The 125626-nt window shown below is 35.3% G+C and overlaps 5 protein-coding genes, 2 long non-coding RNA genes and 1 pseudogene across 9 annotated transcripts; 2 read left to right on the forward strand and 6 right to left on the reverse strand.

Moving 5' to 3' along the window:
- Nucleotides 1–14876: 14876 nt before the first annotated feature.
- Nucleotides 14877–16461, reverse strand: LOC110788066 (probable carboxylesterase 7). Its single transcript, XM_021992710.2, has one exon. It carries the CDS (start codon nucleotides 16161–16163, stop codon nucleotides 15132–15134), a length of 1032 nt encoding a protein of 343 aa, XP_021848402.1. The 5' UTR covers nucleotides 16164–16461; the 3' UTR covers nucleotides 14877–15131.
- A 434-nt stretch (nucleotides 16462–16895) lies between these two features.
- Nucleotides 16896–32207, reverse strand: LOC110788065 (uncharacterized). Of its 2 annotated transcripts, XM_021992709.2 has the most exons (25): nucleotides 32026–32207; nucleotides 30233–30425; nucleotides 27422–27639; nucleotides 27152–27257; nucleotides 26500–26601; nucleotides 26360–26419; nucleotides 26151–26229; nucleotides 25395–25542; nucleotides 24648–24756; nucleotides 23064–23244; nucleotides 22557–22585; nucleotides 22253–22401; nucleotides 21849–21951; nucleotides 21397–21492; nucleotides 21217–21272; nucleotides 21005–21140; nucleotides 19830–19892; nucleotides 19650–19709; nucleotides 19402–19563; nucleotides 18990–19063; nucleotides 18816–18909; nucleotides 18403–18539; nucleotides 18247–18327; nucleotides 17588–17693; nucleotides 16896–17261 (listed from the first exon to the last, which is right to left on the reverse strand). In XM_021992709.2, the coding sequence occupies exons 2-25, from the start codon at nucleotides 30407–30409 to the stop codon at nucleotides 17181–17183; spliced, it is 2607 nt and encodes an 868-aa protein (XP_021848401.1). In that variant the 5' UTR covers nucleotides 30410–30425; nucleotides 32026–32207; the 3' UTR covers nucleotides 16896–17180. The 2 variants fall into 2 exon arrangements, with proteins under 2 accessions (XP_021848401.1, XP_056694673.1); XM_056838695.1 differs by lacking the exons at nucleotides 30233–30425; nucleotides 32026–32207 and adding an exon at nucleotides 28645–28896.
- A 9717-nt stretch (nucleotides 32208–41924) lies between these two features.
- Nucleotides 41925–43530, reverse strand: LOC130470662 (uncharacterized). Its single transcript, XR_008931382.1, has 2 exons — nucleotides 42999–43530; nucleotides 41925–42341 (listed from the first exon to the last, which is right to left on the reverse strand). It is a non-coding gene; the product is annotated as an uncharacterized lncRNA (long non-coding RNA).
- Nucleotides 43531–63760: 20230 nt separating this feature from the next.
- On the reverse strand, nucleotides 63761–72179 carry LOC110788033 (beta-glucosidase 12-like). Its single transcript, XM_056838809.1, has 8 exons — nucleotides 72166–72179; nucleotides 69613–69868; nucleotides 69124–69239; nucleotides 68222–68439; nucleotides 68087–68118; nucleotides 66143–66245; nucleotides 65882–65990; nucleotides 63761–63935 (listed from the first exon to the last, which is right to left on the reverse strand). Exons 1-8 carry the CDS (start codon nucleotides 72177–72179, stop codon nucleotides 63761–63763), a joined length of 1023 nt encoding a protein of 340 aa, XP_056694787.1.
- A 4432-nt stretch (nucleotides 72180–76611) lies between these two features.
- Nucleotides 76612–81813, forward strand: LOC110788029 (40S ribosomal protein S5-like; annotated as a pseudogene).
- A 10563-nt stretch (nucleotides 81814–92376) lies between these two features.
- LOC110788063 (26S proteasome non-ATPase regulatory subunit 7 homolog A) lies at nucleotides 92377–97726 on the reverse strand. Its single transcript, XM_021992708.2, has 10 exons — nucleotides 97325–97726; nucleotides 95953–96045; nucleotides 95778–95859; nucleotides 95040–95136; nucleotides 94845–94920; nucleotides 94577–94635; nucleotides 94313–94435; nucleotides 93649–93706; nucleotides 93478–93563; nucleotides 92377–92673 (listed from the first exon to the last, which is right to left on the reverse strand). The coding sequence occupies exons 1-10, from the start codon at nucleotides 97512–97514 to the stop codon at nucleotides 92602–92604; spliced, it is 936 nt and encodes a 311-aa protein (XP_021848400.1). The 5' UTR covers nucleotides 97515–97726; the 3' UTR covers nucleotides 92377–92601.
- Nucleotides 97727–105053: 7327 nt separating this feature from the next.
- LOC110788061 (probable mannitol dehydrogenase) lies at nucleotides 105054–115454 on the forward strand. Its single transcript, XM_021992707.2, has 5 exons — nucleotides 105054–105212; nucleotides 113673–113801; nucleotides 113874–114387; nucleotides 114805–114958; nucleotides 115093–115454. Exons 1-5 carry the CDS (start codon nucleotides 105115–105117, stop codon nucleotides 115293–115295), a joined length of 1098 nt encoding a protein of 365 aa, XP_021848399.1. The 5' UTR covers nucleotides 105054–105114; the 3' UTR covers nucleotides 115296–115454.
- On the reverse strand, nucleotides 109758–113087 carry LOC110788062 (uncharacterized). 2 transcript variants are annotated; one of them, XR_008929938.1, is made up of 4 exons: nucleotides 112836–112850; nucleotides 112108–112524; nucleotides 111299–111380; nucleotides 109758–110017 (listed from the first exon to the last, which is right to left on the reverse strand). It is a non-coding gene; the product is annotated as an uncharacterized lncRNA (long non-coding RNA). The 2 variants fall into 2 exon arrangements; XR_002533233.2 differs by having other exon boundaries at nucleotides 112108–113087.
- Nucleotides 115455–125626: the final 10172 nt, after the last annotated feature.

Consider the following 125626-nt stretch of genomic DNA (forward strand, 5'->3'; position numbering starts at 1 on the left):
CGGTTCAGTATTAATTAACAAGTTAATAATTCAGTGAGATCAAGTGAGCTGAATGCCTAGCTAGAGGCCGCTTCAGTTCAAGTGGAATTAATGATATTAATCCACAGCTTACTCTTGACTGAACCCGTAGGGTCACACAAATAGTACGTAAACGGATCAAGTATTTAATGGCATTAAATACTCCATCTATGAATATTCGGAATCGACGGATCTTGGTTTCAGTGGGAGCTGAGATCGTCACAGGCAAGAAATGAATACTCCGGAAACGATGATATTGCCGGAAACGGAAATATGGATCGTATCGGAAATATAAATATTATCCAATTAGTCGTAGATGTTGCCGGAAACGGAAACATGGTACTTATCGGAAAATATTATCGGAAATGGAAATATTACCAGAATCGGAAATATTGCCGGAAACGGAAATATTGTCAGAATCGGAAATATTACCGGAATCGGAAAATAATTCCGGAAACGGAAATATTAAATATTTGTTCGAAACGGAAATTAATTCCGGAATCGGAAATGTTAAATATTGTTCGTATCGGAAATGAATTCCGGAATCGGAAATTTAATCGGAAGCGTATCGTACGAATAAGCATCGGACGAGGCCTGTCGGACGAGGGCCCAGCACGAAGCCAGGCCATCGCCCAGCAAGCCAAGCGCGCCACACAAACAGCCACGCCAGGCCCAGCGCAAGCCCAGGCCCAGCAGGCCGTGGCAGCGCGCACAGCGCGCGCAGCGCGCGCGGGTGCTTGCGTGGGCTTGTGGCTCGCGCAGGCCTCGATGCGTGGGCTGCTGCTCGCACGCACGCATGGGCGGCCTATCGTGGCTGCCGTGTGTGTGTGCGTAAGTGTTTGTGTTCGTGCACGTTTCCTAAAACGTGCAGAGTTCGGTTAATGATTAAATTCCTAATTCTATTTGATAAATTAATTAAATTAGAGTTCTTGTAGGATTCTAGGTTTAATTAATTTGTATCTGAATAGGATTCCAATTCCCTTTCCATAACCCTATAAATATGTGGCCTGGGTTCACAATTTAAAACGAGTTTCAAAGTATTCAAAGTGAGTTTTTGAGAGAAAAATTCAGCCACACATCTTGCTCAAAAGTGCCGAAAATTCTAGTACCTTAAGGGCGATTCTAGTTGGTCAATCTTAAGGCGGATCCGGACGTGCTGTGGACTATCTACGGAGGGACGACACTTGGAGTCCTAAAGACTTGTTCTTGTTCGGTTCGGGCGCAGCTAGGGAGGGCACGCAACAAAGAGTATGGATCTAAATTATGCTATATGATTATGTGTAAATAATATGTATTCCTGGGTTAATGGTTGTTTCCGCATGATTTATGTAATATCATATGAATCATAACCTAACAGTGGTATCACGAGCCCCTTATTATTTTCATAATCTAATTTGCATAAACATGGTTAAATATTACAAATTTGCAAGAATTAAAAGGGGTGATTAATTTTCGTAATTGTTAATTAATTGCAAATTGCGTTTATTTAATTATACGTACGCAGTTTTTCGGCAGTTTCTTCGTTACTCATCCAAATCGAGTGATTTTTGTGTCAATTCCGCATGTAAAAGGCATTCTAAAATTTTGACAAAATTAATATTTTTCTGCCGAACCCAGAATTCTCAAATTCGAAGCCTAACTATGACTTTTCGAAGGTTTTAGTTTTTCGAATGCAAAATTTCGTAAATTTAAGATGTTAAATTAAATATTTGCGATTCTTGTTGATAAATCTTGAATTTTTGATTGACCTACTGTATATGTTTAACAAGTTTGAATGCCTAGCCTTGTTAATTATGCAATCTAATTTGTAATTATGATTAATTTATTGAAAATTAGAATAATTTAGAATTAATTTGATTTTCATAATTAATTATAATTTAATTAGAAACCTATGATTAAAAACCACCATAAAAATTGTAAATTTATGATAAATTTTAAATTTTATGACCTAGACTTGAATCCATAACAATCGGAAATCAATTGAATAATAAATTTTCGATTTTTCGCCCTAAAATTATGAAATTAATATTATTTATTAATTTGTCATTAATTTTAAATATAAATCTTAAATTTTTATGCGATTCGTTCATAAAACTTGCACGCACAAAGCAATGGACGCTTCGTGTTACCCTTAAGGGGTGTTATATAGTGCGGGCATGCGACGACGAGCAAGGGAGCTCGTCGCCCGTGCGGCACGAATGCAATGAGCAAGGGCGTAGTGCACGAGCACAAGGCAGCAGCCCTGCCTTGTGTCGTGGGCCACGAGCTATGAACAAATGGGCATGGGCGAAAGGCAAGCCAAGGCAGTCGCGTGTGGGCAGCAAGCGAGCTGCGCCACAACGCGCGCAGCCTCGCGCAAGAGCGCGCAGCCTCGCGCGCAGCGAGCTCAAGCTCGCGTGCCACGAGCGCTGCGCCCAGCGTTGCTCGCGCGCACAGCGAGCGATGTCGCGCGCCCAGCGAGCGATGTCGCGCGCACAGCGAGCGATGGCTCGCGCGCACAGCGAGCGATGTCGCGCGCCCAGCGAGCGATGTCACGCGCACAGCGAGCGATGGCTCGCGCGCACAGCGAGCAATGGCTCACGCGCACAGCGAGCGCTGGCGAGCGCGCACTGCGAGCGATGGCTCGTGTGCGACGAGCGCTGGCGCGCGCACAGCGAGCACCACAGCGTGCGATGGCTTGCGATGGAGATGCAGCAGCTATGCGACGAGCGCATGGGCTGCGCGCACATGGCCAGCGATGGCTGTGTGCGTGCGGCCCATGGGCGTGCAATGCGTAGGGTGTTTGCGTTACGATTAGATCGCTTTGAATGTTTAATTTGAAAATTTCAGTTCACGTAATTTTAATTAATTTTAAAATTAATAATTTAAATTAGTTTCTTGGATTTTAATTTTGAATATTGTAATTATAATAAATGTTATTTATTCTAATTATTTTACTAAAATTAAAATCATGAATTAATTTAAATAACGACTGAAATTAAATTAAACTTTTTGGATTCAATTATAAATTTATGTGAGCTTTAAATTTTAATTAAATTTGTATGTTTCCGGTTAGACTAGAAATACATTTTTATGTTTAAAATTAGTAAAGCATATGAATTTATTGGTTTAAGTGGGAGCACTTTTAGTCATAAACTCTTGATTAGGTCTACAAATCCTTAAGGTTAAAACAACTTGATTAGAATTAATAAGGACTGAATAATTGGTAGATTATTGGTGCCCTTGATTAATTGCTGCAAATGTTTACGTGATGCATAATGTGTTTTACTAACCAGCTATGTGGGCCATTCATGATAATGAATGGGTGAATGGTATATATTGTATATGTACTGTTTTGCAGGTTATGAAGTGACTAGTATGGCCCAAATAGGATAGAAAATATGGTCTGCGTACCATTAATTTGAATGTAATTGGTCTAAAGTACCAAAGTTGTTTTTCAATTCAAATATGGTCTGCGTACCATCAAATAGTTGTAATTAGTTTTAATTATAGCTTATCCTATTTGAAGAAAATGGTGCCTCCCACGGAGATTTTCAAGACGGACTTTGAAGTCAAAGCTTCAAGATGAAGTCGGGCCATACTAGATCACCTTTATCTTATGCATGCTTTAAGTTATTTATTGCTTTAAATATGTCTTAATTATGCATAAGATTATGGCTTGATTATGTTGCATGATTAAGAATTTTAGTTCACTTAAAATCTAACCAACATAGTAAGAGCCTTAAGTTCCAAACTTAAAAATTGAGTTAAAAGGTGCCATGCCAAAATATACACTTGCTTGGATATCCTTTACATCAATCTAGTAATAGTTTTCGCTCAGCGAGGTGTTACTTATTGGTCCTAAAGGGGCAAGGTACACAAATAATTGTGAGTACATGTTAGTTTTGGTGAAACTCAACGATATAAGTAAGGAGTCCTTTTATGTCGTGGCAAAATCGATAGGTTTACCTAATAAGTTCTTAGACGTACCTATCAACCAAGAATAGTTTCTAGACTATTAGCAAAAGGCTTTTGCTTACCTAAGATGTTTTAGGATTAAGTCGACAAACTGTGCTTAGTTCTTCAATGATTTTAGGGTCTTGGAATCATTTTATTCACACCTGCCGGAACAATAAAATCGAATAAAATGCTAATAACTTGTTTGAATTGCATGGTTGCTTTAATTTCAAGTTATTATTCATGATAAATGTTTAGACTTTGCATGCTTCAATGTATGTTTTAATTATTGTTTATAATTAAATATCTTGCACTGCAATAAATCCTTTTAGAAAGGTAACAGTAAATTTCCTTGATTGGTAGTGAATCCAAGAACGATTCACGAAAAAGAGAGAAAGTGAGCAATTTAAAATGTACGTTTCTTATATCGACTTTTATGGTTGTTTTCGAATATCAAAATCGAATGGCAAACCAATTGGTGCTTGTGAATTCAAAATACACTGTAGTTTTGAGATCATAAAGCATTGAGCTTAAACGCTCAGCTTTACCAATGGTTAACAACCTAAACATCTTTGTCCATTTAATTCTCGAATGAGTCTAGTCCCTAGACATTCGAATAGATCGATGCTTAGAGAACTTTAGAAGCTTCTGGTAAGATCATCTAGTTGAAACAAAATATTCAACAAAAATTAAAATGGTAAAGAACCTTGTTGGTAACATTGGACATGTCTAACAAAGTATAAAAGTCAACACTAAAGAATTCAATTCTTAAGACTATAAGAAAGGGTACAAGAAGTAGGAAAACAAAGGAACATATGAAAGGAATTTACGATTCCGTTTCTACCTATAAGTTTATGTTTAAAGAGAAGTGACCTAGCAATCAAACTTCCTTGGTATCATATACCGCTTGAGGTTCTTACTTCGGTAATAACTCAAACAATGGAAGCTAGGATACACTAATGACCTACAAGTGGGAAATGAAGCATGGCAATGCTGCATTAGTTGTAGGGTCATCTAGTTTGTTTTAAGTCCTTTCAAAGGCTGGAACTTAATGGCTATTTTGTTCCATAATCAACATACCTAAATTTCTGTTTTCAAACACAGAAAGACTCACATTCAAGAAAAACAAAAACAATGTTTGTTTGTTTATTTGAATGAAATGGTCAATTACAGGTTGAGTCAATATGCTTGATTAAAACAAACAACTCTTTAAAGAACTTTACTAGGTTCAAATCAACCCCTTGATTTGAGTTCCACTAATCTTTGGCATTGTTGCTTAGACCATATCAACAAATTAACATTCAAAAGCTCTATTTTGATGGACTTTTGAAAGTTCATTGATTTCTAGACCAATTTAAGACGACTAGTCTTACTTGTTGAAAGTAACAAAGAATATGAACTATTGTTAGAACGCCTAGACGATAGAGTTCAAAGCTAAAGAAAGATTTTATGACTTTATTATTTCACATGGATTTGAGTGAATATAGGTTTGTTTACTCAAATGTGATATAAGTTGAATCTGTTTGGCTAGTTCAAAGATTCAGAAGAATAAAATCCACTTGGCAAGAAATCATAAAGATCTAGGTTAGATCATGTTGATGATTACTTGAGACCAAATATGATCATCAATGATTGTGTGTTGTAATTTCACAATCTAGCTCCATAAGATATGGCATATCTACGTTGGAATGATCGAAGTCAATTGGTACTTGATTCGATCAATGATGAATCATAAAGACTTTTCCTATAATTTCTAAAACAAAATGCTCAACTACCACCAAACTAAACCAAATTCGTCAAAGCTATTGAAAAGTAATTTCAGGATATCTTTTCAAGTATATATATCTAAAGAGTTGCTAAACTCAGTGGGAGCTTAGTGTTTGTTATTCAACAAACTAAGGCCCAAGTATAGATATATGTTTCATTGTGATTTATTCAAATGAGACACAAGGGTATTGTTTCTACCACGAATTTTTGAGAACATAATGTTTGTTTGCTCGAAATAATGTCCTTTTGGAGATTCGTTTCCAAAATGACAAGTGGGAGAAAATAGACCTCGAAAGTCTTCGAGGCGAACAACAAACATAAACGGACATTCCGGAGGCTTTTCGAAGTGCTTCAGAAAATCCGAACTTATTCTTTAAGGACTTTAGAAGTGGCTTTAAAGAATAGACATCTCTTAGAAGACTTTACAAGTGCTTCAAGGAGAACAGAATATTCAAAGGACTTTTAAGTGGCTATTGATATTCTATTTGTTTGATGTTCTATACCCAAAGTAGGCATAGAGTTCAAGTCACTGGAACTATGATATTCTTCTATTGGATAGTGAAGAAACATGGAGTTCAGGTCACTGAAACTATGCAATTCTTCTATTAGATAGTGAAGAAACCTACAACTTACAGTCAAACTATTATCATGTAGATTAATGAGTTTGTGACCTGTAAGAAAGCTATGACGAAACCCAGATTCCCTAAAATGGTTAGAGGCCATATATAGACTATATGTTTAATTGGTTAAAGGCCATAAAACATACTCAATGTTTTGATGACAAAATTGAAATTTTGTTGATTTGCAAGAATAGTTTCACACCTATTGGTTGCAAGTTTGTTTTAAGGATAAAAACCATCAAACATGGAATTGTGTTCACACACAAAGCTGGATTAGTTGCTAAAGGTTACAAGCAAATTCATGGTGTGAATTGTGTTGAAACCTCATGCATAATCGTAATGCTCAAGTCTATAATTCAAGCAATGATTGCATATTGGTACATATAGCAATTGGATGACAAAACGTATTCCTCAATCAAATATTGGAAGAAACTATGTACATGGTATGTCATAGGATTTGTGGATCCAAATAAATACTTGAAAGAGAAAGCTAGCTTATAAAATCTAAGTACAGATTTAAGCAAGCAATTGGGAATCGGAACTGTATTTTAGTGAAACTAATAAGTATTTTAGTTTCATAAAATATACATGATTCTTATAGATATATAGGAATTTTAGTGGGAGTACTTAAAACTTAATTGGTCCTATGTGTATTACACACATATCTCTCTATTGTGAAATAACATTCAAATGCTAATGACTTAGATTTGAAATTATTCATCAATGATGGACCATGGCGAAACTTAGTACATAATGGGTATTAAGATCTATTTACAAAGATCTTATATTAATGTTTTGGATTAAGTAATGGCATTTACTAAATCAAACACGAAAGTCTCCATTGGAGACATTTGACCCATATGAATAAATCTAAGTAAAGAATGTTTGAACTATGTATAAGCATTTACTAAAGTTAAACATCAAAGGATCTAAATAAGATTCTTAACCTATATTGTATGTCAAAGAATTTAGCTGAATTCAGTATCTACTGAAATTGAATGAGCTAAAGTTACATGAATAGAATTCAATTGGGAATTATTCTGCAAAAGAATTTATCATGTATGATATAATATGAGGATCGCCAAAAACGTATCGTATGACTTTAGCCATGACGAACATATACCAATCTCTATTGATCTAAGTAAAGATCAACTAGATTGAGATCAAGAATACTTATGGTACTTGAAAAGGTACATAGGAATAGTTCTTGATTCAAGGAAATAAAGATATGCTAAATATTGATGCTACACGCATAAACACTGGCAAAGGATCAAGCAAGACCCTTTGGAGTTAACCATTGATAAGGACGAGCTATAGAGCATCGTGTTTTGAAAATGGCAACATGGGTTGGAGACCATGAGTTGTTGCGTGGGAAATTAAAATAATAATTTCTATGTTCTAAGATATAGTTGGAGAGTCTTCCACATGTCTATGAACTGCTTGGATAGGTAAATCCAAACAAAGCATCACTAGCAACCTATACAGTTGAAGTAAAAGTAATTATTGCCTAAGAAGCAATAAAACAGGGTTGTTTAAAGTTCTTCACTGAACTTGGGTAGATCACCTATCTGCTGGCTTGATGGTTCTTCATTGAAAAATGCGTAGAACCACTCTTGAAGCAAGAAAAACGTCTGCTGACTTGATGGTTCTTCATTGCAAAATGAGTAAAACCACCATCGAAGTAAGAAAGACTAGATCACATAATAAACAAACTCAAAAAGATCTTATCATCATATCTCAAAGAACATTCGATGAAAAGGATGTTAAGATTGGCAAAGCATGATAACTAAACCTATGCAACAAGTGAGAAACAACACTCACATTGTAGCACTGGAAATCAAGCATAGCTTTGAATTGCATGAACTGTTTTAAAGATGGGTTTGAGGCCCATGGTTATAAAACATTGGGGTTGAACATTTATCATATATGAAATGTGTTTTCATATTCCATTTAATCTTGGTTTAGTATTAAATGATGAGTCCCTTCAATTTGACAATATATTCAAGATAGACTGTCAGGACCAGTCCTGTGACTAAGAAATGTCTATCAAGTGAACTTGAATGTCAAAAGTTGAAAATGGTCCCTAGTCGGAGTTTTCTATAAAATTGGACGCATAGAAAACGTTAGACGATTAGAATGCAAGATGACTAGTAGTTCTGTTTCTTGAACTATGTGGACATGGCAATGTCATAATCATTTGCATAGATACTTACTTTGGGAAGACTAGTATCGGACAAGACCTATGAAACTTTACTGTAAGAGATGAAAATCTGTCATAAGTAAATTTCATTAAATTATTAGACACTAAATCCTCAATACATGAGTGATTTGAGATCACTTGTTTGAGAACTGGTTGCTTTGACGTTGACCAACCGTCGCACCGTAAAAGGAGGCTATAAAGGCAACGCTCAGGTAATCACCTATCAAACGAAGTCTAATCTCAAGATCGCAAGATTGGGATTGTCCTCCCATAAATCGGGATGAGATGCTTAAAAGTTGTACAAGGCCACTCGGAGAGCTAGAAACTGTGAAATGCATGGCCGTGCTCGGATGAATCATAGGCTATGATTATCTGTTTATTTGATCAGTTGAACTCTGAAACCGAGGAACACCTCTGGACATAATAAGGATGACAACTCTTACCTTATGTTCAAGAGCAAGCATCGAGCGACAAAGGAATTAGGAAATGCACACTTGTCCCTAAGGACAAGTGGGAGACTGAAGGAAATAATGCCCTTGGTCCAAGTATGCATTCTATGATAAGTCTAATAAATGCGGTTCACTATTAATTAACAAGTTAATAATTCAGTGAGATCAAGTGAGCTGAATGCCTAGCTAGAGGCCGCTTCAGTTCAAGTGGAATTAATGATATTAATCCACAGCTTACTCTTGACTGAACCCGTAGGGTCACACAAATAGTACGTAAACGGATCAAGTATTTAATGGCATTAAATACTCCATCTATGAATATTCGGAATCGACGGATCTTGGTTTCAGTGGGAGCTGAGATCGTCACAGGCAATAAATGAATACTCCGGAAACGATGATATTGCCGGAAACGGAAATATGGATCGTATCGGAAATATAAATATTATCCAAGTCGTAGATGTTGCCGGAAACGGAAACATGGTACGTATCGGAAAATATTATCGGAAATGGAAATATTACCAGAATCGGAAATATTGCCGGAAACGGAAAAATTGTCAGAATCGGAAATATTACCGGAATCGGAAAATAATTCCGGAAACGGAAATATTAAATATTTGTTCGAAACGGAAATTAATTCCGGAATCGGAAATGTTAAATATTGTTCGTATCGGAAATGAATTCCGGAATCGGAAATTTAATCGGAAGCGTATCGTACGAATAAGCATCGGACGAGGCCTGCCGGACGAGGGCCCAGCACGAAGCCAGGCCATCGCCCAGCAAGCCAAGCGCGCCACACAAACAGCCACGCCAGGCCCAGCAGGCCGTGGCAGCGCGCACAGCGCGCGCAGCGCGCGCGGGTGCTTGCGTGGGCTTGTGGCTCGCGCAGGCCTCGCTGCGTGGGCTGCTGCTCGCACGCACGCATGGGCGGCCCATCGTGGCTGCCGTGTGTGTGTGCGTAAGTGTTTGTGTTCGTGCACGTTTCCTAAAACGTGCAGAGTTCGGTTAATGATTAAATTCCTAATTCTATTTGATAAATTAATTAAATTAGAGTTCTTGTAGGATTCTAGTTTAATTAATTTGTATCTGAATAGGATTCCAATTCCCTTTCCATAACCCTATAAATATGTGGCCTGGGTTCACAATTTAAAACGAGTTTCAAAGTATTCAAAGTGAGTTTTTGAGAGAAAAATTCAGCCACACATCTTGCTCAAAAGTGCCGAAAATTCTAGTACCTTAAGGGCGATTCTAGTTGGTCAATCTTAAGGCGGATCCGGACGTGCTGTGGACTATCTACGGAGGGACGACACTTGGAGTCCTAAAGACTTGTTCTTGTTCGGTTCGGGCGCAGCTAGGGAGGGCACGCAACAAAGAGTATGCATCTAAATTATGCTATATGATTATGTGTAAATAATATGTATTCCTGGGTTAATGGTTGTTTCCGCATGATTTATGTAATATCATATGAATCATAACCTAACACCAATCCCACTAGGGACATTTTAAAGGAAGAATTTTCTCATTTTCAAAGTATCTAGTCTGCTAACCCTAATTCAATTGACTTGTGCAAGATTCCTACCCGATACGACACTTTATTTTACCAAATACAAAAAGGCAGCAATTTTTTTTTTTTTTTTGAAAGGTAAGGAGAATATACTTAGGAGCCTCTCCGCACGAGAGTCACTCCTGAATAATCATTACACAAAATAGTAGCTAATCTCTGGCTACTAGTAGGATCTATATACACATTCCCAACAATTAGGTGACCGACATTCGCTATCCAATCTGCAGCCGAATTTGCTTCTCTGAAAATGTGCTTGATATCCCACGTGGTAAAGAGGTTGAGGAGATATTTGATATCAGAAATAATGTTACTGATCTTCCAAGGAGTAGACCACACCCCTTTAACTGCATTAATGATAAGAAGATTGTCACCTTCGATGAGGAGATTATCGATCTGAAGACGCCTAGCTTCTTGTAGACCTTTGTGGAGGGCGATGGCTTCAGCCACGAAAGCTTGAGTTTGACCAAGATTAAAAGTACATGCTGAAATTGAAGTTCCTTCATTATTACGGATGATGATTCCTGATGCTGCTGAAGAAGATTTACTGGAGCCGTCGAAGTTGAGTTTGAAGGTGCCGAGTGGAGGGGGGTACCAGCGAACCATGATTGGAGGGGAAGGAGGAGGCGGAGGAGTGGAAATGAGGGTAGTGATAAGGGTGCCCGTAAGCTGATGATAGTCAAGTTGGAGACGAGATTGCCATTCATGGTAAGCAGAGTTTGCCTTGTAGAAAACCCGGAATGGGTTGAAGGATGCATTGTTGAAGGTACAATCGTTTCTTTCCTTCCAAAGAGACCAAATTAGGAAGGTGAACTTACATAAAGCAGTGGGGTACTTCCTGAGAAGGGTTAGATTTTCAAGAAGGTCGTGGGAGGTGATAAAATAATCCAGCCAGTGTTTAGTTAATTGGAGATCCCACAAGAGTTTAGAGGAAGGGCATTGAATGAAAAGATGATTCATAGTTTCAATATAAGTGTCACAAAGTGGACAAACATCAAAAGGCAGGATGTTACGTTTCTGGAGTGTACTTCGTACGGGAATGCTATTATGGCAAATTTGCCATAGGAAAATAGCAATTTTAGGTGGAATGTCTAAACTCCAGATCCAGTTATAGTTCCATGTATGGGGTGAAAAATGTAACCCATGAGCTATCCAAGTCGCAGATTTGACGGAAAACTCTCCCGTCGAAGTAGCTCCCCAAATTGGAGAATCTTCAAGGTCTCTAGTTGGAATAGGTAATCCTTTAATTTTCGTTGCTAAGGAGGGAGGAACTATAGATTTTAATTTATCACTATCCCATTCGTGGTTAGGAAGGATGAAATCAGCAACACGTAGATTCGAATTGACTGTATTAATATTCAATTTTAAGTGACTAAGGAGATTATCCTGGATAATCCAGTTGTCAAGCCAGAAATTGATAGATTTGCCATTCCCGAGTTTCCAACGGATACCTTTGCGCAGTATCTCTCTTTGGCAAAGGATATGACGCCAGATAGAGGAGTCTTTTGTTTTAGGAATATATTAAAAAAAGGTTGAATTAGAGAGATATTTTTTCCTAATTAACGAAACCCAGAGGTTTTCTTCGTTCATTAAGATTTTCCAGCCAAGCTTCGCGAGGAAGGCTTGGTTAAGAGGTCTTGTTTTCCTGAGACCTAAACCCCCTAGAATTTTAGGTTGGCAAATTTTGTTCCATAAGATAAGCGGGGTATGATTAGAGGAAGCGGACTGTTTCCAGAAGAAGTTACGATGGATAGAGTCCAAATTCGAGCATGTTTTTTGAGGTAATAAGAAGGAGGAGCAGACGTAAGCCGGTAGTGCTTCAAGATTACTTTGAATGAGGATAGACCTACCTGCTTTAGAAAGGAAATTAGCATGCCAATGGTTGATTCGAGAGATATTTTTCTGGATTATCGCATTATAGTCTGACTTGGTAGGTTTAAAGGAAGAAAAGTGGGCACCCAGATATCTTCCGAGTGAGGCAGATTTAGTCATAGAGAAATTCCCAGCAAGTAAATCTCTACGGGAGTGTTCTATTTTTTTTGAGAAGATGATCGCCGATTTATGAAAATTAACTAGTTGACCTGATAAGTTGCAGAAAGAATTTATCACAGATTTTAATTGATTTGTAGCTGTTGAAGTAGCTTTAACAAACAGAAGAATGTCGTCAGCAAACAGGAGGCAGGGAATTTTTAGAGTAAGAGGGGCAATACGGATTCCAATTCCTGAGTTCGGAAGTGTGCTACTTTGGGAAAGCATAAAAATGAAAACTTCCATACAGATAAGAAAGAGATACGGGGAGAGAGGGTCTCCTTGGCGGATACCTCTCGAAGGTAAGAAGTGATGCGTTGTAGAGCCGTTGATTTTAAGAGAGCAAGAGACTGTTGTGACACAAGCTTTAATCCAGGTAATCCACTGGTCCGGGAACCCAAGGGAGGAAAGGGTGGCCCAAAGGAAGTCCCATTCGATTCTATCATAAGACTTTTCTATATCGAGTTTAAGCGCACACCATCCAACCTTTGAAGTGGATTTTTGGAAGGTATTTAAAATTTCTTGTGCTATCAGTAAATTATCGTGGATAGAACGTTCGGCCGTAAAGGCATTCTGATAGGGGCTTATGTGATGTTGGAGAATAGGTCTTAGTCGGTTGACTAATAATTTCGATATTGCTTTATAGATGGTATTACATAGGCTGATGGGTCGAAAATGATTGGGATTTTCTGGGTTATCGTTATTGGGAATAAGAGAAATTATGGTGTGATTCAGGGCTTTGGGGAGTTTGGCATGGTAGAAAAATCCTTTTATTGCAGTAGTAACTTCTGGAGCAATTATTGGCCAGTAAGCTTTAAAAAACTGCGGACCAAACCCATCCAATCCCGGAGATTTGAGCGGATCCATTGAGAAGAAGGCTTCTTTAATTTCATCATCAGAGTAGGGTTGAATGAGATCGTTTTGTTGTTCCTGAGAAATCCATTGTGGTAGAAAGAAGAGATCAAGTTGTCTATTAGGATCTGATGTGGATACGAACCGATGTTTGAAGGATTTAAGAAGAATATCTTGGACCGTGATGGGATCGGATTCCCATTGTCCTAAATCGTTTTGTAGACGATAAATCGTGTTCCTGGCCGACTGGGATTTGATTTTTTGGTGAAAGAAACGGGAGTTTCGATCACCTTGGGTAAGCCATTGTTTTTTACTAAAACTTTTCCAGGTGGATTGACCAAAAGCAAGTAATTTTTCTCTTTGTTTAATCATTCGAAGAAGGTGATCCTGAAGGATATTATTGAAAGGTTGTATTATTAATTCTGTTTGCAAATCCGTGATTTTGTCGCTATTTTTTTTGTAACTTAGTAATATTATTTCCATATTTTGTTTTTGCCCATTCCCGAAGGCGAAGCTTAATATTATAAAGTTTAGATCGTATCCTGTAAAAACGAGAGCCTTCTTGCCGGAATCTCCATTCTTTTTTAACAATGTCATGAGAGTCTTGATCAAGCGTCCACATGTTGTTAAAGCGGAAAAGGCGATTAGAATTGATGTATTCAGAGTTTGAGTCAAAGATGACAGGAGCATGATCAGATACTGAAAAAATACCATACTTAACGGTGCTCTTAGGAAATAGGTTGGAAAAATGTGAATCAACAATGGCGCGATCAATACGCTCAAGGAGGGAGGAGTCTTGATTAGATTTCCAGGAGTACGCCGTTTGTACACAAGGAACATCGATAGCGTGGTGGCTAGACAGAAAGGCCGGGAGACGTTTACATTGATGCGAATGAATGGGGTTCCCACCCAGTTTATCAATTGGGGAGAGGAGTTCATTAAAGTCCCCAATTAGGAGCCATGGGAGGGTGGTGTTTGCATAGAAGGAGGAAAGATCATCCCAGAAGAACGATTTTTCCTCCTCTTTCGCTGGGCAATAGATACCTGATACAAGGAGAGTGGTGTGAGTTGGTTTATATAGAATTGTTAAATGTGCACATCTGTGTGTTAAAGTCGTATTCAAAACCTTGATGTTATCTTCATTCCAAAGTGCCCAAATACCCCCACAATGATTGACAGGATCAATAATGAGATGTTTCTGAAATCGAGTCGCTTTAGTTATAGTTTGGCTGTGGATATTATTTGTTAATGTTTCAATAACAAAGCATAAGTCCGGTTTTTCTTGTTGTTTTAGGTTCATTAGTTCTGCTATGGCGTGATCACGTTTACCACCTCGAATATTCCATGCACAAATTTTCATAATAATTCGGAAATGATAAAATTGTTCGTTGAGAAAAGCCCTAAAATACCAACCGTGGAGGGTGGCATACAGTTTTTGACGTAATGTGTACTAATAGGTGTGAAGTGTTGTTCCTGATACACATAAGAATAAAGAAAGAATAGATACAAGGCGGATTTAGAAATCCGGTTCCGATAAGGAGTAGAATCCTTAGGCAATTCAATAGCAGAGCTTTGGCTCTGGTTTACAATATTAAACAAAAACAAGGCGGATTTTAAAACCCGGTTCCGATAAGGAGCGAAGTCCTTAGGCAAGTCCGTAGCAGAGCTTAAACTTACATACATACAAATACAATGGGTTTAATTTAGAGTGTAGAACGTGTAGGATTGAGGAAAGCAACAACTTTAGCCATAAGTTGAAGTGAATTAGCAGAAAATGGACGAAGCAAATGAAAAACGTGATCCACTCCTTTAGACTCTACCACCTCTATTGTCCCTTGCCATCCACTCTTCTCCAAAGCCTCCTTGTAGTACAACCCCCGATCTCGCAAGAAATCCTTCTCAGCAACACAAACCAAGACCCGTTTACATCCTAGTCGCCACAAATCCGGGTCATTACCCGGGTTTATCCACGGATCATCAACACCACTACCACTTTCGGGGCAAGCAAGCGCCCATACCTTGGTTGCCAAATCCGGGTTCGGTATGCGGCTACATTTGGCCGCCTCGTCACCAATCCGCTGCTTTCCCCAAAAGTAAGGATGCACCAAAATGACGCCACTAATGCAACAAACACTACCAACGCCTCCGCCGTCGCCGTCGAGCTCCGCTAGTAAGGCCATACGATGAGCGATGTTACCGCCTGCGCTATCTCCCATCAAGTAGACTCTATCAAAATCGACATGTTCTTGAATCCATTCTTCTTCGTCTCTTGCTTTGAAAACCACCCATTTTAGAGCATCCCAACAATCATGATACGCTGCAGGAAGAGGGTGTTCAGGGATGAGTCGATATTCAACTGAAAATATCATAACTTGAGCTTCAGAGGCTAGCTTATTAAGGTAGTTGTGATACTTTGGAGAAAATGTACTTTCAATGCAAAAACCACCACCATGAAAGTATACCAAAAGTGGTATTCTTTTGTTTTTAGGAATGTTAGGCTTAAATAACCTAACTGGGATGATGTGATCTCTTGTTTTTGAAGAAATGATTTTAATGTCGTTTGTTTTAACTCTGGTTTTGGGATCGAGTGATGGTGGGATTGGAGGAACTTCCCCTAATCTCTCCATTCGGCCGCTTTTGTAAAGACGGAATAATGGCGAATTATCGAAGATTATCTCATCATCGTCATCGTCATCGTTATCCTTTCTCTTTGTTGAAGAAGTTGATGATTCCATTTTCTTCTAACTGGATATCTTGTTCAATGATTCAAACCTTCAAAGGAAAAATAGAATAGTTACGTTGTGTATTTTCCAATAAAGAAACATTGTTTTGTTGGAAAATTATTGGTTGTATATCTTAAATTTGAGGGAAATGGGAAAGGAGATGAGGATATAAAGCATGATTAGTGGATGTTTTAATGTTCTTAATTTCACATAGTTAGGTACTTGATCTCATCTTCTTTTATAAAGAAGTCAACTACTCAACTCGAAGGTTGAGTGAGTTTTTGGACATCTAGGTGATGGTAATAAAATAATTATGTTGTAGTGATCTAGGAATCTGATCTCGATCTTTTTGGTTGGCAATTGTTTAAAGCAAACGTGAAAGTTATTCACTTGCTTTTCCTGAATTTATTTTATTTGAACTAATATCTAAACCACCGTTCATATAGGATTCGATACAACTCCATCTTTAGTATTGCACGAGCATTATAATAGAATCACTAAAGACATTAGCAATTTTAAAGATAGAACCGCTGACACCATTAGTGCTTACTAGATTTTTTTTTTTTTTTTTTTGTAAAATGAAGCTCATTTGTGATCTTATGTGGAACAGTACTTTGAAAATTATGTAATAGATGAATTATTGGAGAGGGGATTACTTTGTGATACAACAACCTTAAATTGCAATGCACACTTCTTTTTATTTGTTTTTTTATTTTTATAATTAACCAGGCAGTAAACAAAGCATATTCTGAAAGTTTGAACCATAAACATAACTGTATACTGTATTTCAAAGCACCCAGACAGACATACAATAGAAACAAGGGATTATTTACAAATTATAATACAGACCCTCTGAAAGATAACACAACCACACCACTGCAGGTTTCACAGCACCGGAACACCGACAAAGGCAAAAAACAAAGTAAAATATGGAGTAGGACTTAATCAATGCACCAACTTTCAACTTCCCCGTCCAATGAACACAGATTCACCGGTTTTACGGCATCAGGGGTTGAGCAGTAAATGTTTCTATGGAAACAAATGGGAGGAGGGTATGCTCGCATAAGGATCACTGAATGCAACAATATTTCCTTGGCGTGAGAAAACAATCTGCATCAAGAAGAAACATCTTTAGTTATGTTAACAAGTCTAACTGATGCAAATCATTAAACTCATTGCATAATCTGCAGACTGTTTTCCAAGTTCCTATAATAGTGTCCTAAAAGAGAATTCAACATAAAGACATGGGACCAAATGCGGATAACTGTTCGACCCACGTTAAGCCCTCACACTAACAAATTAACAATGGGTTTCAAACCCTTTTTACTCCGGCACTTTGTTTGTACACAAATGACTGAAATGCATTAATAGTCATGAAAAATCCTCACGCAAACAGAGTAATTGACAGAGGAGGTGTTCAATTATCAAAGATTTACCTGGTAGTCCCCCAAAGTCCGGGTCTTAAACATGGACGCCATATAGTCAAAATAGTATTCCCATGCCCGCATGAACTTGTCATCAAATCCAAGTGCACGAATTTTGCTGAAATATATGAGAACCTGTCATTTTAGCACACAAAAAACCAATCCATAGTAGACTACCTATATTAAATTGTCAGAACAGTATAATTGATATCTATATTGTACACGTGTATGCATGTGCCACGAAGCAGGCACCACATTTATTTGGTGAGGTGTCAAATTAGCAAGACGCTAGACAAGTTGAGGCAAAGAAGGTGCAATCTAGGAGGGGGTGGGGAGGAGGTGAAATTGTGTATACTTTCTTGGAACATAGGTTCTCTTACAGGAAAGTTAGCCAAAGTAGTAGAACTGTGACTAAGGTGAATCAGATCTTTTGCTTTCGAGAAACCAAGTGATAAGAAGAGAAAGCGAGAACAGTATAAAGGGAGGATTATTTTGAATCCACATAAACTTTGAATTAGCTGAAAGATATAATGTCTCTTGAAAGAGAATCTAGTAAATGCAGCTACAAATTTGACTCCAATGGCTGCAATCATTTCAAAGGTTACAGAAGATGCAAAATTGTAAAAAGATCATATGCTTTCTGTAGTGAATAATATGCAAACATGTCTTACCTCTGATTTTCCAGAAAATTTCTCCTCCAGCATCTTAATGTTTGTCCATAATGCACCCCGATATTCTCCACATGTTCCATGCTACAAAATGGAGCAGTTGAGTAATTCCAGAAGATAGACATATTTGAACAATTAATCAACGATGGTTGCACTTACCAAAGTCTAGAAGTAGCAATCATTGCTGATGTTAATCGGCTCAAAGAAGGTAGGCATCCACCTGGGAAAATGTATTCCCTCATAAAATCTGAGCTTCTTTTGTGCCCGTCATACCGTTCGTCTGGTATCGATATGGTCTGAAAAGGAAAAAAACCACATCATAACTCAGCAAGAGACTTTCTATGTCATGGACAGCAGAAAGGATATAGGTATAGTTGTTTTAAGCAAGAGCAAATTTTTGTATATGCCTGGTTAATTCTCCTACTCAACTACTTTGCACCACAGGTATAACAACATGGGAAATGAATTTCAGGCCTAGCTTATAATGGTGGTACATTACGACATAACACCATCATGAAAAACACAGACACCAGTTTCTCCTAAAACACTACTTCCAATAACACATCTATTACCTGAAGGACAAGAACTCCAGTATCTGCCAAAAGAGATTCACAATGCCGGAAAAAATCCTCATAGTATTTATCTCCTACATGTTCTAGCATCCCACTGATTCACACACAAGAGCAAGGGTCAGATCATAATTAGTTAAGTTATTTGCGTATTATTTTTTAGTAAGAGGATCTCACCAAGATATTATTCTATCAAATTTGTGGGAAGCTGGCAACCGACGATAATCACAGAGAAGAAACGTAATATGATCCTGCCAGCACACAATTAATCAACTTATAAGAAGGCATAATCATTAAATAAGGTAAAGAAGAAACAAGAACAATGATGACAGAAAAAATGTCTAGATGCAAGTGAGCACCCTATCTGTCCCACTCGGCAAAGTGCATGAAGCATGGAGAGAACTCCTATCAATTTATCTAAACTAAATTTGGCACTCAATTAGATACATAGAATTCCTTGTAAAGAAAATCGATAATTACATGCTATTCAGATGACAGTATGGAGAGAAGCGACTAATAGTCTAGTACACATGAATGCCGATAATGCTCATGATTCAAAAGTGAATGTTCAATCTAAGATATGCGGTACCTGTAATCCAGCGTCCTTCACCCTTTGTTCTGCTAATTTCAACTGCTCCTCAGCTAGAGTGATGCCAGTGTATCGGCATCCAGTTTTCTTTACAATTTCAATAGCAAGGCTACCCCAACCACAACCAATGTCAAGGACCTCATGTTGCTTCTCTACTCTAGCCTAGATTATAGTCAAATGAAATAAGTAAGCCTGAATGTATGTCAGTATTATTTGGTGAGAAGTAGAACGAACCGGAGAATACTCACCTTATCTATCAGAAGATGGAGTTTTCGAAGTTGTGCCACCTTTAAATCTTCATCTTCAGACTATTATGCAACAAGAGAGTTACAGGAAACATAGGTAAACATTAGTAAAACCTAGTTGTAAGAGATTCTATTTTGAAGCTAAAAGCATACAGTATTAAGTTTTAAGGCTTTAACTCTGACCTTAAAGATTGCACAAGAATATGTCATTGTGTCGTCCAGAAAGAGGGAAAACATTTCATTACTCTGTGAATAACGGGAAGATATTGTCAAAAAAACCTGGCCAAATGAATTTATTTTGCATCATAACAAAAAAAGTGCTGCATATTGTTATGAATTAACATAGCTTGAGCACCATTAATGGCAGAAAATAGGGAAGAAGAAGATGATATTATTAGTAAGATGGAAATTACAGCAAATGTGAATGATAATTCCACTTCCGAGAGGTGGATTCTCTCCCAATTTAGCTAACTAAGCCAACCTAGAATACTCAATCACTATTCTACAGGTTTTCCGTCTCTAATGTGCTCTACATATAGCACTTCTTCCGCAACTGTTCCCAAAATTATACCCGCAGCTACCCATAACTAACTTGTAAAGATACTACCTCTAGGGCTCCTCTCCCTAAAAATGATTCGTAACACATGTGTTGTATGTATATCAGCTATCACATAAAAACCAATCAGTCAAGACCATTAATGATCCTTGTGAAGGGATTATCTTATTGTATAACTTCTTACATGCCGCAACATAATATAGGAGGATCATGAAAAGAGCACATCCCACCCGAAACATTTTTTCTCAAATGTGATACTATTACTATGCTAGCATATCAGTAGTTTATAACAATAAAACCTGGTAAGTTTTGACCAGTGACCACAATTTGTCTAGTCTTGATCAAGGGTTAGCTGTTACCCATTACATCAGCTATATGCCTATATCACATGTAAACCAATCAGTCAAGGACAAAGCTGTGAGCAACACGTAATCCTGCGGTGTGCAGGGTATATATAATACCAGTTTTTATTTTTGTTTTATATGCAAGGGTATAATACCAGCAGGCAATTAGAGTCCTTTCATTAACATATAGTCTTCCACTCTTGGCTGCTCCACTTGGAAGCTAACCCAACAACTGGGTAAGAGAGCAACCAAACCTGTATATTGATACCTAAGTACCTAACACTTACTTTGTATGCTCAACAAGAAAACTATAAAAAATTATATGAGAATGCAATATAGGTATCAACAATAGTCACAATGAATTGTAAAAAAAATACTTGTAAGCATTCTTTCAAAGCCAGGGAAAAGTTAGTCAGAAAGGATGAATATTAACACTTTGGTTGCCTGATAAGTCATACCAAGTCATAATGGCGAGCAATATTACGACGAGCTAGTGCAACCGAGTTTTCTCTAGAAACATGTTGGTAAAAATATTTTGCTGAGGCTATCCCAGCTGTGAAAAACATTGGAGTCCACCAACCCTTGAAATCAAAGCTGGAAGAAACAAAAGATTCAAATGAACAACAAATAACTGGTGGCCTGATGACATATTCAAATGAGCAAAACAAACCTCTTTTTCTCGTCCGTTGAAACAGAAGGATAGACGTATAGGTTGGCAAGAAAGATCTGCATAAGAATTTAACAAAAATTAACTAAACAAATGAGAAAGATTAATTTAGAACTTACACGAGAATTTACATATAAGAACAAGTCATTAGTATCTGACAGCAGTATAAAGAATTTCTTTTACCCTGAAAAGATTCAGAAGTCCTTCATTCTTGTCAACAATCGAGATGTCTCCATTAATGAATGCATCTGCCAGACCCAGGTCAGCCTCTATAGCAACCTGAGGGAATAATGGAAGAGCGTCTGGGTCAAATTTGGTTAATACACTGGACATGAGAGCAGTCCAATTCTGATGTAGCCAAAGATTCATTGTTCTTATGGCTTTGGTATATAATAGACTAAATCAAAATGGCTCTCAAAACCTCTTCGCTTCCTTTCCATGAAGTAGAAGATCGTCGTCCCTTTATAGCTTATGGGCCAACTGGAAACAGCCTCTCTGCAATTGCAGGAGTAAGGTTGCATACGTCGGACCCCCCTCCCCCCACCCCGCTTGTTGCGGGAGCCTCTTTGAAGGCAATGGGGTAACGATAATGATGACACTTGATATGAAAGATAATGTTAGTCAAGGAGAATCACCTTCCAGTAAAACCGGGGGTTGTGAACTCTTATTGCAGTTTTCCAAGTACATCTTTTGTCCAAACCCTCAAACTTCAGAACTGTGCCTCCATCCTCCAGCAAACTGCCACAATTTAAGATGACAAAAAAATAGGCCGACCAACAAATGGTTACACCAGAAGAGAAATGAAATACAGTACTTTGCAACTTGTGAATTTAGGGATGTTCAGTCAGTTCAACAACTAGTCTGCACTCAGACGACCTTGTAAAGGACGAGAGAAAAGTGGGAGGTGGAGAATAGACAATCACATATATTCTCAAGATCAGTAAAGGTCTAATTGGAATATTGTTATGGACAAAAGGAGTATTTAACAAAGGCCACAGATCTCACATCTCACACAATACTCAAAAGAGACAGGACTTACATCAAACAGCCAGCAGAAATAAAGCGCTTTAGGAATTTGATTATATAGCGGCGAGCTGTCGCTTCTGTCCAAGAAAACGCCATAATTTTTGAGTTCGCAAGTGGAGTGTAGCTCCTCTTCAGAACAGCACTGGCAGACATTAACCCAGCCTGACAGATAGATACACAGTCATCTTCAGTATAGTCAATACATATATTAGAAAACACAAATAGAAAGTATCCTCAGAGACTCAGTGTAAATAAGGTTATAATATTCTGTTGTGTAATAGTCTGGAATATGGACCGGCATAAGAAGAAACGTGTACCTTCAAACCATCCTCATGGAAACCGTAGCCTGAGAATAAGAAAAAAAAAAAAACTACAGTTAAGTGACCCCAAGAAACAGTGACAGTTAGCAAGTACATGTTCTTTCTAATAACAGCTGCTGTAAAAATCTGAGCATTGCCTTGGTGCTAAAAGTTTCAGAATCACAGCTCCCAGACCAAAACATAATTCAAATCCCTCATCCTGTTAATGCTTGTCTTATTTTGCTTTCACCAAAATGAACAATAGGCTACCATACATTCTTTTTGTCTTGCAATCAATTTTCTTTTGTATTACCAGGCATATAGACATTAGCCTGTGAGGATATTGTCGATAAGTATGCACCATATTAGGTATTTGATAATGCTGAGGTATGAGCTTTATAGGAAAAACAATGCAAACACTCAATAAACCTTTTTTGGGCAGTATAACATGGATACCTGATTATTGAAGATTAATATGGATGTGTAATCTATGAGTGTATCCCAAAGTTTTATGATAAAGCTTACCATGAGATGCTCCGCAAAACCAAATTCCTCTGTTTCCTTGAATATTATCAAGTTCAAGTGAGGCCTTCATTGTAGCAATTGAAGGTACAAGAACTCCGGAGGAACTTTTAAGCACAATATTTTCCGGCGGATGAGGTGGATTGTGAGTAAGAAGAAGAGGCAGATTTGTCTCAGAAATATTCTGCATGCACAAATATCAATGAATCAAGTGAGGTTCACATTGAGAGATATGAGTGGTAGCAGCGAAAATGCTATTTTCAGGTTTATGAGATCCTGCATAAAGCAAAGAATTTTATGCAGAAAAACATAGGGTCATTCAGATTCACTATACTTAGATGCAAAATGTTTTTACTCCCTTTCTTCTTGGATATTTCTTGAGTTAATTTCTTCTTTTGTTTTAGTTTATTCTGTTGTTAAACCCACTGTTAGACCACTGTCTTTTACTCGCGGCATCTAAAAATAAATTGAAGGACAGAATCATTTCAATTTGTGGGTTTCTGGGTCACTCATAATCAAAAGCCAGATGGAAATTAGAAAGAAAACAAGATTACGTTCTGATCCTGACTGACATTAGCTATTGTGAAACAAGAACTTGCTCTACAAGAAGGAAACACGGGGTTGGAAAGAAAGATGAATATGGGAACCTTGATACTACTGTTGATACTAAATCTGTCACTGGAATAACGAATCTGAGAATAGAAGTCTTAACCAACAGGAACTAGACAAATATTTAGAGTGGCGATGTGACAGATCAAAAGCTCTGGCTCTAAATTGGTTTACCAAATTCAACAATTCAAAGAAGGGTTTGGAATATCCTCAAGGTTGACATAATGTAGACCGTTCGTCATTTTTCAAAGTAAGCTTTCATAGCAAGACCAGCTAACACAGATACAACTTCTATTGCATGTGTCACACTGAAGATTCTACCTGAAAGATTGAAGATGGTTATGAATAAGTTGATTGGGGAAAACCGAATATCCTAAATCGGAAGTCATTATAACCTTTGGTGGCACATCATTTGTGGAGATGCAAAGAGTCTAAGGACACTTGCATTCAGTGGAAGGATAAGGATGTGATTTTCAGGCATAACCTTGTGGCACTTTCTCTTGTAACTTAATTAACTAAACTCTTGATCATGTGGGTTTTTCTGTGGAAGAGTTATCAATTTTTCAAAACAAAATGATTTTGTAACATGGTAATTAAGCACATACCATATACATAGTATAGCAGATCAAGCAATCATCTGGTCTATTGACTCTATTCAAAGAAAATTAAAGAGAAAAAAAGGTGATCCACTGAGTACGCTTGGAGAATTTAACATATACGAGTATCAAGAAAGTAATCATCAAAGCTAGTTTAAAAGATGATCTAGTTCTACATTAGTCATGGACCATTGGTCTTTGTATGACAAGTAACAGGCTAACAGCTGTAGCAGTTGCATCTTCATTATTCTTCAATTATCAAATACTAGAAAGTCACATGCAAATCATATACTTTGTACATCGTATACAACAGTTAGACATTACCAAAGTCAAAAGATCATTAACACAATGTTATCTGATAACAAAGAGATTCAGCACACACCTGCAGCACATTAAGCCAGTATGTCAATGTGCTCCCTTGAAAATTTAGTGCACTCCATGCTGCTGGACTTCGGGGCATGAATTTTTTGTCATGGTGAAGAACTATATCACTGCCAACAGAGAGTACAAATTTGCATATTTATTTTAGAAAGTAGCATAAACTGAATCAGCATCATCATCATCTCACAAAATGTTAAATGGGAACTGACATCAGGGACGTGAAGCATACTAAATAGAGGAAACAAATGCAGTTTTTCTCAAGTGTCATCGTTATAAGAAGTTTTGTATACACAGCTCTCAAGTGTACAGGCCTTGGTACATCAGGAGTTATAGTTGTTTCACACATCAGAAGGACAGGATTTCCAAAATGAGAACTAGTTATGAAAGAGAAATCAAGTATTTTTAAAACATAAAAACAATTAGGAGTATATTGTGAACTTGAATTCAGTATGTAACTTTTTGATAAGCAAAGGATTTCTCCTTTATGAGACAAATGTAGTAACATTTCCAACAGGATCCTACCATGAATAAGAGTAATTTTAAGTGTACATACATTTTGGAGGGAGAAAATTCAGCGCATATAAGGGCCAAGAAAATTCAACTAGGATGCAAGTGTGCCATTCAAATTCAATAAAGACCAAGATGATAAACAAAGGTGATACACACTGAGTCTATCTCGACAAACAACTTCAATGAATCTGTATACACCAACTAGTGCACCGTCTAATGTTAAAAGAGAAACACACACCTGTAAACATATTGAAAAGCACCGAGTATTCTCATTTCATCATGTGTCACCTCTTCTCCTAAAATCTTTATGGCATCTGGAGCAGGAACAGCTATAATGCATCCATCATATAAATCTTCTGAACCATCCCCACAGAACAAAGTACACCCTGCAAATGTATAAAAATTGCTATTAAGACTGCATGGGACCTCTATCCCGAACAAAGGGAGGGCTATAACTACAATATCTTCTCAAAAATGTTCTATTATGGACCGATCAATTATCAACTAGGAAAGTAGATTTGAAGCTTAGTTAATCATCTCTCACTGATGCTTGATAAGTCCCTTACACTGATTTCAGTTACATTATTCATATTACAAGGATTTCTATTCTTTCACACTGTCATAATGCAATAAATTCTCAGTTTCACTTGCATCATCAAAATCCTAAATGGCATGCATTTTCTATCATGGACTTAACCTTGTTGATAATTAAGGAAAAGCCAGAAATCATGGGAGTGCAATAAAGGACAACAACAAGAATTATGCTTCAATCAGTTTTTGCTGCTACTATTTAAGCCTATTACAGCATTTCACAACAAATATTTCAATAAATTGAAAATGCTCCATCTATTAACTAAGAGGTGATAATCCACATGCATAACCGCTAATCTAGCAAAGATACATTTGGGGGTTAAGGGGGGAGGGGTTCTTACAGGTTCCATGCTGTTTAATACTTTAGCAACAAGCACCAATGATACAGAATATGACTACTAACCTTTGTTACTTGTTGAAACAAAATGTACTTCACAACTGGTTCTTATTTGAGTTCCCCTAATCTCCAGCTCCTCTCTTAGCTGCAAAAAGTTGATAAAACTAAGAACACAATAAATTTGCAGAGAAAGAAATGACCATCGCTTCAACATTATTGTGAATTTTCCTGCTACATAATGTTCTTAATTCAGAGCATAAAACAGTAATTCAGACCTTTTTCACATATTGCTGAGAACGTCCTTTGATAGTTAGCCATTGTGGACCACCAGATAACTGTCAGTACCAATTTTCACTCAATCAGTGGGATAGGACATGATAGAAGACTGCAAATAGAAATATTCAATGACATCCACCTGAAACAAGTGATGGTTGCGACAAAAGGAAAGAACCGAAAAGGCAGAGAAATCCATCACTCTCTCTGATGTACAGGACCAGATGGAAGCACACATGGGAATCTACAAAAAGTTATAGCATTAGTTATTGCTCGAAACAACGTAGAAGAATCATTTATTAACACGAGGGCAGCAAACAAGCCAATATTTTGTGAAGAAGCTAGTTCAAGACACATTCGTAAAGAACGTAAAATACAAACAAAAATTTTAAGCTCGAACGCTTGACTCCTTTATGTTCATGAACAACTCAGTCACAATATTTCAATATAGTTTATATGTGGTATAATGTTTCTTTGATGGTATCTTAATGCAGTGGTCAGGTTTAATATACATAATGTAATAAACTATGAATTTTATATCTTAACAAAATTTCCCCTCCAATTTCCCATTATTTTTTCAAAATAAAGTTTCAAACTCAGATTATTTCAGTAACCAATTAGAGCTCATGAACAAGCTTTACAAACATTTTAAATGAGTGAAGTCCCAAACAGAGAAGGTAAAAGGTCGTATCGGTTCATCTTCTATCTCCAGTACTCAAATCAGTTCAGCTCATTTGCAAGTTACAACCTTATTAAAGACAATAAAGCATCTGAAAAAACTTAGGCAATCTCACCAGATAAGCTTTTTGGAACAACTCAGAGTAACTCCTTGACTTGATGTAATGGCCAAGGGTTTCAGTACGATCCATTTCTGGATTATTTTCGAGACCTTCAAGGTACCTTCATGACAATGGAAGGAGTGATGAAATGATAAATTGGCAATAATCAGTTCAACTAGAGTAAACAATGAAACATCCTCTAATTCTATAACCAATTACAAATAAAAGCAATTACTCTATATGTCACAACATGAAAAGGAAAAAATTCCAATATGAAGGTCCTACATGATCACATCATCTTTGAACTTGTTAATTTCTTGGAGCATCCTCCAAAAGTTTGGCTTCACTGCATTGCTTATCTGTGCAAACAAACTTCTGCACCCATTTCGGCTTCCCCACTCGCATCCCTGGCCTTCGTCTAAGCTGACAGACAACGACATTTCAGAGGCTTCCACCTCGATACCAAGACCATCGAAAAGCTCCGCCATATTTGGATATGAAACCTGCCAATCAATACACAAACGTATATGTTAATAGAGGAGGACTTCAATTTTGGACATGAAGATTGCTGTTTTGAGTTGCTTAGTGCTTTTAGTACTAGTCCACAAAATAGTATCAACAATCTCAATATGTGCACTAAATACTTAACGAGATTCACCTGATTTTCACCTATATGAAATTGTTGACTTTTACCTACACTTATTATTCTTGAAAAAAGAAAAGAAAATAAGGTGAACAAAACATTTGAATCAAGTGATCTGAACAATGCGTAACACATACGAATTACTCCATAATTTTCATCTATTTATGGAATCTAAGCCCACAGAATCCAACAATAATCCAATCCACCAAGACATTCAGTAGTCATTTTTTCTGCCGATGGCAATCTAACAATTTTATCTTCCCCTTTCCCCACAATGACAAATGGAAAAAAATTGGCTTGTCAACTCCCCTATGATCATCGTCATTGGTTATCCATGGATTCCATCATGAATATCTTCGGCCTTTGTTCTGTTCACCTTATTTTCACTTCTTTCTATGTGTGTCTCTTAGAACACCTCTAACAAGTAAATGTATGTATTAGGGATTCCGCCAAAAATGAAAACCATACTAATCACTGATCATAATTGTTTGAGTATTTGATATCACGACAGAATTACATATGAATTTACTATCACTGATTCACTACCATGCCTTCAAAACGGGCGGACACCGGACGGCTGTAGAACGGAAATGCAAAGGAAAATAATACGGAGTACTCAATTTTATCATGGATAATAAACCAATGTACTTCGAACTAAAATTGTATAAGAAAACATGGAATTTGGTCATCTTCAATTGTAGAAAACTAAAATTTGAACAAAATAAAATAAAGTATTAATGTAGAATGCAAATTGCAAACATGAATCGGAATTAAGGTAAAACACAAACAAGCAATCAATCAAACAATTTCAGAAAAACTCAAAAAAGTATCATAACAAATCATAATTTGATGAACTAAAGAGTACCTTGGGTGATTTTGGTTCCATGAGTTGAATTGCTATTCCACATTATTCAAGTATTGAGCAATTCAACCTACGGAGTATTAATTTGGGGCTGTGAAGTTAATTACGGAGTACAAATGGAAGAAGTCCCAAATCTAAGAAGCAACGGAGTGAAGTTCATTACTGGTTTGCTCTCGACTTTTTATTAAGTTCTGGGGAATTAACCGGTAGTTAAACAACATCTTCGATTAAAAGTATCGGAAGTTATGCTAAGCTAATGGTCAAGGTTATCGACAATTAAGTCTCGGTGCTGGTTATGTTAATCGGCGGTTTAGTTTTGGTGCCGGAATATCCATCCGGCGGCGTGGTTAAGGTTATTACTACCTAATGCAAAATAATAAAACGGAGTAATAATAACAATTAGTAATAAATAATGTTTTACTTGTTGATCGAAACTATAACAAGTCATTGATCCTATGATTTATTTAAAATTGATGGGGTATAAGAGTTGACTTATTCACGTATAATCTAAACGTAAATATTTTTTTGTGCGGACAGTCTAAGTGTCGACTTATTCCCATCAATTTTTCTTTAATATTAACCATAATTTTTACTTCAAGTCTTATTTTTGAAAAATTCAGACCATATAAAATAATATGAAAAAGATCATTAGATCAAAATAGAAAAATATAATCAGATCGTATAAGATACTTGTAAGAAAAATTAAGTTTAAATCAGATCAAATCAAGAGAAATAATAAGGTGTACGAAACCGAGTCTAACTCGAGATTCACAAGCAAAAAACGTTAACACATATTGTTTGTCTGCCTAATATTCTACCAGAATGATTATTTAGACTAATGAGGTTTTGGTTAAGATTTGATGGCTTGTCTGCGAAAGGTCTCAGATTTGAATCCTCCGGCCCCATTTATAATTTATATTGTCCTTGTGGCTCATTCCCACCAAAAAAAAAATTTAGGAATTATCTTGCCATTTATTTTAATTAATTAGTTGTTGACCATTCTTCCTTAAATTCATCCTCGTAATTGGGGATTGAGATCATCAGATATCGATCGTAATTGAGAAACAAATGACCAAATAACATGGACAGGGACTTTTTTTTAATTTCTTTTTGTTGATTAGAGAGTAAGGGACGAGGATGTTTTTTTTTTTAAATTAGACAAAACATAATTTCCATATGATTGACTTCCTTTTAAATGACTTTGGGTTTCAGTTGACATATTTGATATAAATCACTCGAGGTTACGTTGGTTCAATAAAACTCCATATACAATGATTTATTTATTTATTTTTAATTTTTTGAAGGTATGATTTATTTATTCTTAAGTGTTAGTCGTATGTCCATATCACAATATAGGAATTAGGTCATCTTTTCTCTTTCGGAGATGACATTTTAACGTGGCCTTACATAACTTAGTGACTTACCTTTAACTTAAGATTTTATCAAGCAAAGAACAATAAATACTAGTTGTTGACTTGTTTGAGAGGTAATAATTCTAAATTAACACCGATTTCTTATAAATCCTGATCACCGATTACTGTTAAATAAGCTGGAAGAGAAAGCATGTACGTAGTACGAAGTATAAAATTACCCTGTTGAAGATCATGAAGCCAAGGTCGAGATCAATGCCATCAACATTAACAGTTTTGGCATGTCCACCCAAATGATCTTCTTTCTCGTACAATGTCACATTAATTCCTGCTTTTGCAAGCTCAAATGCTGCCCCTAATCCACTTATTCCTCCACCAATCACTGCAATTGATCTCATCTTTGCTATAATTTCCCTGCATGCAAGAAGATGACAAAAAAACTTACTTTTTTTTAATATATATAAAACTCAATTCTATTAATAAAAAGTCCGTTTGGTTCAACTTATGTAATTTATTTCAGATAAAATAAATTCACGTACAAGTTTAAGTAAAAATAACTAGGAAAATTTACCAAGTTGTTAATTACTACTGGGTGTTTAGTTATTACGGGGGGATGAAGTAGGAAACTGAAGCCCACTAATATAGCCCAAGCGAGGCTCCATTCTAAAACCAATTGGCAATAGGAGGAGTAGCCTACTTAGGTTATATATAAACTAGAAACTCTTTGCTTAATCTTCCGATGTGGGACACAATACCCACACTTACTTTCTAACAGTTGTCAATTGCTACCTTAGCCATATTCCGGCCAATTGGTCACTAATTATATCTAATCAACCGGTAACTTTTACTCCGGTGTACAAACATTTATGTACACCACTTATAAATAAGCATTTGTGATAAACTAATTGCTAATTTTTAATGACACATAAGATTTCAAGTTATTTCATTTCCAACTAGTTAATTTATATCTTAATGGTTAGCTATTACGATGTAGCTTGCTAATTAATTGAGTTATACTTGTCAATCTATTTTTAAAATTAATTTTATTAATTAATCTTTCTTTCCGTTGCCAAATTTTTGTCAAGCAAATTAGTTTGTCAAGCTAATTTCTAATTTATCCTATGATCAAGCCAGTAGCTTGAGATTCAAAAAAACAAAAATGATAAAGGTCGTAACATGCGACCTTTAAATCGTGTCACAATGATGACATGTCATGCTTATGTGCAATGATTTAAAATTGGAAACTAAAATATTTATATAACTTATATAACCTATTATACATAGAGTGGTGGATAGCTCAGTTGGTTAGAGCTTCCATCCCGATTCCAGGTGATCCTGGGATCGATTCTCATCTCCGCTCTTGTAGATCATTCACACCAAAAAAAAATATAACATATTATACATGTAACAAAAAAGGTAGGAAAATCTTGATATTCTAATTTGTTTCGTTCTTCATACTGACTACCTTATTTACAGATTTTCATAGTAAAAATATTCTGATGATGCATAGCATACGTGGCGCATATATTTACCAATTAAACTCTGACACATAAGATTGCGATAAAATTTTAGTTGTCGCAACTTGCGATCTTTATCATCACCTTTAAAAAAATCGCATGCGACATGCTCTAAAATCGAGCAACTTCAATGACAAACTAATTTTACAATTAGTCTGTCATGCATGCCACTTAAGATTATAAGTTGTTTTATGTTTTAGCTAATTTAATTGGTATCCAAATTGCTAGCACTATCATATATAGCTTGCTATTTAAGTTGGTCTCACTTAACCACTATTTGTTAAGCAAATAAGCTTATCTAAATTATTATTTTCGCTCCAATGATCTAGCTATTAGGCTGACGCTTTTATAAATTCAAACTAGTACCTAGCTACAATTCAAACTTGCCTCAGATTACAATAAAAATAAGTTTATATGATAAATGATCATATAAAAAAGTTGAAGGAAACACATCCTAATTCCTAACTCAAGCTCTACTTCAAGTAGTAAGGGCTTACCAGAACAACACAAGCCAATGTTTTGGGATTTTCCTTGCACAGCCGTTGCCTGTATTACCAGAGCAATAGCTTAATCAAATGATGAGCTTCGAATACAAAAATTTAAGCCAATATGTTCTATTTATAATCCTAATATATTGCTTCAAAGATCAATTATATAATTATTTTGGTTGGTATTAAATAATTGTAGAAGCAACTAGACCATGTCATCTCTAAGTCATGTTTGTTATCAAGCCATACCCAATCTATATTAGTCAATTGTAATGGAAAGTTGGAAATTGTCAAGTTAATTAGCTTATATTATTATTAACCTTTGTTTTATAATAACTGTTCCTATCCAAATAATTCGCCTCAAATTAACAATTCCATCATATCTTTGCCATATTTTCCTTTATAACGTAAGATGTTATGTGCCTATTTGTATACTCCCTTTCTATTTTTTATAGGAGTTATATGTGGACCATATAAGTATTAGCATCGTTGAATTTGATATAATAATGATGCAAGTGGGGTAGTTGACAATAAAAAAAAATAAAAAAATAAGTAGGGTGTAAAAAGTTACCAAAAATGGAATAATTTATGGTTTAAGTGGGCTCGTAGGAAAGTACAAATAATACACAATTGGTGAATGGTGTAAAAGTTACCAAAAATAAAATTGAGTGACTCCTAAAAAAATACGGCTGAAAGTAGTAATTGTAACTCCTAAAAAAATGCTGAGGGAGTATCATTTTATACGAAGTATAAAACTACGTTTTTTTATGTCTATGAATATATTGATACAACTAACCATAATACAACCAATATAAGTTGGTGGAGTTGGTGGGGAACTCACCTTGTGACTTGGAGGTCACAAGTTTGAGCCCCATCAACTGCAAAAATGCTTGGGAGTGGCTCAAGCGATGACCTGCGGAGCTGGGCTGGTTAACTTGTGCTAGGTGCTGGTTCAGTAGGGTCCCTTCTTCTTACCTTAAAAAAAAAAAACTAACCATAATACAGGTGCCTATGACTCATATGTATAATAATATCGTACCCTAGTACAACTACAAGTGTAATATTAGTATCTTCTATTACACCTCCTCAATTTATGCAGGGGGAACCATCTGCATATTGGACCATAAAACTCAAACCGCTGACTCGACAAACCATATGGGAATACCTAAAGTCTTATATGTGACTAGCCACACACGATCAACTTGAAGGTGTGACACGTTCACACTTAAATAAGTTCAACGTGTTTAAGCCCATTAACGAACGTTAATGGCCAACTTTGTTTTATGGCAGTTACTTTTATAGGTATAGGCCGATTACTTTAAAAGTTGTAGGTCAAATACTTTTTTTAATACCCCGAAATTTCAAAACGTGATTAAGTAACTTTAATTATTTTTATTAGCTTAAAGTTCGCTTTAAATCATGATTTCATATTTTATTAACGAAATTTTTATTTATGAATTTTAATATTACTCCACGATTTATTTTTCAGATTATAAAATTTAATTTCATATTTACGAGAATAATTACATTTTAAATATTTCGTAACTTATAAAAGATTTTAAAATAACGTTTTCGTTAACGACAGTTCCAATATAGTGTGTACGTTAGGTGTTTACAAATTTTGTTTGATTAGTTGGTTATCGTTAACGACACGAAAATCTCCTATCACTTTTAATCAAATTAAAGCTCTTAAATAAACTAACATAAATGTACGTTTATATCACAAGCTAACTGAAAACTACATAAATAAATACCGATGTTTTGACTCTTAGATTTAAGGATGCTGACCAAATTCCTAGACTAAGTTCCACTGACACGAGTTTCGTAACACTTAGTTCATGTTTCCTTACATTGCAGCCTAAAATGTAAACTCATACGTTCAGACTTCTTCTCTTGGAGTTCCCCCTCGGAAGCTGCTGCTTCTCTTTCGGAGTTCCTCTAACTCGTTTGGAGTTCCGGTTCCTCCATACAAACTATGTAATTTCCAATCTGTCTAGAGTTCATCCTTAAGTACTGCTCTGCAATTCTAGTTTTGAATGTTATGCTTATTTGTTATAAGCATCTCAGGATCATCAACCTCCGGTAAGCTCTATAGTTGATGATGTTAGCACAACCTTTCTCAATGATCTTTGCACGTCGGCTTATCTGTCAGTCGCGTCGGGTCTGCCGCTCAGTTGAAAGCTATGAAACAAGTATGCGGGAGTCTAAAACTGGAATTGGACATATAACTTGAAGACCACGTTAGTGGATTACTTTAGTTTGTCATCATCAAAGCCATATTGGCTCAATAGTTTGTTTACAGTTTGTTGTGATTTAGACCAAATTTTTACTACCCTACTTAAAGCTCTGGAATATAAGACAATAGCACTATAAAGTTCATTCAAGTAAAATGGTAAATTTACCAACAACTGGGTCAGGTCACAACGCATGACTTCATTCAGATTAGACCTGATCAAATGGCGGGACGGGCATAAAAAATCAGCCTGACATGTCGGGCCGGGCCAAATTTGGTGCCAAAAAATTGTGCCGAAATCCGCTATTTTCGTGTCTAAAATACCGGACTTTTCAGGCCATTTTCGAGTCGGGCCAAATTTATAACTAAAAAGTGTATTTTTGTGTTTACCAAACTCGCCCGGAAACTGGGCCGAAAAATTCTGCCCAAACCCGCAAAACTTTCGGGCGGGCCGGGCCGGACTTGTCTTGATCATATCTAATTCAGATGCATTAATACTTAAAAGTGGCTCAAGCAATGATGTGCATGGTTAGATTAATTAATCTGAGATACTTACTGATCCATTAGTGTCATGTTTCTTACCAGCGTGTCTCTTGTGAGACCAGTCACACTATCAACTTGATGGTGTGACGAGCGCGAAACCAATGGCGTACCTCCCCTAAAACTATAAAAAAAAAGTAACAGATCTAAACTATAGAAGTAACATACCTAAACTAAAAAAGTACCTCCTCTAAAATTATAAAAAAAAAAAAAAAAAAAAAAAAAGTAACATGTCTAAACTATAGAAGTAACATACCTAAACTAAAAAAAATACCTCCTCTAAAATTATTAAAAAAAAAGTAACATGTTTAAACTATAGAAGTAACATATATACTTAAACTAAGAAGGTATCTCCCCTAAAACTACTCCGTATAAAAAAAGTAACATGTATAAAGTATAGAAGTAACATACCTAAACTAAAAAAAATACCTCCTCTGAAATTATTAAAAAAAAGTAACATGTCTAAACTATAGAAGTAACATACCTAAACTAAGAAGGTATCTCCTATAAAACTACTCCGTATAAAAAAAGTAACAAGTATAAAGTATAGAAGTAACATACCTAAACTAAAAAAAGTACTTCGTCTAAAATTATATATAAAAAAAATAACATGTCTAAACTATAGAAGTAACATAACTAAACTAAGAAGGTATCTCCCCTAAAACTACTCCGTATAAAAAAAGTAACATGTATAAACTATAGAAGTAACCTACCTAAACTAAAAAAAGTACCTCCTCTAAAATTAAAAAAAAAAAAAAAAAAGTAACATGTCTAAACTATAGAAGTAACATACCTAAATTCGCAAGTGTAAACTGGTTTCACCATCAGTTGATGGTGAGGACAGTCTCATATAAGAATTTGGGTTTTCTTACTTTGTAAAAACAAAATACAAAAAAATATTGGAAAATTTGAGACTCTTCATTTTTAATTTCCAAGTTGTCGCACAACAAACGCCGACGATAGCGGACAAAAAACAACGGCATCACGCAAGAAACATAGAGAGGCTCAAATTAATGTTAAATAATACTACATTGTGAGAAATAAATAATTAATTAATACGATTAATTAATTAACCGCAAATACCATATTCAATATATTACATGAATATACTTAAAGACACTCAAAAGATCATATTTCTTAACTTTATCTAACAATTAAATGAAGACTATTTATCTAACAATTAAAAGCAAGTATAGGCCGACTATGGGCTGCTCCTTTAAACTTGGTTAATGGACAAATTCGCACGCCATTAATCAGTCCGGCCATTGACCCACACGCAACTAACATACGGATCGAGCACTCATCTGCCCAACTTACTCACCAACTTAATCTATTATCCAATTGTTAATATTTATACTCTCTTCGTCCTAAAATAATTGTCGTTTTATTATTTACTCCCTCCGTCTCTTTTTGTTTTTTACATTTGGTATTTTTCACGCGTTTTAACGAATAATTAATTTGCATTTAAATCCCTCAATTTTTTTTATTTAACGAGATAAATTACGTTTATTTATAATGTTTTCACTTTTATCAAAATTCTGATATTGGGAAATGAGAAAAATATTATGTCCCAATGAAAAAGTGTGAGAGATTAAATGACCCAATGAATTTGATTGGTTAAAATAGTGGTTGGACACGAATTTTGATAGAATACTAAGTTATTTATGTGATAATATAAAAGAAAATGTAAAAAACATTTTGAAATACCCAAAAAGGAAAACGTAAAAAACAAAAAGAGACGGAGGGAGTACAAAACAATTGAATTGAAGAAAATGAGACAAGAGTATTTGCTTTTAACTAAAATTATAATGGTTGAACTTCTTTTGGAAATGTTAATTCCTCATAAATTTTTGCTAGTGATACACTGATACTCAAAGTTCACCCTTTCTGGGCATTTATAATTCCACGCAATTTCATAATAATGCTAGTATGTTTGTGCAATTTAATGTGGAAATTATATTGATAATCTAAAAGGTATAATTAGGAACCAGATGTATTAGGATTAAAGATATTCAATAGTTAAAACAAGTTCAAGAATCAAGAGTATTGGCTAATTGACAATTTGACATTAGTACTGTATGGGAAATGATTTAGCACTTTATAATTGACAAGAGTATTTACCCATGTGAAGGTGTGCATAAATCAATTTCGGAGAATGATTCGGTAACCCATGGGGTTAGCGACCCTCTGACGTGGAATCTGAGTTGGCTGAAGTATATATTTGATTATTGCTTATGTGTCTAAAAGCATTTAATTCCTTAAAACCGGTAAAGTAATGTTATCAGCATAATAATCATTACAACTTACAAAGTAAAATAAACGGTTTTTTCATGAAATGCCCTCGAGGTTTGAAGAAATTCACCAAATACCCCTGCACTTTTCATAATACACCAAATACCCCTAATTCAAAACTTAATACACCAAATACCCTTGATGACGTCATCAACTCTTAATCAACCCAATTAACATATAATTAACTCAATTAATCCCTAATTAACTCCTATACTCAACCCACCCATTAACAAACCTAATTAACCTATCCAATAACCCAATAACCCACCCATTTATTTTCTCTCTTCCCTCCCTTCTGCCATTAACCACCACCGCCTTCATTGTCAGCTCCCTCCTTCTGCTTCCTTCCTTGTCTCGCAGCTCAGCTCAATCGAAGAAAAACCCGGTCATCCCTCTTCCTCTCTCCTCCCCTTTTTTTCTCCTCTGTATTCCACCGTTTACTGCACCACCGCTCACCGAGAAGTTGGTGCAACAAGGGATGATGTTGAGATTGCTGTTAGCTTCAAATTGGGTCGACACAAGACAAATGGGTAATTTGAAATCCCGCTCACCGATTTTTACTTTTGTTTATCTACCAATTTTTTTTTTTCTAGAATTGAGTTTATTTAATTCTTATAGAAATTAGGGAATTTAATTGGAGAATTGAGGAATCCAATTGGAGAATTGTGAATTTTGATTGGGGAATTTTGAAGGTTCAACATGGAGGAGAGAGAAAGCTTGAACTAACTCCAATGGTGATTCCATGGCAGTGGGGAGAGAAATAGAAGGGAATGGGTGAGATGAGAAACGAGATGGAGATGGGATGGTGGTTGGAGCGAGGTCGGCGGGCAGCAGTAGGCGAGCAATGGTGTCGGGTGGTTTCTATGGTGGATTGGTGGTAATGTGGGAAGGAGAGAGAAGATACAGAGGTGGAAGAAGCAAGTAGGAAAGAAAGAAAAGAGAATAGGAAGAGAAAAAGGAAAAAGACATGTGCTAATTGGAGCTTAACGGGTTAATTATATGTTAATTGGGTTAATTAGGAGTTGATGACGTCATCAAGGGTATTTGGTGTATTAAGTTTTGAATTAGGGGTATTTGGTGTATTATGAAAAGTGCAGGGGTATTTGGTGAATTTCTTTAAACCTCGGGGGCATTTCATGAAAAAACCGTAAAATAAATGACCTTGCAAATGACAAAATAACAAAAAAGTACCCGTGATACATGGTCTTGCAAATGGTTAAATTCAGCTTTCAAAAACATCAAATCTAAAGCTTTAATCCTCCAAATTGGCTATCAAAAATACTGTAAGATCGAGGTCCCTTTACAAGGCACATACATGATACAACGGTAGAAAATGATGTTTGAGGGTATCCATGGTTCAAGAGTTGCAGTTGAGGAGTTGAGGTTCTAAAGTACAGATTTTAATGAGAGTGGTTTTTGAGGAAGAAGATGGATATGAAGAGCTAGAACTCGGAAGAAACGCTACCATTATTGATGGCACTAAATACATAGTACGGAACTCTTTTGAATCACCTTCCATTCAATGTCATTATGGTCAATCTATCTTAAAATAAAATTTAAAAATTTTGGTTAATTTTCCATGAAACAAAATACTGGTCAGTTATTACTTAACCACATATACAAGGGCTTCGTACGTTGTAGAGTTGTCAAAAACTGACCCAACCTGAAAACCCGACCTGAATCGACCGAACCCATGACCCGAAATTACGGTAAAACAGGTAACCCGAAACCCGATTTGTACCCGACCCGAAAAAATCGATAACCGATTTTAGCCCATGTTGTAACACCCGAACCCAAACCCAACCCGAAGATGACCGATAACCGAACAATGACCCGAACCCGATTCGATGTTCGAACCGATGTCAACCCGAAACTGATTGTAACTCGATGAAACCTGCTATTGATCCGACCTGTGACAACTCGCTACCCGATTCACCTGACCTGTTGATAACCCGACTTGTCATTGACACGACCAAATATTAACTTCAACGATAAATCTATTTTAATTATTTATTACTAGACACTAAAAAATTAAAACGCGAAAAAATTAAAACGCGCGTGTTGAACAACTTAACGTTTTTATATAAATAAACAAAAGAAATTAAAGTAAAACTTGTTTTGTTTTTTCAATGATTTCGAGTTATTTTTTGCAAATTGGATGAGATGAAAGGTAAGAATTGAATCTAAAATTCTAACTGACAATCTTTTTCTTTGTTTGCGCGACCTATGTCAATGTTCTCAACAACGAGAAAAACGGTTACACTATCACACATGATACTCGCATTGGCTCACACTCACTTACCCCTCATTCAAAAAATGAAATTCGAGTTGCGGGAGTAAATGTTTTTCACTTTCACATTCTGAGATGACCAATTCGGTCATTGGTTCGTAATCTATATTCATCTTATATATGTATTGACTTGACAAAAACACACGATTATTTGGTCTATATAAAATTTAACTCAAAAATAAGTTAAACAACATTTTTTACAATATAAAATAATTAAAATGTATAGGTTAATTATCAGACCCAAGTTTGACCCGTCCCCTAGAGTGATCCGACCTGAATTCTATCTGATCCGATTATTATACGATCCAAACCAAGATCCGAACCCGAAAATAATTGTGCTGCAAACCGACTTAAACCCGACTCGATAAGACCCGAACCCGAAATTACCTACTACAAATCGATTTAAACCTGACCCGATATGTCCATATCATGTTCAGAACAAAAATGGTATGTCAAGATCATGTCCAAATCATAACCTAAATGTCTAGATAATTTAAACCCGACCCGATATGTCCATATCATGTTCAGAACAAAACTGATATATCAAGATCATGTCCAAATCATAACCTAAATGTCTAGATAATGTCTAAATTAGAACCAATATGTCAAGATCATGTTTGTATGAGAACCGACCTATATAGATCATATCAAGTTTAGAACGGATATGTACAGATCGATCATGTCCAAATCAGAAGTGATTAGTCCGGGTCCGACATATCAATTCAGATCATGTCCAGATTATGACCATACCAGAACAGATATGTACATAGCAGTGCATAATAAAACAGACCTGTCCGATCATAAACAATCTATCCATATCATTTTTAGATCAAAACCAATATGTCCAGATTATATCAAGATCCTATCTGATATGTCAAGATGATGTCCAAATTAATATATTTAATGTTGATGATTTCATTTTTTTAAGTGTACATATTTAATGCTAATACTAAATTGAAATTAACTGAACTGAATTGAACTGAATGCTCCTAAACTAGTAAACTGAACTTAACTAAAAAAAATAAGCTATGAAACTGAAATTAACAAAAAAATAACAAGGCCTAATATTAAGTCTATAACTTCATAAAACTATAACACTATAACCGTATAAGGTAGACTTGTAAAAATTTATCGACCAGAAACCTAATACAGAAATGGCCCCAAAAAAATGAAATTTTGTGACTTATCTGGTTTTATCCGAACCTAAACACCCGAATCTCTTTCTACATTTGCAATTATCCATCTTTTAGTTAACCTCCACTTTCCTCCATTTGAAAGGAACAAGAATTCAAATGTTATTTTTGTCTGACATAAATTTTCATCCATTTAACGTTGTTCTAGTTTCAATTGTGCAATGGCTTATTGATTTGAAGGAGCAAAGTACGTAGTATTGTTTTGTTAAGCTCTTTACTCAATTTAAATAAACATTAGCTTCAAGTACTCCGTACCATTCTAGATTTCTAGGCTTGTTTGACTTTTGTCTTGATTTACGTGAACATTATTCCCAATTGAGAAGGTAAATATGTAAACATTATTCCCAATGACCATTAATGTTGGGTGATGAAAAATAAAAGCTTTAATTTTTTTTTTCTTTTCTTAAGAAACTACTGCCATATCATCTTACACATCAGCTGCCATATCACAGGGTTATCAACCCTGAGGGTTAATAGAACATTTTCCATCAATTTCCATATTTACCCACTTTCTTATTTTGGGTTTTGGATTTATGAGTCTCATAGAGTCATACTCCCTCCATTTCGAGCCTTTCCGAGTTAATCTCATTGATTGGAAATAATTGATGATTTTATTACGAAAATGCCATTAAATGTGGGTTAAAGTATAGTGACATGTCATCAAATGTGGACCACATGTACGGTCATTATTGTATTTTCATAACACATCAACAACTATATAATATACAGTCAACAGCTCACAATATACAATAAGCTTCTACTAATAAACAATCTACAACTACAAATATACAGTCAATCACTTACCAATAAACAATATTGTATTTTAGTAATTCATCAGCAATCATAAAATATACATCAACGACAAGTGGTATACAATCAACACCGAGTAATATGCAGTCAATAACTACAAATATACAGTCAATACCTACAAATGTACAGTCAACACTTAACATTATACCATATACATTTTTCGGGCATAATGTTTACGAAAATGCCATTTGATTGGAAATTTTTTACAATCACTGATATTAACTCGGAATTTCTCCTCCATTTCGATTGAATGATTACACTTCATCTTTTTATGCTTGTCAATGTAAATGGTTGAAGATTAATACATCTAATTTTGTAATCGTTAAAATTATAAAAAAGTTAATATTACAAAAGTACACATCGAAATAAATCAAACAACATCTCACACGGCTATATTTTTCCTTATTCATAAGTAACAAATGATAGTCAAATTGAAATTTGTGAATAGTGTTAAAAGTCAAAGGTAACCATTATTTCAAAACGGAGAGAATACTTGGAAAGAGCTCCATAACTCAGATTTTGAGTTGGTAAAATCTGAGATAAATTAATGTCGCCAAAATTTTACATGCTATATATGTATATGAGATTATTATCCCGATTAGACTGAAACGCGTCTTATCCGATAGTTTTTTTTAAAACATAACACACAAAGTGTATTGAAAAATGTTTCAGATTTTACTAGCTATTCTGAAACAAATAGATTTCAATTCATAACGTACATAAAATATGAAATTTCTATTCCAAAGCACATCAATTAGTAATTAAACATAATTAATTATGAGCATAATTAAACATTAAGTGCATGGTGTGTTGCAAATGCATCTTCTGCGAAGGCCACTACATTCTCCATTAGGAAATCCTTCGGTATTGCAAATTGATTCACAATTGGAGTCACTAATACATATTCCTTTGAACTTTTGACTTGGAGTTTCACATGTTCTTGCTTCTGCTACTCTTGCTCCATGTTCTTTGTATTTTTCATGGTATAATTAAATCCCAACAAAATTAAAAGCAAAGGTCAATAATAAATATCCAAAAATTATTAAAAAGTTTTAACAAAACAATCATCATTTTACAAGTAACTGTCATTTTATTACTACTTTATGTACGTACTCCGTAATAAGTAGTAGTAATAATATACTTCGTACATAGTACTCCATATTATTTTGATATACTCAATAAGTAGTATTATTAGAATTCATAAAGATGTAAAGAGGATAGCGATATATAGCGAATTAGTAATAAGGGTATTTTTTTCATTTACTCTGTATTTTCTAATACTATAAGAATTTGTATTTTTAACGACAATCTAATTACGACGGTTCAAAAATCTTGTCGTAAAAGGCTTTTGCGACGGGGCTAACAACCAAACAAAGACGGGAACAACCGTCGCAAATGTCTTTTACGATGGGTTTACGACGGGATTTTCTATTAACGACGCCCCCTTTTATGACGGGTTTGCGACAGAAAATCTCGTCATTAATCAATGATTATTGGCCTTTAGTGACGGGATTTCCCGTCGTTAATGGTACAATTTTTGTAGTGTAAGGAGACAAAGTAAAATTTGCTACAAATGAGATCTATTTACTGGGTATAATTCAAAGGGAAGAAATTTTTGTTATACCTGTGGCCAGAACAAGCAACAACACAAGAAATATAGCCCCAAAGTGCTTCATTGTTTGTTTCATGTTTAAGCACTTTAAAATATAGAGAGAAGATCAATAGAATGAAGAAGAACTACGAGTAATAAAAAACTTTAAGGTAGTTTTAATTTGTCACCTAAACGATGACGACTATTATCATCTCCGTCTTTAATGACTTTTTTGAAGGAATATTTGTCATGAAAGATTTGTGATGATCAATTTAAAATTGTAGCTATTCCTTATAATTGTTCTAACTCTAAATAATTTACTTCTAAGAAATAGTTGTGCCTACTTCATTGTTCGGCACAAAAAATAAAAAATTGAAAAACTCTAATAAATTTTCACCAAATATTTTTTTTATCAAGAACGTGGTAAATACTGTGATCTACCTAACTATCACCCTTGCATCATACTTCCTTCATTTCTTTTTAATTGCAACACTTTGTTTTTCACGATTATTAACGTATAACTTGAACAATTATTATCTTTAATTATTGATAATTAAAAATAATAAAAATTTAAAATTTGCAAAATATTCATTAAGACAGATCTAACCAGATCCCAAATGAATATGTTTTTCCTGAAGTATCAATCATAAAAAATAAACAAAATAAATTATGTAAATAGTGTAAAAATAATATGGATTTTTTTGGCATACCTTTTGCACTTGCTCATATATGAAGTGTGTATCAAACTCTCTTTCTTGTGTGGTTTCTTTTTGGTATTTTCTTTCATGTGTGTGTGAAAAATGGAGTAAGGCCCTGTTTAGTTCACCTTATTTCTCCTGATCTGATCTGGTCTGATCTGATCTGAACTTATTTTTTCTGATCTGATCTGTTCTGGTCTGATCTGGTCTGGTCTGATCTGATATGATTCTTCATAATTAAGTTTAAACAAAAATCTACATTTATTAATATTAAACGACTTACGTGTAAAATAAATGTTTACACAAATTTATAATATTGATATTATTTATTTGACTTTCCTCATGATTTAACTATTCCTTATATTAGATAGACCTAGACATGATCTAGATAGATCGGCTATGATCTATACATATAAGTTCTGATCTGGATGTGATCTGTACAGATCGATTCTGATCTGGACATGATTTGTACAGATCGATTCTGATCTGGACATGATTTGTACAGATCTGTTCTATTTGGACATGATCAGTTCTGATCTGAACATGATCTGTACAGTTCAGTTCTGATCTGGACATGATCTGTATAGACCAGTTCTGATCTGGACATGATATGTACAGATCAGTTCTGATCTGGACATGATCTGTACAGACTATTTCTGATCTGGACATGATCTGTACAGTTCAGTTCTGATCTGGACATAATCTGTACAGATCAGTTATGATCTGGACATGATCTGTACAGACCAGTTCTGATCTGGACATGAGCTGTACAGTTCAGTTCTGATCTGGACATGATCTGTACAGATCAGGTCTGATCTGGACATGATCTGTACAGATCATTTCTGATCTAGACATCATCTGTACATATCATTTCTGATCTGGTCATGATCTGTACAGACCAGTTCTGATCTGGTCATGATCACTATTAATCAATTCTAATATGGACATGATCTTTGCCGATCAATTCCGATCTGAACATAATCTGTACAGAGTCGATATCTAGACCAGTTATAATCTGGACACATCGATTCTGATCTGGACATGATCTGTACAAATCGGTTTTGATCTGAACATATTGGTTATGTAAGAATTGAATCTGATGTAGACAAGATCTTTACAGATTTGAACATGATATGGACATGATCTGTACAGATCAGTTATGATAAGGATATTATCTTATTCTATCAGTTCTGGTCTAGATATATACTCCGTAGTAGTTTTGATCTATAAAAATCAGTTTTGATATGGACATGACCTGATCATATCGTTTCTGATCTGGACTTAATGGTTTTAATTTGGACATGATGAATTTGAATGTTTTGTTAATGTTTTTTTATGCCTTAAGTAATAGGTTTTAATTGCACCGACAACAAAATTCTTTTTTATTAAAGCAATAATAGTAATAAATATTAAATATAATCAATGATATAAATAATAATAATAATTATCATCATAATAATCTGGTCTGATCTGATCTGATCTGATCTGGTCTGATCTGATCTGGTCTGATCTGATCTGAACTTATTTTTTCTGATCTGATCTGATCTGATCTGATCTGGTCTGATCTGATCTGATTAAATCTGAAATAAGTAATAAGATCCTGAAATAAGGTGAACTAAACAGGGCCTAAGTATTTAATTATTGTTGTCAATCAATTTTCGTTGAAGTAGAGATGTTAGATCAAATTACCACATGCATCCCACCTTGCCGCTAGATGAGGAATATCCGTCGTCTTCATATGTGCAACATCAAAGGAAAAAAAAAAGTATCTTTGCAAATATCCTCATAACGAGTAATGAAAATCTAATGTGACAATCATCATGAATTATGCTCACTACAAGAATCCGCATTTTTACTGACTGTTAGAATTCTCGTAGTCCTATATACGGAGTAGCTAATTAGGCCATTGTTATGATGTCAAATATTTCATTTTATAAAGGATTCTAAGATCGAAAATGATAAAGGTCGCAACATGCGACCTTTAAGCCGTGTCAAATAATGACCCCAAATTCTTATATGAGACTGTCCTCACCATCAACTGATGGTGAGACCAGTTCACACTTGCGAATTTAGGTATGTTACTTCTATAGTTTATATATGTTACTTTTTTTTTTATACGGAGTAGTTTTAGGGGAGATACCTTTTTAGTTTAGGTATGTTACTTCTATAGTTTAGACATGTTACTTTTTTTTATAATTTTAGAGGAAGTACTCTTTTTAGTTTAGGTATGTTACTTCTATAGTTTATACATGTTACTTTTTTTATACGGAGTAGTTTTAGGGGAGATACCTTCTTAGTTTAGGTATGTTACTTCTACTACGTATAGTTTAGACATGTTACTTTTTTTTTTAATAATTTTAGATGAGGTACTTTTTTAGTTTAGGTATGTTAATTCTATAGTTTAGACATGTTACTTTTTTTTATAATTTTAGATGAGGTACTTTTTTAGTTTAGGTATGTTAATTCTATAGTTTAGACATGTTACTTTTTTTTTATACGGAATAGTTTTTGAGGATGTACATTTTTAGTTTAGGTATGTTACTTCTATAGTTTAGACATGTTACTTTTTTTTATATATATAATTGTTGATTCCTGGTTTTGATGATGACAAGCTTACCTTCTACTAATAATTCGTTTTGGAGAATGTCAGGAACAGGTTAATATTTAAAGAAGGACAAATGCAACAACCGAAGCAAGCTAGGGAGCTTTGAAGTAATTAAGTTCAAAGTACGTGGCAAGATTAAATCAAGGATCAAGTCAAGCAAATTCTATAAGGGTCGAAAGGTATAAGACCAATGTAATTTAGTACATGCTTAGTATGGGAACAGAGTATTTTGAAGAGTCCTAGTTATATCGTGAAACGAAATAAATCAGTTTTACTTTTACAAAAAGATACACATCAAATGTTTTAAACTGATTTTACAAAACCGTTTTGAAGTTATACTCTTGAATTTGAGTTAACATATAACTCTCAAAATACGAAAAGATTGATTTTCCTAAACGCGTTTGAGGTAAGATTTGCGAAAATCTATCTATTAAAAAGAGTCCTAAACTGGGTTGGATTTGAATCTAGGTTAAACACTTGGATTCGTATAAATACAACCTTTGTTCTTTGCGAAACTTTTCATCAGACTTATTTACATCAACCGGAAGCTTTCAGGTATCACCCTTAAAGTCTTAATCTTTAAAGAAGTCTGTTCCTGTTCCCATATAGAGCAGTATTTGTTACTTAGTCTTATATCGTATGTTAAGTAGTTAATTAATTCTTATACGTTTGATTAAAGTGTTGAGTTATTGTATGTTAAGCTTGAGTCAGGCTTACTTGAGCAAGAGAGAAGATCTCACGAGAGATCAGTGAGTAGGAACAGTTGAGGGACTGTTTCCATAAGGGAAGGAACAAAGAGGGTTGTTCCTAGTCATCTGCAATCAGAGGCGATTGGCAGATTGTGGCCCGAGTAGATTAGGTTTGTAAAGAAACTAAGTTGTTTTGCCTAATTAGTGAAAGTGTTTAAGTCCCCAAAGGGGCCGTGGTTTTTTCCTCTCTATTGGGCCTAGAGAGTTTTCCACGCTAAATCTTGCTTGCATATTTTACTATTTCTGTTCCTTGTAGTTTAATTTTTATAAATACGTAAAATATCAATTCACCCCCCCTCTTGAGGAACTCTGTAAAACTAACAATTGGTATCAGAGCCAGAACCCTTTAAACTGCAGGTAACGCTGACGGGAAAAACGATTCTGAAGCTATGAACACTACGGAGAAACTAGAAGAGGGATACTCAACACAACGACCTCCAATGTTTAGCGGCAAATACTATTCCTACTGGAGAAACAGGATGGAGATTTTCATTAAGGCTGAAAACTATCAAGTATGGAGAGTGATTGAAGTTGGAGACTTCCAAGTCACTAAGCTGAACTCCTCTGGAGAAACTGTTCCCAAACCTGTTGATGAATTTGACAAAGCCGACTATGAAAAGCTTGAACTCAATGCCATGGCCGTCAAAATCCTTCATTGTGGACTAGGTCCAAATGAACACAACAGAGTTATGGGCTGCAAGAACGCGAAGCAGATTTGGGATCTGCTCCAGGTTACTCATGAAGGAACAAACGAAGTTAAGAGATCGAAGATTGATCTCTTAATGCACCAATACGAGCTGTTCACCATGAAGACATCTGAAACGATTCAAGACATGATTACTCGCTTCACAAACATTATCAATGAACTAAACTCTCTTGGCAAAATCATAACTCCTGAGGAACAAGTCAGGAAGGTCCTAAGAAGTCTACCACAAGATCCCTGGATGGCTAAAGTCACAGCCCTCCAGGAAACTAAAGACTTCACAAAGTTTAACCTGGAACAACTGGCTGGATCTCTCCTAACTCATGAACTGCAATTAAACGCGCGACCTTCAGAGAATACCAAAAATAGAGCTCTTGCTCTAAAAACCGAAAATGATGAAAACTCTGAAGAAGATGAAGAGACAGCTCTGTTTGCTAGGAGGTTCAGAAGAATGTTTAGGAACTACAAAGATGTGGAACACAGAAGCAAACCAAATAGAAAGTTCCCTAAAACTGACACTGGATGCCATAAGTGTGGAAACTTGGAACATCGCATTAGGGAATGTCCTCTATGGGATCAAGAACGAGGAAAGGGAAAGGAAACAACAAAAGATAGATTCAAAGACAACAGAAACTCCTTTTCCAAAACTGAGGTAAGAAAAGCCATGATCGCTGCATGGGGAGATACTTCTTCTGATGAGGAACAAGAACAACCCAACGAAGAAATTGCTCACCTGTGTCTTGTAGCTGAACATGAAGATGAAGAATCCGACTCAGAATCTGATAAATTCCAGGCAAGTCTTGTTCATATTAAAAGTAGGCTTGAATCCATGTCTAAAGTAGAACTATTTGACTTACTTTCTTGTCTCACTAGTGATTATGAGGATCTCCTAAAAGAAAAACTAGACTCAGACAGAAAACACCAAGACATTGTCAATAAACTCACAGAGGAGTTGGAATGGACCAGAAACTCAAACTTAGATATTGACAATCGTTTCTTTAAACTCTTTGATCAGAACCTTCATATAAAAGAAATGTGTGAAGCCTTACGCAATGAAAACTCCTGGCTAAAACAAGATCTGATTGACCTAAAAATAGCCAAAACCAAGAACCTCTAAAGAAGAACTAGAAAAAGCTCAGTTAGAACTAGTGAAAATTCACCAAGAAAAGACCCATCTAGAAAGTGAATTGACTAAAAGGACCAGACACAAAATAGAGGGAACACCAAAATGGATAGAAGAAGCTAGAACCAAACGCACAGAAGGTTTAGGTTTTAACCACAAAAAGCATCATCCTAGAAAAACCAGAGTAGATTTATACAGTGACATAGTATGCACCTTCTGTGGTCAAATCGGTCACTATAGAGTTTCTTGCCCTAAAAACCAAAGGTACTTGGAAAAGAACATCGAATTCACCAAAACTAAATGGGTAAAGAAAAGTGATTTGATTCCAAGTAAGGAACCCAAGCTATGCTGGGTTCCTAAAAACTCTAACTAAAAACTTCATGCAGGTCGAAGTGAGGGGGAACAACACATGGTACCTAGACAGTGGTTGTTCCAAGCACATGACTGGAGACAGAAATAGATTTCTCTCACTCACGACCTACGAAGGTGGAACTGTGACTTTTGGCGATAATAAGAAAGGTAACATCATTGGCATTGGTAAGGTTGGTAAGTCAAAGTCTCATTCCATCGATAATGTGTTTTTGGTTGAGGGACTAGGTCATAGCTTATTAAGCATTTCTCAATTCTGTGACAAAGGCAATTATGCAAAATTCTTCTCAAATAAATGTCTAATCATCAATAGTAACACAGAGACAGTGATCCTAGAGGGACAGAGGAAAGGGAACACATATGTGGTTAACCTCAACTCGGTCCCTCACTCCAATCTAACCTGTCTCAGTGTTATTGAAGATGATCCTTTGTTATGGCACAAAAGATTTGGTCATGCTAGCTTTTCTCTAATGAACAAATTAAAATTGAAAAATTTAGTCACAGGTCTCCCAAATACAAAGTTTGCAAAACAATCAGTCTGTGATGCTTGTATCAAAGGAAAGCAAGTAAGAACGTCCTTTAAATCAAAAGGGGTAATCAGCACAACAAGACCACTGGAGCTGATCCACATGGATCTGTGTGGACCAATGAGGACACAAAGCAGAAGCGGAAAGAAGTACGTACTCGTAATTGTAGACGACTTCTCAAGATACACATGGGTGATCTTCCTATCCAACAAGGAAGAGACGTTTGAAGAATTTCTGGCTTTCGCCACAAAGGTTCAACGACAAAGCAATCATAAGCTGGTCCACATCAGATCAGATCATGGTACAGAATTTCAAAATAAAAGATTTGATGATCTATGTAAAGGTTCAGGAATAGATCACAACTTCTCTGCTCCCAGAACACCTCAACAAAACGGTGTTGTAGAAAGAAAGAACCTAACTCTTGAAGACATGACAAGGACTATGTTGATTGCTAGTGGACTTCCAAAAAGTTTCTGGGCCGAAGCTCTAAATACGGCATGCTATGTGCTCAATCGAGTGCTAATTAGAGCTATCAAAAACAAAACTCCATATGAACTGTACAAAGGAAGAAAACCCTCTATAACCCATCTTAGAATCTTTGGTTGCAAGTGTTTCGTTCACAACAATGGAAAGGATCAACTGGGAAAATTTGATGCACGAAGTGATGAAGCAATATTCCTAGGATATGCCTCAAACAGCAAAGCGTATAGAGTATTCAACAAAAGGACCATGTGCATGGAAGAAAGCATACATATTATATTTGATGAAACTGACTCCGAAAACTATGTTGCAGGTACAACTTCTGATGGAAACTTCGAACTAGGACTCACTAGAGAAACAGAAGACGAAGAGATAAGGAAAAGTTCCCAAACAGAAGAACAAACCCAAGTCGAAGAAACATCTGAAGATAACATAGTTGAAGAGGAACCAGCACAGGCCGAAGATCAAGCAGAAACAAATGAGCAAGTTGAACAGTCTGTTGTGGAAACAAACACACCTTTCCAACCCAGACCTTGGAAACATCAAAGCTCACATCCCCTTGACCAAATAATCAGTGATCTTGGACGTGGAACCACGACCAGATCCCAACTCAAAAACTTTTGTGCTTTCTATGCTTATTTATCCATGATTGAACCTAAAAATTACAAAGAAGCACTAACTGATTCTGATTGGATCATTGCTATGCAGGAGGAGCTTAATGAATTCGAAAGAAATAAAGTATGGCATCTTGAGCCTATACCATTGAACAATCGAGTAATAGGTCTCAAGTGGGTATTTCGAAATAAAAAAGATGAGCATGCTACGATTACCAGGAACAAGGCCAGACTAGTTGTCAAGGGATACAACCAACAAGAAGGAATATACTTTGAAGAAACTTTTGCTCCAGTTGCCAGAATGGAGGCAATACGCATACTAATAGCATTTGCATCATATATGGGATTCAAACTCTATCAAATGGATGTAAAATGTGCCTTCCTAAACGGAAATCTCAAGGAAGAAGTCTATGTGGAACAACCTCCAGGCTTTGAAGATCCAGAATATCCCGCACATGTCTACAAACTAGATAAGGCACTGTATGGACTGAAACAAGCACCAAGAGCCTGGTATGAACGTCTCTCACACTTTTTGCTAGACAATAAGTTCAATCGAGGTAAGGTTGATAGAACTCTGTTCCTTAAGTCAAGAAATACAGACATACTAATTGTTCAAATCTATGTTGATGATATTATATTTGGAGCAACTAACGAAGATCTATGCAAGGAATTCTCTGACCTAATGCAGCAAGAATTTCAAATGAGCATGATGGGAGAACTCAACTTCTTCCTAGGTCTCCAAATCAAGCAAACGGAACAAGGGATCATGATACATAAACAGAAATACATAAAAGATCTCATCAAGAAATATGGAATGGAGTCCGCTAAGAGCAACCACACTCCAATGGGAACAACTACGAGACTGGATGAGGATCAAGAAGGTAAGAGTGTAGACCAAACAAGGTACAGAGGTATGATAGGCTCCCTACTTTATCTTACAGCAAGCAGACCAGACATTGCATTCAGTGTAGGTGTCTGTGCCCGCTTCCAATCAAATCCAAAAGAATCTCACCTTACAGCTGTCAAAAGAATTCTAAGATATCTAAAAGGAACAGACGATTTGTGCCTATGGTACCCTAACTATGATCACTTTGATCTCAAAGGATATACAGATGCTGACTATGCAGGTGACCTAGTAAACAGAAAGAGCACATCAGGAATGGTTCAATTCCTAGGAGCATGTGCAGTCTCCTGGGCTTCAAAGAAACAAAACACAGTGGCATTATCCACAACAGAAGCTGAATATGTAGCTGCGGCTTCATGCTGTTCCCAAATGCTATGGATCAAACAACAACTTAGAGATTTTGGTATGAAATTAAAGTGTGTTCCTATTCTATGCGACAACACAAGTGCAATCTGCATATCAAAAGACCCAGTGCACCACTCAAGGGTCAAACACATTCACATTCGACATCACTTTTTGAAAGATTATGTGGAAAAGGAACTAGTCAAACTTGAGTTCTGTCCCACAGAAGATCAAGTAGCTGACATCTTGACCAAACCACTTAACAGGTACACGACAAGCTCAGGTTAGAACTCGGTATGATACGAATACAATAATACCGGTTGTCCTTAACATTTTCTAACCTCACTGGAAAATATCAAAAAAAAAAAAAAAAAAAAAAAAAATATGTTCTTAATTATTTTTTGTGTATGCACCATATTTTCTGAATGGACTAACAACCAGGTTCGGATTGCAAAAACCAGCTGTGCATTACCACAGCCACGTCTGCACATTATTAAGGTAATCGCACTTTTTCCCAATACTTGCATTCAATTCGAGGTCTAAGTGGGAATTCTAAAAATGAATGGAAAGCAATTAATTTGATTCATCGAATCTTACAAAATCTGGTGCATGCATTACTATTCCATATTTATTCACTCAAACACGCTTCCCACACTCCGATTCCCAACACCAAAACTCTTCCCATTCTAATCATTCCGCCTATAAAAATCTCGGAACATCCCCTCCTTCTTATCAAATTCCAAATTTTAAAATTCAAAATTCACCTATCTCTCCTAGTAAATCGCAACAGCCCTGCCTATAAAATCATGACCCTCTACAAACTCCAATTCCCAAACCCTACAAATTCATCTTCTCCTTCTACACCCATCATCACCGTCATACCTCTTCAAGCCATTTATCCGGAAACAATGCCTCCCAAACAACCAACACCAAAACCACCAGCCACAAAATCAACTACAAAACTCGCCACCAAACGAAAACTGGTCTTGAAGAAGGAAGTTGCTGCTTTGACTCAGGGGGAACCTCATCTTCCAGCTGAGAAGAAGGTAAAACTCGAACCCACAAAATTTTTCTATTTTCCCCCAGATCGTATGCTCCCTGGTCTTAGCATAGATTTTGGTTGGTGTCGGGAAATAGGGTTTGTAGAATTGTTGGAGACGATCGAGTCTCAAGGTTGGACCTATCTTTTTGAGGTTTGTTCTAAAGCTTGCATATATCCAGAAGCAATGGGGGAATTTTGCTCAAACTTTGTCAATCAAAAGGGAATTTGTAGTTCTGAAGTCAATGGGAAACAATTTAGCTTCGATTCTGAGAAATTAGGGTCTTGGTTCAAAGTCCCAGTGTTAGGGGAGGAGGTCTATCACAAGGGAAAGGGTCCAATTGAGCTCGGGGGTGCAACAATGAAGGAAGTTTACTCATATTTTGGTGGTCAAGGGAAACACCCAAAAGCTCTCAACCAGTCTGTCCTCACTCCTTTTCAAAAGGTCCTTTTTAATGTGGTCCGACGAGGTATTGTTCCGCGTCATGACAAGCGTGCTTTGGCAAGCAGGTTAGATCTGATCTACATCTTTCTCCTAGAATCTCAGCGTCAAATAAACTTTCATGTCGTTTTTATCTCCCATCTCACTCACTCCATCTCCCAGAACAATATGATTGGGTATGGGTCTCTTCTCACCTTCATCATGAGAAAGGTTGGGGTTGACCTTACTCGTTACTCAGCTGAACCTCTTACTCCTGCCCATATCCTTAACAAAGCTTGCTTGAATGGGATTAGCCTGAGTGTAGTGGATGGAGTCGTCTGTGTTGGTAAGACGAATGTGGGAGATACTAGACCTCAGGAGGAAGAGGGAGAAGAAGATGTCGATGAGGAGGAGGATGATTTAGAAGGAGTAGAAGAAGAGCTTGATGAGGGAGATGAACTGTCAGATGCGGAAGAGGAGGCACCACTTCCTTGCCATGAGACAGAGGGTCAGACAGAGGGTGTTCCTGTTGACCTATGTCCAAAGGAGACAAGTCCAATCAAAGCCACCTCCTCTCCCAAGAACATTCCAACCACATCATCTTATCAGCCTATCCGTCGCAGTAGCCGTCTAGCCAGCTCTTCCAAAGGAATTCCTCCGGTCTACAGGGTCGAGGATTCAGAATCAGACAAAGATGGTGAAACCCAATCTGCTGCTCCCTCACCAGACGGTTCAGTGCAGCTCTTGGTGGCTAAAGTGGATCAATTGCAGCTGGACAATGTGGTTCTGTTGTCAGCTGTTACTTCTTTGCAGGAGCTCATTCACAAGATGCAGCAGGACCAGGCAGAGTTCTTCAATGACATGACAGAACGTCTTGCTGACATAATCGTCGAGGAGGTGACACATGCTGAGGATGCTGCTCCTGGATCTCCCCAAACCTGACCCTGCTACAAAATCTTTGCTTATCCTACCCCATATAATCTGTTGTCCATCAAACATTTTATTTTGTTTTGCTGGCTCTTTAAACAATTTTTTTGGTTTGGTTTTTGGATGCGCCAAGTTTATGACTAATGCTCATTAGTGCGCTTTTCCTACGTTCTGATAGTTGCCCCACTCTGACTTGTAGAATTTTTGCTTGTATTGTGCTATATGTTGCGTTTATCTTGTTCTGCTTGCAGGGGTGCGGTCAAACTCGTTGACCGACTTGAGCTGCATGATGACTATCTGCTTGCTAGGGTAATATGATTCCCATATCCTCCTTCTTCTTCTTCTCCTTTGGTTCGGCGTTTTTCCCTACTCCCTTTTTGATAATTCCAAAGGGGGAAGATATTGAGAGGACAACTTTTGTTCCATTATATTTGTTTTTATACTTGGGTTCACCACCTAAGCGACTCATCTGTTCCTGGTTAAGTTTTTGACTCTGGATTGTCAGGTTACATATCTCATTCCTTAAGTTATTTACTCCTATCAAGTTGTAAGGTTGTCATCATCAAAAAGGGGGAAATTGTTGATTCCTGGTTTTGATGATGACAAGCTTACCTTCTACTAATAATTCGTTTTGGAGAATGTCAGGAACAGGTTAATATTTAAAGAAGGACAAATGCAACAACCGAAGCAAGCTAGGGAGCTTTGAAGTAATTAGGTTCAAAGTACGTGGCAAGATTAAATCAAGGATCAAGTCAAGCAAATTCTATAAGGGTCGAAAGGTATAAGACCAATGTAATTTAGTACATGCTTAGTATGGGAACAGAGTATTTTGAAGAGTCCTAGTTATATCGTGAAACGAAATAAATCAGTTTTACTTTTACAAAAAGATAAACATCAAATGTTTTAAACTGATTTTACAAAACCGTTTTGAAGTTATACTCTTGAATTTGAGTTAACATATAACTCTCAAAATACGAAAAGATTGATTTTCCTAAACGCGTTTGAGGTAAGATTTGCGAAAATCTATCTATTAAAAAGAGTCCTAAACTGGGTTGGATTTGAATCTAGGTTAAACACTTGGATTCGTATAAATACAACCTTTGTTCTTTGCGAAACTTTTCATCAGACTTATTTACATCAACCGGAAGCTTTCAGGTATCACCCTTAAAGTCTTAATCTTTAAAGAAGTCTGTTCCTGTTCCCATATAGAGCAGTATTTGTTACTTAGTCTTATATCGTATGTTAAGTAGTTAATTAATTCTTATACGTTTGATTAAAGTGTTGAGTTATTGTATGTTAAGCCTGAGTCAGGCTTACTTGAGCAAGAGAGAAGATCTCACGAGAGATCAGTGAGTAGGAACAGTTGAGGGACTGTTTCCATAAGGGAAGGAACAAAGAGGGTTGTTCCTAGTCATCTGCAATCAGAGGCGATTGGCAGATTGTGGCCCGAGTAGATTAGGTTTGTAAAGAAACTAAGTTGTTTTGCCTAATTAGTGAAAGTGTTTAAGTCCCCAAAGGGGCCGTGGTTTTTTCCTCTCTATTGGGCCTAGAGAGTTTTCCACGCTAAATCTTGCTTGCATATTTTACTATTTCTGTTCCTTGTAGTTTAATTTTTATAAATACGTAAAATATCAATTCACCCCCCCTCTTGAGGAACTCTGTAAAACTAACAATAATTTTAGAGGAGGTACTTTTTTAGTTTAGGTATGTTACTTCTATAGTTTAGATCTGTTACTTTTTTTATAGTTTTAGGGGAGGTACGCTATTGATTTCGCGCTCGTCACACTATCAAGTTGATGGTGTGACGGGTCTCACAGGAGACGCGCTGAATAATGACATGGCATGATTATGTGTCATGATTTAAATAGGAAACTAAATCATTTAAATTATATAACCTATTATACATGTTTCAAAAAAAGGTAGGGAAATCTTCATATATTAATTTGTTTCATTTTTATATCGACTACAATCATCCAACATACATAAAAGAGATGAACTTAGTGTTGACCCTAAAGTTTTGATGATGACAAAGCAAACTCCTGACAATTGGTTAAGTTATGTTGCATAATAGGTTCCGAGATCCTTGGAGGGATAATGCTAAGTTAAGGAGATCCTGGGTTGGATAAACTAAGCAATGTGGAATATAAGCAAGTAATTGATCCATGTCAGACACTAGATTGAAGATATAATCATTAAGCAAGTTTACAAAGGCGAGATCCTTAGGCGAGTTCCTAAGGCGAGATCCTCATATATTATGTGGATCCTCGATGTTCCAGAGAAGGAACAAATTGGGAAGACTTCGAGTGAAGCTTCTAAAGGTGCAACATGAAGACTACAACATATGAGTTTATGTTTAGGATTTATGTAAGTATTTAATATTGTTTATACGTAATTTGGAACGAAAGGAACCTAAGTATTTTGGTACGTTTTAAATTGAAATATATTAACTGTAATTATAAAAGAGTTTTAAGTTGGAAAATCTTTGTTAATAAATAAAATGAATTTAACTAATAAATGTAAACATAGGATTCTGTTTTCATTCTCCTTGTTTCTCAAGCAAAAGATTTTCCATGATCCTTAAAACTCTCCCACGTATTTCTGTTTAAACGTGCAAGTAGTGTTTTGATTTGGTCTCCCTGTTTCTCTCCAACTATGCCCATGTTACTGAGCAGTAACAGTTAGTGGGTAGTTGAGGAGAACATGGGTACCCAATCTTAGGTAAAACTCTCCTATAAAAGGAGAAGAGTTTTGGCTTTTCAAAATACAACTGATTTCTACCAAATCTATCTTAAAGAGCCTAAACGTTTTAAAAGAATCAGTTGGCAAAATAGAGTGTTCCTTGAGTTCCTTATTATTATAAGCTTTATTACGTACTAGAATCTATCTATCATATTGTATTTTGGGTTTAAGGATTGAGTGATCCTTGAGTGACTTAGAGTTAAGTCAAAGAGAGAAAGAGCGACTAAGAGTTTAGTCAAAGAGAGAAACAGTGACTTAGAGTTAAGTCAAAGAGAAAAGGAGCGACTTAGAGTTAAGTCAGAGAGAGAAAGAGTAGCACAGTAATCGAAGGGGATTGCTGTGGGGAACTCGTGTTCGAGAGGAACTCGAGTTAAAGAGTGTATTTGTAATAGAGTTATTGCATTAATACAAAAGAGTAGTGAGGTTCTTCTTGATTAGGGTCAAGAAGGTTCCTCCGTTTTATATCTTTCTTCGCTCATTGTTCTCAGTCTCTTTATTGTTTAAATTCCGCAAGAAACTTACCCAAGTTCCCAAGAAACAATTCACCCCCCCTCTTGTCAAGTGTTCCTACTGAACTATCAGTTGGTATCAGAGCAGGATCTCACAAAAATACAGGAAACCCTGTTGAGAAAAAGTTCCTGGAAAGTATGAACGCTTACGAGAAACTCGAGGAAGGTTATTCCACTCAAAAACCTCCAATGTTCAACGGGAAATTCTACACCTACTGGAAGAACAGGTTGGAGATCTATATCAAGGCAGAGAACTATCAAGTCTGGCGAGTCATAGAAGTCGGTGATTTCGAGGTAACAATGACCAATGCTCAAAATGAGGTAGTTCCTAAACCATGTCTGGATTTACTAAGGAAGATTTTGAGAAATTTGAACAACGCAATGGCTGTGAAAATCCTGCATTGCGGCCTTGGACCTCATGAACATAACAGAGTTATGGGGTGCAAGAGCGCAAAGCGAATTTGGGATCTCCTTCAAATAACTCATGAAGGAACTAATGAGGTCAAACGTTCAAAAATTGATTTATTAATGTCTAAGTATGAACGTTTCGAAATGCAACCAAGAGAAACAATACAAGAAATGTTTACTCGTTTCACTAACATTACTAATGAGCTAGTTTCTCTTGGAAGAATTATTCCCTCTGATGAACAGGTTAGGAAGATCCTAAGGAGCATGCCACAGGATGATAGATGGAGAACCAAGGTCACTGCATTGTTTGAAACAAAGGACTTCACCAAATTCAACATTGAACAATTGGCGGGATCCTTGATGACTCATGAATTACATCTAGGAGCAGCTGTTCCTGAGAACCGAGGCCTTGCTCTCAAGGCTGAGGAACAGGAGGACTCAGAACCTGATGAAGATGAGGTTGCTACGTTGGTCAGAAGAATGAAAAGATTTTACAGGAACTCTAAACCTGGAAATCTAAGAGGAAGGAACTCAATGAGAAAACCAAGCGGTTCCAAGTCTGACCAAGGATGTTTCAAGTGCGGTGATTCTGACCATCAAATCAAAGACTGCCCTCAGTGGGAAAATGAAAAAGGGAAAGGCAAGGGAAAGGATCAATATAAGGAAAGATTCAACAAATCCACCTTTGCCAAGCCCAACTTCAAGAAGGCAATGATCGAAGCTTGGGAAGAAGCCACTGACTCGGAAGAAGATGAGGATCAACCAGAAGAAACAGCAAACCTTTGTCTTATGGCAAAGATCGATGAATCAACACAAGATCCATCAAGTGAAGTAAGTTCCTCAACTCTTCAATCTCTGTCTGTAAATAAATTAGTGGAATTATAGATAGAAACTCTAGACATTTTTAAAAAGCTTATCGTAATAAAGGCTCAAAGTGACAAGGCAATGGAACTTAGCAAAGAACACACAACCTACCTCGATAATGTTAAATCTGATGTACATGGTAGGTTCTTTCAGTTGCCTGACAGGAACACCTCTCTTAAAGACTCTTTTAAAAGAGTTGAAAATGTACATATTATGCTTGATGAAACTAATGAAGTTCAGGAACAGAAGGATTTCGAAAATGGTTTGATTCACTTCACAGATAACAATGAGGAAACTTCTCCAGCTAGACAACATAAAGAGACAGTTGAATCAGGAGTTCAAGAAATCAAAGTGAATCAGGGAGTTCCTACTCAAGAGGAACAAGATCTTAGAGTTCATGATCCAGAAGTTCCTGTTCCTGAGGATCACCCTATTATTCAACAGGAACAAGGAACTCGAGGATCTCAAGGAACTCAAGAAACAGAAGTAACTGAGGAAAGTTTGAATATTCTTGTGGCTCAATCTCAACCTAAGCCATGGAAACATCAGAGTTCCTCTCCAATGGATCTGATCGTCAGCGACATTGAAAGAGGAATTGTGACAAGATCTGAACTTAGGAACTTCTGTACTTTCCATGCGTTCCTCTCCATAATCAAGCCAAATAACCAGAAGGGGATAGAACTCAAATGGATGTACAGGATCAAGCTTGATAAATGTGGAACAATGGTCAGGAACAGAGCAAGGTTAGTTGTTAAAGGCTACAATCAACAGGAAGGTACTAATTTCGAAGAAACTTTTGTTCCTGTTGTTAGATTAGAAACTATAAAAACTTTAATTGTTTTTGCAGCCTTTACAGAAATTAAGTTGTACCACATGGACGTCAAACGTGTCTCCATAAATGAATTTTTTAAAAAGGACGTTTGTGTGGAACAACCTCCCCATTATAAAAATCATGAATTTTCAAATCACATCTATAAGCCTGACAAAGCTCTCCATGGGTTAAAGCAAGTTACAAGATCGTGGTGCGAAATATTATCTAAAATCCTTATGAAAAATGATTTTAAACGAAGCAGATATGACAAAACTTTATTCTTAAAATCAAAAGGAACTGACTCACTAGTTGTACAATTTTACGTTGATAATATACTGTTTGGTACAACTAATGAAAATTTGTGCAAGGAACATGCAAAGTAAACAAGCAGAAAGAAACACGGGAAAATGAGATTGGACCTCGGGATGATCAAGCTGAGATAAGTAAGCAGGAAAGTTCCTCACAAGGTATTACTTTTATAGATTTATGCATAACTACTATATACCATTATAAATACATGTGCGTAAAGCATAACTGAAGTTTACCATTGTTAAGGAACAACTAAAAATTTAAATTTAAAATATGTATTTAATTAGTCAAGCAATATGAGATACGTAATTAAAACAGTTCCACTAAAATAGGAGGATCATGGATATATTCTTTTTGTTACAATTTTCTTCCATCTTTTATTTTTCCACAAATTATTTTTATTATTTTTATTTCTTTTTATATATCCATATTTTTATTTATTTTTTCCATTAAATTTTATTTTTTCCAAAATTAAAAGCTAATGGATAACACCTATGGATCTCTCATACCCAAATCCACCACAAATTCAAAACTCATCAATTTCAAACACAAGAAACCCTAAAAATAAAAAATCCCCAAATTCAAACCCTAACAATGAAAAATCCCCAAATTTGAAACCAATACCACCACCGCCGGCGGCCAGACCCAGCAGGCCACGACCACCGGCCAAGTCGCACTCAGCCCAGCGACCGGACTCGACCCGGCCAACCGACCGAGCCCAGCCGCGGAGCCCACCGTCGCGTCACCAGCAAAACTGACCAACCCCTCAAGGAAACGCGAGCCACCAGCGTCGGTGACCCACGTCCCTTCGCTGGTGGTGGCTGCTGATCCAGAATCGTCGCCCGCCCAAACTAACCCATCGGTTCTCCGCCCCGAACCGTCACCAACCCGCGACTCATCTTCCCTCTTTACCTAGTTCGACGAAGCCGCAGAGAAGAAACACCACCTACCCGCGAAGAGAGCGGCGGTCGGGTAGTGGGATGCTTACAAAAACCCGAAAAAAAAAGGGCAATGCTCGTTCTCAGGGGGAACGTACAAAAAACCGGGTTTATTTGGTAAGGGATGCAAGTTTGGCTAAGGAGGTTTTCATTCTTATTAAGGATTTTATGGGTGATTGAGTTATATTAAAGGGATGACGTTGTTTTAAAAAAAAAGAAAAAAAAAAGAAAAAAAAAAGAAAAAATATGAAAGGGTTAACAACGTGGTTCCTAAGGTGAACAGTCCTCTGTTGTTTGTTGATATATCTTGTGATGATTAGGATAATGATGAGAAAGTGGAAGAATGAATGGACGCAGTAGAAATTGAGAAAGGATGTGGATTGATATGCAGTTGAAAAAGAAACAACTTACACTTGCTACATACCTAAGCCATCTTTCCTGATCCTATCCATTTGTGTTACATTATGCTTTTGATTTTTTTTGGAACCTTTTACTTTAATTTTTATATTCTTTTTGGTATGTCACCCTCTGTTGGGAAACATACGATTTTTATTCTTTTATTTCTGTGGAACTCCTAAAAGATCGTATCTCTAAGAACTTGGCTTGTTAATTATTATGTTTTATATTCGAAATTAGTACGTTGTAACTTAACTTTGAGGCTAACTTAGTTTGCCAGCCGTTGATCGGAGGGCGCTCTAATCGGTATATATTAGTATTGTGTATTTCTACTTTTTGTTAATGCCAACAGGGGGAAATGAATGCAAACTTAACTTAAATTGATCACTTGAGTCCGTCTCACTACTCTCTTCTCGATGTAAGTTTATAAAATTTTATTTCTCGTTTTTAATTTTATTTTCGTTTATTAAAATTAATTTCAATTTTCCTTAATTTCATTTAGGAAATTTAGATTAATTTTTATAAAAATACTTTATTTAATTTATTGCTTTATATTTATGCTAATTGATTATTATTGCATTTAGTGAAAGTTTGCTTTTGTTGTCATCACCAAAAAGGGGGAATATTGTTGACCCTAAAGTTTTGATGATGACAAAGCAAACTCCTGACAATTGGTTAAGTTATGTTGCATAATAGGTTCCGAGATCCTTAGAGGGATAATGCTAAGTTAAGGAGATCCTGAGTTGGATAAACTAAGCAACGTGGAATATAAGCAAGTAATTGATCCATGTCAGACACTACATTGAAGATATAATCATTAAGCAAGTTTACAAAGGCGAGATCCTTAGGCGAGTTCCTAAGGCGAGATCCTCATATATTATGTGGATCCTCGATGTTCCAGAGAAGGAACAAATTGGGAAGACTTCGAGTGAAGCTTCTAAAGGTGCAACATGAAGACTACAACATATGAGTTTATGTTTAGGATTTATGTAAGTATTTAATATTGTTTATACGTAATTTGGAACGAAAGGAACCTAAGTATTTTGGTACGTTTTAAATTGAAATATATTAACTGTAATTATAAAAGAGTTTTAAGTTGGAAAATCTTTGTTAATAAATAAAATGAATTTAACTAATAAATGTAAACATAGGATTCTGTTTTCATTCTCCTTGTTTCTCAAGCAAAAGATTTTCCATGATCCTTAAAACTCTCCCACGTATTTCTGTTTAAACGTGCAAGTAGTGTTTTGATTTGGTCTCCCTGTTTCTCTCCAACTATGCCCATGTTACTGAGCAGTAACAGTTAGTGGGTAGTTGAGGAGAACATGGGTACCCAATCTTAGGTAAAACTCTCCTATAAAAGGAGAAGAGTTTTGGCTTTTCAAAATACAACTGATTTTTACCAAATCTATCTTAAAGAGTCTAAACGTTTTAAAAGAATCAGTTGGCAAAATAGAGTGTTCCTTGAGTTCCTTATTATTATAAGCTTTATTACGTACTAGAATCTATCTATCATATTGTATTTTGGGTTTAAGGATTGAGTGATCCTTGAGTGACTTAGAGTTAAGTCAAAGAGAGAAAGAGCGACTAAGAGTTTAGTCAAAGAGAGAAACAGTGACTTAGAGTTAAGTCAAAGAGAAAAGGAGCGACTTAGAGTTAAGTCAGAGAGAGAAAGAGTAGCACAGTAATCGAAGGGGATTGTTGTGGGGAACTCGTGTTCGAGAGGAACTCGAGTTAAAGAGTGTATTTGTAATAGAGTTATTGCATTAATATAAAAGAGTAGTGAGGTTCTTCTTGATTAGGGTCAAGAAGGTTCCTCCGTTTTATATCTTTCTTCGCTCATTGTTCTCAGTCTCTTTATTGTTTAAATTCCGCAAGAAACTTACCCAAGTTCCCAAGAAACAATTCACCCCCCCTCTTGTCAAGTGTTCCTACTGAACTATCACTTAGTAAACACTATAATATGGTATTCAAAGTCACAACGTGTTATGCCACTCGATCGAGACTCAAACTACCGCGCGAGTAATTTGATATTCGATCAATAGGAGAAAAATCTAGCCACTCCATATCATTCCCGTAAAAATCATGTACTAAGTAAATATATAAGTCAACTCTTGAATATTTTGATGTCCACGTAAAATATCGATAATACCCTTATTCAATATTTATAAACTAATGGATCACTACTTACTTACACTTTAACAAGCATATTTTTGAAATGTATGCAGGCATCACGTACACCAAATACTAGTGTAAATATATAGGAGGAGTATGACTATTTGGTTTACAACATTCTTATTAATTACTCGAGGGGCATTCCTTATTTCTTGTTTTGGAGGAAATTCTTAAACCAAAAGGCAGAAAGTTTAGGGTATCTTTTTAATCCATCTTTGTAGTCAATATAGTAGATCCCAAATCGGACGGTATAACCGGAACTCCATTCAAAGTCGTCCAACAACGACCACACAAAATAACCCTTCACATTGACACCTTCCCTACAATAAGAAAGTGATGCAATAATGATTAAGAATCCGAAAGAGAAACAAAAAAGCCTTACGTAACAATATACCTCAAATTTCCACGAAGGGAAATTTAACAAAAACAAAAAACTACTTTATAAAAAAATATTGTAATTAACTACTCTCTCCGTCTCTTTTTGTTTTTTACGTTTTCCTTTTGGGTGTCCTAAAATGTTCTTTACATTTCCTTTTATATCATCACATAAATGATTTAATATTGTATTAAAATTTATGTCCAATTATTATTTTAACCAATTAATCTATTGAGTCATTTAATATCTCACACTTTTCCATTGGGACATTAACTTTTTCTCATTTTCCCAATATCAGAATTTTGATAAGAATGAAAACATTATTAATAAACGTACTTTCCTCGTTTACATTAAAAAAGTTAGAAGAATCTCAATGCACATTAATTAGTCGTTAAAACGCGTGAAAAATACCAAACGAGACGGAGGGAGTACTTTATAATTTCTTTTATAGATGTAAGATATTACCTTTTCTCGAATTATGAATGTTAACTTAAAATTTCGGTTTTAACTTTATTGCCTATGCATCTAACTAGAGCTGATCAATATAGGCCTGACTCAGAAATTACCGGGTTTTGGGCATAATATTTTGGCCTGATGTTTGGACCTGACCCGAAAATTTTAAAACAAATACGGGCTTTGGACAACATAAAACAACAATTTTAGTTATAAATTCGGTCTGCCCCGAAAATGGCCCGAAAAGCCCGCTATTTTTTACTCGAAATAGTGGTTAAAAAATAGCGGTCTTGGGCACACATGTTAGTCTGAAGCTTGGCCCGGCCTGGTCCAATGCAATGGGCAGATCGATTTTTGTGGTCGTGACCGGACCCGAATCCAGCACGACCCGCCTTTGATAAGGTCTACATCTCACGCTTCCATTTAATTATCCCTTTTCTGTGAGACGTCACATGATATGCACCTAATAAAATCAATCCCGGATTTTTAAATCAATGTTCATAATCTGACCTAAGTACCAAATAATATTTTTATAAAGTAGTTAATTACAATATTTTTTATAAGGTAGTTTCTCATTAAAAACCGTTTATGAGTTAGTTCTTGACAAATTTTCCTTCCAAGAATCGCTCAACTTATTTGGCATTTTTCAATTTCACCATCTAAAAACAGTCGAACAAGCACTGAGACGCCATATCTGGGGCAGTTCATCGGTCCAACCCAGACCCCAAACCGAATATTAAAATATTCAAGACTCGAAGACCGAAATGGTTATGTTTGGACCGGACCGGAACCTGACCGGAAAAATCAGTCCAAAAGCCAGGCCGTTTTGGACTGATTTTAGGCTTATTTCTATTTTTTTTTTTTAAATAAGGTAAAAAAAAATAAATATGAAATCAATTATTCATCGCCTTCTTTAAAACCTAATATAAATATTTCATAATATAGTAATGTACTACCTCAATTTCATAAAAATCTTTACGGTTACTATTTGCATAAATATGAACGTAGAGAAGTTAGTAGAATATAATAAAATATGGATAAAGTAAGAAAATTGTGTTAAATGGTGGGTAAGTGTAAGAAGAAAAAAATGAATAAAGAAAAAGAAAGTGAGTAAAAAATTGTAAATATGGTGGGGTAAGAAAGATAAGGTGGTAAATTTTTACGTCCAAAAATAGAATAATAAAGAATAAAGAAAATTATGAAACGGATTAAAAACAGAAAGTGTAAAAATCATTCTGAAACGGAGGTAGTAGTAATTCTTTAAAGAAAAAACCGTTCTGGTTCAAAACCAGTCTTTATATGGGACCTGAGCGGACCAAAAATCGGGAAAATTATATTTTCCAACCCCGAGACTTGACCGTGTCTTCGGTCCTGTCCGGTCTGGTCCACTTTTCGGGTCCGGAAAGATTTTTGAACACCTCTAACCATATCACTTACTTAATTGCAAGATCTAAGAAGGCCAGATGATCATGGTGGTACTGCACCCTCATTTTATCAGTAAGTGCTTCCTCAAGTGACAATTTGTCATTGTTAACCTCATCAACACCTACAAAATTAAATAGGAAGTGTGATTATACAGTGTATTATACTACGGAAGTACGGAGTATTATTTATTTATAATCAAATTTTAGATAAACAAAAGGTGGAGAAATGAAGTTTATTTGTTTTTAGAATTTTAGTAGATCATTATCGAAGTACCATTCTCTGTAATATAAATCAAAGGGTTGTTATATCTTTTCTTCAAATAAAGCAAAAGATCTCGAATTCCTTGTGGATAAACAAACAGAAAATCTGAAGCAGCCTGTAGAATGAGAAAAAAAAAATAAAAAAATTATCGGTCTAAATTTAGGAAATAAAAAGGCCATTTGACCAAATTGGTAAAAAAAATGGACATTGTGCGACAAATTGGTTACAAAGAATTGAGAAAATCCAACCCGTAACATCATTTTTTTCTCTCTTTTGGAACTTTTTCAATTCTCCTCCTTACCCTCTTACTTAATTTTCTGATGAGTACGGAGTACTCATATTGTCAAAGAAAGTAAATCTTAATTAAAGGTTCGTTCTATTCACCTAATTTTCACTTATTTTTCCTGAACTTATTTGAACTGAACTTATCTGAACTTATTAAAACTTATGGGGCTTACTATTTACCGCCCTATATTACTCAAAATCGCCCCATTCATTTACCCATATACCCATCTTTATTTACCCCCCTAATTCAACATTTACCCATAAACCCGCCCCAAATCTAACCACCACCTCCAGCCACCATTGGCGGCCACTACCATCACGTCGTAGGCGATAAAATGCCCGATTCTTCACAAGAGTTTTTTTTTGTCCAGAATTTTTTTTAGAAACTTATGCATTTTTAGCTTGTACCATGGTACAAGCTTATGAATTTTAAGCTTGTACCATGTTACAGACTTTTGAGTTTTTAGCTTCGACCAGGTATTGACTTATGCAGTTTAAGCTTGTACCATGGAAGGAGCTAAAAATTCATAAGTTTGTACCATGATACAAGCTAAATATTCATAAGTCTGTATCTGCCTACAGACTTATGAATTTTTATCTCCTTCCATGGTACGGGCTTATTAATTTTAAGCTCCTTCCATGGTACAAGCTTAAATTGCATAAGTTAATACCATGGTCGAAGTTAAAAACTCATAAGTCTGTACTATGGTACAAGCTTAAAATTCATAAGCATGTACCATGGTACAAGCTAAAAATGCATAAGTTTCTAAAAAAAAATTCGGACAAAAAAAAAAACTCTTGTGAAGACTCGGCCATTTTGTCGCTTATGACGTGATGGTGGTGGCCGGAGGTAGTGGCCGACGATGGTTGCCGGAGGTGGTGGTGGTGCGAGAAAATTTGAAAGTAAGATTAAGTAAGGGTACTAGTGGGAAATAAGGGAAAATAATAGGGCGATTTTAAGTAATATGGGGCGGCTTTTAATTAGCGCACCGCAAACTTATTTTAGTTATAAATTGTACTTGGTCAACCCTTATTTTTTCTAAACTAAACTGAACTTATTTTTCCTGAAATAAGTGGAAATAAGATGAACAGAACATAGCTTAATATTAGGAGCAGTGAAATTCATGTGTTGGGTTTTCTCAATTCCGACTAATTTCGTGACCTAATTGTCACCGTTGTGATTAAAATTTACCAAATTATCGCTTGAGACACCTTCTATTTTTACCAAGTTGTCGCACAATGTCCATTTTTTTTTACCAATTTGGTCAAATGGCCGAAATAACAACATATAGTTCATACTGATCCGTTCTAGATTAGACTTAGCTTCGAGCCATGGCTTTTTAAAATTGAGGCTCCGTTTGGTTGAGTGTAAAACGTTTTCATGGAAAACACAATTCCTAAGTTAGTTTTCCGTTGTTTGGTTTTATGTAAGAAAAATGATGAAACAGAAGGAAAATGAAAGGGAAAGTAAGCAAGCAGTGAGAGGAGGTGTACAAGAGAGATAAGGAAAAGGAAAATGGTTTTCCATCATTGGGAAAGCAATTTACTCATAGGGAAAATGGTTTTACACTCTTTGTAAACCAAACAATGTAAAATTAAAAATAGAGGAAAACTGTTTTACGCTCTACCAAACGGAGCATGAGTGCAGCTCATCCCGAGTTATAGTATTACCTTTGGACCAATTGGAATTCCATTTCGCTCCCCTGTAAGAAACCAACCAATTAACTATCCTTTAAAGTAGACCGACCATAGTTGAGATTGATGGCGTCAATTTTTTCTATTGTTTATAAACATACGTTATATTACCTGTTTGTGTGACAGTAGAATCAGTGAGGTAACTGGGTTTTGCAAGCTTCAGACGAGGAGAATCAGCTGCATAATTGGTAGTGTAATAATTCAATCCCAGAAAATCAAAAGATCCATTCACCATCATTGACTGCTCCGCGGAGAATTTAGGCAACCGGTCTCTTACAAGAGAACGCATGGTACGTGGATACTCACCTTTTGTTATTGGATCCATAAACCTGTTTGAAACCTTTCCAACATAAGAACCCATTTCAACTTCTTATTTTAAATGTAACATTACATATTTACATTAACATCGAGATAAATCTTAGTAGGCCTTATTCGAGCCTATATCAAAGGATAGTACAACCACATATAAGGATGAGCTCGAATTATATGCAGTTGTACTCTCCTTTTATATGAGCAAGAAGTGGCCGACCCATTGAGATTTATTATGGTATCAGAGCAGATGTTCATGACCCATTATTAATACCCGATAATGGAGAGTCCAGTGAATTGAAAAATGGGAAGATGAAAGAATTTGAAATTCGTTTGGAGCAAGAAAGCTCAACATAATTGATTGCCCTAAGTAAAGGTCGGTCATTTACCCTCAAGCTGGAAGACCAAATTAAAGAAGGCCCAACGAGAAAGTGATGGGCTTTCCGAATTAAAAGAGAAATATATAGGTTTACATGTGAGGGAGGGTGTTAACGTAATAATTTACATGTGAGTTGGGACAAATTGTTTCGCATGAAAAAATAAGAGGGAAATTGATTTTTGTATATGAAAACTTGCCACCTAGGCTTATATATGGTCAATATCATCTCTTGTAAGAGCTTATATATGGTATGACCCGATGAGTTTATCATATCGACCAATAAATTTGAGTGGTACATAAAAATGTGAGAATATACATAGCTCACCATCCAAACATGAAGTCAAGCGCTCTCACGGCTGCAAGCTGATGGCGCGGTACTTGTGACAGTGGAACGAACCAGTTTGCCACTAACGTGATACCGATTACACCATTTTGAGATGCCTACGAATGTCATACAATAATGATAAACTATTAAATCTCCAAGAAATTGAAGAAATCATGTAAATTCATACTTGCAGAAATGCAAAAGTTACGCTACAAGAAATTGTACTATTAACGACGGGAAATCCCGTCCCTAAAGGACAATAATTGTTGATGAACGACGGGATTTTCCGACGCGAACCCGTCATAAAAGGGGGTCGACGTTAATGGAAAATCCCGTCGTTAACCCGTCGTAAAAGACATTTGCGACAATTGTTCCCGTCTTTGTTGGGTTGTTATCCCCGTCGCAAAAGCACTTTTACGACGGGAATTTTACCCGTCGTTATTAGGTTGTCATAAAAAATACAAATTTTTGTAGTGTTAGTTTGTAAACCTGATATTTACGCCTATACAAGTCAACTGCTGTTGCATGAGCAAGAAGCTGATGGTGAGCAACCAAGTATGGCTCAGTAGCTGAATCTCCACCGGTACAATTAAGCTTCTGCCACTTTGAACATCGGCCAGGTGGAAAGTTTCCGGTAGCATATCCACGACTAGTATAGGTCCAAGGTTCATTCAGTGTCGTCCAATGCTTCACTTTGTTGCCAAATTCCTCGAAGCAAACATTTGCATAATCCCTAAAATCATCCCTGCAAAATTGTAACAAGGATTTTAATTGTTTATATTTCGAGATTATGCACAAGTTTGAATATAACATGTTTTGTTTTCGTAAGTAGAGAGCACAACAAGGTATTCTGTTCAAATTTTAGGATCCGAAACCAGAACTTGTTACAACTTGTTGATTCTGAGTTTTGATGATGACAACGCAAACTTCCTAATCGTTGTTTAAGTGTGTTTTTGGAATGCTAAGTTAGGGAGTGCCTGAGTAGGACAAACTAAGCATGTGGAACAAACACTAAGCAATGCATGGAATTTCTAAAGAATCGATCAAGTCTGCATATGAAGGTTGTTCCCAAGACAGTTGTTCCCGAGACAGCAGGAACAGCTGTTCCCAAGACAGCGGGAACAACTGTTCCCAAGACAGCGGGAACAGCTGTTCCCAAGACAGCGGGAACAGCTGTTCCTAAGACGACTGTTCCCACGACGGCTGTTCCTAAGACGGCTGTTCCTAAGACGGCTGTTCCCAAGACGGCTGTTCCCACGACGGTTGTTCCTAAGACGGCTGTTCCCAAGACGGTTGCTCCTAAAGCAGGCTGATCCTCAACGACTGATCCTAAAGCAAGTTATTAAGGGTGCTCCTCATATAGTATGAAGATCATCAAAGTTCCGGAGAAGGAACAATGTATGAAGCATTCAGGTGATGCTTCAAAAGGTGCCAACATAGAAGCTACAACATATGAGTTTATGTTTAGATTTTATGTAAGTATTTTAATAACGTTTATGCATAATATGGAACAAAAGGAACACGTGTGTTTTAATATGTTTGAGAAAATAGTTTTTGTAAATAAAATAAAGTTTTATAAAGGAAAATCTTTTGGAAAATAAATAAAACGATTTTGAGAAAATCAACATTGGATTCTGATTTAGAATTCCTTGTTTTCCAAGAAAAGGTTTTTACTTGTTCCTAAAACTACTCCCACTATTTTCTCTAAAATTGAACGTGTTAAAAGTGGTTTGAAGAAGTCTCCCTGTTTCTCTCAATCAACGTGCACGTTACTGCTCCCAGTAACTGTTAGTGGCCGTTGAGGGGAACATGGGAAACTGACCAAGAAAGTTCTTCTATAAAAGGAAAAGGTTTTTCATTTCTCAAATCACAACTGACAACGTGCAATATTTCTAAAGAACTTAAGAGTTTTTATAAAAAGTCAGTTTGCGAAAGAGCGTGTTCCTAAAGTTCCTTTATTGTACATAAGCTTTATTGAATACTAGAGTTTTCATAATTCGAGTTGTAATTGTGGGGTTAAGGATCGAGTGATCCTTGAGTTGTGGGGTTAAGGATCAAGTGATCCTTGAGTTTTGAGTGTAAGGGTTGAGTGATCCTTAAAGTGACTTAGAGTCAAGTCAGCGAGAGAGTGTGAAAGGAGCAAGCACAGTAATCAACGGGGATTGCTGTGAGGAACTCGTGTTCAAGTGGAACTCGAGTTATTGAGTGTGTTGTATTCGAGCGATTACAATATATAAAAGAGTTTGAGGTTTTCGCTTCTTGATAAGGATCAAGAAGTTTCCTCAGTTTTCACATTCTTCGTACTAATTTGTTAGTTGTTCCTTTAATTTCTAAATTCCGCAAAGGAACACCCTAAGTTCAACGAAACAATTCACCCCCCCCCCCCTCTTGTCAGTGTTCCTACTGGAATATCAGTTGGTATCAGAGCGGGATCTCACAAAAATACAGGAAACCCTGTTGAGAAAAAGTTCCTGGAAAGTATGAACACTCACGAGAAACTCGAAGAAGGTTATTCAACTCAAAGACCTCCAATGTTCAATGGAAAATTCTATACATATTGGAAGAACAGAATGGAGATCTTTATCAAGGCAGAGAACTATCAGTTTGGCGAGTCATAGAAGTCGGTAACTTCGAGGTAACAAAAACCAATGCTGAAAATGAGGTAGTTCCTAAACCTATTTCTGAATTTGTGAAAGAAGATTTTGAAAAATATGAAATCAACGCTATGGCTGTTAAGATTTTGCATTGCGGCCTTGGACCTCATGAACACAATAGAGTTATGGGGTGCAAGAGCGCAAAGCAAATCTGGGATCTCCTTCAAGTAACACATGAAGGAACAAATGAGGTCAAACGTTCTAAAATTGATTTACTGATGTCTAAATATGAACGTTTTGAAATGCATCCACAAGAAACAATTCAGGAGATGTTTACTCGGTTCACTAACATTACTAATGAACTTGTTTCCCTTGGAAGAATTATTCCCTCTGATGAACAGGTTAGGAAAATTCTAAGGAGCATGCCTCAAGATGATCGATGGAGAACCAAGGTCGCTGCATTGTTTGAAACCAAGGATTTCACCAAATTCAACATTGAGCAGCTGGCAGGATCCTTAATGACACATGAACTACATCTAGGATCAGCTGTTCCTGAGAATCCCAAGAACCAAGGTCTTGCTCTCAAGGCTGAGGAACTGGAGGATTCAGAACCGGATGAAGAAGAGGCTGCCACTTTGGTCAGAAGGATGAAAAGATTATACAGAAACCTCAGACCGGGAAATCAAAAAGGAAGGAACTCCGGAAGAAGAACAATTGGTTCCAAATCCGGCCAAGGATGCTTCAAATGCGGTGATCCAGACCATCAAATCCGGGAGTGCCCTCAGTGGGAATATGAAAAAGGAAAAGGAGAGGATCGGCTCAAAGAAAGATGCAACAAACCCACCTTTTCCAAACCCAAAAAGGCAATGATTGCAGCATGGGGAGATGTTACAGACTCGGAGGACGATGATGACCAACCAGAAAAAGAAACTGCCAACCTGTGCCTCATGGCAAAGATTGATGGAACAATGCAAGATCCATCAAACGAGGTAAGTTCCACAACCTCTCAATCTTTTTCTAATAACAGGTTAATTGAATCACCAATTGAAACTCTAGTATTTTTTGAAAAGCTTAGTGTAGTAAAGGAACAAAGTAATAAGGCATTGGAGCCCAATAAAGATCACATGACCTACCTAAATAATGTTAGATATGAGGTACAAGGTAGGTTCTTGGAATTGCCTGACAGGAATAACTCTCTCCAAGACTCTCTTGGAAGAGTTAAAAATGCACATACTATTCTTGATGAAACTGATAATATTGATAAAGTTCAGGAGCAGGAGAATTTCGATATTGGTTTAATTCGCCTTACAGATAATGATGAGGAAGATTCTCCAGCTGAACTACATAAGAAAGATCAAGGAATTCCTGTGCAAGAGGAACAAGCAGAAAATCAGGGTGTTCCCATGCAAGAGGAACAAGCAGAAAATCAAGGTGCTCCCATGCAAGAGGAACAAGTAGAAAATCAGGGTGTTCCCATACAAGAGGAACAAGTAGAGAATCAAGGTGTTCCTATGCAAGAGGAACAAGCAGATAATCAAGGCGTTCAAAGGACGGAAGCAACCTTGGATGTTCCCGTGGCTCAATTTCAACCTAAGCCATGGAAACATCAAAGCTCCCATCCAATGAAACTAATTGTCAGCGACATTAGAAAGGGAATTCAAACAAGGTCTCAACTCAGAAACTTTTGTGCCTTTCATGCGTTCCTTTCCACAATAGAGCCAAGAAATCACACCGAAGCTCTGGAAGATGCTGATTGGATAACAGCCATGCAAGAAGAGCAAAATGAGTTCGAAAGGAACAAGGTGTGGCACCTGGAACCCAAACCTAAGCACCAGAAAGTGATAGGACTGAAATGGGTGTTCCGGAACAAGAAAGATGAACATGCAACAATCATAAGGAACAAGGCAAGGTTAGTGGTCAAAGGCTACAATCAACAGGAAGGTATTGATTTCGAAGAAACTTTTGCTCCTGTTGCTAGATTAGAAGCTATAAGAATCTTGATTGCCTTTGCTGCTTTTATGGGTTTTAAACTGTACCAAATGGACGTCAAATGTGCTTTTTTAAATGGTTTTCTAGAAGAAGATGTCTATGTGGAACAACCTCCTGGTTTCGAAAATCCTGAATTTCCCAACCACATCTATAAGCTTGATAAAGCTCTTTATGGATTGAAGCAAGCGCCTAGATCGTGGTATGATAGATTATCTAAATTCCTTTTGCAAAATGATTTTAAACGAGGCAGAATTGACAAAACTTTATTTCTAAAATCAAAAGGAGCAGACTTGTTAGTTGTACAAATTTACGTTGATGATATATTATTTGGTGCAACTAACGAAATTTTATGCAAGGAATTTGCAAATTTAATGAGCAGCGAATTTGAAATGAGTATGATGGGGGAACTAAATTTCTTCCTCGGTTTGCAAATCAAACAAACCAAAGAAGGAATCATGATCCACCAACAGAAATACGTGAAAGAACTCCTCAAAAAGTACGAAATGGAAACTGCCAAAGTGAATCACACACCAATGGGAACAACCACAAGATTAGACGAAGATCCCAGAGGAACAAGTGTGAATCAAACAAGATACAGAGGGATGATTGGATCCCTGCTCTACCTAACTGCAAGTAGACCTGACATTTCATTCAGTGTAGGCTTATGCGCAAGGTTCCAGTCAAACCCAAAGGAGTCTCACATGACTGCTGTAAAGAGGATTCTCAGATACCTCAAAGGAACAGACGATTTATGTTTGTTCTATCCAAGAAGTGGAACATTCGACTTAAGAGGATATGCTGATGCTGATTATGCTGGTGATCTGGTAAATCGTAAAAGCACATCAGGTATGGTTCAATTCTTAGGTCCCTGCATGGTTTCTTGGGGTTCCAAGAAACAAAACAATATTGCTTTATCCACAGCTGAAGCTGAGTACGTAGCTGCTGCTGCATGCTGCTCTCAAATCCTTTGGATAAAACAACAGTTAAGGGATTTTGGTATCACATATGACTGTGTTCCTATTTATTGTGATAATACTAGTGCAATATGTATTTCTAAAGATCCAGTTCACCATTCCAGAGTCAAGCATATACATATTAGACACCACTTTCTTAAAGATAATGTAGAAAAAGGTTTAATTAAGTTGGATTTTTGTCAAACAGAAAATCAAATTGCAGATATCTTGACTAAACCTTTAAGCAGAGAGAAGCACGAGAAAATGAGATTGGAACTGGGAATGATCAAGCTAAGATAAGGAAGCAGGAAGATCCTCTAAAGGTATAAACTTTAATATTAAATGCCTGGCCTTAATATTATATTCATAATTTTACGTGCGAAAGCATAGCTGAAGTTTACCATCGTTAGGGATCGACCTACATAATGAAAGTGCATAATACATGATTAAATAAATGAATCAATAATACGAGATGCAAAAATAAGCTGTTCCACAACCAGGTTTACCGTTATCATTTTTCCTGTATTCTCTCCAATTCTCCAGTTATCATTTATTTTTATTTTTATCTTTATCTTTTTTTTCTCCTCGAAATTTTTTCTTTCCGAATTTTTTTTTGTTTATCTTCCACATACATAAACCTCACAAATTTATTTCTTAATCCTCAAGTTCTTCCTGTTCCCAACATCTAAGAAAACAATGGAAACAATCCCAATGGATCTCAACTACTCAACCCCCACACCAACAAATACACGTTTATCCCAGCCCCGACGGTCGCCCACACATCAACCACCCCTCCTGCTCAGGTCGCCGAAGAAAACAAAGAGGACCACCACCGACCCGCGAAGAATCCGCGGCAGTCGGGTGGTGTGGTTATTGCAAAAAAAAAAAAACAAAAAAAACAAAAATAAAAGAATTACGGATTGTTCTAAGGGGGAATTTACCTTATTCCGGTTGATGATGCAAATTTGATGACGAGGTGTGCAATTAATATTGAGGATTCATGGGTTATGTACTATATTAAAGGGAAAACGTTGTTATACCCAAAAAAAAAAAAAAAAAAAAAAAAAAAAAGTTAACAACGTGGTTCCTAGGGTGAACAACTCTCTGTTTGTTGAAATTCTTGTGAGGATGAGGATGATGAGGGGGAACAAGGTGAGGAGGATATTATAAAAGAAAAGGAACAGGCATCCAAAGTCCCTCAACCCATTGATGTTGTTCCTAAGACTAAACCCTTCACCCTTAAACCTGATCCGCTACTTTGATTGTTACCTTGGTTTTTTATTTGTTTGGAACAATTTTTTTCTCTATTTTATTTTTTATGTAACCCTCAGTTTGGGTGACATCATTATTATTTTTATTTTTAGAACATGTGGAACCTAAAGCTTGCATCTCTAAAACTTGGTTGATTTCTTTTGTTATATATTATGTTTACAATTAATTATGCATGTTGAGACTTGACTTTGAGGCTAACTTAGTTTGCCAAACGTTGATCGTGGGGCGCTATGAATATTCTATTACTGCCTTGTATTTTCTCTTTTTGTTAATGCCAACAGGGGGAAAAGAATGCAAACTTTGTTTTAACTTGATCTTACCTGTCTCCATGTCCCTCATTGCCTCACTTCTCGCTGCTGTAAGTTTTTGTTTTAAGTTTTCAATTTGTTTCACTTTTTTTTCCGTAAATTTTTTCATTTCCATTTTTGTGTTTTAAAAACTTGTTTAAGATTGCAAATAAGTTCGATTTTTTTGGTAAAAGTTTGCTTATGTTGTCATCACCAAAAAGGGGGAATATTGTTGATTCTGAGTTTTGATGATGACAACGCAAACTTCCTAATCGTTGTTTAAGTGTGTTTTTGGAATGCTAAGTTAGGGAGTGCCTGAGTAGGACAAACTAAGCATGTGGAACAAACACTAAGCAATGCATGGAATTTCTAAAGAATCGATCAAGTCTGCATATGAAGGTTGTTCCCAAGACAGTTGTTCCCGAGACAGCAGGAACAACTGTTCCCAAGACAGCGGGAACAACTGTTCCCAAGACAGCGGGAACAGCTGTTCCCAAGACAGCGGGAACAGCTGTTCCTAAGACGACTGTTCCCACGACGGCTGTTCCTAAGACGGCTGTTCCTAAGACGGCTGTTCCCAAGACGGCTGTTCCCACGACGGTTGTTCCTAAGACGGCTGTTCCCAAGACGGTTGCTCCTAAAGCAGGCTGATCCTCAACGACTGATCCTAAAGCAAGTTATTAAGGGTGCTCCTCATATAGTATGAAGATCATCAAAGTTCCGGAGAAGGAACAATGTATGAAGCATTCAGGTGATGCTTCAAAAGGTGCCAACATAGAAGCTACAACATATGAGTTTATGTTTAGATTTTATGTAAGTATTTTAATAACGTTTATGCATAATATGGAACAAAAGGAACACGTGTGTTTTAATATGTTTGAGAAAATAGTTTTTGTAAATAAAATAAAGTTTTATAAAGGAAAATCTTTTGGAAAATAAATAAAACGATTTTGAGAAAATCAACATTGGATTCTGATTTAGAATTCCTTGTTTTCCAAGAAAAGGTTTTTACTTGTTCCTAAAACTACTCCCACTATTTTCTCTAAAATTGAACGTGTTAAAAGTGGTTTGAAGAAGTCTCCCTGTTTCTCTCAATCAACGTGCACGTTACTGCTCCCAGTAACTGTTAGTGGCCGTTGAGGGGAACATGGGAAACTGACCAAGAAAGTTCTTCTATAAAAGGAAAAGGTTTTTCATTTCTCAAATCACAACTGACAACGTGCAATATTTCTAAAGAACTTAAGAGTTTTTATAAAAAGTCAGTTTGCGAAAGAGCGTGTTCCTAAAGTTCCTTTATTGTACATAAGCTTTATTGAATACTAGAGTTTTCATAATTCGAGTTGTAATTGTGGGGTTAAGGATCGAGTGATCCTTGAGTTGTGGGGTTAAGGATCAAGTGATCCTTGAGTTTTGAGTGTAAGGGTTGAGTGATCCTTAAAGTGACTTAGAGTCAAGTCAGCGAGAGAGTGTGAAAGGAGCAAGCACAGTAATCAACGGGGATTGCTGTGAGGAACTCGTGTTCAAGTGGAACTCGAGTTATTGAGTGTGTTGTATTCGAGCGATTACAATATATAAAAGAGTTTGAGGTTTTCGCTTCTTGATAAGGATCAAGAAGTTTCCTCAGTTTTCACATTCTTCGTACTAATTTGTTAGTTGTTCCTTTAATTTCTAAATTCCGCAAAGGAACACCCTAAGTTCAACGAAACAATTCACCCCCCCCCCCCTCTTGTCAGTGTTCCTACTGGAATATCAGTTGGTATCAGAGCGGGATCTCACAAAAATACAGGAAACCCTGTTGAGAAAAAGTTCCTGGAAAGTATGAACACTCACGAGAAACTCGAAGAAGGTTATTCAACTCAAAGACCTCCAATGTTCAATGGAAAATTCTATACATATTGGAAGAACAGAATGGAGATCTTTATCAAGGCAGAGAACTATCAGTTTGGCGAGTCATAGAAGTCGGTAACTTCGAGGTAACAAAAACCAATGCTGAAAATGAGGTAGTTCCTAAACCTATTTCTGAATTTGTGAAAGAAGATTTTGAAAAATATGAAATCAACGCTATGGCTGTTAAGATTTTGCATTGCGGCCTTGGACCTCATGAACACAATAGAGTTATGGGGTGCAAGAGCGCAAAGCAAATCTGGGATCTCCTTCAAGTAACACATGAAGGAACAAATGAGGTCAAACGTTCTAAAATTGATTTACTGATGTCTAAATATGAACGTTTTGAAATGCATCCACAAGAAACAATTCAGGAGATGTTTACTCGGTTCACTAACATTACTAATGAACTTGTTTCCCTTGGAAGAATTATTCCCTCTGATGAACAGGTTAGGAAAATTCTAAGGAGCATGCCTCAAGATGATCGATGGAGAACCAAGGTCGCTGCATTGTTTGAAACCAAGGATTTCACCATTACTTCGATCTTTGATTTTATCTGCGCACATAATTAAGCTAGGAACACATTACTTTTGGCACTATACACACTGATAGAAATTATACGCAGAGTATCGATATTCGCTTATAAAATATTTACTTCGTTCTTATTTACATGATACAACTGAGTTTTGGACACTATTCACAATTTCACACAAGCTACTTTGATTTCCTTTTGTTATTTATACATAAGAAAAAACATAGTCGTGTGGGGTCTTATTAGATTTGTCTCAATAAATATTTTTTAAATATCAACTTTTTATAATTTTAACTTATCCATAATAAGATATATTAATGTTTGAAATCATGCATTAATTGGCAAACGTGCCTAAATAATTGTGTCATATAAAAAAACAGAGGAAGCACATCCTAATCTAGGAGAATATTTTGTGTACACTCTCTATCATACACGAAATATAATCTATCTATTACTATATACTAAAAGAGGAAGCACATCCTAATCTAGGAGAATATTTTCCCGCCAAAATATTTTTTATTTTTTTACTTTAAATACATTACGCTTTTTTAGGAAACTAAGATAAAAATATATTTTAATTACTATAAATGTGTACTGCATAATATATTATTGGAGGAAAGCTAAATCAATATTACTTTTTCCTTTATGATATAATTTTATTTATGTGTTATTATAACTTTTTAATTTGATAAGAAATATAAAATATATTGGTAATTTAATGAACTTCTAATGTTAGTCTACTATTAATAATATAATACATGGTAACTGGTAAGTAAGAATGTTAATTAAACGGTTTTTTCATGAAATGCCCCCGAGGTTTGCCAAAATGCACCAAATACCCTCGCGTCTTTTGAATCACATAATATACCCCTATTTTTCCGTACTGTTCATGAAATGCACTTGGAGTTAACAGATGTTAGTCCTCCGTTAGCTGCATTTTACCATTTTACCCTTAATACATGTTATTCGACGTAAATTCAAAAAAAAAATCTCAAACTTATTCTCTTTCTCTCTCCTCTCCCTTGTTCTTCCTCCTGCTCTCTAGTCGCCGGCGGCGGTCGATAACTCTCTGGTCGTCGACGGAGGTCGATCTTCGATCACTGGTCGCCGGCGATCCTAACTCACGATTTTGAAGTATTACGGTTCGATGGCCATCAAATTGCAAATGGTCGCCGGATTTTTTTGTGCGTTCTTCGGCGTTTTGATCGAAGGATTGATCGGATTTTTATCGGAGGGTAGTCGGTGGTTTGGTTGCGATTCTTGGGTTTGTTGTTTGGAGCAAGACATCCCATTCCTCATTCGGCAATTTACCTCGGAACTGTTTGAGGGAGAGGACGTTATCTTCAATCCCAGGTATAATTTTATGTTTTCTTGGGCTGAAAATCAAACTAATTTGTTTTTTATAGCATGAATTAGCATAACTGTATAGAGAATTGTGGTTTCAAATAAATTCGTTTTATTTATTTATTGAATTGTAAAGACAAAAAAACCCGGATCGCACCGGAATTGAATAGTTTATGAATCACGAGAAATTGAACTGTAAATAATGAAAACAAATAAAATCGTAATTGAATTTTGAAAAAATATAATTGTTTGTTTGAATTTGGTTAAGTTCACCATCTAATCCCTTGAATCAGCCATATGACCATATCCATGACAGTATAAAGTTTACATGTTTTAGGTGGGATCGGAAGGCAGAGGGAGAAGAAGACTAAAATAAAAGATTTTGAGGGGAAGAAATCGCCTTATGAGATTTTTAGCGCATGAAGGAACAATGAGCTCGTTGGGAAATTCAAGTCTAGATTGGTAATATCTCTTGTCTATCTATGTATAGTTTTTCATAATTTCATAGATTTTGTGGTGGTGTTCTCTGGTAGAGTGTTATTGTGTATGTGTATGTATGCTGCTGCAACATTTTGGACTTGTTTTTGGTATTGTTTGAGACTCCAATTTGTGCAATTTTATAGCTGAATGTGGATGGATGGAACTTATACATGTATGATTGTCTTCACAACAGCAAGATAAAAACTGCCCTTCCAAAAAAAAGAAAAAGAAAAGTCCAGTCATATACAGTTGTCTTATTATAGATTTATAGGCATTTGATATGTAGGTTCATGACATGGCTTTGGCTTTGGCTGATTACATTGGAGTGACTGCTGTTAAGCACGCCACATATGTGCCTCACAATGCTGGAAGTTATCAAATGAAGCGTTTTAGGAAGGCTCGGTGCCCTATTGTTGAGAGGTTGACCAACTCTCTTATGATGCACGGACGCAACAATGGAAAGAAGCTTATGGCTGTTCGCATTGTGAAGCATGCCATGGAAATTATCCACCTTTTGACTGACTTGAACCCCATCCAAGTTGTTGTTGATGCCATCATCAACAGGTACCCAAAACCCTTCCCCTTTGGTGTCTTCTTTATGTTCTTTCCGTTGAGGCTTTGCACCTAATTATCATGTATAGAACGAGGAAAGAAATGATAGGTATTGGTTCACAAGTTCGCAATACAAATGCATTTTTGCAACACTAATGTTTTCTTGAACCATATTGTGTGATGCAGTGGACCAAGAGAAGATGCTACCAGAATTGGTTCTGTTGGTGCTGTGAGGCGTCAAGCTGTTGATATCTCACCATTTAGGCGTGTTAATCAGGCAATCTATCTTCTGACAACTGGAGCTCGTGAGAGTGCTTTCAGGAACATTAAGACCATTGTCGAGTGCCTAGCTTGCTGATGAACTCATTAATGCTGCCAAGGGTTCATCCAACAATTCACTCTTCTTGTAACCACCATTTATGAGTTGTTACATGATTTCATGTGTAGCTTATCTGCTTGATTTAATAATACTTTTAAGAACCAACAATATACATTTGATGATGTGTAGGCTGGCTATTTAATTTTTGATATGCTCATGATTTGATTGTTAAAAACTTAAAATGTACACGGGTGGTACATATTTTGGTCATGGTTTGAAGAACTTTAATTGTCACAGAGATAACTACGGAGTATGATTCTTAAAATGTACATATTGCCTTCATTGTTTGAAAGATGTCCAGAGCCACACTGTGGTCACCAAATGCGTATGTTGCTGAGTATTTTTTTAATTTTTATTTATGATTTGCAGTTATGCTATCAAGAAGAAAGATGAGATTGAAAGAGTTGCCAAGGCCAATTGTTGAGTTAGGGATTATGTTGAGCTTAAGTTTTTTGTCACTTGTTTCTTGAATTTTGGATTATATGGATTTCCTATAAGAATCAAAGTTGTTCTAGATTTTCTATAAGCAGCAAGAACATATCGGCTATATTTTGATCCCTAGGCTTAATAAAAGTAGCCGGTAGATTCAAATTCTTCCGTTTAAAGCAATTTGGGTATTTGGTGCAACTTTGTTTACAAATAGGTGTGTGTTGTGCAATAAGTTTAAAAATAGGGGCATTTTGTGAATTATAAACATGACTTAACGGAGGACTAACGGAAGGTCGGTTTAGGGGCATTTGGTGCAAACTTAGGGAAAAATAGGGGTATATTATGTGATTCAAAAGACGCGAGGGTATTTGGTGCATTTTTGCAAACCTCGGGGGCATTTCATGAAAAAACCGTTAATTAAAATAATAATACATGGTAAGTAAACTAACATATAAGTTTATTTATCAAGATTTTACTCAATTCAAAATATGTTGTATTTGACTAACTCGGTTATGCTCGGGTCTTTTCAAAAATTAGTCTTGAGTCATTCGGGTTTGGTTAACGTTGTTAGATCGTTCTACATACAAAGTAAATGACTATAATTTTTAACTTTGTATAGTAATATGCAAATTAATTTAGTTCATTTGAATATTTTTTTTACACAACTTTGAATTTATACTTTTTCATATATTCTTTTTACTTTCATGTTTTCCTAATATCACAAGTCTTTTAGTCACTATTAAAATAATAAATTGTTTTAGTAGTAGCCGTGCGTTGCACGGGCCCTAAACTAGTTCTCTTCTACGACAAGGACAACAATCTGTGGACTATGGACCATGGTGCACATAGAGCATGGTGCACCATGTGCACCAAAAGAACACATGTGCATAAACAAAAGAACATGGCACTACGACAAAAGAACATGCAATATAATATTTTACTTTTTTGTTATAAAAAATCACAATTCATTAAAAATATATGTCCATGTTTTTTTTACGTAAACAGATGTTCTTTTAATTATATACTAATGTTCTTAAGGTGCACCATGCTCTATGTGCACCATGGTCCACCTTCTAAATTGCGCAAGGACAATCACCTACTCTTCTACTACGCACGCCTTATTGTTGTGCATCGCTATTCGACGTCCTCAATCGCTAAAAACGCCCTCGTATTTTTGATGAAAGGACAATTTCCCCTTTTAAAGAAAATTACCCCCTCCTCCTTCACCCTTCCCCTTCCCCTTCACATTTTTAAACTTTTTTTTAATCGAAATTAATATATAAACAAATACATTTTTTAAACAAAAAATTCTAACAATTTTATTTTTTTCAATTATATTAATTATCTTAATTAAGAAATCCGGTAATTAATCTTTTTTCTTGGCAACACTTTTTTACATATCCGAAACTAAAAACGAAATAATAAACTAAAATTTTATTTTTATTACATTCGTTTTTACCTGTGGGGAAAAAAAATTCATTTTTTTTAAAACACAAGGGCCGCTCGGAATTGGCGGCCCGGTCCATGGTTCGTCCACCCGGAATTGGCGGACCGAACCATGGTTGGTCCACCCGAAATTGGCGGCTCGAGCCATAGCTGGAACGCCAATTCCTGGAGGCCCAACCATGGTTTGGGCCGCCAATTCCGGGTGTACCAACCATGGTTTGGGCCGCCAATTCCGGGTGGACCAACCATGGTTTGGGCCGTCAATTCCGGGTGGACCAACCATGGTCCGGGCCGCCAATTCTGGGTGGACCAACCATGGTCCGGGCCGCCAATTCCGGGCGGCCCTTGTGTTTTTTTAAAAAAAATGAATTAATTTTTTTTCCCGCCAGGTAAAAACGAATGTAATAAAAATTAAAAAAATAGTTTATTATTTCGTTTTTAATTCCGAATATTCTAAAAAGTGTTGCCAAAAAAAAAGAATTGAATAATTATTGAATTTCATAATTAATATAATTGACAAAAATAAAAAAATTTAGAAGTTTTTGTTTAAAAATTGTAGTTTAAAATTTTTATTTGTTTATATATTAATTTCGATTCAAAAAAAAGTTTAAAAAATGTGAAGGGGGATGTGAAGGGAGATGGGGTAATTTTATTTAAAAGGACAAAATCGTCCTTTCATCAGAAATACGCGAGCGTTTTTAGCGATTTAGGACGTCGAATAAAAATCCCCTTATTGTTAGGATCAATGGAATACGCTCCAAAAGTAGAGATTTACGTAAATAATCTAACAAGAACGAATGCAGAAAACTTCAAGAGAACCTGGATATTTATGAGTGAAAGTGTCCCATATACTCGAGCCTCGTCCATCTTCATAAACTGCACCTTCATACTGTTAAAAGAAAAACAAATTTCCTTAAAAAAACCAATCACTTTAATATATATGTTTTGGCCTTTTCATGCCCACTGTTATAAGTTTGTACCACGATATATTAAATTACGTATAGCTCTAAGGCCTCTAACTCGATCACGTACCTGATACGATGATGAAGATGTACCAAAAACAAAACCGGATGGAAAATTGCTTCTATTAAGTGCACCAATTCCATAATTATCGTCTCTTACGGTATTGATGATATGAGGACTACCAGTCTACCACCATTGGAGTATCCAAGTATTAGAAAGAGTAACAAAACTTGGATTTGAACTTCCATGGTCATGGTTATACTCACTTAATTGACTATGGTTATGTCTCATATCCCTTGCTATTATTGTTGTCCTCTTATATAGCCAACCTAAAGTAAAGATCAAGCTTTAATTATCATACTTCCTCCCTTCCTTTTTGTTGTAACGTGTCTTTTAAGTTGCAATATTACTATATTTGACAACTTTACCCACTCGACTTTACCAATTAAGTTATCCTCATCCTTATTTTTATTTTTTTTGATGCAAGCACGGTACGTTAATTAAAAATAGTTAAGAAGTTACAAGAGTGTTCAAGGGGGTTTGTCCTCCAAAATTACATCCATAACGTACCCCGGAGGGTGTTCAAAATACAATAGATTAGGCCTATCTATTACATCCGTGCGACACATTTTAGCCATCCTATCCGCCACCTTGTTAGTGCATCTTAGACCAAAAACCAATTCAACATCCGGAAGGTCCCGCAAGAGGTCCCTGCATTGGTTAGTTAAATGAAGATTAGCATCAACCACTTGAGAATCACCTAAGCGTTGTAAGGCTTGCTGTGAGTCTGAACTTATGACCACTTTTGACCATCCTCTTTCTTTACTGATTTTCAGACCCGTGCAAATTGCAAATATCTCTCCCATTAGAGCAGATTGCAGACGACATTGTTGTTGAACTTATGACCACTTTTGACCATCCTTATTTAATAACCCACCATTTTCCCTAATTATATCAGAAAATGAGGGCATGAATGTAATTTATTATATTCACATGCATTGTAAAAATTGGGTTGAACAGTAAAGGTTGTGCAATTTAGAAGGTGGCTCATTGTGCACCTTAAATACACTAGTATATAATTAAAATAACATCTAGTTACGTGAAATGAACATGAATACATTTTTTATTTATATTTTTAATAAATAGTGAAAAAATATATTATTTTTTATAACAAAAAAAGTAAAATATTATATCGCATGTTCTTTTGTCGTAATATCGTGTTCTTTGGATTATGCAAATATATTCTTTGGGTGCACCATGCTCAGTGTGCACTATGGTCCATGGTCCACGGATTGGTAAAGATTACAACTAAAATCAAATAGAGGAAGTACTTACCTATTTTACAACCATCATATTACAACTAAAATCAAATAGATTACAACCATCATATTACCTATTTTACTCGGAATCAATTTTTATTTCACCTTCAACTACTCGTGTCCCATCGGAAACTTAGACATGGGTAATAAATAAAATGCAATGGACTGAGTTTTTCCTTTAAGGGAAATTGACTAATATATAAGTTTTCTACTTCAATCAAAGATTTTACTTCGTGTATTAAATTGTAAATAGATGGTTTTTGTTGAAATGGTTACTTCAATCAATATTATGCTTGAACTCATACTGATTTTTTGGACGATAGCTAGAAATGGAAAATACTCAAGGTTGAAGCTATCCTTTTTAGTTGTGATTTTTGGAAAATAGCTTGCCTAATTTAATTACTACAAACTTTTAGGAAAGACGGTCTAACAGTTAGACCACTTTTATGCATGCACTTTAACTAATTAGTTAACCACTGAAACCAATTAGTTAAGTTTGAAATTCAATTAGTTAAGCAACGAAACCAAGTAGTTATGCAACAGAACCTATTAGTTAAGCACTGAATCAATTAGTTAAACAATGAAACTTATTAGTTAAGCAATGAGATCAATTAGTTAAGATTTTATGAGTTTTAGTTATCAATAAGTTTGTTCGAAAATAATAATTATTCGACTCATAAATTTAACTATTTGTCTTTATACCTTAACTATTTTGTTATTCAATTAGTTATGATTTTATTACTTATAGTTATGTTTTACACTAGTTTAGTTAATACCAAAAAAGTGGTCTAACCGTTAGACGGTCTTACACAAAAACTTTTGATTAATTACAGCCGTGAACAATTAACCTAAAATGTTGGAAGTGCATTTATAATCACACCGGTTATTAATCAACGTACTAGATTTTAGCCCGTGAAATGCACCGATTCTATTAAATTGTTAAGTTAAAATAAAACTCCTATATATATCAACTACTATATTTTATATATTAGTTTTTTATTTTGGATTAAATTTCCTTTTAAATTTATTTTTTAATTACTAATGTGTTTGATTTTGGATGAACTTGTATATGTGTAATATTAGTAATTAATTAATAAAAATATCAGTCCCCGGTGAGAACCACACGTGTACGTGGCACCTAATTATTTATCTACGTCGACTTTTTTAATTCAAAAATAATTTTGAAATCTTATATTTCGTTGGTAGAAACCATTAAATTTTATGTGGCTCTGTTGAATTTTATTTTAGATTAATGTTTGATTTTGGATGAATTTTATTTTAGATTTTTTTTTTGTAATTATTAGAGTGTTTGATTTTGGATGGCGTTGTATATATTAGTAACTAGGTTTGAAGCCCGTGCGATGCACGGGTTAATTTAATTGTTTTTTTGTATTTTATTATTGCAGCCTGGTTTTCTTATTGGCTTGTTTGAAGCCCAATATTATTTTATTATAAGGTTTGTATTTAGAAATAATCAAATTCAAATGATACAGGGAATACATATTATTTTTATATATTCAACAACAATAAGTACTCCGGGTAACAAGAAAAACGACTTAAGCTAGACATCTAATTAAACATAACAACATGATTCTATCTTTAAGTACTCCGGAGTATTTATTTTTTTGCATTTTTCATATTGATCTTTGATTATTATTATTTTTGTTTATTTTGTTGCTGAAAGGGAGACCGGAATGGGGATATTTATCTTGATGTTAAGTTTTCAACCACAAATACGTTTCATGAAATATTTATCCCATAATTTTTTTCATTGGGTGATATAAAACTTGCAAACATACGTAGTACTTTTTTAGATAAATTTTCTATCTTCTTTCAATTCGTATAAAAATTTGCTAATGCATGGGAAAGGGAATATTTTCCAAAATAAACAAAATGATAAATTTTTTGCAAAGTACGTAGTAATTTTTGGATAAAATTTTTCAATGCATGGTCAAGCTAGCAATTTTTTTTTTTGACAAAGATCAAACTACCAATTTATTTGTTCTTATTGGATATTTCGTTTATGCGGAGAAAATTTTATCCTCCTTCAATTCGTATACATTTTTTATCCTACGTACGTTTGCAAATATAAATATAAAATTTATCAACCTAGCAAAATTTTGATTCACAGCATTTTGTTAAAAAATAATAGAATATTTTTGTTACATTGAGTTGTCAGGGTTGAAACTCGTAAAATTTAAAAGACTACTCCGTACTCTTATAAGTTAAGCCTAGATGTTAAACAACACTAAAATTTGATTAATAACTAAAATATTTACACGTACTATATACTACGTAGTAAACGAAGAGTATGATAATTTCTTACGAACCTTCTGCTTTGAGTCTCTAGCCACGACTCCTAATCGACAAACATAATACCCTGCACAATGAACAATAATAATGGACAAATAAACGTTATAAGACTCATCGTGTACATAATTAATTAATAAGGAATGAAAAAAAATACTTAGTACTAAAATTTAAACCTGTTTAAAAAAAATAGCATAATTGGTTACAACATGCCACACATTCTTCTGGAAGCGTAGCAAATATCACCTTCCGCTTTGAGTCTCTAGCCACGACTCCTAATCAACGAACATAATACCCTACACAATGAACAATTAATCATTAACTATATGGACAAATGAACGTTATATTAACTCAACTTAGTTTGAACAAAACAAATTCATTCAACAAAATTAACATGAAATATAAAGAAAAAATAAACACATAATTGACATGTGACAATTAATAATTAGTATTCATTGGTATATATACAGATTATAAAACAAACGATTATTGAAAATTTGGTAATTTTAATCTTTTGTTTTTTTGCAAATTTTCATCTTTTGTTTATTTTGCAAATTCTTATTTTTTGTTAATTGGAGTGTTGGATTCATCCGGTATGTAAACGAATAAATTATCTCTAAGTAATTTTTTATTTTTATGTTATTTAATATTTATTTTAAATCATACTTAATGACATAATCATTCTACGTGGCACTCCAAAAGCTCTCCAAAAAAACCTCCCATATATCAACTGCTATATTTATATTAGATTAATTTGATTGAATTTCATTTTAGATTTATTTTTTAATTATTATAGTGTTTGATTTTGGATGAAATTGTATATAAGAAATATTAATAATTAATTAATAAAAATATCTACGTGGCACCTAATTATTTATCTATGTGGCATTCGACTTTTCAATTCAAAAATAATTTTGAAGTCTTATTTTTCATTGGCCGAAACCATTAGATTTCCTAGTGTAGACACCTACTTTTGTCCCCATTCCCGAAAGGGAAGGTTTGATGATGAGAACATAAATCTCCACTTGGCAACGCATCTCCTATAAAATAACGAATCTCAATCGCCCTTTTCATTTCACCCGAACCTGCTATTTATAGAAACCTGCTAAAAATAGTAACTGCCGTAACGGGTAGTTGCTAAAAGTGGCAAGACATAAAAGATAGAAACCTGTCAGAATTAGGTGTTGCACTCCAACATAAATCCTAAAAGAGATATAATTTGCAAGAGGAATCATGTTCCTAGTATAGCTCGAAAATAAGAGTTACGTATTAATTAAAATTCTAACGAACCTAGAGTTCGTAACGGGCCCAGACGCATTCCGTCATAAAGTTAATGCGCACTAAAAGACTCGGATAAGTCTCAAAGACTCCTTATTCTACGAGTCCAAATCTGACAAGGAAATACGGCCCAGACCCTATTTTCAACGCCTGGCTCTGGGCGCCGAAATCTTCGGCGCCCAGCCCTGGGTGCTGAAATTACCTGGGTACGTGTTCTCTCCTAATTCTCCTTGGATTAGTGCTCTAAAATTCTATCTTTCCACGAACTCTTTTCTATAAATACAGCCCCAAATTCGACGTGAAACCAACACACAATTCATATTCTGAGTATGGACTCCAACCCCTAAGCCTAAGCCTCACGCTGCGAAATTGATCCCGCGTTCTGTCGCAATCGATCCAAAAATCGAACAGAACGTATCCTGTCCCTTGTAGCTGAAGAATTAAGCCCGAAAACTTGAGATTCGTTAAATAAAAGGAGAAATAGCAAAGCCAAAGTGGTTAGTTTTCTGAGAACCATGACGCACCTCTCAAGGGTGCGTCGTAATGTGTCCCTTCGCATGATTTAATCGCTTTCCTCGCCCTTTTATAAAACTGTTAAACTATTAAATCTGATTGTTCTATCACGCCTAATAAAGATAATATCTTGGACAATTGAACTATCATGCTAGGTCCCTTAAATCAATCTAAACAAGATAACCACGATCGATCTAGTATTATGTGTTGCATATTGCTAAAATCAATTCAGATTAGTTTAATAATTAACGCATGTCCCTTCAATTATTTATGCTGGGCTAGTAAGGATATTCTGCCTCTGGAGTTATCGAAGAGCGAGTACTCCTCTCGGTAGTTACAGTCCCCCGAACCCTCAATCTCTGCCCTGCGGGTGTACGTTGAGCGATCCCCACACCAGGGATCACAAGGGAACCTATGGCCGTCGTGGTCAAACATAATTGCACTCCCTTTATGTCACGATAACCGGATTTTGTCGGTTTTTCTCATTGTCGTTAAAAACTGAATGGCGACTCCTATATTACTAGTCAATTGGGTGTAAACTCACAGGAAATCCAATTACACTTGATTTGACAAAAAGAAACGTCACGCCCACGAGGGACGAGGTCACGCATTAGCCTCGTGCTTTTTCGACCCCCTCACACCTACGTGGCGCTCTAATATTGGATTAATGTTTGATTTTGGATTGAATTTTCTTTTAGATTAGTGTTTGTTGGATGAATTTTATTTTAGATTTTTTTTTAATTATCAGAGAGTTTGATTTGGGATGGAATTGTATATATTAGTAATTAATTAATTAATTTAAATATCTACGTGGCACCTAATTAATTATCTACGTGACACTCGATTTTTTTAATTCAAAAATAAATTAGAAATCTTATTTTTCATTGGCCGAAACCATTATTAATCCTAGGTGGCGCTCTAATATTTCAGCAAATATGCCTCCTTTATATATATATATTAGATAAATTAATTAAAATATCCATTTGGCATCTAATTAATTATCTACGTGACACTCGATTTTTTTAATTCAAAAACAAATTAGAAATCTTATTTTTCATTGACCGGAATCATTAGTTTTCCTATGTGGCGCTCTAGTTATTCAGCAAATATGTCGGTTATATGATTTAGATTGAATTTTCAATTAGAATATAATACAATGTATTACTCCCTCCGTCCCTTAATACTCGCCTAGTGTAACCCAACAAACTGAAATCGAGTTCAATCAAAAACAATTTAGGACCCGACTTCATCCAAACTAAAGTTATTCAAACCGATCCAAATCGACTCGAATAGAAACATTGACCCAACATTAACCGATTTTGACCTGATCCGAATTGTTTATAACTGATGCGATGACTCGATTTGACAGCCCTAATAAAAAGGTGTCACCAGTTCTCACAAATTCCACACACAAAACCCTTGTGCCCATGGATTAAGGTATAACCATCTTAATTCAGCTACTCTTGATCGTATCAAATACTTCCTCCGTTTTTAATTTATAATTGCACCATTTGAGGTTTCACGTTTGTTGATATACAATTTTAACCACAGATATCTCTCATTATACATTACAAAAAATTATAGATATTTTGAAAAGATATTTTGAGACGATTCAAATAAGATCTAACATAAAAATATATTTCCTTGCATATAATTCACAATACTTGAATGATGTCAAAATCTTAATGATGCAATAATTAAAAAACGGAGAAATTATTAAGCTAACTAATGTCTGAAGACGTTGCATCGGTCATAAGATCCTTAGCAAAGAAAGTAACTTCCAAAGTGAGATTTTCACATTACCAAGAAAAGTATAACCTGTACGGCGTGTTCGGCGGTAGCGTTTGAGGTAGCGGGTAACGTTTTGATCTAGTTGTCAAAACGCTAGTTGTAAAATGTGTAGGTGTTTGGCAAGATAGCGGTTTAGGTAGTGCTGTAGCGGTTGAGGTAGCGGTTGAGTAGCTTTTTTTGGTTCTACTACAAGGAGTTCCCACCGCCTTCGGCGAGTGGACTAATCTCCCGCGGGAGTTTGCATGGGTACCTCGATTGACAACATCCCTCCCAGTTGAGATTTTTTCCATTCCCAAGGCTCGAACCCGAGACCTTGGTTAACGAGCAAGAGGCCCTTAACCATTCATGCCAACCTCAATTGGTGCGGTTGAGTAGCTTTTGTCAAACGTTAAAATTAGTAGCATTTAAGGTTGCTGATAGCGTTTGAAAAAATTATATTAAAGTTTTAAATGATATTTTAGCTTTTATTTTATTTTATAATATCAATCGCTACTTTTACCGAACACTCATATTAATTACCCGCTACTTTGACAGCTAACTTCTACCCGCTACTGTTCACCGCTACCCGCTACTCCAACTGTTACTATATCACTAACCGTTACCCGCTACCGCTACTTTTGCCTAACTTGGCCGTAAACAAAATAAATCAGAACAAGTCAGAGAAAAACAAACCCTATTTGTGAGGAGTTTCGAAAACTATGGGCAATGTATAATGGTATAATTTACATATGGGCATTAGTTTTGTTCAAGTATGGAATATATCGATGTTTTAGATTTCTACTTGTAATTTGAAAAATGAGTGGGTTCCGAAATTCATCCTCCTACAAGGCCCAGCCCGAGATTGAATGATACGAGTAGAGTGTTTCAGTTTGTAAGAAAGTGAAAAATGAAGATTACCGTAAATTAATTACAAATTCCCTTCTGATCACCATCTGATATAGAAAATCTGAATAGGTGATACTCCGTACTACTTCATTAGTTAAAAAAGGATGAGTATAATCCAATCAAATGTTACTTCTATGTGAAAAGAATGACATATCAGAAAAACTGCCCTAAATTCACCCCGAAAAAACCACTGACAGATGAGGAAATCTACTTTCTTGTTATGTCAAACAGCCTATACAACTTCCATCCATCTCTACAACTCGGATATACTCTTGAGCTCAGCATCCTGCGGCAACAGCTACAGGTATTGACTTGGAGTCTTCGGACTTCTCGTGCTCTTTGTTTAGCATCTGAAATGGCAAAAAAACACGATTATCAACAATAAAAGAATAAGATAATGTTTTATGTTATGACTCAAACTCCCATTTTGACCAGCCTAAGTACAAACTAGCTACTTGCTTACAAAGTTACAAACCACGACCAAAGTTAACCATCTCTAAAACTAGTCAGGCAACAAACTGTACAGCCAGATTAAAGACGTACTTCATATAATTAGAGAATAGCTTTACAAAATCTAATATTCTTACACCTTGGTTTCAAATTTCTCAAGGCTTTTGTTAAATATTACAAATAACAAGAGTATAAGACAATGGACAAGGCAAAGAAATGGGAGGAAGACTGGAAATGTAAGAGCAGAAATTAAAAAGATGAGTATTAACTAACATAAACTGACTTTAGGAAGCACCAATTGTCAATTTAGGCTTTGTTTTGTTCGACTTACTTTGACTTATTTCAAACAAAATAAGTTCAGATAAGTTCAGATAAGTTCAGATAATATAAGTTCAGCAAAAATATGTTTTTTTCAGACATTTTCACACACAAATAAGTTTATTTCAGACAAAATAAGCTTTTTTCAGATAAAATAAGTGCAGATAAGTTATGTTCAGATAATATATGTTCAGTCAAAATAAGTCCAATAGAACAGTAAGCAACATGTTCTATTTTTTTCCTAGTAGGCACCAAGCACAACCAAGTGCCAGCCCACTTGGACTTCAAAATTGAAGTCTCCGTATTAGAAATTTATTAGAAAAAATAATAGACAAATAAAATAATCAAACAACAAGTGCCTCTAGATATTAGGAAGAAATATTCACCTTGTTGTTGATCAAGTTATGGAGGGCAATCACACTTCGGATAAGAGAAGACAGATATATAACCAACATCATGTCGTTTGTTTTGACTGCAAAAACAAGCAGGTACACACAATCACAAAAAATACAGTATATAATCCAGGAAAAATATTGATAATGATTTTTTTTCAATACCTGCAAAAGCCTTGACCAACTCAAGGACACTGAGATTAGGGAAAAGGTTGAACACATCCTACACAAAAATTAGTAATAAGATTTGCTAGCAAGAATAGTAAATAATATAAGAAGAAACTTAGGAATAAGGCTAATCAAAGGATCTGCTAGCAAGAAAAGCTTATAACAAAAGAACTGCAAAGTTAAGCGTATTAACATGGGAAATAAATGTAACAAATTGTAACTTTGAGGACACAAATATGAAGTAACATAATAGGCAGTTCTCCTCCGACGACGGAGAATCACGATAGAAAACATGCAGCAGTGAATTTGGTAATTTTATTTTACTGTTCATTGACTCTTTGTCTAAGGCTTGCCCTAAGCCCCCTGTTTAATAAAGGATTCTTTATCAAGTAATATTATTCTGGGTGACAAAGTTTTACTAAATCTCATAATAATGCACAGCATATCACGCCTCGTAATGTTGGCACCCTCACCTCCGCCTTCCATCTTCATTTCTGTCCCTAATTTTCTGCAACTATAATAATACACAAGCACCCACATAGACCCGCGACCTAGAGGTTATATTTGGTAGAACGTACCATACATTTAGTTATCAAACAAAATATCACTAGGAATTAAGAACAGATACAAAAAAAAGAAGCAAAACTAAGGATGAACAAACCTGCAAGTGGTACAGTATTTCATGGTTTAGTGGGAGTTTTCCTTCGATGACAAGTTCGAGATAACCACGAATCTCCCGTAAACGAGCATTTAACCCCTTTAGAGCTGCAAGTTTCCCGATCACCTGCTCATAAAATTGGGGTTAGTTTTTCTCCAACAAAACACACGGTGACAAATAAGTATCTTTACCCTTATCAGTCCTTTCCGCTATCCAAACACAGAATAACATTAAGCCAAAAAATAGCAGAGTACTTAAAGGAATTACCTCAGTTGCTAGAGTACTGACGGTTGTATCTTTCACGTCTCTAAGCAAGTGCTCAACTCCTACAACATTATCGTATATACATGATGAAAGTTTAAAAAATTTGATACATCAGAAATCTACAAGAACCCAAGAATATTTTACATAATAGTATCTGTTTTTATATATTAGTAGTGAAATATGGTCAAAGTAAGACAAAAAAATAGTGCCAAAAGTCCAAATGATGCAACAATTTTGAAACAAAACAACCATGTTCAGTGGTAAGACTTACCAATTTCCTCTACTTCATGGGCAGCAATTTCAGAAGGAACATGTGCAAATACTTTTTGGCTCTTCTGTGTTGCATTCTGTAAATGACGAACATGCGAATTTGAATTAGCCATTGAAGTGGCAGTTTCTTTATATAACATGACTAAATGAGGTTAGAATGCTGATCAGACAACAGGGGGAAAAAATTGAATCCTACCTCTTTAACCTCTTCAACGGCATAATAAGCCTTTGTTGGTATTCCCAGCTCTTCTGGTTGTACATCAATGATAACCAAGACCGGATTTGGAACATAGCTATAACACCCGAAATATATGTAAAGCTAGAGTCAGGTCAACAGCAATAGGGAACAAAAATTCTGCTTATTAGTCTTGTAAGAGAAGTCGGTGTAAGGATTAAGGAAAAATAATCAAGAAAGTGTATCACTGGCTTATACAAATTCTTAACAGCCCAAAATTTGATAAAATAGTGGATTGCATACAATATTACAGCAGTAGGGAAATATTTGACACGGTCTGCAGTCTGCTTAATCAAAATTAGTGGTGAAAGTGTTAAACCAGTTCTAACAAATTGCACTCCCAACACCACCTTAAATACCCTTTGTGTCCAAGTATGGTCTACTTTGTAGGTTTAGCAGTATTAACTCAGCTACTCATGATCATATAAACATTAAGGTCACTAAATTCCTGACTATTTAATTATCTCTGATTTATCCTCAAGAATTTTCCAACGACTTCCTTAGCAAAGAAAGTAACTTCCATCTATGAGTGAGTGAAATTCCAAAGTGAAGTTTCTACATTACAAATATCAAGACAAAATATGAGAAGACAGTATTAAATGTTTCGGAAAATATACAGGACCAACATTGAACAATAAATATGCAGGAAAACACAATGAAACCTAATTTTGAGCTCCGAGTAGAAAATAGTTATCTTACTCGCTAAATAATCTGTGGACATCCAAATCATTCTCTCGTAGCTTAGGACCAGTGCTATACCAGCCCACGACATGCTCCTTTGCTGAAAATTAAGAAGAACCAGTAATAGATGAAATCAACTTCAAGCTCAACAGGAATAATAGTTGGGATAACAGGTGTTGTTTTAGAAAATTACCATTTATTCTCCAGAACATGGAAAACATAGATTCATGGTAATTGTGGTCAAGAAACCAAATGCTAGGGTCCTTGTCATCTTCTTCAAATGGGACTGTATGTTTTGAGTCAAATGTCAGAACAAGAAAACACAAAAAAGAGAGGGGTCGAACATGAATAATCTTCACCAAGCAGGTTAAAAGTCAGAAAACCACCGACAAAAGTCACAAGCCATACATCAACCACTTGAACTTGTATTGAATAAATAATACCCTATTGTATTGTAAAACCAATAAAAAAAAATATCAGAATGCTATCCTAACTGTGTTATACATAGTACATTAATACCTTGCATCAGATGCATACGACCTCAGATGCATACGACCTATGTAATACAATTAGTAAGCATAAGGCATGTATACTTCTCTCACGCGAGATTGGGTAAAACACTTTCAATGGGTCAGAAGTGTAGTTTGACCCTAGAGAGAGGATAAACATAAATCTTCATCCAGAAACCCTTTTATGTTGCAAGGAAATCTACGTCTAGCAGAGCTAACAACAATCAACACTAATAAAAGCAGTTATCATAAAATTAAATTAAAAACAAAATTGAATGTTCATAAGCACAAAAAGGAACAAGGTTTCCATCAAGACACACACCAAGGACTTACAACTGTTAAATATAGCTACTCCGGATATGCTTTTTACATTCGGTGCCAAGTGGTAACATCCAAGATCAGGAGGTAATGGATTCAACTTCACATAGGACTGGACATAATTCAATTTCACATAGGACTGGACATAAGCATGAGGGTAGAAATCAACATAACTGTTTTCCCATCACAAATTATGAATGAAGTACTACTTTCAATATTATTAGGCTGAGCTTCATAAGATCTATACTTCAACAAATTTCAAAATCCAAACATCCTATTTCATATAAACCACCAAGTAAAAGGAGCACAATTTGCTAAATGCTTTGAAGCATCATTGTCACTGGATCGTATAATCTATAGCTGCAACCCATGGAGAATACACAGTTCTATTCAAACATGCAGCCCGAATTTAAAACCGATTCAATATCAGTTTCAGACGCAACAACATAAATCAGCTCATCTTCCGAATTTCTGCATCTACAGAAATTCCCGATATCATTGAACAAAAAGAGACAGAAGCTTGAAGGTTAAACTCTCGCAAATTGCAAAACCCGAAAATCTAACAGAGAAAATTTGAATTGAAGGGGGCTAAGAAAATGTACAAACCCTAAACCTATACAAACAACAAACTGAATTCAAACTCACAAAAATTGCAAACCCTAAAACCTAAACTTAGGAAAACGCCATTTCAAAATTTAAAAATCGGAAATTAATTGGAAGTTAAGATCTAGAAATTACCGGCGTAGCTGTTTGTGACATCGACGGTACCCTTGAATGTGCTTCCGAGCAAAACACCGATGACGCGCTTCTTGGTGTCGCGTGCAACACGATTATAGTGATCGACTACGCTGAGAAGCACCAATGGGTGGACGACCACCTTCTCGATAGCTTTGGATGAACTTATTTGCTGGATTTTTATTACATCCATCCTGAATTTCTGATTCTTTCTCCCTTTCTCTGAATTTGTGGTTCTTTCTCTTGATTCTTTCACCTGCACTTCCTCTTCTCTTTCTCGCCGACTAATATGTTATTTATTTATTTTTGAAATAACTAATACGTTACTCCCTCCATTCCTTTTTTTGTTCTTCCCGTTTTTATTCCGGACGTTCCTCCTTTTTGTTCTTCTCGTTTCTATTTCGGACGTTCCTATATGTTCTTCCCATTTCGGAGTACCTTTTTACCATAAAATTTTCAATCATCCCTTATTTAATTCATTCACATTTCCTTATTCACCCACCCAACCCCACTTTTATGATTTTTTATTACTTTATTAAAAAATATCTTCTTTCTCCTTCATTTCTTTATTACTTTCCTTTACTACTTTATTACTTTCTCTTACATTCAATCATTATTGTTACACCCAATCATTACAAGATTCCATTTTCTTAATTTCTACACTATTTCCCAAACGGGAAGAACATAAAGGAACAGAGGGAGTATTCAATATCATTTTTCATTATTTCTACCAATCTATTTATATTGAGATTAACTGGGAATTTCTAATTCAAACGATAACCAAGGGCGCGTTCTGATTATAGTAATTTAATTAATGTTTTCATGCTTTAAATTTATAGTTTGATTATGTAAAAATAGAAATCGGATTATATGTTTTGCATAATAAAATTATTAATTTTCAGATTCTATAATTGTGTTGAAATAAGGGTTTTATTTATTAAAGCATGAATTTTTAGGGTTTTAATAGTGATGAAATCATGGTAGGATGATTATAAATAATCAAAGTTATTATTTTTATGATGTTAAGAATGTTAAATGTGTTTTGAAGATGTTTTAAATTAGTTTATATTGCTGAAAATTTTAAGAGGCATGTTTTTATGGAGTTTATGATGATTTGTGGTCATTAGAGTAGTAAACACTATGCTAGGAGGTTTAGTAACTAAATTTTAATATCGGGGAATGTTCTAAACATGTTTAGGAAGTGTTTGAAGTACTCTATTGTTGTTGTAATTCATGGAGGTTTGATATGAAATTATATTGGTTGAGATTATTAAAGTGGTCTATCAATTTGTTTACACAAGGTACTTACATACCTATGTGTTGATGGGTGTGGTACTATGAATGGAAACCATGTTGAATTTATGTATGACTTGATTATGTTGGAATTTGCATGTTTGGCGCCATTGTATAAACATCTTGAGCATGAGAATTATATTATGAAATTTATATTATGTTGGCATGATTGATTAATGCGAGCATGTTGGTTGAGAACTTTATATTATTTATATATTGACATGGATAGTGATTGATCGTTGTTCCCTTTTTAGTATTTTACTGCTTTATGAGGAATATGGACCTTGTTAAGTAAGTTGATATTTTATACCTATGAAATGTAATTTATCATTGGTAAGGATTGAATCAATTGGAATTAAGTCTAGATTGGAAGTTGTGTGAACATTTATTTAATTCCAAGATAAAAAGAAGTTGTGGTTTATTTGTTAATTATACTATTTATGTTGTTGGTGAGCCATAACTATAATAATTGGTAAATCATGTAAAGTGAATCTGGATAACAATAGCTTTAGACTGTGCACGTCTGAAGTGACGGACAATTAGGAGTTGGGGTTCATGGTGGTAGCCCATGGCTTTTTCTGGGACCGGATTGATCACCATGTTCTATTTTAATTAAAAAGTTCCTCGATATCGTAGGTCATAGGAATACAAAGTCGTCCCCGTATTATGTCTTCCAAAAGGAAGGCTACTTCAGTTAGACAACTCAATCCATTAACTAATCCATTTAAATGAATTGTTATTCAAATTTAGTCTAGTAAAATTTATCTGTGAGTCTTTATGTTGTTACTTGTTATTGTTCATTCGTATCATGTTAGGATTGTTATTACTCCACTAAATAGTATCATGTTAGGAATATTTATATATTTAATATGTAGTACTCTGCTTTGCTGGTTACATGCTTTTGTTTGTGCGTGTTGATCATGACTATGCCTTATTGATTCTGTGATAATCCACTTTGGTGAGCAGTCTCTAGGGATCAATAAGCATTGTCCACAAGTTTGAAGATGATGCATTATTGGGTTGGGAGTGGAGAGGCTGTGTAGTTATTTATAATTTTCTAAGTTGACCTTGGTTTTGATTTATTTAAGTTGACCTTGCTTTGTTTTAAGTTGACCTTGGTTTGTTAAGTTGATTGTGGATTTTATTGGTTGGTTTTGAAGTTAAATTATAATTGACTATTTATTCTATAAAGTTATTATTATGTTTTCCGCTACAAAATTCTGAATAAGCCGATACGTTTTCACACGGGCGATAATGCTTTGATAATTCTTTACATTTTATATTAAAATGTTACTTCAGAAAATAAAGAATTGTTGGGGTGTTACGTAAGTAATCTAAGAAGTAAATTTAGATCAAATAAGTAACTCAAAATTATGTAAAAGTAACACCTTTTAAGGTTGTAAAAAAAAGCACCTTTAAAAAAATATATCCCGCAATACGAATTGAAGTAGTAAAATAGTAACTCATAATAATATAATTAGTAACTCCGATAAATCATTAAGGTAACTTCCTAATATTTTATGAATTTTCCTTCTAATTCTTTATAGCATTAAAAAAACATGTAACTGGAGTACAAGTAACTCTGCTAATTAAAGTAACAACAATTATAAACAAAAGTAACCAATAACATATAGAAATAACCCTTAGTAGTATTAGTATTAATTTACCTATATTTAAAAGTAACACCGTTAACATAAAACAAGTAATCCAAATAAAATATTACAGTAACATCTACGTTACCCTAATGTTTTAAGTGAGTAAGTAACTTGATTAAAACTAAAATCTAGCCGCTCATCATCCTTTTTCTCTCCCTTTTCTCTCTTCCTCTTTCAACACCCTAATTTTCTAGGGGCTACCACCAACCATTAGGTTGATGGTAAGCCCCTTCTTTTCTTGTTTTTCATAGCTTTTAATTTCATGTTCGGAATAAAAACTCCATTCTCTCCCTATTGGAGAGCTTTTTTACCCATTTATTGGGTTATCTGTACCCATTTATTGGGTTTTATCTCTCTCCTTGTGTGAGTTTGGGGCCATATTTTTAATTTCTCAGGAAAAGTTGATTTATTGATGAAGATTTGTGCGGGGTTACAACGGATGTCATTCTTATGTCTACAATCAATTGAATCGAATTTAATTCAATACCAAAGCTACAACAGATCGAAAGACCCCCTCGTTGAAGGCTGTATCAAACATCGACGTGAAAGAGGGTATTCATCATTGTCAGATCTCATCTACAACGATCGTGGTTTTGCCGGATTAAAATTTTGTTTGATCCAAATTGTTTTGTATTTGTTAGTTTTGATTTCTATTGTAGATGTCGTATGACTATTTTATCAATGAACTAATTTTTACCTTCAAAAAAAAAAAAGTAACTTGATTAAAATTATCTCTTGTAAAACTATAAAAGTAACCGAAATTATACTGTAAATATAATTAAGTAATTAATTACAAATAAAACTATACCTTAGTACTAACAGTGCCTATTGTATAAAAGTAACACCATTAAAGTACAAAAAACAACCTAGTAAAACACTATAAGTGAACAAGTACATAACTAGATTAAAAGTAACTCTGTTAAAACTATAAAAGTAACTCAAATTATAAATCGAAATAACCAATTACAAAAAGAAGTAATCATGAGTAGTATTAGTGGTAATTGTATATGCTTAACATTTAAACTAACACCATTAACGTGCTACATGTAAACCTGATTAAAAATTAAAGTAATTTTCCTAATCTAATATATAAAAAGGAGGTATATTTGCTGAACTATTAAAGCGCCACATAGGATTACTAATGGTTTCGGCCAATGAAAAATAAGATTTCTAATTTATTTTTGAATTTGAAAAATCGAGTGCCACATAGATAATTAATTAGGTGCCACATAGATATTTCACATATTTTAATTAATTAATTACTAATACATACAACTAGGGGTGTGCAAAATTTGGTCCGGACCGAAAGAATGGACCATATCGGACCGACCCAGACCGGACCGGACCGGACCGAAGGCAGACGTTCCGGTCTTCGGGTCGAGAAATATCAAACTTCGGTCTTCGGTCCGGTCTGGTCCGGTCCGGTCAAAAACCCGATTTTGGACCGGACCGGACCGATATTTCCTTAATAAAATGTAATATAAACTATTAAAAAAATTTATTTTCTCATTTACTATGTTGTAAATATTACTATATTGTGATATATTTTATTTTATCTTACGAAAAAGGCCTTAAACAATTTGGTTTATTATATATATTTTTTTCTTTTTATCATAATTTGTAGAAAAAATAAAAAATATATAGAAATAGGTTTACAACCGATCCAAACCGGCCCGGTCCGGGTTCGGTCCAAGCATGATCAGTTCGGTCTTCAGGTCTTGAATATCAAAATTTCGGTCTTCGGTCCGGTCCGGGTTTGGACCGATGAACACCCCTGTACACAACTTCATACGAAACCAAACACCCTAACAATGAAAAATTAAATTAATTACGCCCTCCGTATTTATTTAAGGGATACACTTGGCCGGGCACGGGTATTAAGAAGAAGAATTGAATGAAATAAAGTAATAAAACAAGTGGGGTTGGGTAGATATTTTAATACTCCCTCCGTCCCGGAATACTTGACCTGTTTTCCTTATTGGGCCGTCCCTTAATACTTGACCTGTTTCTAAAAATGAAAATATTCTAACAATATTATATTATTTCTCACTGCACCCCTATTAACCCACCTACCCCCTACTCTATGCAAAAAATAATTAAAAATTCAACCCCTACTCTCCTCCAACCCCACCTCTTAACCCACCTCCCACTAACTACATTAAAATAATATCCCACTATCAACTACTACCTATTAAATTAAATAAGTCAATTCAAGTCCCTTAAACTCTGTGCCGGTCAAACCGGGTCGAGTATTCCGGGACGGAGGGAGTAAGTAAAACAAGTGGGGACCATGCTATTTTAGGGGGTGGGGGTGGGGTGTAGTTTTGAAATTATTTGTTTAATAGGGTGGTAGGTAGGACATAGAGTAAACTATACTGGAGGTCCCTAAACTTTGGCAAAAGGAGCAGTTAAGTCCCTCAAGTTTCAAAAGGAGCATTTTAGTCCCTCAAAATGGATGGAATCAGCTACTTTTGTTAACACCGTTTCATTTTCTGTTAAGTTCAATAAAATAATAATAAAACCGCTTTAAAGAAAAGGAAAATTAATTTACACGTGTATAAATAAATGAAAACAACTGATTTTAATTATGACTTAGCTTTTTCAACTTACTTAGCTTTTTCATATGGCTTTTTATCCATTTACACGTTTCACCCTTTATATTCCCCTTTTCTAGGTTTTTCCACAACTCTTCCTAATCAAATCGAATTTAGTGAGTAACCCAAGCAAATTTACTCTAAATTTTCAGCAATTATCGCCATAAACTTCAGCTAATTGTTGTTCTTCCACAACTCTAAAGTTTCAAATTCTCTTCTCCCAGATGTCTACTACTACCACTAGTTCTTCTTCTACCTTTTTCTCTCTCTTTCTCTCTCCTCTTTTATTATGGATTCTCTTCAATCTGCTTCTCTTTCTTAATTCCTGGATTTCTCCAACAATTCCATTGTAATTTCACATTTTCACTGATTTTTCCCTTTTTTTGTTCCCCTGTTTTCTATTTATTTTGGGTTGGTTTCGATTTTTTTTCTTATTTATTCTGGGTTGGTTTCCATTGAAGAGATTCTGGGTGGGTTTCGTTACCACATGGTGACTCACACCCCTGCTCCCCCATTTTCTCTCTCCTCCCTTTCTGAAAAAAATTGATCTCCGATCTCATTTGGGGAAACCACTTTCTTCTTCATAATCCTATTCAATAATTCTGAGAAAAATAGTTACTTCAATATTTCAAAACTTACTCCGTATTTCAAAAGATTGTTACCGAGAAAAATAGAACGATGATGATTGATGGTGATCATGATGAGGATCAACGATGATTGATGGTGATCATGATGAGGATCAACGATGATTGATGGTGATCATGACGAGGATCTCAAGCTCAAGTTGATAGATGATTATTGTGATCTTTGAAGGTGCACGATTATTGTGATCTCAAGCTCAAGTTGATAGATGATTGATGGTGATCATGATGAGGATTACAATGGAATTTTACACTTAGACCCCGCATTGTTGTTTGATCCACAAAGTTATGTTAGCTAGCTAGGCTGTTGATAAGAATATAATTGAAAGAGTATGGTTGAGCAGAGTACTAGTAGTCGTAGGCTCGTTAGATTTCATGTATGAGTTGCTGACTTGCTGATTAAACATGAGATTGAAGATGATGATGATGCATGGAGTTTATGGGTTTGAGCTCGGATGAATTTTACCGGAAATGTAAGTTACTTGGGTGTGCACACAAGGTGTTTGATAAATTGTCTCTGAGAAATGTTGTTGATTAACCTATGCTTGTTGGGTGTGTTAATTTGGGGGATTTGATTAGTAGGAAGCGTTGATCCTTTATTTTATTTTATTAAGTGTTGAATAATTTGGGTACAAATGGCCTTGTTAAATACTTTGAACTGCTAGTTTTTTGTAAAAAGCTAACTTAAAAGAGTTTCCCTTTATTTAATTATTGTTAATATGTAAAAGTAACTGTTATTTTGTCCTTTTCTGCCTTTTATATTAATTTGCCTTTATTTTTAATTCATTTAACAGACGTTAGTAACAGAAGTTAAAAAGCAGCGGTTTCCATCCATTTTGAGGGACCTAAATGCTCCTTTTGAAACTTAAGGGACCTAACTGCTCCTTTTGGCAAAGTTTAGGGACCTCCAGACCTATTTACTCGTAGGACATAGGATAAATTAGATAGATTATTTAATTAGATGGTGGGTTGATAAGTTACTAAAAATGACAAGTGTATCTCTTAAATAAATACGGCTGGAAAAGGCAAGTGTATCCTTAAATAAATACGGAGGGAGTAATTACGAATATTACGTATGTACAATTCTATCCAAAATCAACCACTCTAACAATTAAAAAAATAAATCTAAAATGAAATTCAATTTAACATCAAACACTTATCTAATCTAATACTCCTATATAAATACAACAGTTGATATATGTAATAATTTTATTTTAACTTAACACTTTAATAAAATCCGTGTATCGTACGAGCTAATATTTAATACGAAGTAATACTGAATAGTAGGAAATAAACAGAAATCCTGAGTTGCTAAGCAATTACGTAAGGGTTCAAAGCAAAAGAGTATTGATGAATGACCAAAAATTGGTGGTTTGTGGTGGGAATCATTATTAGGAGTTCAAATACATTATAGTTGATCATAGAATATAATATAATAGTATCAGCTTTAATAGGATGATTAGTAACCTAACCAAATTAAAAATGACGTACGCACGGTCGTCAGCTGTGCTCCAAACTTGAGTTTATATATAAGCTCACTTAAAGTTTATTTGTATGAATAAGTTGGAAGTTGAAGTAAAAAAACATAGTAATTCGATCCGAAAAGAAAAATGGGAAAATCAGCTGAAGATGTACATCCACAAAAGGCATTTGGATGGGCCGCTAGAGACTCTTCTGGAGTCCTCTCCCCTTTCAACTTCTCTAGAAGGTACGATAATTAACCGTTGGTTTTATGAAACCCACTGGATTGATCACTGTTTTCTCAAAATATTTAACTGAATATTTCCCAAACTACTGCATACTTATAACAATTTTAACATACTCGTTTAAATTTATTCATTAATATGCATATTTAAAACAATTCCACTTGCATGGACCCGGTCCACCATAAGATTATCATGGACCAGGGTAATTAGGTAATTTTAACAGTGAGTAAATTATAGAAAATGTAGGTTCTGTAAAGTAACTATATCTCCAGAATAATAACTATGAACATAACAAATGATAAGAATAATATTCTATCCAAAGAGTAACTATATCATATAGAAAAGTAATTTTAACTGTAAAACAATTACTACTATATATTCATTCTTGCAAATAAAAAGAGTAAATTATAGAAACTATAGGTTCTGTAAAGTAACTATATTTTCAGAATAGTAATTATGAAATAAATAATAATAATAATAATAATATAGTAATTTCGATAAGAACAATTATTCTATCCAAAGATTAACTATATTATATAGAAAAATAACTTTAGCTGTAAAACAATTACTATATTATAAAAATAAACAATATGATATAGATGGTTTAGAGGTCATATAGTAATTTTTTCTATTATATATCACATAATTACTGAAATATAAAAGAGTAACTATATCAAAAGTAACAGTAATTATAACTCTTGAACAATAATAAATAAAACATTAACTACTTGGTTAGTTGTTTTAGCTACGACATTCTAATTCTTTGCATCTATTAAATAAACCATGTTAAACTCAAATGTTTTTTGAACTAAAAAATACTAATCGACACGTCCACGTGGACCACGTCTTTTTTTTCCACCAACACATCATGTCCTTCCTCTACCACGTTCTTGGTTTCCATTGTTGTCGGGATTTTCTTCTTCTCCTCCTATTTTTGTTTTCCTTGCAGAATTTATTCTTTGCACGATTTCAATTCTGAGTGCATCACCTTTGTATTTCTGAATCAATAATATTTAAACTAAGTTAATAATTTAACATTTAAATATGAAAAAATAACATAGTAACTATGTAAAACGTGTAGTTTCTATTATGCATCATATAGTAACTCTTACAATTAACGATGGTAAAATACTTGCAGAATTGCATATATAGTTATTGTTATTGTTATAGTCATATAGTTACTGTCAAAATAATATAGTCACTTTTATTTATAATAACATGGAGTACAAAGAAAGATCATAAAAAGAACATAATGATAAGATACTAACTATTAAAAATATATAGTTACTATTATACATGATATAGTAACTCTTAATATTAATGATAGTCATATACGAGCAAGGTTGTAGATATAGTTATTGTTATGATCATATAGTTGTTGTGATCATAACATAGTAACTCTTATTACTAATAACATAGAAGACAACAAATAACATGAAAATAACATTATAATATACATAAAAAACTATACCAAACACATAGTTACTATAATACAAGATATAATACCTATAAATATTATTGACGGTCATTTAGTCACAGAGTTGCAGACATAGTTGATGTGATAATAATATAGTAACTCTATCCATAATACAGTAACTATATCATTAAAAATATAGAATAACATAAAAACATGCACATAACATAATAAACTAACATAGTACCTATTTCAAAAATATAGTAACTATATAAAACGTACAATAACTATTAAAGAAAATAAACATATGGTAACAAGTCATGATAAAATAAACATAATATCTATTTCAAACATATAGTAACTATATAAATAATATAGTAACTATTGAAGAAAATAAACATATGGTAACACATCATGATAAAATAAACATAGTACCTATTTCAAACATATAGTAACTATTGTACACATATAGTAACCATTATAATCACACAACAACTAGCTTAACATATAGTGACTATTATTATAATATAGTAACTATTGTACAAATATAGTAACCATTATAATCATATAGTCACTATCTAAGAAGCAGACAAAAATATACTCGAATTAACATATTACATAATGTAATCGTATATATATTAACTATTATTTATCAAAAAGTCACTATAAACTTAACATAGTAACTATCTTAAACACATAGTTATTGTTTTAAATTTATAATAACTTTCTAAAAAATATAGTAACTATTTTAAACACATAGTTACTGTTTTAAAGTATACTGTTTTAAAAAATATAGTTACTCTAAAAACTACTACTAACATAAACACAATGAATATTCCAATGACTATTAAAAATATTATTTCGCAACATAAATTAAAGGTAACTATATCATTTATATACTAACTATATGAAACACTAACCCTAATTTCACCCAAACAACAAACACTATTTCTACCTCTTGTGCTTTGCTGCATCAATTCTTAAAGTTCACAGCCTTTGTCTCTTTTTTCTAAATTTAAGGCATTACTTCTTCTTATACAAATGATATTGTAAAGTATTTTCGGAGATTCGTCACTAGATAGTGCAACTTTAGGACCTGGAATAACATGTGATTGATACTTCGTATTATTTTCTTATACGTACAAATATCAAATATATAGTAACTATATAAACCATATAGTAACTATATAAAACATATAGTGACTATTATTAAAATATAGTAACTATTGAACACATATAGTAACCATTATAATCATATAGTCACTATCTAAGAAGCGGACAAATACATACTCTAAATAACATAGTACATAATGTAATCGTATAGTAACTATTATTTATCAAAAAGTCACTATAAACTGTTCATAACATAATAACTATCTTAAACACATAGTTACTGTTTTAAACTTATAATAACTTTCTAAAAAATATAGTGACTATTTTAAACACATAGTTACTGTTTTAAAGTTATAGTAACTTTAAAAAAAAGTATAGTTACTCTAAAAACTACTACTAACATAAACACAACGAACATTCCAGTGACTATTAAAAACACTAATTCACAACATAAATTAAAGGTGACTATATCATTTATATACTAACTATGTGAAACACTAACCCTAATTTCAACAAAACAACAAACATTTCGAATCACTCAACAAAATAATAACTATTGTACACATATAGTAACTGTTGTACACATATAGTAACCATTAAAATAATATAGTAACTATTGTACACATATAGTAACCATTAAAATTACATAGTACCTATTTAAACCATATAGTTAATGTATTACTCATATAGTTACTATTTAAAATCGTGAAGTCACTGATCGAATTCGCGAAGTGTAAACGATACTTCGGTAAAACACAAACATTAATTTCTTCAAAACAACAAATATTTTCAATTTTAAATAAAAATAGACTTAAAATTCTTTAAAAAACAACAAACCGAGATGTGATCTCTAAAATTTCTTGCGAAGATATGTAGGCGAGCGCAAATTCTTCGATTCGATTTCGGCAACGACGAACCTCCTTCTTGATCTACTACTTCCTCAATTTTTCCTCATCAAATAGATCCAATCATAAGAATTATAAGATAATTACAAAAAAAATCGAACAAAACCTAGAAATTTGGGCTAAATTTTGAAAAGCATAGAGAGAAAATGAAGAGAGAGAAAATGAAAGAGAATGAACAGAATGTAGATCTGAAATTTTGAAAAATAAAAAAGTTTAAAACTTATATAAAGTGGGCTAGACACAAATCGCATTAAAACTCTTCAAAACACATAGTAACTCTTTAAAACACATAGTTACTGTAATACGCATATAATTACTATTTAAAATTACAAAATAACTGTCACGTGACATTTACATATGTTAACCATAAAAATTACTCCGTTGCCCTGGTCCACGCTAAGTTAGCATGGACCAGGTTTATTTAGTGTAAATATATTTAAAATGTTAATATGGTTATTTGACCAAAGTATTAAGTGATATATTTTCCATTATTAATATATTTACACTACTACAAAATAGGGCTATAGCAACGGCCTAAATGTGTTGGCAAAGATCCATTAAATGTTGCCATAGACCTATAGCAGCAGTTTATATGGCGTTGCCAATAGGTGGCGCTGCTATAACTCTATAGCAACAGTTATTATGCCTTAGGCAACAACATTATAAAACTGCTGCCATAGTTATCATTAGCAACACTTTTCTTAGGCAACGACTTTTAACTTTTGCCACCAGTTTTATTATATCCAAGGCAACAATTATTAAGTTTTAGTAACAATTATTTAGGATTTTAAGCAACAGTTTTAGTGTCTAGGCTAACACTTTTATTATCTAAAGCAACATTATCAACAGTTATGGCAACGTTTATTGCTCTAATATTGCAACAATTTTGTAGTCTATTGCAACATTTCTTGATACCTATTGCGACACTTTTACATGAGCCTATAGCAACGTTTCTTGCCACACTATTGCGACATTTTTATGTGAGCCTGTAGCAACGTTTCTTCATACAACTATTGTGGCACTTTATTGTAAGCTTATAGCAACAGTTCCATACGTGTTTATTTAATACCTCATTAAAATGAAAATATTATAGTAAATAATCTAACTACCACAAATAGAAAACATTTATTTTGAATTAAGTTTTGCTTATTATTAAAATAAAATATCCATAACAATCATTCTAATAAAAAAAACCATTGTTATAATATAAATACATCAGTTAAGAAAACTAATGAATCTCCAAAAAGAACTAATAGTTTGAGCAATCTAAAATCTATCTAGTATTTAATTTATTTGTCCAAATCAGTCCAAACGAACTTCAATCTATGCCCTTCATGCAATCCTTTTATCTACCATTCTCCTTCTATCTACCATCCTGAAAACAGAAAAATAATTGTCAATATAATAAGAAATTAATGCATGTAATTAAAATGAAATAATATGATTAATTCTGCAAAACAACAGCTGAAAACCACACAACACAGTTGCACTGAAAGAAACACAAACGAGCAAAGCAGATCAAAACGGAGCTGAAAAAGCAATCAATCAGAACTGAACTTAACATCAAAGAAGATCAGAACTGAATTGAACAACAAAGAAGATCAGAACTGAACTGAATAGCAAAGCAGATCAAAACGGAACTGAACAACAAAGAAGATCAGAACAGAACTGAACAACAAGTCTCTAAAGGCTAAACACAATCAATCTAATACTTCTAACTATTGAAAAATATATTAAGTGCTGATTTTACCCATACAACCTGAGACTTAAACACTTGAATTTTGGACGAAATTGACAAACATGGTATATCATAAATACATAATGAACCGTCGAAATTAGTAATGTGTCTACAACAGCTTATTCTAGTATTTGGTTACAATGTCAATTAATCTTCGGAAATAACTTTGAATCTTCACTCTGCTTGTATATTCATTACTAAAAATGAAGTTCTGCCTATTATTTCCTCTCTATTGATAAAACCTAAACCAGATCACAGATCTTTGTATCAAACAACACTATTTTGGTGTTTCAACTAAAATAATCTACATAGAAATCTCTACTATAAACAAGACTCTTGGTCACACTAGAATTTTTCTATGTCTACTTCAGCTATCAGATCATGTCAGTTTGTCAGATACAAAACTCCACTAAAAGCCATTGTTTTAATGAGAGTACCCATGAGAGTCGTCTACACACTGTACCTGCATCATCCCATAAATTGTACCCAAATCATCCATGATTGGGTGTATCTATGTTCTTATCATGCAAAGTTTCTTACAATCAATTTGTCTTCAGATTGGACAGTAGATCTGTAGTTCAAAGCCTACCATCTTTAATATCCCTTAAATCTTATAAATTTAGCTATTCTGCATTTCAACTCATCTTTGAGCAAAAGTTGACCTCCTATCTATGTTAGTCAGTTTGCTTAAGCTATGTAAAAGGCCCTAGTAGCTCCAATAACCTAAGTTTGTTGTTTGAATTTTCTCAAATTTAAAACTACATCTCAGAAATAATATACTATATTTGAAGAAAATTGATGAATGTGCCTCAGCGTAACCCATTGAAAATTTTGGGAAAGAAACTAACAACAATATATATGGAAGCACGATATATAAAGAAAAGTTAATCCCAAAAATATACAGAGAAATTAGCAAACCTTATTATGGTGAATTGAGTGAAACAAACTAATTTCAACGAGTCGCTTCTCGAGGTTCCAGGGTTTTTCTCCAGTTCCTAAACTGAAATAATAACAAATGGTGAAGATTTGGTTCTGTATTTTGTACAGACCGAGTCATAGTCTATTTTCTTTATATCGTCTTCAGTACTGCAAGACACAATGATGTGACTGCAAGTATGAAATTTCATAAAAGTTCATTGTATAGTCTGCTGGTTAAGATTTAATAGTTATATATGACATTACTAAGTGACAATATGAAGTTACTCTGCTTCCCAAATAAGGTAACAAATTACTTAAAAGTGGAGGGGAAAGTTATTGGATTTACCTGTATTTCAGAACCACTGGCACACTCACAATTATAATCACACATTCACACTAACAGAGTAACAACTAATAATAACACAGAATAATGGTACAACAACTCAACAAGGCTCAAGCAGCAGAAATACTCAGAAAATACATAACCCTAAAACTCTTTTTAACTTTGAGCATCATTCTGCTAACAATTTCATATTTTCAGTCCATCACAAACTAACAACAATAATAAATTAGCAAGTAATTAAATTAAACCCTAACATCCTGCAACAATTTCAATAACAAATCAACAGTATACCAAAAAGAAATTAAGTATTTTCTGAATTTGTTCAAGTAATTAAATTAAAAAATCAACAACAAATCAACTATTTTCTGAATTTGGTACCTCCGTCCCTGCTACCATTCTGCTAACAAATCAACAACAAATCTGAATTTGTTCAACTTTAATTAAAAAAGGAATTAAGCATTTGTACCTGCAACGGCGAGTCGGCGAGGAACGAAGAGTCAGCGAGAAGTGGCGAGTCGACCATTGGTGCGGTGGTGGAGAAGCGTGGGCCACGAGCCGACGACGGCTTCAAAACCGGTTGGTTGCTTCGCTGCTGTTTCTTTGAGTGACCCTGGCTCGTAACTTTGTTTCTTTGTGGATCGTGGGTGACCAGCGGTCGGCGGTGGAACGGTGCCGGATCACTCCGACAAGGAGACAACGGTTGGGAGTTGGGCGACGGTCGACGATAATTCAACAGCTAAAGATTTGTAGAGGGGTTTGCGTGAAAATGTTTAGGTTTCTAAACTCTTACTGCTTTCCCGTGGGTTTGATTAATTTTTTATTTTATTTTTTTCAAAATAATCTTGTGTCACGTGACACACGATGACACAGTGTACCTCTGCCCCTGATAATCAATCTCAATCAGTTTAATATAATTGTTCAAACAATTCTACCAAAATTCAGAACTAAATTCATCCAAAAAAAACCATTGACCGATCTCCAAAATTTAATGAGAAATCAACAAAGAATTTTGTAATTAAATCGTACACGCATAAAAAAAACCAGAAAGAAAAATCATACGAATTTCCCTAACTAAGAAACTCTAATAAAGCCTTAAAACCACAAAAAAAATAATCCAACTTTAATCGATTAATAATATAAACAGCCCAAGTTCTTAAATTTATTAGGAAATTAGGAGAGAAATTTACAAATAACCTTGTTCTTCTCGCCAATTCAAAAACACGATTCACCAATTTCTCTTATCTCCAATTCAAAGACTCAATCAACTATTCAGAAACGTAAATCTCCAAAGAACGATGAAGGAAAGGATGAAGGAGAACGACGAAGAGGAAGAAACCGAACGAAGAGAGGTAGAACTATAGATAGTGTTTAAGGAATAAGGCCGGGTTTGGGGGAGCAAAACAGGATAGTGAAAATGTGAGAAGAGAGGGAAACCCCAAAAAAATGTGGTCTATTGAAACTCTTAGTACCTTAATTAATTTATTTATTTTATTTTTAACATATTTCATATGATTTACCAAAACCGTTGCCATAACTTATCAAAAATAAAAAAAACATAAAAACTGTTGCAATAGAATAATCAAAATATACAACCGTTGCTATAGTTTTTCTATGGCAACAGTTTTCCAAACTCAAAGTTTACTCAAATGTATAATTGTTTAACTGTTGCAATAGCTATGATATAGCAACTCTAGTAAAATCGTTGCTAAAAGGGCGTTGCTATAACCCTTTTTTCTAGTAGTGTTATTTGACTAAAATATTACCTATTTAGAATAATTATCATTACGTCGTATCTATTATTGCCATAATTTATAAACTAAATTTTGTTTCCATACATAAATAGTTTATAAAAAAGGTAGAGAATAAAAATAAAATAAAACATATATACTTTTTTGGAAAAATGATTTTTGGCGGGAAAAAATCGCACCAGGAGTTGACACGTGTGATTGTTAGTGTCTTTTTCGGTACATAGTAATAGATGAATGAATATTTTTAATATGATTATAATTTGAATTGAATATTGAAATGCAGGGCAACAGGGGAGGTGGATGTGAGTTTCAAAGTGATATATGTTGGGATATGTCACTCCGATCTCCACTTCATTAAGAATGAATGGGGGACAAGTGATTTCATTAATGCCTCCAACCCTGCAGTTCCAGGGTAAATTATTTTCAACAATTGATTCATATGTATATACATGAAATAGATGTAATATAAATTAATAATTTTCAGGCATGAGATGGTAGGGGTGGTGACAGAAGTAGGGAAGAAAGTGCAGAAATTAAAAATAGGGGACAAAGTTGGGGTGGGATGCTTAGTTGGATCATGTCGTTGGTGTGAGAATTGTGGAAACAACCTTGAGAATTACTGTTCAAAGTTGGTTGTAACGTATGGATCCACTTACTATGATGGTAGTCCTACATATGGAGGATATTCTGATATTATGGTAGTTGATGAGCATTTTGCTGTATGCATTCCTGACAACATGGAACTAGATGCTACTGCACCGCTTCTATGCGCTGGCATCACTGTCTATAGCCCATTGAGATACTTTGGGCTTGATAAACCTGGAATACATGTTGGTGTTGTTGGTCTTGGTGGTCTTGGACACTTGGCTGTCAAATTTGCTAAGGCTTTCGGGGCTAAAGTCACTGTTATCAGTACCTCGCCTAACAAGAAAGATGAAGCTATCAACCATCTTGGTGCTCATTCCTTTTTGTTCAGTCGCGATCCTCAACAAATGCAGGTATATATATATATATATCAAAAGGTCTTGCGCGCATAAGGTGTACAATAAATTTATTGTACATCAAGATAATTTTTATGCAGTTTTTTGTAACTTTAATCTAGCTTTTTATAACTTTTATATTATAAAAAAAAAAGTGGATGAATAAACATTTTAAATGGTTAAATGATTAATTTTATACATTATTAGTGATTTTGAAGATTTTTTTTATTAAAATGAAAAAATTTATCACTAAAAAATATTACGTAGATAACTTTTACATATATAAATGTAACTTTTAAGCATTTTGAATCAACTTTTACTCTGGTGTACAATATTTATGGTACACCACTTGTAAATAAGAATTTGTGTATCCCGTATACATGCATGTTTAGTCCTATTATTTGTTGACTTTGCTTACATTTGTACGTTGTGTAGGGTGCTGCAGGGACAATGGAAGGTATAATTGATACAGTTTCCGCACCTCATCCTCTATTACCATTGATCACTCTCCTGAAAACTGACGGAAAACTCATCACAATTGGTGTTCCAGACAAACCACTTGAGTTACCCGTCTTCCCTTTGATTATGGGTAATCCCTTAATTTGTTATTTAACTCAATAGTAATAGTAATAGTAATAGTAATAGTAATAGTAATATACCATTACCATTTTGGACTAAATTAAAGGCTTAATATTAATTTATATATAATGTATGAATGATCAGGGAGGAAGATGGTGGCTGGAAGCGGAATTGGAGGCATGAAGGAGACTCAAGAGATGATCGACTTTGCAGCAAAGCACGATATTAAAGCCGATATTGAGGTTATTCCAATGGATTATGTCAACACCGCCATGGACCGTCTACACAAAGGAGACGTCAGGTACCGTTTTGTCATTGACATCGCCAATACCCTCAAACCTGCATGACATCCGATCCATCGACGTCGACTCTCAGCTCATCACGTACTTCATGGACGGACATATATGGTTCTTCGTCCATTCAATGTTTCTACTCGATCTTTGCTTGCTTTATACGTACTATGTACTTATCAAATTATGAATCAATATTAAGTAATCAATTCAAAACTGGTTCACGACTTCATCAATATTCCCATTGTTAAGTGCTAACACACTAACACGTGACCCATATTGTCAATCTTCTAGTGTTTTATAAACTAGGATTCGCGTCCACCTAAAAAAGTGATTGAATGCTAATCTCCAAAATCAAACATGATAAAAATAAAGAGAAGAAGAAGAAGAAAGCTAAGTATACAAATGTAGCATAATTCTAATTACATTCGGTATCTTAACTTTAAAAAGCCATTGATGTCTTTCATTATGTATGATATATGTGTTAATACGTTTTAGGTTAATAATATTATTTTTTTGCTACTGCATTACTGGTGATGAAAACACTCATATACTGCTCGGTGGTTGAAGAATTGGATAATCAATCAAATTAGATGTTTGCATTTATTATTATATCGTTTAACAAAATAAGGATAGTAAAGAAGCAATATAAGAAAGGTAAACAACAGCGGGCCATGACGACTGTAACCGAAAGGCGAACTGATCTAGGCTACAAGAGAAACTAAACAGGGAAGATTGGTGGTTCGAAAATATACTAAGCCTTGAAACAAGATCGAACCACCAACAATAACAATGTCAAAGACTTAATTAATCTTTTCTCATGAATTACATACTCTTAATTGGTTCAAAAGTTCAGCAAAATATCTATTTTAAGTACTAAAGTACTTAAAAAATATCCTTCCAGCACAACTATATATATTATGCCCATCAAATCGTTGTACATTTGTTGTTCTGCAATCTTCATGTCACCCTCTTCTAAAGATGTTAGTCTAGAATAACCGGTGTCTCTACCCCGACATGAAAATCATAGATTACCTAGTAACACAATAAAAGATAGGAAACAACCCAGAAATGAACCAAAAAGAAAATCATAATAGGGACAAAGGCCAAAGAGGTGAACTAACTAAAGGCAATGACATGTAGATAAGGAGTATCCTCACGTAATCATGTTATGTATGTTGAATATTTCACCAGTTCCTTAAATATTACTCAATGTTGACGTTACGCTTCCCAGTACACGACTTTGACTCTTACTCTCTCGAATTATACACAAGTAAAAATTACAAAAAAAAATATTTAGAAAATACATATATTCTCACCAAAAAGAAGAAAAGCGAGAAGAGTGGACTTGTTGAAATACTTGTAAGCAAAAGAAGATACCTTTGATACAAATGTTATCTCTAAGGCTCGAATTGCAGTATTTAACAAGCCTAAACAAATGGTAACTTTGGTCATGTATTTGGTTACAAATGGTAACTTATGTTCTTCCCTTACATTGTTCTTCCCATTATATTATGCTTCACCAAAGTTAACAGGAAAGATAAGTTGAGACTACCAAAAGCAAACTCTAAAGTCTAAACAAATTAACATAATGGAAGAGCAAGACCTTTGCCATCAAACCAGAGCTCTAAAAGGTACTTGAGATCCTGCTAATGGTTTTTGAGGAGTATCTTTGATAAATCTGCAGAAAATTATTATGCTTCATCAAAGTTGCCATTTTTTTAGCATGCCCTAGCATTGAACTTAAACCAAATTAAGGCAAACCACCAAACCAATCCATGTAACCGAATTGCCAACTCTACTTATTTTTTTTAGATAAATCATTATTGTATTAAAATTGGTAACTAAAGACGAAATGTGTATTTACAAGGTTGAAAAAAACAACCACTCACAAACAAATTAAAACAAACCAAAACCTATACAACTACTAAAAAAACAAAACAAAGGGGCAAATACACGCTCAACAATGAAAAATACAAACTCCAAAAGATAAATGAGGCAACTCTTGCTAAAAACAAGACTCTTCAAATAAGCTCCATCTACCGCATTGCAATATGTCCAGCCTTCAAACAACAAGACAGATCTCAGCAGATCAACAATAGTCGAGCAGAATAGCAGCCAAAGCAAGAATAAAACAGTAGCAGTCGAGATTCTCGAGAATAAAAACAGCTTGGAACATTGACCGGGAATACATCAAAAACATTGAGCATACCGTAAGAAACAAAGCAGAAGCAGCAAAACAGAAGCATCAGCAGCATATCAGAGGAAGAAGGGGAAGAACAGAAGGAGAACATAAACTGCGTATTAGAAGAAAAGAACAACAGATGTGACAAATTACCCACAAAAGCTTGATTCTTATTAACCATCAGGTAACCCTTTTATATTACATAAGTAGTTTTACTCCTACACTAATTCTGGACTCCTATAATATCAGAATAATAAGACTCTAATTCTATAGTCCTACGTATAACCTATTCATCTTGTATTAGGAAACTATGTATTCCTAATCTATTCTAACATCCCCTCAAGGTGGAGCATGTAGATCTCGAATGCCCATCTTGCTAAGAAAAAATTCGAACTGCGCTTTCCCTAACGCCTTTGTGAAAATATCCGCTAATTGCAACTTCGTTGACACGTACGAGGGACAAATAATACCTTCCTTGATTGCATTTCGTATAAAATGACAGTCTGCCTCAATGTGTTTTGTTCTCTCATGGAACACTGGATTTTGTGCAATGCGAAGTGCTGACTAACTATCACAAAACACACTCATACCCTGCTTATGCTCCACACCCAAATCGCTAAGTAGTTGCTTCAACCACTTCAACTCACAGGTTAATGCCGCCATTGAACGATACTCTGCTTCTACTTAGCTACGTGATACTGTATGTTGTTTCTTAGTCTTCCAGGATACGGGGGATAGGCCAAGTAACACAAACCACCCGGTCAATGAACGTCTAGTCAACGGACAACTTGCCCAATCCGAATCACACCATCCCTCTAGTCGTAATGCGCTGTCAGACTTTAAAAGAATCCCCTGTCCTGGACACTTTTTCAAGTATCGGACTACCCTCAGTGTTGCATCCCAATGTTCTTCCTTTGGTGCTTGCATAAATTGTGATAAGATATAGACTGAATACGCTAAATCTGGCCTAGTTACCGCCAAATAGACCAGACGGCCTACCAAACGCCTATATTTTTCCCCATCTGCCAGCTCCTTCCCTTCTGCAAGCGCCAATTTGTGATTCTGCTCTACTGGAAAATCTGCAGGCTTAGCACCTAATAGGCCCGTTTCAGAAACAATGTCTAGTGCATATTTTCCCTGACAGATGTAGAATCCACTCTTGTTACGGGCCACTTCTAGGCCTAAAAAATATTTCAGATGCCCCAGATCCTTCATTTTAAAGCATTGACTTAAGTATGCTTTAAAACTATTCAACGCAAATACATTATTTCCTGCAATAACCATATCATCGACGTATACCAAAACACTCAGTTGCAGTTCACCTTTGGACAAGGTAAATAATGAATAATCAGAATATGACTGTTTAAATCCGTACTTTTTCAGAGCAGTAGATAATTTTTCGAACCAACACCGGGGTGCCTGTTTCAAACCATATAGTGATTTTTTCATCATGCAGACCATGTCAGTATTATTTTTATGAAAACCGGCCGAAATTTTCATATAAATTTCTTCCTGTAAGTCACCATGTAAAAATGCATTGTGTACATCCATTTGACGCACCTCCCAATTTTTCACTGCTGCGACTGCCAAAAAAGTACGTACTATCGACATTTTCGCAACTGGGGCAAAAATTTCATTGTAGTCCATACCTTCTACTTGATGATTTCCTAGACAGACTAGTCTTGCTTTATTCCGGATCAAATTTCCATCTTCATTCCGTTTTTCCGTATACACCCACTTACTTCCGAGTGCCTTTTTTCCCGGAGGTAATGGTTGCAAGACCCATGTTCCTTGTCCTTCAAGTGCTTCCATTTCTGCACCCATAACCTCTCTCCATGTAGCATGTTTCATTGCTTCCTTAAAGGTTTTCGGAGCATAACTATCTGTGATAGCTGTAATAAAATTTATGTGTTTGGCAGAAAACCGTTCATAATTAACAAAATATGTTATAGGATAGGGAGTACCTGAAGAGGATGATGTCGAGAATGAAGTTGTTGATGGACTTTTTATTTTCCGTATAGTATGTGTGACGTAATTTCGGAGTTTTGCGGAAGGAAATTTCAGTCGCTTTCCTTTGCCTAATTCTTCCTCATTACTAGACATATCAGGTGTACTGGTGGTATTACTTGAGTTTCCACTGTTGTCCAAGCCTACAACTCTTATAGGTTCTGTATCCCGTGTATTCTGTGCACTAAAAAACGGAACAGGTTGCAGCACCTCAGAGCGCGACTCCCGCAGCGCCTCAGAACGCGCCTGCTGCAGCGCCTCAGAGAACGCCTGCTGCTGCACCTCAGAATGCCCATGCTGCTGCACCTCAAAATTCCCCTGCTACTGCGTTTTTGAGTGCCCCTGCTGCTGCGTGTTTCTCCCATGATGCAGCGCATCTACATCCCCTTGCAGGCCTTGCCCTGGGCCTGCAACACCTCACTTCTCTTCTGTTGCGCCTCACCTTTACTCACAGACCCAGCAACAGAAGATAATAATCCCTGCTGCACGACGTGTTGTGCAGGATTTGCTCAACCCCCTGCACTCATACTAACCAATGTTGCCTCATCATCAGAATCATATATCGCCATACATTCTCCATTCCCAATTTTGTCCACCTCATTGTCCAAATTCTCAGCATAAGGAAATATCTTCTCATAAAATTGGACGTCACGAGACACAAAAAATTCCCGAGTATCCAAATCGAACAGTTGCCACCCTTTCTTACCAAATGGATAACCGATTAAGATGTATTTTCTACCCCGAGAATCAAATTTGTCCCCTTTACTCCGTTGGTTGTGAGCATAACATAGACATCCAAATACACGAATTAACTCGTACGACGGAATTTTTCCAAACAACATTTCATAGGGCGTTTTATTTTCCAGTAAAGGGGTAGGAGTTCGATTGATTAAGTAACATGCCGCTAAAATGCACTCCCCCCAAAACTTCTTTGGTAGCTTAGCCTGAAACCGTAATGCACGTGCAACATTTAATAAATGTTGATGTTTCCGCTCGACTCTACCATTCTGTTGCGGAGTCCCAACACACGATGATTCAAACAAAATTGCATTCTTAAAAAAATAACCTTGCAGACAATTAAATTCAGTACCGTTATCACTTCGTATTACTTTAATGTCTTGATTAAATTGTCGTTTAGTCAATGCAACAAAATTCATAAACATATCCTCAACTTCAGTTTTATTACGAAGCAAATAAATCCATACTCCTCTAGAAAAATCATCAACAATAGTTAAAAAATACCGAGCACCACAAGACGATTGTATCTTGTATGGTCCCCATAAATCTAAATGTATTAACTCTAACATTTTACTAGCCTTATTTTCACTAACAGGAAAGTTGTTCCTAGTTTTCTTAGCGCGAGGACATATATCACAAACGATACTGTTTCTCCTAATAACACCACTCACAGGAGGAAGAAGCTTTACTATTTTTTCCGACGGATGCCCCATTCTTTGATGCCACAGTTCCACCACACATTCTGCCTCAACCGCACGCACCTTGACTAACAGAACACCACGGAAAATATAAAGTACATCTTCTCGTTCACCTAGGCCAATCATCCTCCTCATCGACCGGTCCTGTATAATACATATTTTGTTATTACATTGAATAGCACAATTAGATTCATCAGTTAGTTGCGTCACAGAAATCAAATTACAATCTAATTGAGGCACAAACAAAACATTCTGAAGGAATAATCCCCCATCCAACTCTACTGATCCTGCTTGATTAGCATTGGCAATTTTCCCATCTGGTAGTCCTACGGGACTGTTAGGAATTGTCGTGATATTTGTTAATAGTGATAGGTCGAATGTAACGTGATTTGAAGCTCCTGTATCAACTATCCAAGTGCAATGCTTACCCTGTAATTTTGGTTTAACTTGTGATTATAATAAGTCTATAATCTGTTGCACCTGAGTTGAAGAGACCCCCACAAGCCCATCTGTAACACTACCCGTATTCTGTTGCTGTTGTCCGCCACCTACTACCTTGTTTGCCCTTACAGGTGCACGGTCAGATGTATTGGACTTGTTGCTTCCTGAGCCAGCCCCCTCACGAGGCATGCTAGACTTTCCACGACCTCCTCTGCCACCTCTACCACCTGTCCGGCCTGCACCCCTGCCACCACGCCGGTCCTGTGGCCACCATTCAGGGAAGGCAATTAGTTGGTAACATCCATCTTCTTCATGACCAACCCTGTTGCAATGATTACAGTATTTGTCGCTATTGTCTTCATATCGGGTTTTGCCGCGAGAGTCTACCTTAAAAGCCACCACGTTTTGACGGTCATCCTGTGATCTGTCGTCTCGGGCCAGACGTATATTTTCTTGATTTATTACAGATTGATAAGCTTCTTCCACACTAGGAAGGGGTGATTGAGCCAATAATTGCGCACGAATAGCATCGTAGTAGTTATCCAGACCAATTAGAAAGTGATGCAAATAATCTTCTTCCCGTATGTCTGCTATCTGACCTGCAATATTGCACTTACAATAGCCACATGAACACTTAGGTACACGCATATATGCAAGAAGGTCCTTCCAGATTAAAGAGAGCATGCCATAATATTCATCAACGGTCTCCGTAGATGTCTGCTTGCAATCTTCTAAGGCTGTTTTCAGTGGTACCACTCACTACGCAAAACCGAGTCTTCAAATACCTCCATAACATACTTGCATCATCGAAGTCACCCACTGTCGAACGAAGAGACTCTAGTAACGTATTGGTAATCCAAGAAACCAACATCGAATGAACAGCCATCCAATCTGCCAATCTGTCAGGATCATCAATAGGTTCTTTGATTTTGCCGTTAATGAAACCAAATTTCCGTTTTGATATAAGTGCCCTGCGAACCGAGGTTACCCACTCGTCATAATTCTTCGAGCCATGTAATTTGATAGGCGTGATCAGATTTCCTGGTCCGTCGCTTGAACCAAGCTGATATTCTTTGACAAGATCATCTGTTCGTGTTTTTTGGTGAGGCTGATGCACGAACTCTTCATCGTCGTCACTGTTCTTGCTCATGATTGATCTTATCTACTGTGTTTAGTTTTAATTGGAGGAAAAAAAATTAAACCTTGCTCTTGATACCATGACAAATTACCCACAAAAGCTTGATTCTTATTAACCATCAGGTAACCCTTTTATATTACATAAGTAGTTTTACTCCTACACTAATTCTGGACTCCTATAATATCAGAATACCAGGACTCTAATTCTATAGTCCTACGTATAACCTATTCATCTTGTATTATGAAACTATGTATTCCTAATCTATTCTAACAAGATCAGCTGTCTGCAGCAGGTACAACAACAAACAAAAAAACAACAGCAACAACACTTCCTTCAACTGAATAATTAAGAAAAGAAATTGATTTTTCTTATTCTAAATTCATCACGGAATTTATTGATAATATCACCATAATCACATTGTTTCTAATGGTCAGAGATAGTGTCACCAATATGACAGCCAAAGTTGACATCACAGCTACCAGTATGACAGTAAGAGCTACCAGCAACCCGATTACTAAGTTCAGCTTATGTGGCCTCCTTCTATTTCGTGTATATAGCTACATGGCATCACCTACAAAGCATGAGTCATGACTGCACACAACCCTTGGTTTCCTTCCAACTAAAATTTAGAAGACATGTGTATTAGCAGAACTAAAATCCTTTGATATCTCTTTAACAAGTTGTTCTGTTTCTTCATCATCTGTAAGAAGCAGATCGGAAGAAGAGTTGGACATCGATAACAATCTAAAAGACTAAAATTGTAAAAAACTGTTACGCTTCTTGTTCATCCAGAAGTATTACTCTTGTCCATTAAATATTAGCCTGAAAGAAATTTGAGGACGCACGCGGAAGTTTTCATGGGCCTAAATAATATGACAAAATTGCAATTTTATCATTGATTACATTAATAAGAATTGTACAATACTATTTGCTTTGGTAGAACACTTGTTTCTACCACTCATATTTTGTGGAGCTCTCTTGATTAGCCCACCCCTAAACCTATGCAAATATAATATATTTATAGTTGTTGTATTGTAGTTTCTACATTCTTCTACTCCCCTCATCATCTAGATTTTTCTTAGGATAATTCTAGACATTTTAGTTACTAGATTTTTCTAGGCTATCTCCTAGATATTTCGTAAGATTATCCTAGATTATAATTTACAACCACATATTTCTAGATTAATATTTAACATAGCCATTTTAGCAAGCCTACCAAAGAGCATATACAAGAGTATTTGGAAATCTGTTACAAAATTATAATGTTTGCTTGTGATTGGGTTTTTCAAACAGTTAATATTCAAAATAAGAAATAAGCAAATAGTCCATTTTTCAGGTCAGTGAGATACTCAGTAATGCACCACTAAATGACATAATCACTTTGCTTAGCTAAAACCAGGAAAAAAAACCAGATTAAAAAGTAAATCAAATCAGGAAAACCCAAAAAACTATCCATTACAAGACGAAATTTCAGTTCCAAAACAGAGAAAGAAACGAGAAATCTGTCCAACACATAACGATTTGACAAACACAAACATGATTTTTAGGGATACCAAACTTGAGCGAACCCAAAAACAACGAAACAAGCAACTGGATGGAAATTTCACCATAAGCAGGAACAAATTAAATCAGAAAGTATTGCAGATAGTGGGATCAAGCTCGAATTATTATTGTCAAACCAAATTCGAACATGATTTTTAGGTTCAAGGCTTCCGAAACAGAGAAATAGTAGTGAAACTGTGAAAGTGTTAATTAGTCATTGTGTCAATGAGAGTAGTGAACAAGCTATTTAAAATATATTCTTGACCAGTTAATAATTGCAGCGGTAACGTAAGTGGCATTGATTAATAATTTAGCCCAACCTCCATTAGATGGGAAATTTAGGACTTAGCTAAACATATAATAAATTACGGAAATGATAAAGGTCGCAACATGCGACCTTTAAGCCGTGTCACAATGATGACATGTCATGCTTATGTGTCATGATTTAAATTGGAAACTAAAATATTTAACTTATATAATCTATTATACATGTTACAAAAAAGGTAGGAAAATCTTAATATTCTATTTTATTTCCTTCTTTATATCGATAATCTTATTTACATATTTTCATAGTAAAAATATTGAATTGGTAGTAAAAATATTCTGATGACGCATAGTCTACGTGGCACCTAAATGTGCCAATTAAACTGCGACACGTAAGATTGCGACAACAAAAAATTGTCGCAACTTGCGACCTTTATCATTATGTACATTTGTACCTGCGTTATTTGGGTTTGTCAGTAACTTTTTGGCCCCAAAATCCCCATATGAGGGATCCAGGATCCAACTATCTGCATCTCGGAAGTTGTAGTCTTCTATTATGGGACCCTTTGCAGAAAATAATGCCATTTATGGGGCCGACTGTAAAGAACAACCCTTGACCCATTCGCAATAAGGTCTTTTGGTTCATAGCTCTTTACTCATCCTGTCCAATCTCGTAGTGTAGAGACATTATGATATTCTATGAACTCATGTACAAATCACAAAAAGAATGCATTGTATTAACACCTTGTGGATTTTTTTAACTACGACTATTCCTGTAGATTTCCCAAGGAAAATATATCATCAATTATTCAGCAAGTATAACCAATAAAACACAAGCACGGTCACATTCATATACTCCTTAATTTCTTTTTCCAAGTCACATTCTCTCTCAATTAGTACACACACTCTATTGATCATCATTGTGCACAACAATGAAAACTTGAATTAGAAGTGTTAAGGTCATCTTTTGGCTTTTTAAAGGGTAGGGATATAATATCATTTGAATTTTAAAGCAGTATGCTTAGAAGAATATATTGACAATGTAAACTTTCTTTCGGCCGATGATTTTAGAAGCATCGTTCACATATTTGATTTCAGTAGAGGCAGGCCCGGGTAGTTTCTTGACTTGTTGAACAATATCGTCTGTTGATTGAGGTGGATTCTTATAATCATGGACAACTATATATGCCTCCATGGCTCCATTTGTTAGGAATTTAAGTGTGGGGAAGCTATAATCATGGACACTACAACCCCCCTCCCCCTCACAGACACTCCCACGATTCTACCCTATTTCAAATAAACTATTTTGTAATTGACTCTGGTTTGCCAGACTTTTCCAAGCATTTCGGCTTCTCAAAGTTCCATTATCTCCAAG

The sequence above is a fragment of the Spinacia oleracea genome, chromosome 3, assembly GCF_020520425.1.
Source record: "Spinacia oleracea cultivar Varoflay chromosome 3, BTI_SOV_V1, whole genome shotgun sequence".
Taxonomy (NCBI): Eukaryota; Viridiplantae; Streptophyta; class Magnoliopsida; order Caryophyllales; family Amaranthaceae; genus Spinacia; species Spinacia oleracea.

Excerpts from the sequence above, each read along its gene's own strand:
- LOC110788066 (XM_021992710.2), bottom strand. The coding sequence starts at position 16,163 with ATGGAATCATCAACTTCTTCAACAAAGAGAAAGGATAACGATGACGAT.
- LOC110788065 (XM_021992709.2), bottom strand. The coding sequence starts at position 30,409 with ATGAGATCAATTGCAGTGATTGGTGGAGGAATAAGTGGATTAGGGGCA. Across the intron at positions 25,543-26,150 it reads TGTTTCAACAAGTAACAAAG|GGTGTACTTTGTTCTGTGGG; the intron begins GTTAGTAGTCAT and ends ATACATTTGCAG. Across the intron at positions 17,694-18,246 it reads AATTTTCTGGAAAATCAGAG|CAAAATTCGTGCACTTGGAT; the intron begins GTAAGACATGTT and ends CATATATTTCAG.
- LOC110788033 (XM_056838809.1), bottom strand. Across the intron at positions 68,440-69,123 it reads CTTGACTTCATGTTTGGATG|GTTTATGGATCCAATAACAA; the intron begins GTGAGCTATGTA and ends GGTTTCAAACAG. Across the intron at positions 63,936-65,881 it reads TTCTTAGATCTTGCAATTAA|GGAAGGTGTCAATGTGAAGG; the intron begins GTAAGTGATATG and ends TTCTTATTGTAG.
- LOC110788063 (XM_021992708.2), bottom strand. The coding sequence starts at position 97,514 with ATGGATGTAATAAAAATCCAGCAAATAAGTTCATCCAAAGCTATCGAG. Across the intron at positions 94,636-94,844 it reads CCATGAAGTAGAGGAAATTG|GAGTTGAGCACTTGCTTAGA; the intron begins GTAAGTCTTACC and ends ATAATGTTGTAG. Across the intron at positions 94,436-94,576 it reads TCAGTACTCTAGCAACTGAG|GTGATCGGGAAACTTGCAGC; the intron begins GTAATTCCTTTA and ends TTTTATGAGCAG.
- LOC110788061 (XM_021992707.2), top strand. The coding sequence starts at position 105,115 with ATGGGAAAATCAGCTGAAGATGTACATCCACAAAAGGCATTTGGATGG. Across the intron at positions 113,802-113,873 it reads TCCAACCCTGCAGTTCCAGG|GCATGAGATGGTAGGGGTGG; the intron begins GTAAATTATTTT and ends AATAATTTTCAG. Across the intron at positions 114,388-114,804 it reads GCGATCCTCAACAAATGCAG|GGTGCTGCAGGGACAATGGA; the intron begins GTATATATATAT and ends TACGTTGTGTAG.